Source organism: Heptranchias perlo, chromosome 7 (assembly GCF_035084215.1).
Source record: "Heptranchias perlo isolate sHepPer1 chromosome 7, sHepPer1.hap1, whole genome shotgun sequence".
Lineage (NCBI taxonomy): Eukaryota > Metazoa > Chordata > Chondrichthyes > Hexanchiformes > Hexanchidae > Heptranchias > Heptranchias perlo.
Window position 1 is genome coordinate 4,485,770 of NC_090331.1, and position 121,896 is coordinate 4,607,665.

The 121,896-nt window shown below is 47.5% G+C and overlaps 1 protein-coding gene across 1 annotated transcript; it reads left to right on the forward strand.

The window, feature by feature from the left end:
* The first annotated feature begins 44,925 nt into the window (after positions 1-44,925).
* On the forward strand, positions 44,926-112,771 carry map3k2 (mitogen-activated protein kinase kinase kinase 2). Its single transcript, XM_067986960.1, has 17 exons — positions 44,926-45,044; positions 55,225-55,298; positions 55,979-56,097; positions 64,237-64,277; positions 67,374-67,473; positions 71,144-71,257; positions 81,029-81,131; positions 81,775-81,905; positions 83,870-83,949; positions 89,985-90,052; positions 92,025-92,117; positions 94,354-94,560; positions 97,576-97,724; positions 101,973-102,104; positions 103,201-103,330; positions 107,219-107,396; positions 109,153-112,771. Exons 2-17 carry the CDS (start codon positions 55,295-55,297, stop codon positions 109,376-109,378), a joined length of 1,875 nt encoding a protein of 624 aa, XP_067843061.1. The 5' UTR covers positions 44,926-45,044; positions 55,225-55,294; the 3' UTR covers positions 109,379-112,771.
* The last annotated feature ends 9,125 nt before the right edge of the window (positions 112,772-121,896 follow it).

Below are 121,896 nucleotides of genomic sequence, written 5' to 3' on the forward strand. Positions count from 1 at the left end.
CCCTCGCCCGCATCCCGTCCCCCTCGCCCGCATCCCGTCCCCCTCGCCCGCATCCCGTCCCTCGCTGCTCCCCCTCGCCCGCATCCCGTCCGTCGCTGCTCCCCCTCGCCCGCATCCCGTCCGTCGCTGCTCCCCCTCGCCCGCATCCCGTCCGTCGCTGCTCCCCCTCGCCCGCATCCCGTCCGTCGCTGCTCCCCCTCGCCCGCATCCCGTCCGTCGCTGCTCCCCCTCGCCCGCATCCTGTCCCCCGCTGCCCCCCCGCCCGCATCCTGTCCCCCGCTGCCCCCCCGCCCGCATCCTGTACCCCGCTGCACCCCCGCCCGCATCCTGTCCCCCGCTGCCCCCCCGCCCGCATCCTGTCCCCCGCTGCCCCCCCGCCCGCATCCTGTACCCCGCTGCCCCCCGGCCCGCATCCTGTCCCCCGCTGCCCCCCCCCGCCGCCCCCCTGCCCGCATCCTGTCCCCCGCTGCCCCCCCGCAAGCATCCTGTTCCCCGCTGCACCCCCGCCCGCATCCTGTCCCCCGCTGCCCCCCCGCCCGCATCCTGTCCCCCGCTGCCCCCCCGCCCGCATCCTGTACCCCGCTGCCCCCCGGCCCGCATCCTGTCCCCCGCTGCCCCCCCCCGCCGCCCCCCTGCCCGCATCCTGTCCCCCGCTGCCCCCCCGCCCGCATCCTGTCCCTCGCTGCTCCCCCTCGCCCGCATCCTGTCCCCCGCTGCCCCCACATCCTGTCCCTCGCTGCTCCCCCTCGCCCGCATCCTGTCACCCGCTGCCCCCTCGCCCGCATCCTGCCCCCTCGCCCGCATCCCGTCCCCCTCGCCCGCATCCCGTCCCCCTCGCCCGCATCCCGTCCCCCTCGCCCGCATCCCGTCCCCCTCGCCCGCATCCCGTCCCCCTCGCCCGCATCCCGTCCCTCGCTGCTCCCCCTCGCCCGCATCCCGTCCCTCGCTGCTCCCCCTCGCCCGCATCCCGTCCGTCGCTGCTCCCCCTCGCCCGCATCCCGTCCGTCGCTGCTCCCCCTCGCCCGCATCCCGTCCGTCGCTGCTCCCCCTCGCCCGCATCCTGTCCGTCGCTGCTCCCCCTCGCCCGCATCCTGTCCCCCGCTGCCCCCCCGCCCGCATCCTGTCCCCCGCTGCACCCCCGCCCGCATCCTGTACCCCGCTGCACCCCCCGCCCGCATCCTGTCCCCCGCTGCCCCCCCGCCCGCATCCTGTACCCCGCTGCCCCCCCGCCCGCATCCTGTCCCCCGCTGCCCCCCCCCGCCGCCCCCCTGCCCGCATCCTGTCCCCCGCTGCCCCCCCGCCCGCATCCTGTCCCTCGCTGCTCCCCCTCGCCCGCATCCTGTCCCCCGCTGCCCCCACATCCTGTCCCTCGCTGCTCCCCCTCGCCCGCATCCTGTCCCCCGCTGCTCCCCCTCGCCCGCATCCTGTCCCCCGCTGCTCCCCCTCGCCCGCATCCTGTCCCCCGCTGCTCCCCCTCGCCCGCATCCTGTCCCCCGCTGCTCCCCCTCGCCCGCATCCTGTCCCCCGCTGCTCCCCCTCGCCCGCATCCTGTCCCCCGCTGCTCCCCCTCGCCCGCATCCTGTCCCCCGCTGCTCCCCCTCGCCCGCATCCTGTCCCCCGCTGCTCCCCCTCGCCCGCATCCTGTCCCCCGCTGCTCCCCTCACCGTCCCCTTCACCTACCCACGGCCTCACTGACCTACACTGCCTCCCTCTTCACCCCCTCTGAAGCATTACATTTAAAGCACTTTACTGCTGCCGACTCCCCCGCTCTAACCAGCCCCGTGTGTGCCCTGTGACCCTCGCCCTTCGCTCCATCATTGGCAGCCAAACATGCAACGGCATCAAAACAACTCTCAACCGCTCCCCACCCTCGTTCCACCTTTAAAAATTTCCTCATCCACCCGCCCACCCTCTCCCTCTGCAGCTCAGGCCCGTTTCTCTCTCTATTTCCTTACGTTAAAGACCTAAGTTTTTTTGGTTGCTGTGATATTGGGGGTATGAACGATAACCGCGTTTGACTGACATTCCTGCAGTGCTGCAGGTGACCGCGTCGGGTTTGGGGGCACCTACTTTCCGTTGCACGATACTAAATATGACCAACTTTTAACCGTAATATGAACATACGACATTGACGGGCAGAAAAAGGCCAGCTGGTCAATCAAGCCTGTCCCACACCATGATGGCCGGAGCATCGTGTCTAAACACTGGCTCACCTGTATCCCCTTCAGCACTGGCTCACCTGTAACCCCTTCAGCACTGGCTCACCTGCATCCCCTTCAGCACTGGCTCACCTGCATCCCCTTCAGCACTGCCTACACCTGCAACCCCTTCGGCACTGGCTCACCTGCATCCCCTTCAGCACTGGCTCACCTGCATCCCCTTCAGCACTGCCTACACCTGCATCCCCTTCAGCACTGGCTCACCTGCATCCCCTTCAGCACTGGCTCACCTGCATCCCCTTCAGCACTGCCTACACCTGCAACCCCTTCGGCACTGGCTCACCTGCATCCCCTTCAGCACTGGCTCACCTGCATCCCCTTCAGCACTGCCTACACCTGCATCCCCTTCGGCACTGCCTACACCTGCATCCCCTTCGGCACTGGCTCACCTGCATCCCCTTCGGCACTGGCTCACCTGCATCCCCTTCGGCACTGGCTCACCTGCAACCCCTTCAGCACTGGCTCACCTGCAACCCCTTCAGCACTGCCTACACCTGCATCCCCTTCAGCACTGCCTACACCTGCAACCCCTTCGGCACTGGCTCACCTGCATCCCCTTCAGCACTGGCTCACCTGCAACCCCTTCAGCACTGGCTCACCTGCAACCCCTTCAGCACTGCCTACACCTGCATCCCCTTCAGCACTGCCTACACCTGCAACCCCTTCGGCACTGGCTCACCTGCATCCCCTTCAGCACTGGCTCACCTGCAACCCCTTCAGCACTGGCTCACCTGCATCCCCTTCAGCACTGCCTACACCTGCATCCCCTTCAGCACTGCCTACACCTGCAACCCCTTCGGCACTGGCTCACCTGCAACCCCTTCGGCACTGGCTCACCTGCAACCCCTTCAGCACTGGCTCACCTGTATCCCCTTCAGCACTGGCTCACCTGCATCCCCTTCAGCACTGGCTCACCTGCATCCCCTTCAGCACTGGCTCACCTGCAACCCCTTCAGCACTGGCTCACCTGCAACCCCTTCAGCACTGGCTCACCTGCAACCCCTTCAGCACTGGCTCACCTGTATCCCCTTCAGCACTGGCTCACCTGCAACCCCTTCAGCACTGGCTCACCTACAACCCCTTCAGCACTGCCTACACCTGCATCCCCTTCAGCACTGGCTCACCTGCAACCCCTTCAGCACTGGCTCACCTGCAACCCCTTCGGCACTGGCTCACCTGCAACCCCTTCGGCACTGGCTCACCTGCAACCCCTTCGGCACTGGCTCACCTGCAACCCCTTCGGCACTGGCTCACCTGCAACCCCTTCGGCACTGGCTCACCTGCAACCCCTTCGGCACTGGCTCACCTGCAACCCCTTCGGCACTGGCTCACCTGCAACCCCTTCGGCACTGGCTCACCTGCAACCCCTTCGGCACTGGCTCACCTGCAACCCCTTCGGCACTGGCTCACCTGCAACCCCTTCGGCACTGGCTCACCTGCATCCCCTTCAGCACTGGCTCACCTGCAACCCCTTCAGCACTGGCTCACCTGCAACCCCTTCGGTATTAGGAACATAGGAACAGGAGGAGGACATTCAGCCCCTCAAGCCTGTTCTAGCATTCAATTAGATCATGGATGATCTGTATCTTAACTCCATCTACCCTCCTTGGTTCCTGAACCCTTAATACCCTCACCCAACAAAAAAATCCATCAATCTCAGTTTTGAAATTTCCAATTGACCCCCGGCCTCAACAGCTTTTTGGGGGAGAGAGTTCCAGATTCCCACTCCCCTTTGTGTGAAGAAGTGCTTCCTGACATCACCCCTGAACGGCCTGGCTCTAATTTTAAGGTTCTGCCCCCTTGTTCTGGACTCCCCCCACCAGAGGAAATAGTCTCTCTCTATCTACCCTATCAAATCCTTTAATCATCTTAAACACTTCAACAAGATCACCCCTTAATCTCCTGTACTCGAGGGAATACAAGCCTAGTCTATGCAACCTGTCCTCGTAATTTAACCCTTTTAGCCCCGGTATCATTCTGGTGAATCCGCGCTGCACCCCCTCCAAGGCCAATATATCCTTCCTGAGGTGCGGTGCCCAGAACTGAACCCAGTCTCCAGATGGGGTCTGACCAGAGCTCTGTACAACTGGAACATCACTTCCTCCCCTTTGTAGTCCAGCCCTCATGAGATAAAGACCAACATTCCATTAGCCTTTTTAATTATTTTTTAAATCTATCTACAAGCTTTTAGTGATTTCTGTACCTGGACCCCTAAATCTCTCTGCTCCTCCACAGTTCCTAGCTTCTCGCTGTTTAGAAAATACACTGATCCATCTTTCCTAGGTCCGGATAAGGCCTTTAACTTTCGGAGGAGATGTTAAACCGAGACCCCGCCTGCCCTCTCAGGTGGACGTAAAAGATCCCACGGCCACTATTCAAAGAAGAGCAGGGGATTTCTCCCCGGCGTCCTGAGCCAATATTAATCCCTCAACCAACATCACTAAAAAACAGATCACGTTGCTGTTTGTGGGATCTTGCTGTGCGCCAATTGGCTGCCGCATTTCCTACATTGCAACAGAGACTACACCTCAAAAGTGCTTCATTGTCTGTAAAAGCTCTTTGGGACATCCTGAGGTCATGAAAGGCGCTATATAAATGCAAGTTTGTTACCCCTTCAGTGCTGACGGCACCTGTAAGCCATGTCAGTACTGAAATGGTTAAAGATGCCTCACAACCATCAGCTGCGGCTGAGAGATGGGTGAAGGGGAAGATAAAATTCAATTCATACATGCGACGCAAGTAAAAACGTCGGAACCCCTAACTCAACCTTTACACGAGCACCCCCACCCTAGTGAAATAACCCCCCACTGCCCCTCCAAAGGGAGATAAATAAACCCCACCCCCTGGGCATATGTCCCTGGTATTCCAAGAACTGAGGCGGTTCTATTTTGGTCCGAGGCACAAGATCAGATCACCAACCCAACAGCACTGAGGCACACAGGAAGGGATCTGCTCTAAAGAATTAAATTTGTGATCAGGACAGAGAAATGTTCATCTTAACGTTGAAAAAGAGTGACTGCGGGAAGGAAGGAGGGAGGGAAGGAAGGAGAGGAGGGAGGAGGAGAAGGAGAGGAGGGAGGAGGAAAAGGAGAGGAGGGAGGAGGAGAAGGAGAGGAGGGAGGAGGAAAAGGAGAGGAGGGAGGAGGAAAAGGAGAGGAGGGAGGAGAGGAAGGAGAGGAGGGAGGAGGAAAAGGTGAGGAGCATCCAAGATAAAAAAAAATAGAAACAGTCACATCACATCCGCAATATTAAGCTGGAATGTGGAGACTCCCATCAGCACTGTGGGGATCTCATTCCTGAGTTTAGATTTTTATAAGTTTTGTCAAAGTTTCCAATCCTCTCGGTGACCTTTCACTCAGCAAACTTTCCGCCTCTTTCTACAGAATCGGGGCTTCTTTCCTCTCTCTCTCTCTCTCTTTGAAACTCCGCGAAACTGACCGAGTTTGAGTGAAACAAACGTGTTGAGTTCCCCCCCCCCCCAAACTCTGCCATCAGAGGCGATCGCAAACTTCCACCAACAAAACTTCCCCGAACTTCCAAGCAGGTTGGGAAGTTTGAAGCGCTCGGACTTACCCGAATACTGCTCCTGCTCCTCTCTCCCCCCGAGTCCTGGCCGTTCAGTCCCGGGCTCCTCCTGCTCCTCTCTCCCCCCGAGTCCTGGCCGTTCAGTCCCGGGCTCCTCCTGCTCCTCTCTTCCCCCGAGTCCTGGCTGCGCTCCGCCTGCACATTCCTGGCGCTGAGACCCGCCAGCCTGCTCTCTGGCGGCGAAACTCGCACAGAGCGCTGAAAAAAAAAACCCCCACATCAACAGGAATATAATTATGTAGAATTACAGCGAGTCCACAGCACAGAAACAGACCATTCGGCCCAACAGGTCCATGCTGGTGTTAATGCTCCACACGAGCCTCATCTCACCCTGACATATCCTTCTTATTCCTTTCTCCCTCATGTGCTTTCCCCTTTAAATGCATCTCTGTTATTCGCCTCAACCACTCCTTGTGGGAGCGAGTTCCACATTCTCAGCACTCTCTGGGTAAAGAAGTTTCTCCTGAATTCCTTATTGGATTTATTAGTGACTATTTTATATTTATTAGTGACTATCTGATATTTATGACCGCTAGTTTTGGACATGTATATTGCCCTCGGAGGGAGTGCAGCGCAGATTCACCAGAATGTTAGCAGGCCTCCGAGGTTAGATTATGAGGAGAGATTATATAAACTAGGCTCGTGTTCCCTGGAGTGTAGAAAGTTAAGGGGTGATCTGATTGAGGTTTTTAGGATTTTGAAAGGAATTGATTGGGTAGATGGAGAGAAACTTTTTCCGCTGGTGGGGGAGTCTCGGACAAGGGGACATAACCTTAAAATCAGAGTCAGGCCATTCAGGAGAGAAGTTAGGAAACACTTCTTCACACAGAGGGTGGTAGAAGTGTGGAACTCCCTCCCACAAAAAGCACTAGATGCTCAATTAATAATTTAAAATCTGAGAATGATAGATTTTTGCTAGACAAGGGTATTAAGGGATATGGAGCCAAGGCGGGTAAATGGAGTTAGGATACAGATCAACCATGAACAGGCTCGAGGGGCTGAATGGCCTCCTCCTGTTCCTATTTTCTCTGCTGCTACCCTATCAAACCCTTTCATAATCGTAATCAGGTTACCTCTCAGTCTTCTCTTTTCGAGAGAAAAGATCCCCAGCCTGTTCAGCCTTTCCTGATAAGTATATCCTCCCAGTTCTGGTATCATCCTGGTGAATCTTTTTTTGCACCTTCTCCAGTGACTCTACATCCTTTTTATAATACGGAGACCAGAACTGCGCACAGCCTTGTTCCCTCTGGGCTGCACGCACGCCCGGCTGCGCAGCAGTTTGTTGTGAACGGCGCACGTAATCGTTCCGTCCGCGCACCAAACCAGCGCTCCCTGGTGGAGACGTCCGCTACCAATCACTTTGCAGCAAGGGCGGGAGTTAGTTAGGTTGGACGGGAGCATTGTACTGCGGATATCAGTGCGAGTCAGTGATACAGCTGCTCAGAGACCTGTCTCCACAAATCGTACACTGTTCGATAGATGGATATATATATATTCATTGGACAAATAGTGTAAATGTGTATATCTTAGTTTATTAACTGGACTAATAAAACTGCAAATAAACAGGGGAAGGAGCTGATTGGTTGGTGGCTGGTGAGTTTTTTTTACGGTTTAATTTATTTGCATGGCAGGGCAGCTCAGACCCGTCGAATGCACGGCCTGTGGCACGTGGGAATTACAGGACGCTTCCCGTGTCCTCGACAACCACAGATGCAGGAAGTGTCGTCAGCCCGAGGAGCTCGAGCTCTGGGTTTGGAGCTTGAGCAGCAGCTGGCGTCACTGCAGTACATCTGTGAGGCTGAGAACATAGGAACAGGAGTAGGCCATTCAGCCCCTCGTGCCTGCTGTGCCATTTGATAAGATCATGGCTGATCTGTGATCTAACTCCATATACCTGCCTTTGGCCCATATCCCTTAATACCTTTGATTGCCAAAAAGCTATCTATCTCAGATTTAAATTTAGCAATTGAGCTAGTATCAATTGCCGTTTGCGGAAGAGAGTTCCAAACTTCTACAACCCTTTGTGTGTAGAAATGTTTTCTAATCTCGCTCCTGAAAGGTCTGGCTCTAATTTTTAGACTGTGCCCCCTACTCCTAAAATCCCCAACCAGCGGAAATAGTTTCTCTCTATCCACCCTATCAGTTCCCCTTAATATCTTATAAACTTCGATCAGATCACCCCTTAACCTTCGAACTCCAGAGAATACAACCCCAATTTGTGTAATCTCTCCTCGTAACTTAACCCTTGAAGTCTGTTTCAGGAGGTGGTCACCTCACAGCTTAAGAGAGTTCAGGGAGAGAGGGACTGGGTGACAGCTAGACGGACAAGGAGGACCAGGCAGGTAGTGCAGGAGTCCCCTGAGGGAATCTCACTCTCTAACCAGTGGTGAGGGAGAGGGTTCCTCTGGGGAGTGCAGCCAGAGCCAAGTCCACAGCACCATGGGTGGCTCAGCTGTACAGGAGGGGAGGAGAAAGGTCAGGAGAGCGAGAGTGATAGGGGATTCTATCGTTAGGGGAACAGACAGGCATTTCTACGGCCGCAGACGTGATTCCAGGATGGTATGTTGCCACCCTGGTGCCAGGGTCAAGGATGTCACAGAGCGGCTGAAGATCATTCTGGAGGGGGACGGTGAACAGCTGGAGGTCGTGGTCCATATCGGTACCAATGACATAGGTAGAAAGAGGGATGAGGTCCTGCAGGCAGATTTTGAGGAGTTAGGAAAGAGATTAATAAGCAGGACCTCAAAGGTAGTAATCTCCGGATTACACCCGGTGCCACGCGCTAGAAATAGGAAGATAGAGCAGATGAATGCGTGGCTGGAGAGATGGTGCAGGAGTGAGGGCTTTCGATTCCTGGGGCATTGGGACCAGTCCTGGGGGAGGTGGGACCTGTACAGGCCGGACGGGTTGCACCTCAACAGGGCCGGGACCAATGTCCTTACAGGGAGGTTCGGTAGTGCTGTGGGGGGAGGGGTTAAACTAATTTGGCGGGGGGGGGGGGGGGGATGGACAACAGGATGTAGCATTGGAAAGGAGAAAAAAGGTGCACAAAGGATTAGGAGAGAAAGATAGCACTAGAGCAAGTAATAGCACAGTATTAGGTGGGATCAGACTAAGAGAGAGTGCAAGAAAGTCTGAGACTGGTTTGCAGTGCATGTGTGTAAACGCACAAAGCGTGGTAAACAAGGTTGGTGAGCTACAGGCGCAGATAGCCACATGGGAATACGATGTGGCGATAACGGAGACCTGGCTCAAAAAAGGGCAGGATTGGGTACTAAATATTCCTGGATACAAGGTGTTCAGGAAAGATAGGGAAGGAAAGAAAGGAGGGATGGGTGGCAGTATTGATTAAGGAGAATATTGCAGTACTGGAGAGAAAGGATAGAAACATAGAAACATAGAAAACAGGAGCAAGAGTAGGCCATTCGGCCCTTCGGGCCTGCTCTGCCATTCAAAATGACCATGGCTGATCATCTAACTCAGTACCCTGCTCTCACTTTTTCCCCATATCCCTTGATCCCTTTAGCATTAGGAAATATATCTATCTCCTTCTTGAATACATCTAATGACTAAGCCTCCACTGCCTTCTGTGGTAGAGAATTCCACAGGTTCACCACCCTCTGAGTGAAAAAATTTATCCTCATCTCAGTTCTAAATAGCGTACCCCGTATCCTGAGACTGTGACCCCTGGTTCTGGACTCCCCAGCCATCGGGAACATCCTCCCTGCACCTAGTCTGTCTCGTCCTGTTAGAATTTTATATGTTTCGATGAGATCACCTCTCATTCTTCTAAACTCTAGTGAATATAGGCCTAGTTCACCCAATCTCTCCTCATACGTCAGTCCTGCCATCCCAGGAATCAGTCTGGTAAACCTTCGTTGCACTCCCTCCATGGCAAGGACATCCTTCCTCAGATAAGGAGACCAAAACTGCACATAATACTCCAGATGTGGTCTCACCAAGGCCCTGTATAACTGCAGTAAGACATCCCTGCTCCTGTACTCAAATCCTCTTGCAATGAAGGCCAACATACCATTCGCCTTCCTAACTGCTTGCTGCACCTGAATGCTCGCTTTCAGCGACTGGTGTACAAGGACACCCAGGTCTCGTTGCACCTCCCCTTTTCCCAATCTATCACCATTCAGATAATAATCTGCCTTTCTGCTTTTACAACCAAAGTGGATAACCTCACAATTATCCACGTTATACTGCATCTGCCATGTTCTTGCCCACTCACCCAACTTGTCTAAATCACATTGGAGCCTCTTTGCATCCTCCTCACGGCTCACATTCCACCCCAGCTTTGTGTCATCTGCAAACTTGGAAATGTTACATTCCGTTCCCTCATCCAAATCATTGATATATATTGTGAATAGCTGGGGCCCAAGCACTGATCCCTGCGGTACCCCACTAGTCACTGCCTGCCAGCCGGAAAAAGACCCGTTTATTCCTACTCTCTGTTTCCTGTCTGTCAACCAATTCTCAATCTCAATTCTCAATCCATGCCAGTATATACCCCAATCCCATGTGCTTTAATTTTGCACACTAACCTCTTGTGTCCTGGAGGGGTCAAGGACAGAGTCTATTTGGTTCGAGTTAAGAAACAACAGTCGTGCCATTACACTACTGAGTGTATTCTATAGGCCACCAACTAGTGGGAAGAATATAGAACCATAGAAAAGATACAGCACAGAAGGGGGCCATTCGGCCCATCGTGTCTGTGCCGGCTCGAAGAACAACCAGGTGCCCATTCTAATCCACCTTCCAGCACCCGGTCCGTAGCCCTGCAGCTTACAGCACTTTAGATGCAGGTCCAGGTACTTTTTAAAAGAGTTGAGGGTCCCTGCCTCTACCACCAATTCAGGCAGTGAATTCCATACACCCACCATTCTCTGGGTAAAAAAGTTTTTCCTCATGTCCCCTCTAATCCTTCCACCAATCAGCTTAAATCCATGTCCTCTAGTTCTTGAACTCTCCGCTAGGGGAAACAGGTACTTCCTGTCTACTCTATCTAGGCCCCTCAATAATTTTGTACACCTCAATCAAGTCTCCCCTCAGCCTCCTGTGCTCCAAGGAAAACAACCCCAGCCTATCCAATCTCTCCTCATAGCTGCAATTTTCAAGCCCTGGCAACATTCTTGTAAATCTTCTCTGCACTCTCTCCACAGCAATTACGCCTTTCCTGTAATGTGGTGACCAGAACTGCGCACAATACTCCGGCTGTGGCCTTACCAGCGTTTTATACAGTTCCATCATTACATCCCTGCTTTTGTATTCTATACCTCGGCTAATAACGGAGAGCATTCCGTATGCCTTCTTCACAACCTTATCTACCTGTATTGCCACCTTCAGGGACCTGTGCACATGCACTCCAAGGTCTCTCACTTCCTCTACCCCTCTCAATATATTCCCATTTACTGCGTATTCCCTTTTACTGTTTGCCCTCCCTAAGTGCATTACCGGGTTGAACATCCCTTTCCTTTGTAAATACGGAGACAAAATATTCATTTAAAACCAGACCCACATCCTCTGCTTCTACACACAAGTTACCCTCATCATCCCTGATAGGTCTCACTTTTTCCTTAGCTATCCTCTTGTTCTTAATGTACTGATAAAACATCTTTGGGTTTTCTTTAATCTTACTAGCTAATATTTTTTCATGCTCTCTCTTTGCTTTCCTTATTTCCTTTTTTACATCATCCCTGTACTTTCTATACTCCTGTAGGCTTTCTGCAGTATTTAGTTTTCTGTGACAGTCATAAGCTTTCTTTTTCTGCTTTATCTTGCCCCGTATACTTCTAGACAACCAGGGGGCTCTAAATTTGGCAGTGCCATCTTTTTTCTTTGTGGGGACATGTCTGATTTTTCCCTAGAATTTCACTTTTTAGTACCTCCCACTGGCTTGCCACTGATTTCTCCTCAAGTAGTTGTGTCCTGTCCACTTCTGCCCAATCGCCTCTTAGTTCTGTAAAATTTGCCTTCCCCTAATTTAAACTCTGATTTAACTCTGACCTTTTCCATAATATAGAGGAGCAAATTGCAGGGAAGTTACAGAGAGGTGCAAAAGTTATAGAGTAGTGATAACTGGGGACTTCAACTATCCTAATATAGACTGGGATAATAATAATAATAAAAGGGGCAAAGAAGAGGAGGAATATTTTAAATGTGTTCAGGATAACTTTCTTAACCAGTACGTTTCTGGCCCAATGAGGAAGCAGGCATGGCTGGACTTGGTTCTAGGGAATGAGGCGGGCCAAGTGGAGCAAGTGTCAGGGGGGGAGCATTTGGGGAGCAGCGATCATAGTATCATTAGGTTTAGAATAGCTAAGGAAAAGGACACAGACCACTCTGAAGTAAAAATACTCAATTGGAGGAGGGCCAATTTCAATGAGATGAGAACAGATCTGGCCCAGGTAAATTGGAATCAAAGATTGGCAGGCAAAACTGTAATTGAACAATGGGCAGCCTTTAAAGAGGAGATGGTTCGGGTACAGTCTAGACACATTCTCAAGAGGAAGAATGTAGGGCAAGTAAAGCCAGAGCTCCCTGGATGACAAAAGAGATAGAGAGTAAGATGAAGCAGAAAAAAGGGGCGTATGACAGATGTCAGGTTGATAATACAAGTGAGAACCAGGCAGAATATAGAAAGTTCAGAGGGGAAGTGAAAAGGAAATAAGAGGGGCAAAGAGAGAGTATTAGAATGGACTGGCAGCCAACATAAAAGGGAATCCAAAAGTCTTTACAGGCATGTAAACAGTTAACGGGTAGTAAGAGGAGGGGTGGGGCCAATTCGGGATTTATTGGGTCATGGCTATTTAGCACAGGATCAATGGACCAACCAGTTTTTACCTGTCTCTCTTTCCATGCACAAGGCAGTACCCCAGGGTTCTGTGGATGATTGAACAACCATTAATGGGATCTGGAGGGGCAGACTTGTCACTGGGCATTGGGATATGTCCCACTCAGTCCCAGATGATCCCTGGATGCCAATGTTTGAATGCATAGGTTGTTCCCAGTTGGACAAGCAGTGGGAAGCTCACCAGTGCTCTGTACAGATAGGCTGTTTTAAACTGGATAGCTAGGCAGCGAAGGATAGAATACTAGAGCCTAGTCTTCAGTTGCTTCTAAGCCTTTATTCACAGAGCTCCACATTGTACCCAACACTACACTCTAGATCAGCTCTCTTATAAATGGATACCAGAGTTCCCAACTGATACACACCGCCTGAATACAATTAACACTAATTGATATAAATCACATGGATACAATTTAAGTTAGTTAACCTCTCGCATTACCCACTCGGGGGCTTCTCGGTCCTGTCTCTGCCAAACTGTACCCAGCTCTCTGGACTTATGTGGAGTATATTCCCTACAGGGAGAGAACAGAAGAACATTTGAAATCAGAGCAGGAGAAGGCCATACAACCTCTCGAGCCTGCTCCGCCATTCAATTAGATCATGGCTGATCTTCGACCTCAACTCCACTTTCCTGCCTGATCCCCACATCCCTTGATTCCCCTCGAGTCCAAAAATCTATCGTTCTCAGCCTTGAATATATTCAATGACTCAGCATTCACAGCCCTCTGGGGTGGAGAATTCTAAAGGTTCACAACCCTCTGCATGAAGAAATTCCTCCTCATCTCAGTCTTAAATGGCCGGCCCCTTATCCTGCGACTATGCCCCCTAGTTCCAGCCTCTCAAGCCAGGGGAAACGATCTCTCGGCATCAACCCTGCTAAGCCCCCTCAGAATCTTATATGTTTCAATGAAATGATCTCTCATTCTTTTAAACTCCAGAGAGTATAGGCCCATTCTACTCAACCTCTCTTCATAGGACAACCCTCTTACCCCAGGAATTAATCTAGTGAACCTTTGTTGCACCGCCTCTAAGGCAAGTATATCCTTCCTTAGATAAGGAGACTAAAACTGTACACAGTACTCCAGGTGAGGTCTCACTAAAGCTCCGTACAAATGTAGTAAGACTTCCCTACTCTTGTACTCCAACCCCTATGGAGGATGTGCTTTCCGTATCAGGCAAACAGAAACTCATCTGTACACAAGCCTGAGGCAGATAATCGTTGCACAGGGCAAAGATGGAAAAAGTGAAGCGCAGAAAAGTGTGGCTTCCAGGAACAGACACAGGGAGCAGGATCATGTGCTCCCAGGAGTACCTGACTGACTAACTGCCTCCTGTCTGGGCATGGCCATCTATTACACTCTTATTAATGTCACTCTTATCTCCACGTGGATGTTGACTGCTCTAACACAAATGGTGTGGCCTCTTTTCCTGATTTCTTGTATATCCTGGTTTCTTGTATATCTCCCTTCACCGCACCATTGGCGGCCGTGCCTTCAGCCACCTAGGCCCTAATCCTGGAATTCCCGCCCTGAACCCTTCAGCCTCTCTCTCCTCCTTTAAGATCCTCTGTAAAACCTACCTCTTTGACCCAGCTTTTAGTCACCCCTCCTGAAGCAATTTGGGATGCTTATCCACATTAAAGGCGCTATATAAATGCAAACTGATTTTGATTGCCCTGCAGTAACAAAGGAATCTAAACAGTATGTATGAACAAATTGAAAACAGTTAAGTTACAGAACATAATTGGGCACTGGGACTCACACACAAATGAGCCAATAGTCCACATCACACAGCTAATGTGAATCCTAAATCGTGGAATGTAAATATAATTTGTTTAAATTAAGTGAAGCTCATCATCATTTTTCCCCCACTCTTTATACCCAAACGCTGGCAATTCCATCAATACAGAGACAGGAGCGCTCAATAAAGCCAGTTAATGCGCTCACCTCAAAATGCATGCTACATTATCTCCAAAAAGCAGCTGCAACAAGTCTTGAAGAAAATAAACCGTCACGGAAGACAATCGCTGAAGATATCACAGAAAATTCCTTTGAGGAAAATTAAAAGTTTTTTTAAAAGCTTTATTGCAGCAGCTTATTGGTCGTGCACAACTTCTTTTAGACAAACACTAAATCAAACACCTGTAACTGGATTCTCAAAAACCATCAGCTCATCTTAGAACGTTTCTGCCTCAGGTTTGTGTACAAAGAACAGTCGGAGTAAATAAATGATTGGTTCCAACAGCCTTCAGTTCTCCTTCCAATGGATCCGATTGGATCTGACAGATTCCAATTGAGCAGGTGATCTGATTGGTTCACATTGACAACCTCTTATCCCTATGGAAAAAAAAAGATTTTCTTGTGAAAATCTGGCAATTGAACCAGCACACTTTTTATTATTCGTTCATGTGATGTGGGCGTCGCTGGCGAGGCCGGCATTTATTGCCCATCCCTAATTGCCATTGAGAAGGTGGTGGTGAGCTGCAGCTGCAGCTGCAGTCCGTGTGGTGAAGGTTCTCCCAGTGTTGTTAGGTAGGGAGTTCCAAGATTTTGACCCAGCGACGATGAAGGAACGGCGGTATATTTCCAAGTCGGGATGGTGTGTGACTTGGAGGGAACATAGGAACAGGAGTAGGCCATTCAGCCCCTCGTGCCTGCTCCGCCATTTGATAAGATCATGGCTGATCTGTGATCTAACTCCATATACCTGCCTTTGGCCCATATCCCTTAATACCTTTTGGTTGCCAAAAAGCTATCTATCCCAGATTTAAATTTAGCAATTGAGCTAGTATCAATTGCCGTTTGCGGAAGAGTTCCAAACTTCTACAACCCTTTGTGTGTAGAAATATTTTCTAATCTCGCTCCTGAAAGGTCTGGCTCTAATTTTTAGACTCTGCCCCCTACTCCTAAAATCCCCAACCAGCGAAAATAGTTTCTCTCTATCCACCCTATCTGTTCCCCTTAATATCTTATAAACTTCGATCAGATCACCCCTTAACCTTCGAAACTCCAGAGAATACAACCCCAATTTGTGTAATCTCTCCTCGTAACTTAACCCTTGAAGTCCGGGTATCATTCTAGTAAACCTACGCTGCACTCCCTCCAAGGCCAATATGTCCTTCCGAAGGTGCGGTTCCCAGAACTGCTCACAGTACTCCAGGTGCGGTCTAACCAGGGTTTTGTATAGCTGCAGCATAACTTCTGCCCCCTTGTACTCCAGTCCTCTAGATATAAAGGCCAGCATTCCATTAGCCTTATTGATTATTTCCTGCACCTGTTCATGACACTTCAATGATCTTTGTACCTGAACCCCCAAGTCCCTTTGGACATCCACTGTTTTTAACTTTTTACCATTTAGAAAGTACCCTGTTCTATCCTTTTTTGATCCAAAGTGGATGACCTCACATTTGTCTACATTGAATTCCATTTGCCACAGTTTTGCCCATTCACCTAATCTATCAATATCCCTTTGTAATTTTATGTTTTCATCTGCACTGCTTACAATGCCACCAATCTTTGTGATGTGGAGATGCCGGTGATGGACTGGGGTTGACAATTGTAAACAATTTTACAACACCAAGTTATAGTCCAGCAATTTTATTTTAAATTCACAAGCTTTCGGAGATTTTCTCCTTCCTCAGGCAAATGTTTCTTGAAACATTTGCCTGAGGAAGGAGAAAATCTCCGAAAGCTTGTGAATTTAAAATAAAATTGCTGGACTATAACTTGGTGTTGTAAAATTGTTTACAACCAATCTTTGTGTCATCGGCAAACTTAGACATGAGACTTTCTATGCCTTCATCTAAGTCGTTAATAAATATTGTGAATAATTGAGGCCCCAAGTCAGATCCCTGCGGGACTCCACTAGTCACATCCTGCCAACGTGAGTACCTACCCATTATCCCTACTCTCTGTCGCCTTTCGCTCAGCCAACTTCCCAACCAAGTCCGTACTTTTCCCTCGATTCCATGGGCTTCTATCTTAGCTAACAGTCTCTTATGTGGGACCTTATCAAATGCCTTCTGGAAGTCCATATAAATAACATCCATTGACATTCCCCTGTCCACTACTTTAGTCACCTCTTCAAAAAATTTAATCCGGTTTGTCAGGCACGACCTACCTTTCACAAATCCATGCTGGCTCTCTCTGATTAACTGAAAATTCTCGAGGTCTTCAGTCACCCTATCCTTAATTATAGACTTCAGCATTTTCCCCACAACAGATGTTAGGCTAACTGGTCTATAATTCCCTGGTTTCCCTCTCTCTCCTTTCTTAAAAAGCAGAGTGACATGTGCAATTTTCCAATCTGGAGGGACAGTTCCTGAATCTAGAGAACTATCCTACTATCTCCTTATATGGCTCTGTGTCAAATTTTATCTGATAATCGCCCCTGGAGATGTTTTACTACGTCAAAGGCGCTATATAAATGCAAGTTGTTGTTGTTAATTGAGTTAGCTTTTACTGCTTTTTATGGGAGAGCGTTCCACACATCTACCACCCATGGTGTGAAGAAGTGTTTCCTAACTTCTCTCCCGAATGGCCTGGCTCTGATTTTAAGGTTATGTCCCTTTGGTCTAGACTCCCTCACCAGTGGAAAAAGTTTCTCTCCATTTACCCTATCAATTCCTTTCAAAATCCTAAAAATCTCTATCAAATCGCCCCTTAACCTTCTCACACCCACCTGCAACCCCGCCTCACTCTCACACCCACCCCCACCTCATTTCGCCTCACTCTCACACTCACCCAGCCTCACACCCACCGCACTTTGCCTCACTCTCACACTCATCCAGCCTCACACCCACCCCACCCTCACACCCACCTCACTTTGCCTCATTCTCACACCCACCTCACTTTGCCTCACACACACCTCACTTTGCCTCACACACACTCATCCCGCCTCACACCCACCCCCACCGCACTTCGCCTCACTCTCACCCCGCCTCCCCCTCACACCCCGCCTCCCCCTCACACCCCGCCTCCCCCTCACACCCACCCCCACCTCCCCCTCACACCCACCCCCACCTCCCCCTCACACCCACTGCACGTCGCCTCACTCTCACACTCACCCAGCCTCACACCCACCCCGACTCACTCACACTCATCCAGCCTCACACCCACCTCACTTTGCCTCACTCTCACACTCATCCCGCCTCACTTTGCCTCACTCTCACCCAGCCTCACACCCACCCCGCCTCGCCTCGCCTCACTCTCACACTCACACTCACCCAGCCTCACACCCACCTCACTTTGCCTCACTCTCACACTCATCCCGCCTCACTTTGCCTCACTCTCACCCAGCCTCACACCCACCCCGCCTCGCCTCGCCTCACTCTCACACTCACACTCACCCAGCCTCACACCCACCTCACTTTGCCTTACTCTCACACTCATCCCGCCTCACACCCACTGCACTTCGCCTCACTCTCACAATCACCCTGCCTCACACCCCTCCTCTCCTCACACACCCTTCACTCTCCCCCCTCCCCCCTCCTCACTCTCATCCCCCCCCCCCTCACTCTCATCCCCCCCCCCTCACTCTCATCCCCCCCCCCCTCACTCTCACACCCCCCCCCCTCACTCTCACACCCCCCCCTCACTCTCACCCCCCCCCTCACTCTCACCCCCCCCCTCACTCTCACACCCCCCCCCTCACTCTCACACCCCCCCCCTCACTCTCACACCCCCCCCCTCACTCTCACCCCCCCCCCCCACTCTCACACCACCCCCCCCTCACTCTCACACCCCCCCCCCTCCCCTCACTCTCACACCCCCCCCCTCCCCTCACTCTCACACCCCCTCCCCTCACTCTCACACCCCCTCCCCTCACTCTCACACCCCCTCCCCTCACTCTCACCCCTCCCCCCCTCACTCTCATCCCCGCCTCCCCCCCTCACTCTCATCCCCGCCTCCCCCCCTCACTCTCATCCCCCCCTCCCCCCCTCACTCGCCTCCCCCCTCCCCCCCTCACTCTCATCCCCCCCTCCCCCCTCACTCTCATCCCCCCCTCACTCTCATCCCCCCCTCCCCCCCTCACTCTCATCCCCCCTCCCACTCTCATCCCCCCCTCCCACTCTCATCCCCCCCTCCCCCCCTCACTCGCCTCCCCCCCTCACTCGCCTCCCCCCCTCACTCGCCTCCCCCCCTCACTCGCCTCCCCCCCCTCACTCTCATCCCCCCCCTCACTCTCATCCCCCCCTCCCCCCCTCACTCTCATCCCCCCCTCACTCTCATCCCCCCCTCCCCCCCTCACTCTCATCCCCCCCTCCCTCTCATCCCCCCTCCCTCTCATCCCCCCCTCCCCCCCTCACTCTCATCCCCCCCCTCACTCTCATCCCCCCCTCCCCCCCTCACTCTCATCCCCCCCCCCCCCCTCACTCTCATCCCCCCCCCCCCCCTCACTCTCATCCCCCCCTCCCCCCCTCACTCTCATCCCCCCCTCCCCCCCCTCCCTCCCCCCCCTCCCTCCCCCCCCTCACTCTCATCCCCCCCTCCCTCCCCCCCCTCACTCTCATCCCCCCCTCCCTCCCCCCCTCACTCTCATCCCCCCCTCCCTTCCCCCCCTCACTCTCATCCCCCCTCCCTCCCCCCCCCTCACTCTCATCCCCCCCTCACTCTCATCCCCCCTCCCTCCCCCCCCTCACTCTCATCCCCCCCCCCCCCCTCACTCTCATCCCCCCCCCCCCTCACTCTCATCCCCCCCTCCCTCCCCCCCCTCACTCTCATCCCCCCCTCCCTCCCCCCCCTCACTCTCATCCCCCCCTCCCTCCCCCCCCTCCCTCACTCTCATCCCCCCCTCCCCCCCTCCCCCCCTCACTCTCATCCCCCCCTCCCCCCCTCACTCTCATCCCCCCCTCCCCCCCCTCACTCTCATCCCCCCCTCACTCTCATCCCCCCCTCACTCTCATCCCCCCCTCCCTCCCCCCCCCCTCCCCTCCCCTCCCCCCCCCCTCCCCTCCCCTCCCCCCCCCCTCCCCTCCCCTCCCCCCCCCCTCCCTCCCCTCCCCCCTCCCCTCCCTCCCCTCCCTCCCCCCCCCCCCTCACTCTCATCCCCCCTCCCTCCCCCCCCTCACTCTCATCCCCCCTCCCTCCCCCCCCTCCCCCCTCCCTCACTCTCATCCCCCCTCCCTCCCCCCCCTCACTCTCATCCCCCCTCCCTCCCTCCCCTCACTCTCATCCCCCCTCCCTCCCTCCCCTCACTCTCATCCCCCCCTCCCCCCCCTCCCCCCTCCCCCCCTCCCCCCCCTCCCCCCCCTCCCCCCTCCCCCCCCCTCCCCCTCCCCCCCTCCCCCTCCCCCCCCACTCTCATCCCCGCCTCCCCCGACATGCGCAGTTGACCGGATGAATCTCGCGCCTGCGCACACCAGACGTTTTCAGATCCGCTGCGGCCTCGCGCGAAGGAAAATTTCGGGGGAAAAACAAGCCCCGGGTCCGGGGAATAACCGGCGGTCCCGGCGGGCGGGAGAGACGGTGCGGGGCCCGAGCGGCGCTGCTGTCCCGGCCGGCCCGCTGCCTGCGTGTGTCGCCGAGCTGCTTGGTGCTGGAGGCCGCGGCTGCGGCCTGGATGCTGAGGTCTCGGGTAAGTGTTCCTTTCCCCCTCAGGAACGGCCCGTGACACGGGGACCAGGGACCTCCCCGAACCCGGGGCCCGTGGATGGGGCCCGAACCCGGGGCCCGTGGATGGGGCCCGAACCCGGCCCCGGCCCCCGGACGGACCCGGTTCTCCTTTGCTCACGCTAGACCCCCTCGACTGCTCGCCATCGGCCATGGATCCGGCTCTGCTCACAACCCCCCCCCCGCCCCCCAGATTTGGGCTCACTGAGAGCTGTCATTAAGTTTGTGAAATTTTAACACTGTGAAAAACTTGAGCTGTGAGAAGCATCTAGACGTAAAATTATAGGTTCTGCTCATCTAAGCCTAGATTGTAACAGAACAGAGTATCTTGAGCGTTATTAACATTGGGGTACAGTACTAGTGGGTACAGGTCTGTCACTGTATAACACTGGGGTACAGTACTGGTGGGTACAGGTCTGTCACTATAACTGGGTTACAGTACTGGTGGGTACACGTCTGTCACTGTATAACACTGGGGTACAGTACTGGTGGGTACAGGTCTGTCACTGTATAACACTGGGGTACAGTACTGGTGGGTACAGGTCTGTCACTGTATAACACTGGGGTACAGTACTGGTGGGTACAGGTCTGTCACTGTATAACACTGGGGTACGGTACTGGTGGGTACAGGTCTGTCACTATAACTGGGTTACAGTACTGGTGGGTACACGTCTGTCACTATAACTGGGTTACAGTACTGGTGGGTACATGTCTGTCACTATTACATGAGGGTACAGTACTGGTGGGTACAGGTCTGTCACTATAACTGTGGTACAGTGTTGGTGGGTACAGGTCTGTCACTATTACATGAGGGTACAGTACTGGTGGGTACAGGTCTGTCACTATAACACGGGTACAGTACTGGTGGGTACAGGTCTGTCACTATAACTGGTACAGTATTGGTGGGTACAGGTCTGTCACTATTACACGGGGGTACAGTACTGGTGGGTACACATCTGTCACTATAACTGGTACAGTATTGGGTACACGTCTGTCACTATTACACGAGGGTACAGTACTGGTGGGTACAGGTCTGTCACTATAACTGCGGTAGTGTTGGTGGGTACAAGTCTGTCACTGTTACATGAGGGTACAGTACTGGTGGGTACAGGTCTGTCACTATTACACAAGGGTACAGTACTGGTGGGTACAGGTCTCACTATAACGAGTATAACATGGGTACAGTACTGGGGGTACAGATCTGTCACTGTATAACACTGGGGTACAGTACTGGTGGGTACAGGTCTGCCACTATAAAAAAACAGGTACAGTACTGGGGGTGTGGGTCTCACTATTACACTGGGGTACAGTACTGGTGGGTATAGGTCTGTCACTATATAAAAAAACTGGAGTACAGTACTGGTGGGTACAGGTCTCACTGTATAACGGGTACAGTACTGGTGGCTACAGGTCTGTCACAGTATAACATGGGTACAGGTCTGTCACTGTATAATGGGTACCGATCTGTTGCTGTATAACACACGGGTACAGTACTGGTGGGTACAGGTATGTCACTGTACAACACTGGTACAGTACTGGTGGGTACAGGTCTGTCACTGTATAACACTGGGGTACAGTACTGGTGGGTACAGGTCTGCCACTATAACACTGGGGTACAGTACTGGTAGGTACAGGTCTGTCACTTTATAATGGGTACAGTACTGGTAGGTACAGGTCTGTCACTATAAAATGGGTACAGTACTGGTGGGTACAGTTCTGTCACTAATGGGTACAGTACTGGTGGGTACAGGTCTGTCACTGTATAACGGGTACAGTACTGGTAGGTACAGGTCTGTCACTATAAAACAGGTACAGTACTGGTAGGTACAGTTCTGTCACTAATGGGTACAGTACTGGTGGGTACAGGTCTGTCACTATAAAACGGGTACAGTACTGGTGGGTACAGGTCTCACTGTATAATGGGTACAGTACTGGTGGGTACAGTACTGGTGGGTACAAGTCTGTCACTATATAATGGGTGAAGTACTGGTGGGTACAGGTCTGTCACTATAAAATGGGTACAGTACTGGTAGGTACAGTTGTGTCACTAATGGGTACAGTACTGGTAGGTACAGTTCTGTCACTAATGGGTACAGTACTGGTGGGTACAGGTCTGTCACTATAAAACGGGTACAGTACTGGTGGGTACAGGTCTCACTGTATAATGGGTACAGTACTGGTGGGTACAGTACTGGTGGGTACAAGTCTGTCACTATATAATGGGTGAAGTACTGGTGGGTACAGGTCTGTCACTATAAAACGGGTACAGTACTGGTAGGTACAGTTGTGTCACTAATGGGTACAGTACTGGTGGGTACAGGTCTGTCACTATAATGGGTACAGTACTGGTGGGTACAGGTCTGTCACTATATAATGGGTACAGTACTGGTGGGTACAGATCTGTCACTATATAATGGGTGAAGTACTGGTGGGTACAGGTCTGTCACTGTATAACACTGGTACAGTACTGGTGGGTACAGGTCTGTCACTGTATAACACTGGTACAGTACTGGTGGGTACAGTTCTGTCACTAATGGGTACAGTACTGGTGGGTACTGGTCTGTCACTATAAAACGGGTACAGTACTGGTGGGTACAGGTCTGTCACTGTATAATGGGTACAGTACTGGTGGGTACAGGTCTGTCACTATATAATGGGTGAAGTACTGGTGGGTACAGGTCTGTCACTGTATAACACGGATACAGTACTGGTGGGTACAGGTCTGTCACTGTATAATGGGTGAAGTACTGGTGGGTACAGGTCTGTCACTGTATAACACGGATACAGTACTGGTGGGTACAGGTCTGTCACTGTATAATGGGTACAGTACTGGTGGGTACAGGTCTGTCACTGTATAACACGGATACAGTACTGGTGGGTACAGGTCTGTCACTGGTGGTGGGAGCAGTTTGAATTGATGGATTCAGAGTATTATGCAAAACGTGTAGTGGTACATTAAAGTACATTGCTCAATGTATAAGTACCAATGTGCTGAGCATGCCTGGGGTCAGCACTGATCAATATTGAAAGAAGGCCATTCATCCCATTCATAGAATCATAGAATTTTACAGCACAGAGGAGGCCATTCGCTCCATCCTGTCTGTGCCGGCTCTTTGAAAGAGCTATCCAATTAGTTCCACCCCCCCCCCTTGTTGTTTTCCCATTGATTGGAAAATCTTTCCTTTTCAAGAGAATACTCAATTCCCTTTTGAAAATTACTATTGAATCTGCTTCCGTCACCATTTCAGGCAGTGCATTCCAGATCATAACAACTTGATGCGTTTAAACAAAAAAATAAAAATTTCCTCCTCCCTACTGGCTCTTTTGCCAATTACCTTAAATCTATGGCCTCTGGTTACTGCCCCTCCCGCCCCCAGCAAGTGAAAACAGTTTCTCCCTATCTACTCATCAAATCCCCTCGTAATTTTAAAAACCTTTATTAAATCTCCCCATAACCTTCTCTGTTCTAAGGAGAACAACCCCAGTTTCTCCAGCCTCTCCACATAACTGAAGTCCCTCATCCCTGGAACCATTCTAGTAAATCTCCTCTGCACCCTCTCCAAGGCCTTGACATCCTTCCTAAAGTACGGTGCCCAGAATTGGACACAATACTCCAGCTGGGGCTTAATCAGTGTTTTATAAAGATTTACCACAACTTCTTTGCTTTTGTACTCTGTGCCTCTATTTATAAAGCCAAGGATCCCGTGAGGTTTTTTAACTTGTCCTGCCACGGTTCCTGCACCCCCTTTAGTGAAATGTACCACTTTGTTTATATTGCCTTTCCTCATTTTTCCTTCCAAACTGCATCACTTCACACTTCTCTGCATTAAATTTCATCTGCCATGTGTCAGTCTATGTCCTCCTGAAGTATGCTACTGTCGCCCTCATTGTTTATTACATTTCCAAGTTTTGTGTTGTCTACAAACTTTGGAATTATACCCTCTATACCCAAGTCCAGGTCACCATTAGATATCAAAAAGAGCAGTGGCCCTAATACCGATCCCTGGGGGACACCACTGTACACTCACCTACAGTCTGAAAATCAACCATTCACCACTACTCTCTGTCTCTTGGCCAATTTCGTATCAACGCTGTCACTGTCCCTTTAATTCCGTGGGTTCAATTTTGCTAACAAGTCTATTATGTGGCACTTTATCAAACACCTTTTGAAAGTCATACGCACAACATCAACGGCATTGCCCTCATCAACTCTCTTCATTATTTCATCAAAGAACTCAATCAAGTTAGTCAAACACAATTTACCTTTAACAAATTCACTTTGATTATGTCATTTATGAACCCTTGTTGTTCCAAGTGACAATTAATTTTGTCCTAGATTATGATCTCTAGAAGTTACCCCACCACCGATGTTAGGCTGACTGGCCTGTGGTTACCAGGTTTATCCCTCTCCCCTTTTTTGAACAGGGCTGTAATATTTGTAATCCTCCAGTCCTCTGGCACCACTCCTACATACAAGGAAGATTGAAAGATTGTGGCCAGAGTCTCCACTATTTCCACCCTTACTTCCCTCAGTAACCTAGGGTACATCCCATCTGGACTGGATGACTTTTCTACTTAGACTGTTGCAAACCTTTTAAGTACTTCATTGAAACCCTTCCCAAAGTACAGTGACTCCCCCATAATGACATCTCTTTGTATTTGGGATTGTCCCAATGTTTTTCCCTGTGCCTTGTTCTGGATTCCCCCACCAGAGGGAATAATTTATCTGTATTTATGCTATCTGATGGTTTTATCATTTTAAACACCTCGATTAGATCACCCTGAACTATCTAAACTCAAGGGAATACAAGCCAAGTTTATGCAGCCTGTCCTTGTGATTTAACCCTTGAGTGCCTGGTATGATTCTGGTGAATCTGCGTTGTACTCCCTACAAGGCCAATATATCTTTCCTGAGACTCGCTGCCCAAAACTGAATGCAGTCTCCAGATGGGGTCTAACCAAGTATGACTGAAACATCACTTCCTCCCTTTTGTATTCCAACCCTCTTGAGATAAAGACCAACATCCCATTAGACTTTTTGATTACTTTTTGTACCTGTGCACTAGGTTTTAACTGCTGCACAGCTCCTGGTCTCTCCCCATTAAGAAAATATTCCAATTTGTCTTTCTCAGATTTAAAGTGAATGACCTCACACTTCCCCACATTGAACTCCATCTGCCATAGTTCTGCTCCCTCACCTCATCTGCCTGTCACATTTTAACCTCCTGCTCCCATCTACACAACTTGCTGTACTAAGTGTCATCTGCAAAATTGGATATACCACTCTCTAATCCTTCATCCAAAACATCAATAAATATGGTTAAAAGCTGAGGCAGAAAATTTACGGCACAGAAGGAGGCCATTTCAGCCCGCCGTGTTTGTGCCGGTCGAAATTGAGAGCTGCCCAGCCTAATTCCACTTTCCAGCACTTGGACGTAGCCCTGTAGGTTACAGCACTTCGAGTGCTCATCTAAGTACTTTTTAAATGAGTTGAGGGTTTCTGCCTCTACCACCCTCTCAGGCAGTGAGTTCCAGACCCCCACCATTCTCTGGGTGAAAAAATGTTTCCTCAGTTCCCCTCTAATCCTTCTACCAATTACTTTAAATCTATGCCCCCTGGTTATTGACATCTCTGCTAAGGGAAATAGGTCCTCCCTATCCACTCTATCTAGGCCCCTCATAATTTTACATACTTCAATCAAATCACCCCTCAGCCTCTTCTGTTCCAAAGAAAACAACCCCAGCCTATCCAATCTTTTCTCATAGTTAAAATTATCCAGCCCTGGCAACATTCTCATAAATCTCCTCTGTACCCTTTCTAGTGCAATCACATCTTTCCTGTAATGTGGTGACCAGAAATGTACGCAGTACTCGAGCTGTGGCCGAACTAGTGTTTTATACAGTTCCAGCATAACCTCCCTGCCCATATATTCTGTGCCTCGGCTAATAAAGGAAAGTATCCCCTATGCCTTCTTAACCATCTTCTCTACCTGTCGTGCTACCTTCAGGAATCTGTGAACATGCACTCCAAGGTCCCTCACTTCCTCTACACCTCTCAGTATCCTCCCATTTATTGTGTATTCCCTTGCCTTGTTTGCCCTCCCCAAATGCATTACCTCACACTTCTCCAGATTGAATTCCATTTGCCACTTTTCTGCCCACCTGACCAGTCCATTGATATCTTCCTGCAGTCTACAGCTTTCCTCCTCGCTATCAACCGCACGGCCAATTTTTATACCATCTGCAAACTTCTTAATCATGCCCCATACATTTAAGTATATTAATATATACCACAAAAAGCAAGGGACCTAGTACTGAGCCCTGCACAACCCCAATGGAAACAGCCTTCCAGTCACAAAAACACCTGTTGACCATTACCCTTTGCTTCCTGCCACTGAGCCAATTTTGGATTCAATTTGCTACTTTCCCTTGGATCCCATGGGTTTTTTACCTTTTTGACCAGTCTGCCATGTGGGACCTTGTCAAAAGCCTTGCTAAAATCCATGTAGACTACATCAAACGCACCACCCTCATCGACCCTCCTTGTTACCGCCTCAAAAAATTCAATCAAGTTAGTCAGACACACCCTTCCCTTAACAAGTCCATGTTGACTGTCCTTGATTAATCCGTGCCTTTCTAAATGACGATTTATGCTGTCCCTCAGAATTGATTCCAACAATTTGCCCACCACCGAGGTTAACTGGCCTATCATTACTCGGTCTATCTCTTTCTCCCTTTTTAAACAACAGCACAACATTAGCAGTCCTCCAATCCTCCGGCACCATGCCTGTAGCCAGGCAGGATTGGAAAATGATGGTCAGAGCCTCTGCTATTCTTCCCTTGCTTCTGGGAAACATTTCATCTGGACCTTGCGATTTATCTACTTTCAAAGCTGCTAAACCCCTTAATACTTCCTCTCACTATGTTTATTCCATCCAATATTTCACACTCCTCCTCCTTAATTGCAATCTCTGCATCGTCCCTCTCTTTTGTGAAGACAGGCGCAAAGTATTCATTAAGAACCATACCCACATCTTCCGCCTCCACACGCAGGTTACCTTTTTGGTCTCTAATAGGCCCTACACTTTCTTTAGTTATCCTCTTGCTCTTAATGTATTTATAAATATATTTTTGGGTTTTCCTTAATTTTACTTGCCAGTATTTTTTCATGCCCTCTCTTTGCTTTCCTAATTTCCTCTTTAATTTCACCCTTGCACTTTCTACACTCCTCTAGGCTTTCTGCAGTATTGAGCTCTCGGTGGCTGACATAAGCTTCCCTTTTTTGCCTTATCTTACCCTGTGTGCTCCTTGTCATTCAGGGGGCTCTAGATTTGGCAGTCCCACCCTTTTTCTTTGCGGGAACATGTTTACTCCGAACCCCTTTATTAACCCCTAGAATGCCTCCCACTGCTCTGACACTGATTTACCTTCAAGTAGCTGTTTCCAGTCAACTTTTGTTAAATCACTTCTCAGCTTAGTAAAATTGGCCTTTCCCCAATTGAGAACTTTTACTCCTGTTCTATCTTTGTCCTTTTCATAACTATGCTAAATCTAACTGAATTATGATCACTACCAGCAAAATGCTCTCCCACTGATACTCCTTCCACCTGCCCAGCTTCATTCCCTAAAACTAAATCCAGTACTGGCTAAAAAATGTTCTCCTGAATGCAGTTTAAGAATTCTGCGCTCTCTATACCTTTTGCACTGATTGTATCCCAGTTAATATTAGGGTAGTTGAAATCCCCCACTATTACTGCCCTATTGTTTTTGCACTTCAGAAATTTGCTTACATATCTGCTCTCCTATCTCCCTCTGACTGTTTGGGGTTTATAGTACACTGCCAGCAGTGTGCTTGCACCTTTTTTGTTCTTTAGCTCAACCCATATGGCCTCATTTGATGATCCTTCTAACATATCATCCCTCCTCACAGCTGCCATTGTTTCTTTAACCAATACTGCACCTCCCTCCTTTTTTTTTATCCCCCTCTCTATCTCTTCTGTACACCCTGTAACCAGGAACATAGAGCTGCCATTCCTGCCCCTCTTTAAGCCATGTTTCTGTAATAGCTGAGATATTGTACTGCCACGTGTCTATCTGTGCCTTTAGCTCATCTGCGTTAGTCACTTTACTCCTTGCATTGACGTATATACCATTAAGCACTGCCAATCTCCTTTGTTGTCTAGTTTCTAACCTTTGTTTCCTCTGCCTTCCAAACTCGCTTATTAATTTTCTGCCTTCCATTTCTAGCTCTGCTTCTCCCTTCTGAATTTACACTCGGGTTCCCATTCCCCTCCCAAGCCTGATTAAACCCCTCCCTGCGAGGAGGTTGTTCCCGGCTCCGTAGAGGTGCAACCCGTCCAGCCTATACAGGTCCCACTTCCCCCAGAACCGATCCTAATGCCCCAGGAATCTAAAGCCCTCCCTCCTGCACCATCTCTCCGGCCACGCATTCATCTTCTCCATCCACCTATTTCTATACTCGCTAGCGTGTGACATAGGGAGTAATCCGGAGATTACTACCTTTTGAGGTCCTGCTCATTAATCTCTTTCCTAACTCCTTAAAATCTGCCTGCAGGACCTCATCCCTCTTTCTACCTATGTCTTTGGTACCGATATGGACCACGACCTCTGACGACACTTCCTGCACCTGTGGTTGTCCAGGACATGGGAAGGGTCCCGGAGTTCCCACATGGCACAGGCCGTGCACTTGATGGGTCTGCGCTGCTCTGCCATGCCTCGATTTATTAGATTACTAAATAAACTTAAGACTTAAAAAAATTCACCAGCTACTCACCAATCAGCTCCGTCCCTTGTGCTGAGGTCACTTTAGGTTCTTTCCTCGCTCCCTGGACCTCGCTTTTTACCTGCTCCAGGGAACACCACTTGTCACATCTCACCAATCAGAGAACTATCTCTTTATCCCAACTCTCTTATCTCCCAACCAATTACTGATCCATTTCACAAGGTTACCTCCAATTCCATGCCATTCTTCTGGGTTTACCATCCCTATACTGCTGAATATTTCTCAGGCTTCCTAGAAGCCACCCCCTCAATCATCTCACCTTCCCAGTGATCCCATGCAGAATGAATTAGCGCCAGCCTCAGTCCAGTGGGCCCAGAACATCAGACTGCCTAGTTCCATACCACCTGGTATTAACTCAGAGAGGCCACGTGATGCCAGGTGATTTCAGAAATGAAAAATCACCCCTGTATGGTGAAGGCTGCTTTTCAGAGTTTGGAATCACTACACACTGGTGGGGCAGAGTGGAGGGAGATTTACTCTCCCATCAAACTATTTCACCTAACCTAGGTATTGATGCACGTGTAAATAAATCACGTCACAGATCTGTTTGATAAACCTCTGTTAAATGGTTTGTACAAGGCACCTGATAATCTCAATAGTACAAATACAAAGCAGTGTTCCCTCTAATGCATTTGTTTACAACCTAGTTTGTGCAACATGATTGTTGTCATCGGGATTGCAGTAAAGCATAATGGTGATGTGTGAAATTGTACCATGTCCGTGTGAACTGAGAGAAACACAGTATAATGGAGTTTTGTCTTTCTAAGCTTGGGTTGCGTCTGGAGAGAGCATTTTGAGCTGTGTGACACAACGAAAACAACTTGCATTTATTTATCTTTTTATTCATTCATGGGATGTGGGCGTCTCTGGCGAGGCCGGCATTTATTGCCCATCCCTAACTGCCCTTGAGAAGGTGGTGGTGAGCCGCCTTCTTGAACCGCCTTTAACGTAGTAAAACGTCCCAAGGTGCTTCACGGGAGCGTTATCAAACAGGATGAGAATTTTAAAATTGAGGTCTTCCTGGACCGGGAGTCAGTGTAGGTCAGCGAGCACAGGGGTAATGGGAGAATGGGACTTGGTGCGAGTTAGGATACGGGCAGCAGAGTTTTGGATGAGCTCAAGTTTATGGAAGGTGGGAGGCACATAGTTGCAGGGTTAACACTTGTAGGGGGTGGGGAAATTTGAGGGGATGTATTAAGAGCATCAAACAAGGAGTATCTTGGCGAAAGAGACCCCGATCTCTCTCATGGATGATGAGAGGCTGCCTTGTCAGATGTTCGGACAGAGAGTGGAAGGGGAGGCCTTGGCAGCTGTTAAATTCACTTTCAAAAATGAGCAGCGGCTATCTTATTTGTGTATTCCTTGCATGATGGAATGTATGTAATAAAATAGGCTTGTGTACAAGTAGCACACCATTTGTTTGGAACTCTGCTTACTGGAATATGATTTCTGTGCTGCACTTGTGCACCGCAAAATGCCAAATATCTTTCACCATGTGCTTGCTTGTAACCAATTATGGGACGGCTTCCACAATGGCTCATTTGGTAAATGCTTTGTGTACCAGGTGTAGAGATCAGAAAGTTGTAGTTTCAGTCCCGGGTCTGTGAGTTTGCTGAGCTAAACTTGGGTGGTAGTAGAGGATCCTGAAATTGGCTTTCGTTTTAAATTTAAAATTTTCATCCTGTGTTCAAATTCCTCCATGGCCTCGCCCCTTCTTAACTCTGTAACCTCCTCCAGTCCTACAACCCTTCGAGATCTCTGCGCACCTCCAGTTCTTGCCTCTTGCGCATCACTGATTTCCCGCTCTCCACCATTGGTGGCCGTGCTTTCAGCTGTCTAGGCCCTAAGCTCTGGAATTCCCTCCCTAAATCTCTCCACCTGACTCTTCTCCTTCGGGTGATGTTGATCGGGTGGATGCGGTAAGGATGTTCCCAAGGATGGGTGAAACTAGAATGAGGGGGCATAATCTTAGAATAAGGGGCTGCTCTTTCAAAACTGAGATGAAGAGAAACTTCTTCACTCAGAGGGTAGTAGGTCTGTGGAATTTGCTGCCCCAGGAAGCTGTGGAAGCTACATCATTAAATAAATTTAAAACAGAAATAGACAGTTTCCTCGAAGTACAGGGAATTAGGGGTTACGGGGAGCGGGCAGGAAATTGGACATGAATTTAAATTTGAGGTTAGGAACGGATCAGCCATGATCTTATTGAATGGCGGAGCAGGCTCGAGGAGCCGATTGGCCTACTCCTGCTCCTATTTCTTATGTTCTTATTATGTTCTTAAGTCGCTCCTTAAAACCTACCTTTTTTTGACCAAGCTTTTGGTCTTCTGTCATAGGAACATAGGAACAGGAGTAGACCATTCAGCCCCTCGTGCCTGCTCCGCCATTTGATAAGATCATGGCTGATCTGTGACCTAACTCCATATACCTGCCTTTGGCCCATATCCCTTAATACCTTTGGTTGCCAAAAAGCTATCTATCTCAGATTTAAACTTAGCAATTGAGCTAGTATCAATTGCCGTTTGCGGAAGAGAGTTCCAAACTTCTACAACCCTTTGTGTGTAGAAATGTTTTCTAATCTCGCTCCTGAAAGGTCTGGCTCTAATTTTTAGACTGTGCCCCCTACTCCTAAAATCCCCAACCAGCGGAAATAGTTTCTCTCTATCCACCCTATCTGTTCCCCTTAATATCTTATAAACTTCCTAATGTCTCTTTATGTGGCTCGGTGTCAAATTTTGTCTGATAACTGCTGCCATGAAATGTCTTTGCACGTTTTACTATGTTAAAGGTGTTCTATAAATCCAATTTGTTTAGTGTCTCGAGTGACAATCAGCCAGGATTCCTGCAGCTGACTGCTATCCAGTGACCCCCTGCTGGACGGTGTGTGCATGAATGTCTGACTGGGCTTCGCTTTGATGCTTCATGTGGTCAAATCGCCTGCCCTCACTGTTCAGTTGAACATGAAGAATGGCCCCTTGGGCAAGATACTGGCGGGTCCCTGGGGAACTTTACCCCACGACGGGGTCAGCGCCTTTAGGAGATGGAGAGTGAGAATTAGCAAGTAAAACCCTGCTGTTCTTGGAGTGCACCCGTCCATCTTTGAAGTTCTGTACAACCTGCTTGGTGCAGAAGAAAAATTACTTTCGATTCGCAAATCGTTTTCTTTCCTCGCTTCTCTTTTTCCCCCCCCCACCCCTCCTGCTTGATGGGGTACACTTCCACTGGGAAGTTGAGTCACGGTTCTAATTTTGTGGATTTTACATGGAATTATGTAGAATGTATAGCACAAAAACAGGCCATTCGGCCCAACAGGTCCATGCCGGTGTTTATGCTCCACATGAGCCCCCTCCCACTCTAGATCATCTAACCCTATCAGCATACCTTTCTATTCCTTTCTCCCTCGTGTTTATCTAGCTTCCCCTTAAATGCATCTATGCTATTTGCCTGGATGTTCCCCTATGCTTACTTTTCTTACCTGTTCTGGTTCATTTCCCATTACTAGATCCAGCAGTGCTTTGTTGTAAGTCTCTGATTTTTTTTTTAGGCAGACTGCATTCTCTGTTCAAATCGTTAAATTTCACTAAAACCGGAATGCTGGATTTGAAGTACGATGCACGCAATTAATTAAAAATCAAGTGGATTGCCGGAAGGAGTGCAGCGCAGATTCACCAGAATATTACCAGGGCTCCAAGGATTAAATTATGAGGCGAGATTACATAAAGTAGGCTTGTATTCCCTGGAATATAAAAGATTACGGGGTGATTTGATTGAGGCGTTTAGGATTTTGAAAGGAATTGATAGGGTAGATAGAAACATTTTCCGCTGGTGGGGGAGTCTCGGACAAAGGGACATAATCTTAAAATCAGAGCCAGGCTATTCAGGAGACAAGTTAGGAAACACTTCTTCACACAGAGGGTGGTAGAAGTGTGGAACTTTCTCCCACAAAAAGCACTAGATGCTGGCTCAATTAATAATTTTAAATCTGAGGTCAATAGATTTTTGCTAGCCAAAAGTATTAAGGGATATGGAGCCAAAGCAGGTGGATGGAGTTAGGATACAGATCAACCATGATCTCATTGAATGGCAGAACAGGCTCCAGGGGCTGAATGGCCTCCTCCTGTTCCTGTTACCATGGGGCTAAGTGGCAGAAGAGTGAATCCAGATGACTCGCCTTTCAAACTTGCATCCTTAGAACATTGAGCTGTCGCATCACTGTCCCATTTAAAAGTTATTTTCAATAATTTGACATATAAAATCACATTTTTAATAAATGCTAAAGTTAGGATTTTCACCATATTTGAAAAGTAGGTTTTAAAGCGTCTAATTTAATAGCTGATAGTTTTGTGTGTCTTTTTATGCTTAAAATATACAAGCATCTTTGGTTTTCAAGGTGAGAATATCGATACCGGAGAATGGAACACAGCACTAGGGTGCACTATGTGCTTTCATGTTAATGGCGTGAACATTTTATTACACTTGCATACAAAGTAAATTTCTTCAGTAGTTTTAGGGTTATAGAATTACTGCAGTCCTGTCTTAGATATCAAAGTATTGCTTTCCATGTTGTGTCTTTTTAATTTTCCCTTCTACTGTGGGCTCGCCAACTTCACTGGCAATATGGAGCTTAACAATTTACAGACTAGGGTAATCATAAGAAATCATTCATTATGTGTAACTGTTAACTGCATATACTCAACTGAATGCTGTTCTCCTCCTCCTTTCCAACATAAATTTACGTTGCTCTGTGTAAATTATAGAAACTTGATTACTTGCCACCGAGTATAATTGCAAGAATGGGCACTTCGTATCGACAGGAATGTTGTAGCTTGTTCACAATGCAAAAAGCACCAGACCCAATTGCAGCTAGGATTATAGAGCATGATAACTGGCGAAAGCCCTGGTATAAACCACAGTATAATGTTAGCAAGAATATCCTGAGTCTGCTAGCTAACTGTACATGTGTTTTAAATGAAAAAGATCAACATGTTCAGGATGGGAATCACCAGTTAACTATTAAGCCAAATTCTGATAAAAGGAGAGCAATGCTGTGGAAGTAAAATGAGATGCAGCGATACTAGAAATTATGTTCAAAGATTTAGTTGCAGCAGAGGAACAGTATCATGGATTGTGTCGTAGTGAATATGCAAGAAAGCCAAGGATGCCCCTTCAACTAACAGTATGAGAGACCTGGATGAAACAATCCTGAAATATTACTACTGTTGGGGGAGAGAGAGAGATTGCTGTGAAATGTTTTGGTTTGGGAGCTGAGATTTTTAAAAGACCTCAAGTCATGATGTCTGACTGCCTGACCAGTAACTGATGAAATCATTGATCATTAACGAATATTGAGACAAAACTGATATTCACAGGAAACTGGAGGAAGAATTTGGAAATTAAATGTGCTGAATGTTTTCATAGAATCATAGAAAGGTTACACCATGGAAGGAGACCATTTGGCCCATTGAGTTCATGCCAGCTCTATGCAAGAGCAATCTATCTACTCTGTCTGGACCCTTGATGATTTTGAATACCTCTATCAAATCTCCTCACAACCTTCTCTGTTCCAAGGAGAACAACCCCAGCTGCTTCAGTCTATCCACATAACTAAGGTCCCTCACCCTGGAATCATTCCAGTAAATCTCCTCTGCACCCCCTCTAAGGCCTTCACATCTTTCCTGAAGTGCAGTGCCCAGAACTGGACACAAAACTCCAGTTGTGGCCGAACCAGTGTTTTATAAAGGTTCATCATGACTTCCATACTTCTGTACTCTATGCCTCTGTTTATAAAGCCCAGGATTCCGTATACTTTTTTAACCGCTTTCTCAACCTGCTCTGCCACCTTCAACGATTTGTGCACATGTACTCCCCGATCTCTCTGTTCCTGTCCCCCTTTTAGAGTTGTGCCCTCTAGTTTATATTGCCTCTCCTCGTTCTTCCTACCGAAATGTATCACTTCGTGTTTTTCTACGTTAAAATGCATCTGCCACGTGTCCACCCATGCCACCAGCCTGTCTATATCCTCATGAAGTCTATCATTATCCTCCTCACTGTTTACTAAACTCCCAAGTCTTGTGTCATCTGCAAATTTTGAAATTGTGCCCTGTACACCCAAGTCCAAGTTATTAATATATATCAAGAAAAGCAGTGGTCCCAGCACCGACCCCTGGGGAACACCACTGTACACCTCCCTCCAGTCCGATAAACAACCGTTCACCACTACTCTCTGTTTCCTGTCACTTAGCCAATTCTGTAGCCATGTTGCTACTGCCCCCTTTATTCCATGGGCCGCAATCTTGATGATGAGCCTACCATGCAGCACTTTATCAAACGCCTTTTGAAAGTCCGTAGATGCCACATCAACCGCATTGCCCTCATCGACCCTCTCTGTTACCTCATCAAAAAACTCTATCAAGTTAGTTAAACACGATTTGCCTTTAACAAATCCGTACTGGCTTTCCCAAATCAATCCACGCTCGTCCAAGTGACTGTTAATTCTGTCCTGGATTATCGTTTCTAAAAGTTTCCCCACCACTGAGGTTAAACTGACTGGCCTTTAGTTGCTGGGTTTATCCTTACACCCTTTTTTGAACAAGGATGTAACATTTGCAATTCTCCAGTCCTCTGGCAACACCCCCGTATCTACGGATGTTTGGAAGATTATGGCCAGTACCTCTACAATTTCCACCCTTACTTCCCTCAGTAACCTAGGATGCATCCCATTCGGACCGGGTGACTTATCTACTTTAAGTACAGCTAGCCTTTCTGGTACCTCTTTATCAATTTTTAGCCCATCCAGTATCTCAACTATATCTTCCTTTACTAAGACTCTGGCAGCATCTTCTTCCTGGGTAAAGGCAGATGCAAAGTACTCATTTAGCACCTCGGCCATCCCCTCTGCCTGCATAAGTAGATCTCCTTTATGGTCCCTAATCGGCCCGACCTCTCCTCTTACTGCCCGTTTACGGTTTACATGCCTGTAGAAAACTTTTGGATTCCCTTTTATGTTGGCCGCCAGTCCATTCTCATACTCTCTCTTTGCCCCTCTTATTTCCTTTTTCACTTCCCCTCTGAACTTTCTATATTCTGCCTGGTTTTCACTTGTGTTATCAACCTGACATCTGTCATACGCCCCTTTGTTTCCATTTCATCTTACTCTCTATCTTTTTTGTCATCCAGAGAGCTCTGGCTTTAGTTGCCCTACCTTTCTCCCTCGTGGGAATATGTCTAGACTGTACCCTAACCATCTCCTCTTTAAAGGCCGCCCAATGTTCGATTACAGTTTTGCCTGCCAATCTTTGATTCCAATTTACCCAGGCCAGATCTGTTCTCATCCCATTGAAATTGGCGCTCTTCCAATTGAGTATTTTTACTTTGGAGTGGCCCGTGTCCTTTTCCATAGCTATTATAAACCTTATGTTATCAACCTGACATTAGTTCCTTAATCCAAGAGACGAAGAAAGTATGACCTCCACAATCTTCTGCCTTGTGCAGATTCCAACTACATGTTAATAAACATCACACTGTTGATGCAATATGTCCTTGGGAGAGATGTCTACTTCTGCCAGAAAGTATTTGGCGATATCGTAAGCCCTCATGCTCTGTGCAAGTGTTGGAACTCTTTGGAATGTACTGTAATCACTTGCACAAAGGCAATGGATATGTCCCTGGACTCTGGATGTTGGACATTGCCATGGCAGGCTGTCAATCAAATTCAGTAAATCTGGTAATTCATGGCCAATACCAGGAAAACTGGTGAACTGTCATTTGAAAAGCCAACTGATTTACAAGTTTCCTTTAGGGAAAGAAACCTGCCACTCTTAACTCAGTCTGGCCTACACATGATTCCAGTCCCACACTATATTAACTCGAAATGTCCTTTCAAATGACCTAGCAAGCTACCACCAGCTTGTCAGGGCAATAAGTGCAGCCTTGCCAGTGTCATGCATATCTCGAGCAAATTCTCTTTTTTTCTAAACAAAAAAGAGAGCAAGACAGGGAAACTGGTTGTTGGGCTTGTCATCTATCTGAACAAAGATTCCATGTTTTGCCTACAAGGTGCACTGTGCTTACTACCTGCCAATCTATCGTGCACAAATGTCACTTTACCTGCTGGTCACCCTGATGTTCAAGAATACTTCATCAGGAGGTTTCTCTGTTCAATTGGGATCAGAAAATGTTGTTTTGGAAAAATTCCAGCCGCCCAAATAGTGGAAGAAACTGAACTAAAAGACTCTGACTTCAAATGAATTCAGTCTTAAACCAGAAGCAGTCAGCATGTACTACCCAACAGCAGAATACTTTTCTAAAGATGCTACACTTGAATCAGTTTGACTATCATCACGAAAACCTGTAGAAAAGAAGGATTCCCAAAGACCAAAGCTGACTCTGAAGTTCTGGTAGAAATGCTGAAAGCCATTCATTGATGACCAACCAGAACTAATCTGTTTCTCAGCTGATAAAATTTGACATCTCGACATTGCTGAAGATGCTATGCACGCACACTGTGCTGGGTATAAGGTATATCAAACTTTCAGGGTTCAGAAACTTGAAAGCAGCCCACTATGTTCAACAGTTCCAAGAGTTAGAGGATCTGAACATTCGGGAAAAGTTATAGGGCTGGAGGAAATTGCAGCGATAGGATGGAGCAAGGCCATGGTATGTTATGGAGGATGGGAGACAGGCAATGAGAATGTTGGGGTAGTCGAATCTGGAAGTGACAAAGGCTCGATAGGAGCTGCTTTCATGTCGGGGAAACTGTCATCCATTTCTTGCCTGGAGAATGGAAGCACCCAAAGCACAAAAAAAAACTGTGGAAAGGTTTTATTTGTCACTTGTAGAGATGCATGTTATAAGATTTCTGACTGTAGCACTGAGGTGTTGGAGTTGAAATGCAGATAGGTTTCATAAAGATTTACAGCACAGAAGATCTTTTGTGGCAGCTCTTTACTAGAGCAGTCCAGAACTAATCTCCCTGCCCTGCTTTCTCCCTATAGTCCTGTATGTACTCTGTTCCTCTTCCATGTAGCATATCCACCCTGATCTAGCTATGAGATGAGGTGAACCTCCTGATTGAAAAATATAAGATTCTGAGCGGGCTTGACAGGGTAGATGCTGAGAGGTTGTTTCTGCTGGCCAGAGAATCTAGAACTAGGGGGCATAGTCGTAGGATAAGAGGTCGGCCATTTAAGACTGAAGTGAGGCATTTCTTCACTCAGAGGGTTGTGAATCTTTGGAATTCTCTATCCCAGAGGGCTGGGGATGCTGAGTCATTGAATATATTCAAGGCTGAGAACAATAGATTTTTGGACTCTAGGGGATTCAAGGGATATGGGGATCGGGCAGGAAAGTGCAGTTGAAGTTGAAGATCAGCCGTGATCTGATTGAATGGTGGAGCAGGCTCGAGGGGCCACATGGCCTACTCCTGCTCCTATTTCTTGCGTTCTTATGAAGTAGTAGACACCTGTCTTGTTGTGTCTGGCTTTCAATGCTAAAGTTCCCTCTCAAATGCATCAAAAATATGGATTGAACACCTGAAAAGTTGTTAACACAAAAGGAGAAAACCTTTTCACACCTCTAGTTGCTATCCATGCATTTATTGGTTGTGATACAAGTGTCTTTGCTGACTGTGGAAGGATCGATGCTTTGAAGACACTTTGATCTGACGACTTAATCAAGAGATTTTCTAACGGCGGGGATTGGAGATGGACCTCATACTTCAGTTGTATGAGAAACTCCCGTCACCCGTTCAGATGGCCCATCATTCCTGTGCCTTTAACTGGAGCTATCCACTATAATCCCATTTGCTCGCTTTTGTATATCCTTTTATATTTTTAAATGATGTTATAGCCTCTGCCTCGATAGCTACTTGTGATAAAGCGTTCCATGTTCAAAGAAGCTCTCCATGTTCAAAGAAGCTCCCCATGTGAAAACATCTCCTCTTCTAATTTCTCTTTTCATTCTTCTAGTGATTTATCCTGAGTCTCTGCCCCTTGTTCCCGATTTGTAGATCCGTTATAACAACCTTTAACTAATTTTGTTCGAAACCTTTTTTAATATTTTGAAAACTTCTAAGCCCTAACTTTTTTCAGCCTTCCTAACTATGGCCTATGATTCCTGGTATCATAAGAACATAAGAACGTAAGAAATTGGAGCAGGAGTAGGCCAATCGGCCCCTCGAGCCTGCTCCGCCATTCAATAAGATCAAGGCTGATCTGATCCCAACCACAAATCTAAAGAACACAAGAAGTCGGAGCAGGACCCGGCCACATAGCCCCTGGGCCCTCTCCGCCACCCACAGGGCATTGACCGATCCGAACTCAGCTTCATGTCCAATTTCCTGCCCGCTCCCCATAACCCCTAATTCCCTTTACTTCTAGGAAACTGTCTATTTCTGTTTTAAATTTATCTAATGATGTAGCTTCCACAGCTTCCTGGGGCAGCAAATTCCACAGACCTACCACCCTCTGAGTGAAGAAGTTTCTCCTCATCTCAGTTTTGAAAGAGCAGCCCCTTATTCTAAGATTATGCCCCCTAGTTCTAGTTTCACCCATCTTTGGGAACATCCTTACTGCATCCACCCGATCAAGACCCTTCACAATCTTATATGTTTCAATAAGATCGCCTCTCATTCTTCTGAACTCCAATGAGTAGAGTCCCAATCTACTCAACCTCTCCTCATATGTCCGCCCCCTCATCCCCGGGATTAACCGAGTGAACCTTCTTTGTACTGCCTCGAGAGCAAGTATGTCTTTTCTTAAGTATGGAGACCAAAACTGTATGCAGTATTCCAGGTGCGGTCTCACCAATACCTTATATAACTGCAGCAATACCTCCTTGTTTTTATATTCTATCCCCCTAGCAATAAAAGCCAACATTCCGTTGGCTTTCTTGATCACCTGCTGCACCTGCATACCAACTTTTTGATTTTCTTGCACTGGGACCCCCAGATCCCTTTGTACTGCAGTACTTTCCAGTCTCTCGCCATTAAGAAAATAACTTGCTCTCTGATTTTTCCTGCCAAAGTGCATAACCTCACATTTTCCAATATTATATTGCATCTGCCAAATCTCCGCCCACTCACCCAGCCTGTCTATATCCCCTTGCAGGTTTTTTATGTCCTCCTCACTCTCTACTTTCCCTCCCATCTTTGTATCATCTGCAAATTTTGATATGTTGCACTCGGTCCCCTCCTCCAAATCGTTAATATAGATTGTAAAGAGTTGGGGACCCAGCACCGACCCCTGTGGAACACCACTGGTTACTGGTTGCCAGTCCGAAAATGAACCATTTATCCCAACTCTCTGCTTCCTGTTCGATAACCAATCCTCCACCCATGCCAGAATATTACCCCCAATCCCGTGATTTTTTATCTTAAGTAATAATCTTTTATGTGGCACCTTGTCGAATGCCTTCTGGAAGTCTAAATACACTATGTCCACTGGTTCCCCTTTATCCACCCTATACGTTATATCCTCGAAGAACTCAAGCAAATTTGTCAGACATGACTTCCCCTTCATAAAGCCATGCTGACTTTGTCCTATTAAATTATGCTTATCTAAATGTTCCGTTACTGTCTCCTTAATAATAGACTCCAAAATTTTACCCACCACAGATGTTAAGCTAACTGGCCTATAATTTCCAGCCTTCTGCCTACTACCCTTTTTAAATAACGGTGTTACATTAGCAGTTTTCCAATCTGCCGGGACCTCTCCTGAGTCCAGGGAATTTTGGAAAACTATCACCAAAGCATCCACAATCCCTACTGCCACTTCCCTCAAGACCCTAGGATGGAAGCCATCAGGTCCAGGGGATTTATCCGCCTTGAGTCCCATTATTTTACTGAGTACCATCTCCTGAGTGATTTTAATCGTATTTAGCTCCTCCCCCCCGAGAGTCCCCTGTTTGTCCAGTGTTGGGATGTTCTTAGTGTCCTCTACTGTAAAGACTGAAACAAAATATTTGTTCAGCATTTTTGCCATCTCCATGTTTCCCACCATTAATTTCCCGGTCTCATCCTCTAAGGGACCTATGTTTGCCTTAGCCACCCTTTTTCTTTTTATATAACTATAGAAACTCTTGCTATCTGTTTTTATATTTTTTGCTAATTTCTTTTCATAATCTAACTTCCCTTTCTTAATCAATCCTTTAGTTACTTTTTGCTGTCTTTTGAAGAATTCCCAATCTTCTATCCTCCCACTAAGTTTGGCTACCTTATATGTCCTTGTTTTTAGTCGGATACTATCCTTGATTTCTTTACTTAGCCACGGATGGCTGTCATTTCTTTTACACCCTTTTTTCCTCAGTGGAATATATTTATTTTGAAAGTTGTAAAATAACTCCCTAAATGAACACCACTGCTCATGTACCGTCTTACCCTTTAATCTATTTTCCCAGTCCACTTTAATCAATTCCGCTCTCATACCATCATAGTCTCCTTTATTCAAGCTCAGTACGCTTGTTTGAGAATCAACCTTCTCACCCTCTAATTGGATATGGAATTCAACCATGTTGTGGTCGCTCGTTCCAAGGGGATCCTTAACTAGGACATTATTAATTAATCCTGACTCATTACACAGGACCAGGTCCAAGGTTGCCTGCCCCCTTGTAGGATCAGTTACATACTGCTCAAGAAATCCATCCCTGATGCACTCAATGAACTCGTCCTCAAGGCTGCTCTGCCCAATTTGATTTGTCCAGTTAATATGATAATTAAAATCCCCCATAATTATGGCTGTTCCCTTATTACATGCCCCGACTATCTCCTGATTAATACTTCTTCCAGCAGAGTTGCAACTATTAGGAGGCCTATATACTACGCCCACTAATGTTTTTTTTCCCTTATTATTCCTTATCTCCACCCAAACTGTTTCATTATCTTGATGCTTTGTCCCAATATCATTTCTCTGTATTACAGTGATTCCTTCCTTTATTAACATAGCCACCCCACCTCCCCTTCCTTCCTGCCTGTCCTTCCTGATTGTTAAATACCCTGGCATATTTAATTCCCAGTCGTTGTCACCCTGCAGCCATGTTTCTGTAATGGCCACAAGATCATACCCATACGTAGTTATTTGTGCCGTTAACTCGTCCATTTTATTACGAATGCTACGTGCATTCAGATAAAGAACTTTCAAATCTGTTTTGTGACGCTTAGTTCCTGCTTTTTCCTTTTTTAACACTTTACCTATTACTCCATACCTTCTGTCCCTTCCTGTTACGCTTTCCTCTCTCTCCCTGCTCAGGTTCCCAACCCCCTGCCACTTTAGTTTAAACCCTCCCCATTCTCGTAAATCTTCATTGTACCTTTTCCATAGTTCTAATATCTTTCCTGTAATGGGGTCTCCAGTCCGGCACACGGTACCCAGCTGTGGTCTAACCAATGTCTTGTACAAATTCAACATGACTTTCCTGCTTCGATGCTTCATGTATAAAATCCACAATTCCATTTGCCTCCTAATGACCTTTTCTAACTACAGTCACACTCTTTTTAAAAGAAGAAATTATAGAATTTTCCAGCACAGAAGTCCCATTGTGCCTGTACTGGCTGTTTTGAAATAGTTCTCCACTTAGTCCCATCCCCCTGCCTGTTCCCCATTCCCATTTCAATTTTTCTTTTTCAAATATTTATCAACCTCCCTTTTAAAAGCTGTTATGCATTCTGCTCCTACCTCTGTTTCTGGTAAGGCATTCCATGTTCTAACAACCCTCTGTGTGTAAAAATAATTCTCTTAACCTTTTCCTTTAGTTATTTTGGCTGTCATGTTAAATCTATTACCTCTTTATTAGTTATTCACTAACCAATAGAAATACTTTTTTCTCAATTTACTTTATCAAAGTAGTAACTTTAAAAACGGAATTGGATATATACTTGAGAAGGAAAAGTTTGCAGGGCTATGGGGAAAGAGCAGGGGAGTGGGACTAATTGGATAGCTTTTGAAGAGCTGGCACAGGCACGATGTGCCGAATGGCCTCTCTGTGCTGTAAGATTCTATGAAAGCTCCTCATAATTTTGAACGTCTGTCTCCATCTCGCCTATATATCATACCCTTGGATCGTTAGAGTTGTGGAACAGATAGATCTTAAGAAACTTAATGTTTAGAGTATACTTCATTGAGTTTTTTTATTCATTCATGGGATGTGGGCGTCGCTGGCAAGGCCAGCATTTATTGCCCATCCCTAATTGCCCTTGAGAAGGTGGTGGTGAGCCGCCTTCTTGAACCGCTGCAGTCCGTGTGGTGAAGGTTCTCCCACAGTGCTGTTAGGAAGGGAGTTCCAGGATTTTGACCCAGCGACGATGAAGGAACGGCGATATATTTCCAAGTCGGGATGGTGTGTGACTTGGAGGGGAACGTGCAGGTGGAGTTGTTCCCATGCACCTGCTGCCCTTGTCCTTCTAGATGGTAGAGGTCGCGGGTTTGGGAGGTGCTGTGGAAGAAGCCTTGGCGAGTTGCTGCAGTGCATCCTGTGGATGGTACACACTGCAGCCACTGTGCGCCGGTGGTGGAGGGAGTGAATGTTTAGGGTGGTGGATGGGGCATCAATCAAGCGGGCTGCGTTGTCCTGGATAGTGTTGAGCTTCTTGAGTGTTGTTGGAGCTGCACTCATCCAGGCAAGTGGTGAGTATTCCATCACTCTCTTGACTTGTGTCTTGTAGATGGTGGAAAGGCTTTGGGGAGTCAGGAGTTGAGTCACTCGGCACAGAATACCCAGCCTCTGACCTGCTTTTGTAGCCACACTATTTATGTGGCTGGTTCAGTTGAGTTTCTGATCTACAGCACAGAAACAGGCCATTCGGCCCGACTGGTCTATGCTGGCGTTTATGCTCCATTCGAGCTTCCTCCCTTCTTTATCTAACCTTATCAGCATACCCTTCTATTCCTTTCTCCCTCATGTGCTTATCTAGCTTCCCCTTAAATACATCTATGCTATTTGCCTCAACTACTCCTTGTGGCAGCGCGTTCCACATTCTTACCACTCTTTTGGGTAAAGAAGTTTCTCCTGAATTCCCTATTGGATTTATTAGTGACTATCTTATATTTATGACCTCTAGTTTTGGACTCCCCCGCAAGTGGAAACATTTTCTCTACATCTCCCCTATCAAACCCTTTCATTATCTTAAAGACCTCCATCAGGTCACCCCTCAGTCTTTTTTCTAGAGAAAGAGCCCCAGCCTGTTCAGCCTTTCCTGGTCAGTATATCCTCTCAGTTCTGGTATCATCCTGGTGAATCTTTTTTTGCAGCCTCTCCAATGCCTCTATATCCTTTTTATAATATGGAGACCAGAACTGTGCACAGTACTCCTTTTTTCCAAAATGTGCTAGTTCATAGCTCTCTGCATGGAACTGTATCAGCCACATATCCACCAACTCCTCTCTCCTGCCTGTGATCTGCTTGCATCTTCATGGTTTGCCATGCCCTCTAATTTGGTCTCATCTCATTTCTCTTGTGCCTTTGTCTAAGTCATTTAGTTAAATAGAATTTGACCCCTAGTTACCTTTATCCATGCGGCTACTTCTCTCTTTAATATCACGTGCTTTCAATTTCATAATGAGCCTTTTTTGAGGTACCTTGTCAAATGCCGCCTTAAAAAAAAATCCACATATCGAACATCCAACTGCAGATGTACATTGTGATTTCCTCAAACATCTCAATCAAATTAGTGAACCTCAATCTGCCCTTAACAAACCCATGCCGACTGACCCTGTTTAACCCTTGTGTTTCTTGGCCCATGTCCTTCTGAACGTCCGTAAAGCAGGTTGAAATTGGTGATCTTCAGAAGCACATGCGAGGCAAGACGGAGTGGCCTACAATTTTTTTGACTTGTCCCTTTCCCCTTTCTCAAACATAGATTCAACAGTCTTTGGCACGGTTCCCAGCACCCACCAGTATTCTGGATGCATATCGTCCACACCTGGTGAACATTATACTGCAAGTATTGATCTCCATTAATGGCTCTTCCACAACTCCTTCAGGTACTACTACAGTCTCATATTCACCTTTCTCTGTAAAAACAGAGGTACATAAGAAATAGAAGCAGGAGTAGGCCATACGGCTCCTCGAGTCTGCTCCGCCATTCAATAAAATCATGGTTGATCTTTGACCTCAACCCCACTTTCCCGCCCTATCCCCATATCCCTTGATTCCCTTACGAATGGCGTATTGAGCATAGTCACGCTCAAGGACAAGACAGCATCTTTCTCTCTAGATGGTGTGGCTCATCCTTTGACTATCCTGTCACTGAAATGCTTATAAAAGCCATTGTTACTCCTTTTGTTGACTCCCAGTCTTTCATACTCCCTCTTAATCTTCCTAATCCCTTTGCTTTCCTTCATATGTATATATTAACAAGGACACATAGTGTGTAGTGTCAATAGCAGTTTCTGCAGGCATTGTAGAGATAACTGTGCAGATGTCCGCACAGATCTCACATAGAGCAAACAATACCATATCTCCGAAACCCTAACTCCACCCAACCATACCTAATTCTAAACCCTAACTAATAACCCAAACCTAAGTTGGGGATGCGAGGTGTCAGTAGTCACTCCGATATTAATATTTCTCGTAGTTTTCTTCTGCGTTATCTTCCTATATTTATCGTTTGCCAATTTTAATCTAATTTTTGCTATAACTTGGAGCCTTTTGGTTGCCCTATTATGAGAGACATCCAGACATTGGAGAGGGTGCAGTGAGGAGCAACTAAATTGATAGCCGAGTTAAGGGGAGAGGCTGCACAAACTGGGAATATTTGTGCTGGAGAAGGGAAGGCTCATGGATGATCTATTGAAGTACTCAAGATCCTAAAGGTTAATGTCGGTATTTTTAACATAGTCAGAAGTTCTACAACAAGGGGGCGTAGCCTTCAACGTAGAGGAAGGATGGAAAAAACATTTAGATTTAACCACTTTACGCAGAAGATGGTGAATGTAGGGAATGGACTGTCGGAGGCAATGGGGGCTGATTTGTATCAGCAAATTCATGAGGGGTTTGGATAAGAACCTGGAGATAAATTTGAAAGAAGACTATGGGATGCATTATCGGATATGATATTTCCTACTCACTGCAACCAGCCGGATGGACCGCAGGAGTCTTTTCCTCTCCCAAATATTCCTGTATTTCTATGTTCCTCCAGCCTTTGACGTATCCCCATTACTTCTAATCAGAATGTATTAACTTGGACCTTATCTGACTTCTATTTAAGTACCTCCCACTGCTGCTCTGCTGTTTGATTGGGGTGGGTGGCAGTTAATCTGAGGTAAAACCCTTTTGTCCCACGGAAATTAGTTTGTTGCCAGGTTATGTCAGCTAATTAAGTTACAGGTCCATCTGTTCCAAGAGGGATACTGTTGATTGCGACCAGTTTCTGTCTCCTGCTGAATGCTTGTACAAAGCACTATCTCTACGCCAACCATCAGGCTGGAATCTGTGTTGACAATTCCCCTGACAGCGAATGTGCAGTTGATCATGACTGGTGTAGAGAAACGGACAATGATGAGAAAAGTTTTGCAATTGACTGGATGGATGAGGCACCAGCACCTGAGGGTGTCTTGAAATTACTGTTGTACAAGATGCCTGGCTTTTCCATGCCTTACTAACAAGCTAAAAGTGTACTGAGCTGTGCCAGTTACAAACCCATAGCAATCAAGCAAGTGAGGATGATTGATAAGTTGTTAGGCACTACAAACATACAAAATTGATGGGCAGGAAAAGACCAGCTGATCCATCAAGCCTGCTCCACACTCATGATGGCCAGAGCACCCTGACCAGACACCACCGCCCGCACCCCCCCCCCCCCCCCCCCCCCACTGAAGAGCAGGATGATAATGTTGAGAATGACACTTGAAAGGGGCTCTTACATTATTGGTTATGTAAATAACTATTGCAAAACTTTGTTCTATAGCAAGAAATATAAAAACTGACAGTAAGAGCTTTTACAAGTGTATATAAAAAGGAAGAGAGTAATTAAAGTAAGTATCGGTCTCTTAGAGGATAAGACTGGGGAAATAATAATGGAAAAACAAGGAAATGGCAGAGGAATTGAACAGGTATTTTGTATCTGTCTTCACAGTAGAAGACACTAATAACATACCAATAATAGTAGAAAATCAAGGGGCATAGGGGAGGTAAGAACTAAAAACAATCACTATCACTAGAGAAAAAGTACTAGATAAACTAATGGGTCTAAAGGCTGACAAGTCCCCTGGACCTGATGGCTTGCATCCGAGGGTCTTAAAAGAAGTGGCTACAGAGATAGTGGATGCATTGGTTGTAATCTTCTAGAATTCACTAGATTCTGGAAAGGTTCCAGCGGATTGGAAAACTGCAAACGTAACACCCCTATTCAAGAAGGGAGTGAGACAGAAAGCAGGTAACTATAGACCAGTTAGCCTAACATCTGTCATTGGGAAAATGCTAGAATCCATTATTAAGGAAGTAATAGCGGGACATTTGGAGACTCATAATAAAATCAAGGAGAGTCAACATGGTTTTATGAAGGGGAAATCGTGTCTGACAAATTTATTTGAGTTCTTTTGAGGAAGTAACAGGCAGGGTGGATAAAGGGGAACCAGTAGATGTAGTGTATTTGGATTTCCAAAAATCATTCGATAAGGTGCCACATAAAAGGTTACTGCACAAGATAAGAGATCATGGTGTTGGGGGTAATATACTGGCATGGATAGAGGATTGGCTAACTAACAGAAAATAGAGAGTTGGGATAAAGGGATCATTTTCAGGATAGCCATTTGTAACTAGTGGGGTGCTGCAGGGATCAGTGCTGGGGCCTCAACTATTTACAATCTATATCAATGACTTGGATGAAGGGAGCGAGTGTACTGTGGCCAAATTTGCTGATAATACAAAGATAGGTGGAAAAGTAAGTTGTGAGGAGGACACAAAGTGTCTGCAAAGGGATATAGGTAGGTTAAGCGAGTGGGCAAAAATGTGGCAGATGGAATAGAATGTGGGAAAATGTGAAGTCATCCACTTTGGTAGAAAGAATAAAAAAGCAAATTATTATACAAATGGAGACAGACTACAGAATGCTGCAGTACAGAGGGATTTGGGTGTCCTCATACATGAAATACAAAAAGTTAGCGCATGGGTGCAGCAGGTAAATTGGGAAGGCAAATGGAATACTCGCCTTTATTTCAAGGGGGGTGGAGTATAAAAGCAGGGAAGTCTTGCTACAGCTGTTCAGGGTGCTGGTGAGACCACACCTGGAGTACTGCGTACAGTTTTGGTGCCCTTATTTAAGGAAGGATATACTTGCATTGGAGGTGGTTCAGAGAAGGTTCACTAGGTCGATTCCGGGTATGGAAGGGTTTTCTTATGAGGAAAGAGTGAGCAGGTTGGGCCTATACTCACTGGAGTTTAGAAGAATGAGAGGCGACCTTATTGAAACATGTAAGATTCTGGGGGGACTTGACAGGGTAAATGCAGAGAGGATGTTTCCCCTCATAGGGGAATCTAGAACTAGGGGGTACAGTCTCAGAATAAGGGTCGCCCATTTAAGACAGATGAGGAGGAATTTCTTCTCCCAGGGTTGTGAACCTTTGGAATTCTTTGCCGCAAAGAGCGGTGGAGGCTGAGTCACTGAATCCATTCAAGGCTGAGTCCGACAAATTTTTGATTAGCAAGGGAGTCGGGATATGGGGAACAGGCGGGAAAGTGGAGTTGAGGCCAGAATCAGAGTAGCTATGATCTCATTGAATGGCGGAGCAGGCTTGAAGGACCAAGTGGCTTACTCCTGCTCCTATCTCTTATGTTCTGAGTTTGTGTGCCCATCGCAATATTGCATTGAAAAGTATAATGTAGTGAGGTTGGTGAAATTATAACCATTGATTAGAAGAAAAAAGTAGACTTCAATTTATTTCATTCATTTCCACATCAGTGATGCTTGAAACAACTCTGAACATTATTGATCTCATTTGCAGACTATTTAAGACCCACTTGCATATATGTAAGATGCATTGAGTGTGATGGAAGGGTACACTTAAGTTATGACTTTTAGCAGAAAACTATTGCTGGATGATCATTTGAAACTTAAAATTGAGATGTACAGCTTGTCGAAAATGAATATAAAAATTCATCCATTAGATTGTACAATTAGGTCAAATTTCAGGCTTGGTCCAAAGGAGTGAGGGAGGAATCATTTTGACACATTGGTGCAAAGTTCCTGTTGGAACAATGTATTTTCAGGAAATATGTTTTCCATCATACAATAAGGCCCTGTTCTGAGTCCATACTTTGGTTTTCTTCTGTTGCCAACAGTTTAGGATTTTCTCCAAAAGTTCATTGATTTAGCCTTGTGGGTCCGTTCTTTTACAGAAGTTCTGGAAAAGTTTGAGAACTTTTCAGTTTAGTTTTCAATGAAGACTTTCAAAATGAAAACTTCAATACCCTATTATTGGCTGATGTGCAATTTGTTTTACTGGACACCCAGTGTCTGTTAACTGAGGATGGCTGTGGGCCTGGTCCTACACTGGATAAATAATTCTGGTTCTGGTTGGTGCCTGGTGCCACTTTTAAGATCTGTTGAATACCCCATAGCCCTGCAGGTGAGCAGTAACCACAGTAGTTACTTGTGTTGTTTGCCAGTGTTGCTCAACTTACAGAAGTGTGATTTCTCCTGCAAACGCAGGTTAAGGGCTTCTTGTCATGGTTTTGTTTGCTGCATTGATGAGAGTGTTTGTTTGACATTTGTTCTTTCAAATTCACAAACCTTGTGCTGTGCTTCCTGCATTTCCAGCTCAGAAAAATAAATTGGTTTAGGGAGCAATTAAACATGAACATGGTGCACCAAGAAATTTCACGAGTGAGTAACAACCATGTTGACTCTAGAGACTGGAGAGAAGGCATTGGGGTCCCATGGGACTCTCAACCTCCTTCAGTTAAAGTCACAAAACTCTTCAGCTTCTATGGTTCCACTGCTAGTGTGGTATCATCAAACACCAGAGCTAAAAAAAGTGGCGCAACCGTTCAAGTCTTTAACCCACGTGTAGGTAATGCTTTCGAGTTCTTTGCTTGAGCTATCCCTCCAGCCTCGTGCAGATACAAAAACTTACAATTATATAAGCACCTTTAACATAGTAAAACGTCCCAAGGCACTTCACAGGAGCGATTATCAAACAAAATTTGACGCTGAGCCATACAAGGAGATAATAGTCCAGGTGATCAAAGGCTTGGTCAAAGAGCTAGGTTTTAAGGAGCACCTTTTAAAAGAGGTAGGAAGGCTGGGAGGTTTAGGGAGGGAATTCTAGAGTTTAGGGCCTAGGCAGCTGAAGGCACGGCTGCCAATGGTGGGAGATGGAAATCGGGGATGGGCAAGAGGCAAGAATTGGAGGAGTGCAGAGCGCTCAGAGGGTTGTAGGGCTGGAGGAGGCTACAGAGGTAGGGAGGGGCGAGGCCATGAAGAGATCTGAAAACAAGATTGAGAATTTTTAAATCGAGTCATTACCGAACTGGGAGCCAATGTAGGTCAGCGAGCACAGTGGGTGATGGGTGAATGGGACTTGGTGCGATTTACGGAAGGTGGGATACCGGCAAGGAGAGCATTGGACGAATCGAGTCTAGAGGTAACAAAGGCACGGATGAGGGATTCAGCAGCAGATACTTGCAACTTGGCACCAACCAACACCAATATGTGGCAGAGGAAGACTCACTGACAGTTTTTGCAAACCCATCGTGCCTGTGCCAGCTCTTTGAAAGAGCTATCCAATTAATCTCGTTCCCCAGCTCTTTCCCCATATCCCTGTAAAAATTTTTCCCTTCAAGTATTTATCCAATTCCCTTTTGAAAGTTACTATTGAATCTGCTTCCACCGCCCTTTCAGGCAGTGCATTCCAGATCATAACAACTTGCTGCGTTAAAAAAAAAATGTTGCCTCATGTCGCCTCTGGTTCTTTTGACAATCACCTTATCTGTGTCCTCTGGTCACCGCTCCTTCTGCCACTGGAAACAGTTTCTCCTTACTCACTCTATCAAAACCGTTGATGATTTTGAACACCCCTATCGAATCTCCCCTTAACCTTCCATGTTCTAAAGGTGAACAACCCCAGCTTCTCCAGTCTCTCCACATAACTGAAGCCCCTCATCCCTGGTACCATTCTATGTCCTCTGCCATCACAAATCTCATGTGGGAAAAGGCTGCACTAGCACAATCTGTGGCTCCAATGCTGATACTGAAAGCATCGTTGGCTTTGATTTTGCTTGCTCCATCAACCAGTCCTGAACTTTGCTGGACACTCCAGCTTTGGTAACTGCTGTTGCACTGACTGGCCCTGCTAAATCATCTGTAAGTGGTCAATTGTCCACTTTTTAATTTTAATTAAGAAAGTAAACAGATGGTCCATAGCACAGGACACGGCCAAGATTGAATAGAGTAAAAGACTCAACAGATTAAATCAGAAACCAGCGATTCGGTGAATGCAGACCTTGATTTATAAAAGCTGAAGATTATAGGAAGAAAGAAAGACTGAGGGAGGTAAGGAGATTTGTGGTTTATAAGTCCTGGATAAGTGTAAGTAAGGGTACAGTTACACCGTCATTTTTTTAAAGAATGAAATACCTGCATTTATAGGTGCCTCCCATGACCTCAGGACGACCCAAAGCGCTTTATAACCAATGAAGTACTTTTGAAGTGCAGTCACTGTTGTAATGTAGGGAACGTGGCAGCCAATTTGCGCACAGCAAGATCCCACAAATAGCAATGTGATAAATAACTAGACGATCTGTTTTGATGATGTTGGTTGAGGGATAAATATTGGCCAGGACACCAGGGAGAACTCAACAAAACTGCATGTTTATTTCCTGGTGCTATTCTACAAGTTACCAAGCTTATCGAATTCAATTTCACAATTTGCCCTGGTGGGATTGGAACTCATCGTCTGGGTTTCTAGCCCGGGACCACAATGTCATTATACCCCAATTCCTCAAGAGAACCAAGAGTCAGTTGTTTGCGTTTGCTATGGTTTCGGAGAGGGGATTTACACTGGCTGTTTTCCCCCACCCCCGATCTGTCTTCTAGTTTTGAAATCAGTTGGGAGTCTTTTGACATTCTGATGCTGTGGTGTTCTGGGTATGACCCCTGGTCGTACTGTGCACCATTGAACTCGAACTCCAGAAGACTGCGTTCACCGGGTTTCAGTATCTGTGTTCTAGCGAGATCTATTGTCAGGCCACCACGGAATCGCTGATTACACATCGGCTTTAGGAAACTGGAGATGCAAAGGTTGGTGCATAAATGCACCCTGAAGCCATCGTTTCTTGTGATCCGGTTTTAATGTTGATTGATCTTTGCAGAAGCTCATTGTAAATTCTGATTGTTAATTCAAAATAAAACTCTGTTAGTTGCTTCCTGAAAGGATTTGTTCTACTGTTTGTGTGAGACAGAGAAAGTGAGTTTAAGCAATGCACCGGAGCTATCCAACTCTATCGGCCAGTTTGCTGGGGATGGAGGAGGAATTAGTACACGTCATAAGTGCATCGTGAATTCTCCCCTGGTTTTGAAATGCTGGTTGGGTGCGAAGCATGCAGATGCAGAATGGTCACTAAGAGTTGTTCTCGAGACCAAGATCTTTGACTTGCAAGTCAGCGTTCGCAGGTCACTAGTTCACGCCTAACACTGGGAGTTGGCAATTCATGCCCTGTTTACCTGAAGTCTGAAATTGAGTTTCGTAGCGTTAGTATGCCCAGTGTGTAAGGTGTGGAATGCCTCGAGATGGAGAAGTGCAGTGCAGCTGGCATTCTCTATTCTTTGGGACCTGTTTCTCTCACATACGTTCTCCACGTTTTGGCCATGAGGAGGAAGTCTGTAGGGCCGAGTTGCGGTCTCCTTATGCTCTGGACCGACTCACTTAAAAGATTCTGAAAAGGGATAAAATTTGGATGCTTTATTTTCGCACCAATTTGAAGTAGTTCATAAGTTAAGCATGTGTATTGCTGATTCTGCTGTGTTGCTTTTTGAACCTCCAATAATTACAGTCTTGTAAATCGATAGGTTTAGCCTGAACATAACAACTTGCATTTATATAGTGCCTTTAATGTAGTAAAACGTTCCAAGGCGCTTCACAGGAACGTTATCAGACAAAATTTGACACCAAGGCACATGGAGAGATTAGGACAGGTGACCAAAAACTTGGTCGAAGAGGTAGGTTTTAAGGAGCGTCAAAGGAGATGAGAGAGGTGGAGAGGTTTAAGGAGGGAATCCCAGAGCTTAAGGCCTAGACAGTTGTTGGTACGGCCTCCGATGGAGGGGCGAAGGAAATCGGGGATGCAAAAGAGGTAAGAACTGGAGGAGCGCAGAGATCTTGGGTTTACAGCTGGAGGAGGTTGCAGAGATGGGGAGAGGCAAGGCCATGGAGGGATTTGAACACAAGGATGAGAGTTTTAAATTTGATGCGTTTCTGGGACTGGGAGCCTAATGTAGGTCAGTGAGCTCAGGGGTGATGGGTGAACGGGACTTGGTGCGAGTTAGGATACGGGCAGCAGAGCTTTGGATCAGCTGAAGTTTATGGAGGGTGGAAGTTGGGAGGCCAGCCAGGAGAGGATTGGAATAGTTGAGTCTGGAGGTAACAAAAGCATGGATGAGGGTTTCAGCAGCAGATGAGCTGAGGCAGGGGCAGTGACGGGCGATGTTACGAGGATGGAAGGAGGTGGTCGTGGTAATGGAGCAGATATGGGGTCAGAAGTTCAGCTCAGGGTCAAATAGGACACCAAGGTTACGAACGGTCTGGTTCAGCCTCAGACAGTGGCCAGGGAGGGGGATGGAATCATTGTCTAGGGAACGGAGTTTGTGGTGGGGGCTGAAGACAATGGCTTTCGTCTTCCCAATATTTAATTGGAGGAAATTTCAGCTCATTCATCACTGGATGTCGGACAGGCAGCGTGACAAATCAGAGACAGTGGAGGGGTTGAGAGAGTTTGCGTTGAGGCAGAGTAGGGTGTCCTCAGCATATGTGTGGAATCTAACGTGTTTTCGGATGATGTCGCTGAGGGGGCAGCATGTAGATGAGGAAAAGGAATGGGGCCAAGGATAGATCATTGGGAGACTCCAGAGGTAACGGTGCTGGAGCGGGAAGAGAAGCTTGCTTTGTTAATTGGCTGTGTTCTTACTCTGCCAGAAGATGTGGGCTCCTTTCGTCTGGAAGACTAGTGTAGGCAGAATTGCTTATAAAGTAGGGAACACGGTTCTTGCATAGAGTCAGTTTTGTTTGCAGGGATTCTGAGACCTGGTATTACCTCCATATGGCATTCCAAAAATGAATTGTGGTTCTCTCCCTTAACACCAGGGGCTTGGTGTTTCCCTTATTGGGAGGGAGCAGATCCTTCACCGTTTTTGCAAGGGTTACTCTGGTAACATGTTCCTTCGAGTCACTTTCCTGTCTGACATGGAACATAGACAGCTTTGCAGAGAGAGCATGGGGGTCTCTGACATCCTTCCTAAAGTGTGGTGCCCAGAATTGAACACACTACTCCAGCTGAGGCCTGACCAGTGTTTTATAAAGGTTTAGCATAACTTCCTTGCTTTTGTACTCTATGCCTCTATCTATAAAGCCAAGGATCCCATATGCTTTTTAAATAGCTTCATCAACTTGTCCTGCCACCTTCAAAGATTTGTGTATGTGCTTCCCCAGGTATTTTGCGGATTTTCTTTTACTCTTTTATGCGGTATTTGAATTTTGTCTTTTTTTTTCATCCAGTTTCTCTTGTGCACCTTTTATATAAAAATAAATTGCATTTTTATTGTCCCGGGAGGTTTATTTCCTAAACGCTCGATTATGGCCGGCATGGGAACCAACTGGATTGGCGTATGTCCTGGGTAATTAGCACCTCTGACAATGTGCCTTTGGAAATGGTCTGACCTGATCCCTGCCGATGACGGGCAAATCCGTTCTGCTTTTTGAAATGTCTCAGCCCTTTACCCTTTCATGAAATATCCAAGTCCTTGGGGACTGAGTGGCGGCCTGGGATAGACTCTAGCCTTTCACTTCTGGGATTTGGGTTCATACTGATGGAATGAATGTGCCCTCTGTTAATTGGCTGCAAAGGTCCCATATAAAATGAGTTGGGGAGATGTCAGGGGATTTGTTGTGCTGTTCGATATGCTTGAATGCAAAACTAAAACAGCCAGGTTTTCTTCATTTTATTTTTTAGGTAAAACCCAGATTGTTGATGGGAGAATCATCTGTCCGTTAAACGTCCAATTGGCCAGCTTGCTGCCAGTATGGGTGAGTTGAGTGCTTGTTTGTGTTTGTTTCCCATCGAAGAGAGTTGATCTTTTGTTGGAAAGGAGGAGATTTGGAGGTGACCGAGTAGAACCAGGCCAGGGCTGGAAGTAGTGGCCCGAGATAACCTTAACGAGAGGGAAAAAACAAAAAGTGCTTGTCTCGTGTAGTAAAAATTGAAGCTGGCAGTGATTTGGAGCCGAGGTGAGGAATCTGGTGATCTGCAGCGTGGCCCAGGTGGTCAGAGTGTGGAATTGCAGGCAGACCGAAAACTGTTCTTAAACTATCCTGTTGATGTGGGCTGTCACATTACTGGGGACATCCTATTAAAAATGTGACAGGACAGGCATCACCAGACGTGGACACGATTATCTTTGAGAAACTCATGGGCACACCATTGACATACTACTTTTGAATTGAAAGATGACAGAACATACTGATTTTAATACATAGATGTAGGGCATAGATACAACTGATCTGAATAATTTGTTCACGCTGACAAAGGGTGCAAAAACTAGAAGACATTATTTTTAAATTGACAGATTAAGACTATGTAGGAAGTTCAGCCAGGATGGCTTCACACCAAGGGAAGGCCAATAAAACACACAGTATGAATATGTTCAAGAGGCGATGATAGCAGTGACGGTTACTTTCATTTTTTTGAAATCTGATTTGTTTTGTAGATGAGCAGCAAGCTCTTCACTCCATCATGCAAGATCTGGCTGTGCTCCACATGGCTAGTCGCCCTCTCCTATCATTGCACGATACAGGGAAACCTAAGGCTGCGTCGTCCAATAATCAGGTATGTGTGAAGTGAAGCACAGTTGTTACAGGTTTCTCTAGTGCATTGAGCCCCTCTACTAGAATCATAGAATGGTTACAGCATGGATAGAGGCCATTCAGCCCATCGAGTCCGCGCTGGCTCCATGCAGGAGCAATCCAGCTAGTCCCACTACCCCGCCCTTTCCCCATAGCCCTGCAAATTTTTTCTTTTCAATTACTTATCCAGTTCCATTTTGAAGGCCATGATTGAATCTGCCTCCACCACCCCCTCGGGCAGTGCATTCCAGATCATAACCACTCGCTGTGTGTAAAAAAAAAAGAAGTTTTTCCTCATGTCACCTTTGGTTCTTTTGCCAATCACCTTAAATCTATGTCCTCTGGTTCTTGACCCTTCCGTCAATGGGAACAGTTTCTCTCTATCTACTCTGTCTAGACCCTTCATGATTTTGAACACCTCTATCAAATCACCTCGCAACCGTCTCTGTTCCAAGGAGAACAACCCCAGCTTCTCCAGTCTGTCCATGTAGCTGAAGTCCCTCATCCCTGGAATTGTTCTAGTAAATCTCTTCTGCACCCTCTCTAAGGCCTTCACATCTTTCCTAAAGTGCGGTGCCCAGAACTGGACACAATACTCCAGTTGTGGCCGCCCCAGTGTTTTATAAAGATTCATCATGACTTCCATACTTTTGTACTCTGTGTCTCTATTTATAAAGCCCAGGATCCCGTATTTTTTTTAACCGCTTTCTCAACCTGCCCTGCCATCTTCAACGATTTGTGCTCATATACCCCCAGATCTCTCTGTTCCTGTACCCCTTTTAGAGTTGAACCCTCAAGTTTATATTGTCTCTCCTCGTTCTTCCTACCGAATTGTATCACTTCGCATTTTTCTGCGTTAAATTTCATCTGCCACGAGTCGCCCATGCCACCAGCCTGTCTGTGTCCCCTTGAAGTCTATCACTATGCCCCTCACTGTTCACTGCCCTTCCAAATTTTGTCATCTGCAAATTTTGAAATTGTGCCCTGTACACCCAAGATCAAGACATTAATATATATCAGGAAAAGCAGTTGTCCCAGCACCAACTCCTGGGGAACACCACTGTGCACCTCCCTCCAGAACACTTTACCCTTCCACTGGGGGGAAAATTCCACTTATGCCAACACACTGTTGTTAAACCAATATTCTTGTACGGTACCTTTTAATTAATCACTTCACATTGCTCCCACAATCTGTGACAGGCTTGTAGCTGTCAGCTCTTCACCGTAATGTTGCAGAGTTCAAAATGTAATTTCTAAATAAAGCCCTAGGTTAGAATCATCGAGTTGAAAGCACAGGAGGCAATTTGATTAATTGGGCATGATTTTAACATTGAAAAACGGGTGGGTTGGGGTTGGAGGGGTATTCAAAATCGCAACCATTTCAGACCTACCCCTAACCTGCCTCCATCAAGGGTGCCTTGGCACTTTGGATACAAAACTGGCTTAGTGGCAGAAGGCAGAGGGTGATGGTCGAAGGTTGTTTTTGTGACTGGAAGCCTGTGGCCAGTGGGGTACCACAGGGATCTGTGCTGGGTCCCTTGCTGTTTGTGGTCTACATTAATGACTTGGATATGAATGTAAAAGGTATGATCAGTAAGTTCGCTGATGATACAAAAATTGGTAGGGTGGTAAATAGCGAGGAGGATAGCCTCAGTCTGCAGGACGATATGGATGGGTTGGTCAGATGGGCGGAACAGTGGCAAATGGAATTTAACCCGGAAAAGTGCAAGGTGATGCACTTTGGAGGGACTAACAAGGCAAGGGAATACACAATGAATGGGAGGACCCTAGGCAAGACAGAGGGTCGGAGGGATCTTGGTGTGCAAGTTCACAGATCCCTGAAGGCGGCGGAACAGGTAGATAAGGTGGTAAAGAAGGCATATGGGATACTTGCCTTTATTAGCCGAGGCATAGAATATAAGAGCAAGGAGGTTATGATGGAGCTGTATAAAACACTGGTTAGGCCACAGCTGGAGTACTGTGTGCAGTTCTGGTCGCCACACTACAAGAAGGATGTGATCGCTTTGGAGAGGGTGCAGAGGAGATTCACCAGGATGTTACCAGGGCTGGAGCGCTTCAGCTATGAAGAGAGACTGGGAAGATTGGGTTTGTTTTCCTTGGAGCAGAGGAGGCTGAGGGGGGACATGATTGAGGTGTACAAAATTATGAGGGGCACAGATAGGATGGATACTAAGGAGCTTTTTCCCTTCGTTGAGGGTTCTATAACAAGGGGACATAGATTCAAGGTAAAAGGCGGGAGGTTTAGAGGGGATTTGAGAAAGAACTTTTTCACCCAGAGGGTGGTTGGAGTCTGGAACTCACTGCCTGAAAGGGTTGTGGAGGCAGGAACCCTCACAACATTCAAGAAGCATTTGGATGAGCACTTGAAATGCCATAGAATACAAGGCTACGGACCAAATGCTGGAATATGGGATTAGAGTAGACAGGGCTTGATGGCCGGCGCGGACACGATGGGCCGAAGGGCCTCTATCCGTGCTGTATAACTCTATGACTCTATGACTCTATCACGCCCATTTCCAGTTTTCGCCGGGGCAGGAGACCAACCTGCTCCCAAGAGACAGGTTAGTCACTAAAACCTTTCAAGGAGGCTGCGAGCCTCCATTTTTACAGGTTTTGCAATTTCGACTCCTGGGGGCCGGGATTCTCGGGTCTTCTCCTTCACGCCTTGAACCTGCAGGAAAGTGCCTTTTTGGCATAGCTCGTGGGCCCGGGAGGAGCAGGAGTGCTCCCCCCAGGCCCAACAAGCCTACCTGCACTGACTCCCCAACGATCGCAAATCCCTGAAACCAATCCCCCCCCAACCATCATGGACCCCCGCGATGACCCCCGATCCCGCTACTTATGTCCCCGTCCCCCCAATCCATACAATCAAAGACTTACCTGAACATGTCTCCTTGGCTGCTCTCCCATCTGACTGAGACCAGCCCCTACTTCTGGGTTTCCTGCCCACAATTTAATCCCCCCCTCCCGGCTCGAGGGTCAAAATCATGCCCATTGTGTCTGTGCTGCTGCCAACTATTTAGCTGAGGCTGTCCACCCGAGATCCATTTCCCTAACCCTGGCTTGTATTCTTTTATATTCTTCCCTTTTCGAATACTTCTCCAATTCCTTTTCAAATTTATGTTGTGGTCTCTGCCTCAATAGCCGCTTGTGGTACAGTGTTCTGTGGGGGTGGAGAATGTCTTTCTCTGCCCTCCCCCCATCACCGATTCGCCCAATGTTCACTATTAACCCTCTCAAAATTGTTCATAATGTGGAAAACCTCGATTTTAAATTTCCCCAAAACCTTATCTGATCCAGTGAAATTGGCCCTAATTTTTCGAGTTTTCCTTCATGACTCTAACTCTTGTCTTAGAGCCCCCTGGTTGACTAGTAGTATACGGGGCAAGATAAAGCAGATAAAGAAAGCTTACGACTGTCACAGAAAACTAAATACTGCAGAAAGCCTAGAGGAGTATAGAAAGTACAGGGATGACGTAAAAAAGGAAATAAGGAAAACAAAGAGAGGGCATGAAAAAATATTAGCTCGTAAGAGTAAAGAAAACCCAAAGATGTTTTATCAGTACATTAAGAACAAGAGGATAGCTAAGGAAAAGGTGGGACCTATCAGGGATGATGAGGGTAACTTGTGTGTAGAAGCAGAGGATGTGGGTCTGGTTTTAAATGAATATTTTGTCTCCGTATTCACAAGGGAAAGGGATGATCTGGACGTAGTAGTTGAAGAGGAGAGGTGTGAAGTATTGGATAAGGTAAACATAACAAGAGAGGAAGTACTAGAGGGGCTGGAATCCATGAAAGTTGATAAGTCACCAGGGCCGGATGGATTGTTTCCTAGGCTATTGAAGGGAGGAAATAGCGGATGCTCTGAGGATCATTTTCCAATCCTCACTAGATACAGGGGAGGTACCGGAGGACTGGAAGACTGCAAATGTACCATTGTTTAAAAAGGGTACGAGGGAAAGGCCGAACAATTATAGGCCGGTCAGTCTTACCTCCGTGGTGGGCAAACTATTAGAATCAATACTGAGAGATAGGATAAACTGTCACTTGGAAAGGCATGGTTTAATCAGGGATAGTCAGCATGGATTTGTTCAGGGAAGGTCATGCCTTACATATCTGATTGAATTCTTTGAGGAAGTGACAAGGAGGATTGATGAGGATAATGCAGTGGATGTTGTCTACATGGATTTTAGTAAGGCATTTGACAAGGTCCCACATGGCAGACTGGTCAGAAAGGTAAAAGCCCATGGGATACAGGGAAATGTGGCGAATTGGATCCAAATTGACTCAGTAACAGGAAACAAAGGATAAAAGTCGATGGATGTCTTTGCGAATGGAAATCTGTTTCCAGTGGTGTGCCACAGGGCTCAGTGTTGGGTCCTTTGCAGTTTGTGGTATATATTAATGATTTGGACTTGAATGTAGGAGCAAATTTGCAGATGACACAAAAATTGGCTGTGTAGTTGATAGTGAAGATGATAGCTGTAGACTCCAAGAAGATATCAATGGGTTGGTGGAGTGGGCGGAAAAGTGGCAAATGGAGTTCAACCCGGAGAAGTGTGAGGTAATGCACTTAGGGAGGGCAAACAGTAAAAGGGAATACGCAGTAAACGGAAATATATTGAGAGGGGTAGAGGAAGTGAGAGACCTTGGAGTGCATGTGCACAGGTCCCTGAAGGTGAAAGTACAGGTAGATAAGGTTGTGAAGAAGGCATACGGAATGCTTTCTGTTATTAGCTGAGGTATAGAATACAAAAGCAGGGATGTAATGATGGAACTGTATAAAACGCTGGTCAGGCCACAGCTGGAGTATTGTGCGCAGTTCTGGTCACCACATTACAGGAAGGACATAATTGCTGTGGAGAGAGTGCAGAGAAGATTTACAAGGATGTTGCCAGGGCTTGAAAATTGCAGCTACGAGGAGAGATGGCATAGGCTGGGGTTGTTTTCCTTGGAGCAGTGGAGGCTGAGGGGAGACTTGATTGAGGTGTACAAAATTATGAGGGGCCCAGATAGAGTAGACAGGAAGTACCTGTTTCCCCTAGCGGAGAGTTCAAGAACTAGAGGACATGGATTTAAGCTGATTGGTGGAAGAATTAGAGGGGACATGAGGAAAAACTTTTTTACCCAGAGGGTGGTGGGTGTGTGGAATTCACTGCCTGAATTGGTGGTAGAGGCAGGGACCCTCAACTCTTTTAAAAAGTACCTGGACCTTCACCTAAAGTGCTGTAAGCTGCAGGGCTACAGACCGAGTGCTGGAAGGTGGGATTAGAATGGGCACCTGGTTGTTCTTCGAGCTGGTGCGGACACGATGGGCCAAATGGCCCCCTTCTGTGCTGTATCTTTTCTATGGTTCTGACCTCTCCCTATATTGGTTCTAATATTCTTCCCATAACCAACTGTGCAGTACTACACCTAATGCCTTGTGCACCTTCCACATCACTTCCTCGCTTTTATATTCAATGCCCCATGTATAAAAATACACAAGATCCCTTTTGCCTCTATGGCCTTTTCCATCTGTGTCCCACCTTTAGTGACCTATGTATCTGTACCCCATGATTTCTCTGTTCCAATGCTTTTCGCAATCTTATTGTTTAGGGCATTGTCCCTTTTACTGTTCAATTTTCCCCAAAATGTGATGGCTGATGTTTCTCTGCATTAAGCTATCTGACAACTAACTGCCCAATCGTAGGAACAGGATTAGGCAGTTCAGCCCCTTGAGCCTGTTCCATAACCATTAACATAGGTAAATCCTGCAATCTCGTGCATTGTTCCTTTTATAGTTTGCCATAGCCCCTAATTTTGTAAAATCAAAAAACTTCTTCATTCTTGTTGTTGGCTTGTATTAACTTCTTTCCCCAGAGAGTGGTTAGAATGTGGAACTCGCTACCACAAGGAGTAGTTGAGGTGAATAGCATAGATACATTTAAGGGGAAACTAGATAAGTACACGAGGGAGAAAGGAACAGAAGGATATGTGATAGGGTTAGATGAAGAAGGGAGGGAAGCGGTTTGTGTGGAGCATAAACTCCAGCACAGACCTGTTGGGCCGAATGGCCTGTTTCTATGCTGTTAATTCTGTGTATTCCCTTGAGTATAGAAGATTAAGGGGTGATCTAATTCAGGTGCTTAAAATGATAAAGGGGTTCGATAGGGTGGATACAGAGAAACTATTTTGTCTCGTGGGGGAGTCCAGAACGAGGGGGCATAATCTTAAAATTATAGCAAGGCTGTTCAGGGGTGAAATCAGGAAGCACATTTTCACACAAAGGGCAGTGAAAATGTGGGACATTCTTTTCCCCAAAAGGCTGTGGATGCTTGGGGACAATTGGAGCTTTCAAGACTGAGATCGAGGGTTTGAATGGCCCGTTCCTGATCCTATGTTCCTGGTACCGACATCTATATCCATTATTAAATAAATGTAAAACAAGAGGTACCAGCATAAATGTCTGGAGCACACCATTACCCACATCCTGCCAATTGGAACCTGTTTGCTTTCTATCCATCAGCCATTATCTCTCTTCCGATATATCTGAATTTCCTATAATATCACTTATATTAATTTCCTAACAAGTCTCTGAGTGGCACCGTATCAAAATCCATACACACAACATGCATTGCACTCCCTTCATTATACAGCTAATACACTGGAAGCAGAATTCTATCATTGAAGTGGACGAATGAAAATTTCACATGCGCAACCTTTGGACTTTACTGATATTCCAAGCTATAAAAGCTTGTTCTTTCACCATCTATAGTAGAATAAGTACTGCGAGCATCGCTATTGTGGCTGATCAGCCTGACTCGTACATATCAGAGCTGAAAATAGATAATACAGGGTAGGTGTAATCAGGATTCAAACTTCATTGGAATTTAGTGAAGAACAAACTAGTGATTAGCATTCTTCCAATGGAAATCAGAGAAAACAAATTTTATGTCTCAGTAAAATCATCCCATTTAGTTAAAACCTGTGACCAGTGAAGTTATTTCTACATTTCAAATTGACTTTATATTTTTTGTGCTCATCAAAGTGAGGGACATCAACACTGGGGACTAGACCATACTTTCACCTCGAGCAGCCGGTGTCTGGGTCTGGCATTCCCAGGCCAGACATAGAAAGGGCTACAAAGTAAAGTAAACAGTGTATGGAACAAACCTTTCTGCCCTGACACAGCAATGTGCCGTAACCGCGCCTTGGAGAAGTGACCCTAGGTTCCCCCCAGTGGTTCACTGAGTTTATCCAGTGAACGCTGAAGCTTCACAGAGCAAGAAGGTCTCTGGTTTAATTCCCGAGTTTGCTGGGGATTAGTGGTGGGGCCTCAGCACCCCTTGGATTAGAACGGAGAATTTCAGCCAGGGTTCCTGTCCGCGCTGCTAGTTATCCAGTGATCCCTGCCTGGAATGTTGATATGTGGACATACCAGAGCGCTGTACCCCGCAAGGCATCGACACTTGAGAGGATAGGAGAAGTAAAAATTGGCAAGGGATATTAATAGTCTTTTTTTAAAAAAAAAATTACTCAGGTCATGGAGATGAGCAACCAGGGTTATTCCTAAAAGGGAAAATGTCCTGTTTGCTATTTGCTATGGTTTGGATTTTACAACAGTGAACGGAGCAAAATCTTCCTCCTCGGTTATGAGGGAAGGTTAATGAAGTTGGGCTTTTCCTCTTTGGAAGCGAAACTGCCAGGTGGACTAATTGAAGCTTCACAGATTGTAGAGGGAACTGACAAAAGTCAATCCAGGCAAATTATCCACCGTGGTGACTGGTTCAAAGGTTTAAAAATCAGGAAATTGTGATTAAGGAAGAAACTCTGGTGGAACTTCTTCACCCAAAGGATAATGGAGCTGTGGGGAAGGACATTGAAGTGGGCAATGAAAGTAGGTTCAAAGGAGAAGCACAAGCTATGTTTGTGGGGGGGTTCGAGGGATTGAGGGGTAGGGTGAGAAGGTGGGTATTTGGTAGAGGTTGATCTGTGAAAAAGGCACGGGTTTGTTGGGCCCGAGTCTTTTTTCCTTTTCAGGAATCATAATGCTTTCATTTCTAAAACTGCTTGGTTGCATCTGTACGGTGACTTACTTCATGGACTTCTTCAATTCCAGAATGATGTTCGAGTCAAGTTTGAATACCGTGGTGAGAAAAGGTGAGGCACCATCTTTTTTTCTGTAATAATGGGAGTTACACTGGACAGTAGGACGTACTTCAATGCAGTCTTATAAATGAGTTACACTGGCTGTGAAACCTGCTTTACTCAGCCTGAGCCCCATTCATAACTTTCACTGTAAGCCTGTACTACAATAAGCAGCCAAGTAGTGTCTACATGTGCCCTTTAATCGCTGCAAATGCTAAACTTCCTGCTTCAAAATTGAAATAAGCCAGTTGCTTTCCTGTGGTGGTGTACCTGGATAGTCCAGGCCAGGGGCTTTTTTTGAGTCAAACAGGGTTAGAGAGCAGGGGGATAATTGGACCAAGATAGGGGGTGGGGAGGGAGTGGGCAAGGGCGGAGGAGGTGGGAGCGGTAAGGTGAGAGATGGCGGGGGGGGGGTAGGAGGGGCAAGGGGAGAAGTGGGAAGGGGTTTGGGGAGCAGTTGAGGAAAGTTACCCAAGTGGGGAGGGATGTAAAAGTGCCATAGAATTACATAGCATCTACAGCACAGAAACAGGCCATTCGGCCCAACTGGTCTGTGCCAGTGTTTATGCTCCACACGAGCCTCCTCCCTCTCCCCTCTTCATCGAACCCTCTCAGCATTTCCTTCTATTCCTTTCTCCCTCATGTGTTTATCTAGCTTTTCCTTAAATGCATCTATGCTATTTGCCTCAACCACTCTCTATGGTAGAAGTTGGAGAGGGGAGGTGGGTGGTATAGGCAGATTGTCTCATTGGATGGGAGAATGCTGCTTTGTTTTCTAATTTAAAACAATTCTGATTTATTTTCTATTTGGAGACCTCAATGTTTTAATGCCAAAACTCAGGGTTTTCTTTCAGTTTCCAAGTTCTGATTCATATTATGTGAACCAAAGGCTAGATTTCTTTTTAAAATACTGATTTTCTTTTGTTTAAACGCAGAAGTCTGATTACTATTTTTTTAAATTCAGGCCCAGGTACAGCTTCATTACAGTTCCTGATCTCAATTCTTTGAGGAGGACCAATTTTTTAAAAAACATAATATCTGATTTTCACGGTCCCAGTTTGGTTAACACTTCTAGTGGTGCCAACTATTTTAAAAAGTTTATTTTGTCTTTTATTTAATAAAAGTTCAGCGGAAGACATACTTGTACTGGCCCCGATATTGATTCTCTGTGAAGACCTGGACATATAGCAGTCAGTCACATAATGTTACCGTAGCGTCATTGTAACAAACCTGTCACGTAATCTGACCTCACACTGCCACTTGCAGGTGCAATTCCAAAGGATTGTTGTGATCCACTCACTGCTTTTAATATATAAGTAGTAGATCACAGTGACTTTTCGGCTCACCTGATGTTTGCGTTGTCTTCGTTGGGTTGCTGAGAGCTCTGACTCTTTCTTCCTCAAAGATGTGTTTTCCCTTGGATGTTATTTTTTTCCAGTGATTCTCCCTGATCTTTGTGTCTTTCTCTGCTTCTGTTTGTGACCTATCTTTGTCTCAATATCCATAGATTTCTGTGACCTCATGGTCTGATTTCTCTCTCTGTGTTTGTCTCTGTGTCTCCCTGGTTGCTCTCTCCCTGACTATTTATAGTGCTGTTCTCCTACACTGTTTTTCCTCCCCCTGGTTGTTCTGTCTCTGCCTCCATATTGTGCTGTACTCCTGGACACTGTCTGTGCCCCCTGGTTGCTCTGTCTCTTTCTCTTAATTGTGTTGTTCTCCTAGAATGTCTCTGCTTCCCCCTGGTTTTTTTTCTCTCTCTCTCTCTCTCTATTATGTTTGTTCTCCTAGACTGTACCTGTTTTACCCCCCCCCCCCCACCCCCCGGTTGCTCTGTCTCTCTCCTGATTGTGCTGCGCTCCTAGACTGTCCTTGTGTCCTCTGGTTGCTCTGTCTTTCTCTGTGTTGTGCTGTTCTCCCTGGTTGCTTTGTGTCTTTCATTGTGCTGCGCTCATGGATTGTCCTGGTGTCCCCCTGGTTGCTCTGTCTCTCCTTATTGTGGTGTTCTCCTAGAATGTCTCTGTGTCCCCTTGGTTGCTCTGTCTCTCTCTCTCTCTCCCCGTAATGTGCTGTTCTCCTGGACTGTCTGCTCCCCGCTGCGGGCTTTCTGTCCATGGCCTGGATCTTGTTTCTCTGTTTGTCTTTATCCCCTGAATGTTTCTTTTTCTGTGTACTTCAATCCCTTTGTTTGTTTGTGCCCCTCTTTATCTCCCTCTGCCCCAATCTGTCTCTCACTCCATCTCTTTCTGATTCTCCACAGTCTGCCTTTGTTTGGCTAAGTCTCTCTGTCCCTTGAATCTCTGCCTGTCTCTCGTGTTCTTCCCCTCCCACCCACCATGAATCTCCCTTATTATAACTCAGGCCATGAAAATGAATGTGCGATTATCAAGGCAAAGGTGTAATATAGACTGGGTATGAAATAGAGATACTGGTGTAGTGTAAGGTGAGTATGAGGTGAATGTATTGGTAAAGTGGAAGCTGGGTATGAGTTTGGGTGTTGATAGAACGGGCTACTTAAACTGTATATTTAGAGGATCTGGGTTAGGCACTGACCTTTCGCCATGGAGTGGGGTTGAAGTGCAGCTTAGACTAATGGAACCAAAGTCTGCTGTCTCTACCCAAACTTATTTTGTGTAAGATCCTTGCAGTCGCAATCTAGTTCTTGGTAGAATACTCCTCGTTGACAGAAGTGTTCCATTCTCCAGCACTAACATGCCTTGCCTTGATGAACATAAAATGAAAGCTTAAGAAAAGGCTTGCGTTATCATACTTTAATTTAGATTGCTCCACTTAAAAACAATATTGGTACTTTTGGATCGGTTCGCAGGAGCCTGGAATTCTCGTAAGGGTAATTACGGTTAAAGCACTTTCTGTTTGAAGATCTTGATCGGTTCTGAAAGGCAAACGAGCTGCCAGCTTTCAAGATAAAACCCTCTTTGGGAAATGGAGTTAATTAAATCCGCTGTTGTCTGCACAGCTGTGAAGTATGAAGAGCGTTGGGAGTCTGTAGCTTCATGTGCTCTGATGGTTCAGCTGTCCCGTGGGTGCTGTTAGTTACAGAATGTGGTACGGAAAGGCATTGATTGATCTCTCTCCTCACTCCCGATTCAGAATCCTTCAGTTTCCCAGACCAGTCCTTCTCGAAGACATTGCAGCTAAAGCCAAGGGTGCCTTTGGTCAGCCAATGGGCCTGCACTACACCAACAACGAGGTATTGCCATTCATTTATTTGTCTTTTTTCCTAACTGATGGACCGGGAAGAACACTATGCAGTTGGGAATCAGAAGATGGGATCTGGCAATGGAACCGTTGAGATTTTTCACCAAGAATCACCACGTAGAAATATTTTGCTACTGTGAAAAGATCAAAAAGAATATTTTTTTTAATGAGAGAATCTTTTTTTGTTACTATCTCCTGTGAAGCGCCTTGTTTTACTTTGTTAAAGGCGCTATATAAATGCAAGTTGTTGTTATAGAAGTTATGATGTGCTTGGTTTTGCTTTTTGTGTTTGTGAATTTGAAAATGTTGCAGGTGATGATGTGGTGTCACGAGACTCCAAACATTAGACATTTAACCATAGTTTAATCTCAGTGTGATGTTTGTAGTCTCCAAAATAACAATATGTGATGTCAGGATTGGCATTGCAGATTTGTGACAGACATTGGAGCAGTTGATACTCCCTGGACTGACTTGAGCTCGGAAGCAGGACTTCCAGCTGTACCTGACTGACTGACTGCTCCTGAGACTTAAGAGAACTTGGTCCGTACAGTCATTAGATATAACAGCAGGCTGAGGGGTGATCTAATTGAGATATTTAACATCAACTTGCATTTATATAGCGCCTTTAATGTAGTAAAACGTCCCAAGGCGTTTCACAGTAGATATTAACGAAAAAAGTTCTCTTAATTGGAAAAAATATGATTAAAGGATTCGCTACGGTAGATGCAGAGAAACTATTTCCTCTGGTTGGGGAGTCCAGAACAAGGAGGCATAATCTTAAAATTAGAGCTAGGCCATTTAGGAATCTATTCAGGAAGCACTTTTTCAGACACGGTGTGGAAATCTGGAACTCGCTCCCCTAGAAGGCTGTGGTTGCTGGGGGTCAGTTGAAATTTTGAGGCTGAGATTGATAGATTTTTGTTAGGTAAGGGTATCAAGGTATATGTAGGAAAGGCAGGTAAATGGAGTTGAGGTATAGATCAGCCATGATGTAATTGAATGGCGGAACAGGCTCGAGGGGGCTGAATGGCCTCCTCCTGTTCCTGTGTAATAGGCTCAAGGGGCTGAATGGCCTCCTCCTGTTCCTGTGTAATAGGCTCGAGGGGCTGAATGGCCTCCTCCTGTTCCTGTGTAATAGGCTCGAGGGGCTGAATGGCCTCCTCCTGTTCCTGTGTAATAGGCTCGAGGGGCTGAATGGCCTCCTCCTGTTCCTGTGTAATAGGCTCGAGGGGCTGAATGGCCTCCTCCTGTTCCTGTGTAATAGGCTCGAGGGGATGAGTGGCCCCATCCTGTTCATGTGTAGTCACCTATTCATGTTCATGCAGCTCCCTTCGGAACTATCCCTTTGTATCCACTGACTCGACCAGTTATTTATCCACCTGGAAAGTTTTCCCCCACTATTCCGTGGCTTTGTGCCTTGTAAATTAATCTATTTGGTAATTTCAGACTTGGCTAATGGCGACGTATATTCGATCTGTCGATCTCCTTGCCAACTAACTCTGTTGTGTCCTCAAAGAACTGTAGAAAATTTGTCAGCAAGATGTGCTACCTGTAAAACTGATGACCCATTATTTCCTCTTTTAGATTGGATAGGCTGGGGTTATTTTCTTTGGAACAAAGGAGGCTGAGGGGAAATTTAATTGAGGTATATAAAATTATGACTGGACTAGATAGAGTGGATAGGGAGGATCTATTTCCCTTAGCAGAGGGGTCAGTGACCAGGGGGCATAGATTTAAAGTGATTGGTAGAAGGTTTAGAGGGGAACTGAGGAGAAATTATTTTCACCCAGAGTGTGGTGGGGGTCTGGAACTCACTGCCTGAAAGGGTGGTAGAGGCAGAAACCCTCAACTCATTTAAAAAGTACTTGGATGAGCACTTGAAGTGCCGTAACCTACAGGGCTACGGACCAGGAGCTGGAAAGTGGGATTAAGCTGGATAGCTCTTTTTCAGCCGGCACGGACACAATGGGCTAAATGGCCTCCTTCTATGATTTCCATTATTACCACTTGCCGGTCTGTAGTTCCCTGGGTTATCCTTCCAACTTTTCTTTTTAAAAAAAAATTGGCATCACATTTGCCTCTCTTCAGTTCCTTAATATAGCTCCCAAATTCAGCAATTCTTCCCCGCCACCCCCTTAAAATATCCATCAGGTTCTGACTGATTTCATTTGCCGCCTCTTTAAAATGAAGTTTCTCGGGGGCAGGTACATTGTGATTTCTTAGTCTCTTATCAACTCTATACCCATCACTGTTTCTTTCTCTAGCCCTTTAAATTACCATCCCAAACAAGTCATTAAGGGTATCTGCCATACTGTGGTGACGTGTAATGGCAATAATAGATCTGTAATTGGCAATATATCGTTCCTATGATTTGGTGTCAGAATTCCACATGATGTTCCAGGTGGGATCTGACTAGTACCTGGCGTAGTAATGCAACCTTTTTTGATGTGTAATCTGTCCCCCTGCTAACCCAGTGTCCCCAGTACCTTGTTTGCTGTTTTGTTTTTCATTCTGTCAAACATCGAGCAGACTGTTGAATGGTTTCATCCACGATGACCCTTCAGTCTCTCTCCTGGTTAGCACTCTGTACAATTGTTCCATTCACCATACACGCCCTCTTTTGGTTCCTTGTTCCCTGTAATTATTTTTGCCTATTTGCTCTGAGGTTGTGGTTTAATTTAGGTGATATTGCTTTGGAGTTGGATTCAGCTTACAAAGGGTTAACTTTCAAAGATGCACGGGCTATTTGGAATGTTGTTTAGGTTGGACCCTGGGTGGAATACTAACCATGTCATTGTAACTCATAAACTCTTCACTTCTGCATCTTGCGTCGGTGTTGAGATAATGGGAAGCTGTTGAGCACATTCCAGAGCAGTTTGCACCTTGATGCTGGAATTGGTTTTCACTCAGTACGCCTGGCCGGGGTGGGAGGCACACAGCTGGACAGGTGATGCATGTGCCGTGAGCTTCCACAGCGAGGGGGTAGTTTCATTCAAGGTGGCAATTCTAGTTACACAACTGAAGGGAGAGGCCCGCCTTTTTATTTCTTTCTCTCTTTATTTCCTTTTATTTTTGCCCTTTTTTGTTTTTTTTAATATCCTTATCTACTTGCACTGCCCAGGCTAACCGCACACCAAGGTCTCTCTGCTCATCTATTCCATTTTCAAATCTTGCCATTTGAGATGCATTTCCTTTCCCTATTATTTCCCAGGAAGTGTGTTACGAAGCCATACGGACCCGAAGGTCCCAGATTTGATCAAGGTGCTACATTTGGTCTCTGTGCCCCTGGTCTTGGGGGAGTGGGGTAAAAGAGGAGAAATTGAGTCAGGGTTCCCACTCCTGAATGCCATTGGTGACTCCTGATAAGTGTGAACGTCTGAGGACAGCATTAGGCTCAGGTGTGATACTCCACACAGTTCAATAGCCTGGTACCGCTCACTGTTTAGGCTCACAGAGGAAGAATGGCTACTTGGGCTATGTAGCAAAGGTGAACTGCACACACAGGACTGTGCCGTTGGGAGAAGTGGGTACACACAGCAAAAACCCCAGCCTTGCCACTTGGGCTAGACTATCTTATTTTTAAAGGACATATCCGTTGATATGAGGATTGTTCATCAGGGAGTCCGTTTGCTTACTATGTTAATTTCTCATCTGTTCTGCAGTTAGTGATCCCGCTGACCACACAGGATGATTTGGATAAAGCCATCGAACTCCTGGATCGCAGTGTGCACATGAAGAGTCTGAAAATTCTATTGGTGCTTCAATCAAACAACCAGGTATGTAGAGTGGGTCAGAGGGAGACTGTGTTACAGGTGTACAGTGTGGACTGGAGGGAGACTGTGTTACAGGTGTACAGTGTGGACTGGAGGGAGACTGTGTTACAAGTGTACAGTGTGGACTGGAGGGAGACTGTGTTACAGGTGTACAGTGTGGACTGGAGGGAGATTGTGTTACAGGTGTACAGTGTGGACTGGAGGGAGACTGTGTTACAGGTGTACAGTGTGGACTGGAGGGAGACTGTGTTACAGGTGTACAGTGTGGGTCGGAGGGAGACTGTGTTACAGGTGTACAGTGTGGACTGGAGGGAGACTGTGTTACAGGTGTACAGTGTGGACTGGAGGGAGACTGTGTTACAGGTGTACAGTGTGGGTCGGAGGGAGACTGTGTTACAGGTGTACAGTGTGGACTGGAGGGAGACTGTGTTACAGGCGTACAGTGTGGGTCAGAGGGAGACTGTGTTGCAGGCGTACAGTGTGGACTGGAGGGAGACTGTGTTACAGGTGTACAGTGTGGGTCGGAGGGAGACTGTTACAGGCGTACAGTGTGGGTCGGAGGGAGACTGTGTTACAGGTGGACTGGAGGGAGACTGTGTTTCAGGCGTACAGTGTGGGTTGGAGGGAGACTGTTACAGGCGTACAGTGTGGGTTGGAGGGAGACTGTTACAGGCGTACAGTGTGGACTGGAGGGAGACTGTTACAGGCGTACAGTGTGGACTGGAGGGAGACTGTTACAGGCGTACAGTGTGGACTGGAGGGAGACTGTTACAGGCGTACAGTGTGGGTCGGAGGGAGACTGTTACAGGCGTACAGTGTGGGTCGGAGGGAGACTGTGTTACAGGTGTACAGTGTGGACTGGAGGGAGACTGTGTTACAGGTGTACAGTGTGGGTCGGAGGGAGACTGTTACAGGCGTACAGTGTGGGTCGGAGGGAGACTGTTACAGGCGTACAGTGTGGGTCAGAGGGGGACTGTGTTGCAGGCGTACAGTGTGGACTGGAGGGAGACTGTGTTGCAGGCGTACAGTGTGGACTGGAGGGAGACTGTTACAGGCGTACAGTGTGGACTGGAGGGAGACTGTTACAGGCGTACAGTGTGGGTCGGAGGGAGACTGTGTTACAGGTGTACAGTGTGGACTGGAGGGAGACTGTGTTGCAGGCGTACAGTGTGGGTCAGAGGGAGACTGTGTTGCAGGCGTACAGTGTGGACTGGAGGGAGACTTTGTTACAGGTGTACAGTGTGGGTCGGAGGGAGACTGTTACAGGCGTACAGTGTGGGTCGGAGGGAGACTGTGTTACAGGTGGACTGGAGGGAGACTGTGTTTCAGGCGTACAGTGTGGGTTGGAGGGAGACTGTTACAGGCGTACAGTGTGGGTTGGAGGGAGACTGTTACAGGTGTACAGTGTGGGTTGGAGGGAGACTGTTACAGGCGTACAGTGTGGGTCGGAGGGAGACTGTTACAGGCGTACAGTGTGGGTCAGAGGGAGACTGTGTTGCAGGCGTACAGTGTGGACTGGAGGGAGACTGTACGCCTGCAACACAGTGTGGACTGGAGGGAGACTGTGTTGCAGGCGTACAGTGTGGACTGGAGGGAGACTGTTACAGGCGTACAGTGTGGACTGGAGGGAGACTGTTACAGGCGTACAGTGTGGGTCGGAGGGAGACTGTTACAGGCGTACAGTGTGGGTCGGAGGGAGACTGTGTTACAGGTGTACAGTGTGGACTGGAGGGAGACTGTGTTACAGGCGTACAGTGTGGGTCGGAGGGAGACTGTTACAGGCGTACAGTGTGGGTCAGAGGGAGACTGTTACAGGCGTACAGTGTGGGTCAGAGGGGGACTGTGTTGCAGGCGTACAGTGTGGACTGGAGGGAGACTGTGTTGCAGGCGTACAGTGTGGACTGGAGGGAGACTGTTACAGGCGTACAGTGTGGACTGGAGGGAGACTGTTACAGGCGTACAGTGTGGGTCGGAGGGAGACTGTGTTACAGGTGTACAGTGTGGGTCGGAGGGAGACTGTGTTACAGGTGTACAGTGTGGATCGGAGGGAGACTCTTACAGGCGTACAGTGTGGGTCGGAGGGAGACTGTGTTACAGGTGTACAGTGTGGACTGGAGGGAGACTGTGTTTCAGGCGTACAGTGTGGGTCGGAGGGAGACTCTTACAGGCGTACAGTGTGGGTCGGAGGGAGACTGTGTTACAGGTGTACAGTGTGGGTCGGAGGGAGACTGTTACAGGCGTACAGTGTGGGTCGGAGGGAGACTGTGTTACAAGTGTACAGTGTGGACTGGAGGGAGACTGTGTTTCAGGCGTACAGTGTGGGTCGGAGGGAGACTGTTACAGGCGTACAGTGTGGACTGGAGGGAGACTGTGTTACAGGCGTACAGTGTGGACTGGAGGGAGACTGTGTTGCAGGCGTACAGTGTGGACTGGAGGGAGACTGTTACAGGCGTACAGTGTGGGTCAGAGGGAGACTGTTACAGGCGTACAGTGTGGGTCAGAGGGAGACTGTGTTACAGGTGTACAGTGTGGGTCGGAGGGAGACTGTTACAGGCGTACAGTGTGGACTGGAGGGAGACTGTTACAGGCGTACAGTGTGGGTCGGAGGGAGACTGTTACAGGCGTACAGTGTGGGTCGGAGGGAGACTGTGTTACAAGTGTACAGTGTGGACTGGAGGGAGACTGTGTTTCAGGCGTACAGTGTGGGTCGGAGGGAGACTGTTACAGGCGTACAGTGTGGACTGGAGGGAGACTGTGTTACAGGCGTACAGTGTGGACTGGAGGGAGACTGTGTTGCAGGCGTACAGTGTGGACTGGAGGGAGACTGTTACAGGCGTACAGTGTGGGTCAGAGGGAGACTGTTACAGGCGTACAGTGTGGGTCAGAGGGAGACTGTGTTACAGGTGTACAGTGCGGACCGGAGGGAGACTGTGTTACAGGATTACAGTGTGGACTGGAGGGAGACTGTGTTACAGGATTACAGTGTGGACTGGAGGGAGACTGTGTTACAGGATTACAGTGTGGACTGGAGGGAGACTGTGTTACAGGTGTACAGCGTGGGTCAAAGAGAGACTGTTGCATGTGTACAGTGTGGGTCGAAGGGAGAATAAGTTAGACATGAGGTTGACTGGGCCTAAGGGATGGAAAAAAAACCATATCATTTGTGATTTGTTCTGTTCTTTGGGCTGATACTGACCATGTTCTGTCCACTGACCAAAGGCTTTTTTGGGAACTTCCTCCGAAGCCTCTGCTGGAATGGAACTGCCCACTGGGAGGGGTAATTGCTTACTATCTCCTCTTCACCTCCCGGTAACCCATCACTTCGGGTTGGATAGCTTACGATTGGACAATTCTAAACAGGGATTCACTTTGAGCCATCTGTAGCACAGATTGTGAGCATATGATGGATACCAAGTCTCCAGAACAGACCATAATAGAGAATTTTCAGTTGACGGGAGTGAAATAAATCTTAACTTCTTGAGTCTTATAAGTAAAACTCTAACACTTGTTGGGGTGTTAGCTAAAGGCTTTTGTTTGCTTGAGGTGTACTTTATCAATGCCAGCTCCATAGGATGCCTTGGTCATATGCACCACACAAGAGCAGTCCATTAAAAATCTACAGCATTGTGTGACAAGTCGAAGCAAGGAGCAGTTGGCCTCTAGGAGAGAAGCTGTAAAATGGCGGGGGTCCGGTTCGGGTTGGTGGTGGTGGGGAGGGTGAGGGAAGAAGAGAGAAGGACAGTGAGGCAACTGCACAAATAGTCTCGATTGTTCAGATGAAGAAATGCACGAGCTTTCCCCGTCTGGTGTTCGAAATGAGGGAAGAGGGTTTGAGAAGGTGGTTTGTCACAGAGGGAATGAGTTGTGGGTTGTTCTTCCCACCCAAGATGTTCCTGGAGTATTCCGAGGATCTGACCGTGGAGATGTAACTGCAGTAATGCTCCATTGTGGTCCGCCCATATTTGGATGTGGAGAAGAGACTGATCGTGCTGCAGTTGTGCTCAAAACGAAAGACGACTCCCAATTATACAGAGCCTTTCACGACCTCAGGACATTCCAAAGCCTTTTACAGCCAATGAAGTTCTTTCGAAATGTAGTCACTGTTGTAATGCAGGAAACATGGCAGCCGATTTGTGCACAGCAGGATCCCACAATGAGAGAAATGACCGTATAATCTGTTTTAGTGATGTTGGTTGAGGGATAAATATTGTCCAGGACACCGGGGAGAACTCCCCCTGCTCTTCAAATAATGGCCATGGGATCTTTTACATCCACCTGAGAGGGCAGACGGGACCTGAGTTTAACGTCTCACCCGAAAGACGGCACCTCCAGCAGTGCAGCGCTCCCTCAGTACCGCACTGGAGTGTCAGCCTGGAATATGTGCTCAAGTCTCTGGAATGGGGCTCGGACCTACAACCTGCTGACTCGGAGGCGAGAGTGCTACCCACTGAGCCACGGCTGACACCAAAGACCTCAAGTCTGCGACCCTCAGATTTGAGGGTGCAGAGGGGAGAGCTTTACTCGGGGGGGGGGGAAATGACGAGAGAATCGGTGGGAGCAAGAGAATTGGGGCAGGTGTTGGCATTTTGCAACCTGAGGGAACCCAGGCACTGGAGAGGAAGGATTCCATCCATTGGTTCAATTCTCCATGGCATTGCGAGGATTGCATGTTTGCTTCAGCACGACCTATAATAGTGCTGGAAATTGGGACAGTTTACAATTGTTACTTGGGAGACCAGACAGACGACAAAAGCTTCCTCACAGGCACGTGAAGGAGCCTTTGTTTACACAGTCTGCAGTGAACTCCCCAGTGGATTTTCCATATACAGACCTAAATTCAGAAAATCCCTGGAGCAGGCAAGAGCCAATGTTCCTCCAGAAAAGGAGACAAAAAAGCTGGGGCAGAAGGTTGTATTCTCAAGACACCTTGCAAATGAAGATGGCAGTGTGCCAGACTTAGTGAGCCAAGTCTATTTATGTACTGTCGAAGCTCGTTGAGCTGCAACACAAGATTTTGTGGTTGCCACGGGCAGTGCTCAAACTGATATGGTCAACGTTGCCTGCACAGCCAAGCTTTTATTGCCTTCTACCCAGGACATCCTTCACACCAAAGTCAGCGTAGGTGCTCATAGAATCATAGAACGATACAACATTTGGCCCATCGTGCCTGTGCCGGCTCTTTGAAAGAGCTGTACAATTAGTCCCACTCCCCTGCTCTTTCCCCATAGCTCTGCAAATTTCTCCTTTTCAAGTATTTATCCAATTCCCTTTTGAAAGTTATTATTGAATCTGCTTCCACCACCCTTTCAGGCAGTGCATTCCAGATCAGAACAACTCACTGGGTAAAAAAACGTTTCCTCATATCGCTTCTGGCTCTTTTTCTGATCGCCTTAAATCTGTGTCTTCTGGTTACCGACCCTTCTGCCCCTGGAAAAAGTTTCTCCTTATTTACTCTGTCAAACCCGTTCATGATTTTGAACACCTCTATTAAATCTCCCATTAACCTCCTCTGTTCCGAGGAGAACAATTCCAGCTTCTCCAATCTCTCCACGTATCTGAAGTCCCTCATCCCTGGTACCATTCTAGAAAATCTCCTCTGCACCCTCTCTAAGGCCTTGACATCCATCCTAAATCCGGCTGAGGCCTAACCAGTGTTTTATAAAGGTTCAACATAACTTCCTTGCTTTTGTACTCTGTGCCTCTATTTATAAAGCCCAGGATCCCATAAAAGTTCTGTCGTCTCTCCCTTTACACCAATCAGACCAGCCACTGGTGTGGGTACAATCTCACAGGCCTTTCAGATCAACAACTTACCAGGTTACAGAATGTTGCAGCAAGAATCGGGTCATCATAGAGAGCCGGAGCCACCACAAATTCCCCTTCTCCACCGCAAGCCACTATCTCTGACCAGCTTAGCTGCCCCCTCCGTCCTCATCTTTGATATTAAGTGTAAGCAGGTCATGGGCCACTTTGTTTCCAGAATCAAAACCATCTGTGCAGCTGTTCTCTGCCTTTTGTTAGAAACAAAATTCTTTGTCCATCGTTTTAGGCTTTCTCCTCTCCGCCTCCCCCACGTTATCTCTTTTTCCTGCTCACTGTCCACCTCTTCACCTTGTGACAAAAAACCCCCCAAAATACTGCAGATGCTGGAAATCTAAAATAAAAACCAATGCTGGAAACAACTTGTGGGTCAAGCAGCACCTGTGGGGAGAGAAACTTAGGGTTAAGGTCTCAGGCCGATGACTTTTCATCAGAACCGTTGAATGGACGGATGCAGGTAATGGACCATTTTGTACTGGCTACGTAAGGTGCACGAGAATGAACTGGAGGGATTGACCCTCCTGTGAGGAGCTTCGCAGTACAGTTCAGCTGAGACTGTGAGCGCACTATGGGTAGGAGACATATATTCTTTCCACTTGGCACACAACTGTGTACTCATGCCAAGTGCAGCCTGCAGTACATCGTAGGTTAAACTGATGATCTGTTGATGCTGGTTGACTTATTATATAGAAGGGCTGATAACTCCCAACACATTGACAGGTTAGCCTTATTTAATTGTATTGGTTATCATTTCTCCCTCCTGTCCAGATGGTGGCGGCAGTTTACATAGTAAATGCTGAGAAGTTTCTTAGTGCAGTCTGCCTTCTGTTAAAGCTTGGACAATAGTTTTGCTTGAATCGTTGGACTGTCCTTAATGAACCATGACTTTAATGTACCTTTTGTGACCTTTACTCTGCGGCAACCATCCACCTCGAAAGTCAGTGGTGTAAGTGCCAAAGCAGCTCAGTTAATTTGCCACACACAAGGAAAAATTTGCAGGCAAACAGCAGGGGAGTGGGACTAATTGGATAGCTCTTTCAAAGAGCCGGCTCAAGAATGATGGGCCAAATGGCCCACTTCTGTGCTGTATGATTCTATAGTTTATTACTTCTATAATTGGGTTTATTTTCTTTAGAAAATGGAATACTTTGAATGGTGCAGCAGGCTAGAGGGGCTGAATGGCCGCCTCCTGTTCCTAATGTTCCTATGATCCAGGCAAATTGTTCACTGGTGAAAGGGTTCCAATAGCAGAGGCACAGGCTGAAAGTTAAATTAAGAAGGAAAGTCAGGCAGAACAGTTTCTTACACACACATAGGTTACAAGGTTACCTGAGCAGGACACTGTAGCAGACAGTAAATGGGGTGAGGAGGAAACTAGACAGAGAATAGATTGTGGGATATGTGTGTACTAGGGTTGATCTGTGAAAAGCTAAACCTGTTGGCCTTGTTTCCCCCCCACCCCCCTTCAGTAAGGCTCCTCAATGTTCCATTCTTTGGCCGTGCTTTTGATCACTTCCCTTTCTTCCTACTCGATGAAAGGAAAGGACATGCATTATTTAGCACCCTTCGTGACCTCAGGACGACCAAAGTGCTTTGCAGCCAATGAAGTACTTTTTGAAGTGTGGTCCCTAATGTAATGTGTAGGGAAACGAGCCAGCCAGTTTGCACACAGCAGGCTCCCACAAACAGCAATGAGATAAATGACCAGATAATCTGTTCTAGTAAATTCTGTGTAAAATAAAGCAAATGAAACAAATGAGCAATTGGTATTTGAGGGACAAAGGCACAAATTGAAATGTTACTCTCAGCTGTGCTGTGGTCAAATGGTACACCCTTTGGCACTGACCCAGGTAATACATCACCTGCCTTCGCAGTGGGGTCAGTACGGTATATGTCTGCCAAATTTTGAACTGCTGTGCAGAATGGAACAGTGGAGGGAGCAATCCAGGCTTGAAAGCACAATAGGGACTGGGTATTGTCATGTGTCAGATACTGTTTTTGTGATGTTGGTTGAGGGATAAATATTGGCCCAGGACCCCTGCTCTTCTTCGAAATAGTGCCATGGGACCATATGCGTCTACCTGAGAGGGCAGAACGGGGCCTCTGTTTAATGTCTTAGCCGAAAGACGGCACCACCAACAGTGCAGCACTCCCTCAGTACTGTACTGAAGTGTCGGCCTAGATTTAAGATAATTGGCAAAAGAACCAGAAGGGAGATGAGGAATTATTTTACACCGCGAGTTATGATCTGGAATGCATTGCCTGAAAGGGAAGGGAATGCAGATTCAGTAGTAACTTTGAAAGGGGAATTGGATAAATACTTGAAAAGGGAAAAAAAAATTGCCGGGCTATAGGAAAAGAGCAGGGGAGTTGGACTAATTGGATAGCCCTTTCAAAGAGTGGGCCGATTGGCCTCCTGAGTAGTATGATTCTGTGATTATGTGCGCAAGTCTCTGGAGTGGGGCTTGAACCCACAACCTTCTGACTCAGGTGAGACGGTTTTACCTTTACCTTACATTTACCTCAGCACCAGTGTCAATATTAAACTTGATAATGTGATGTGTTTACAAACCAGAAATCATGGAGTGGTTGAGGCGAATAGCGCAGATGAATTCAAGGGGACGGTAGATAAGTATATGAGGGAGAAAGGAATAGAAGGAAACGCTAATAGGGTTAGATGCAGTAGGGAGGAGGCTGGTGTGGAGCATAAACACCAGCATAGACCAGTTGGGCTGAATGGCCTGTTTCTGTGCTGTAAATTCTATGTAAAATAAAGCAGATGAAACAAATGAGCAATTGGTATTTAAGGGGCAAAGGCACAAATTGAAATGTTACACTCAGCTGTGCTGTGGTCAAATGGTACACCCTTTGGCACTGACCCGTGCAATACATCACCTGCCTTCGCAGTGGGGTCAGTATGGCGTATGTCTGCCAAATGTTTGAACTGCTGTGCAGAATGGAACAGTGCAGGGAGCGATCCAGGCTTGAAAGCACAATGGGGACTGGGTATTGTCATGTGTCAGATACTGTTCTTTCACCTCCTAGGATTGGGATTCAAACCTGGCCTGGGCTGATGGATGAAACTGCCCTCTGCTGGCTGTCGGGGTTGTAGGCGAGATGAATCTGGGCAGTCTCAAACCAGTTCCTTTTGGGCATTGTCCCACAGCTCCATACTGTCCTGATTCTACAAGAATTGTCAATCTCGCTCAGCAGAGCCACAGAATGGCTGGTGTGGGAAACGGAAAAGTGTTATGGAGATTGGGGTAGCGTAGACAGAGCTTTACTCAGCATCTGTGTCAGATCAAGGCTGTAACACCTGATAAAAGTATGCAAAGTGCTCCGGGTCTTACAAGAGTCTTATGTGAAAGGAGCTTGGACAGTCTCAACCCAGTTCTGAGCGACTGTGGGCCCACCGCACAAAACTGCTCCTAATTCGTCACTGACTAGACAGTCTAGTTATTGTGGAGGGGTGGAGAGAAACGGCAATTGATACTAGCTCAATTGCTAAATTTAAATCTGAGATAGATAGCCTTTTGGCAACCAAAGGTATTAAGGGATATGGGCCAAAGGCAGGTATATGGAGTTAGATCACAGTTCCGCCATGATCTTATCAAATGGCGGAGCAGGCACGAGGGGCTGAATGGCCTACTCCTGTTCCTATGTTCCTAGAAGTCCTGGCTCGTGGAACTCTGCCCCGAAGAGGAGAATTCCCCCCTCCAAATGCCTGAAATGGAAAGTGTCCCATTCCTCAGCACTAACACCCATGACCTGGAGTACATCAGTCACCCATTTAAACCATGATTTAACCTCTACACAAAGTCTGTGGTCCAGATCGTTCGATCCAGGCAGACCATATTGGCAGTGCTGCCTGAGTCCATTTGCCTGGGATGCATCTTCGCACGTATCTGTTTATTATTTTTAATATTTCAAACTCTGATTTTCCCTGTTGTCTAGGGAACAAACCTCAGCAATGTGGAGGCATTACAAACGCTGGATGACTTGGACAATAGCATAGTCTATGTGGGCGCAGAGAGGAAAAACAGGCTGCCATTGATAGGTAAGTTCTGATTTGTAACTGTAAATCATAGACATAACAGCACAGGAGGAGGTGAACTTTTTTTCTTTTTCTTTTTCTTTCTCTCTTGTCATGTGGCATCTTATCAAATACTTCTGGAAATCCCTATATAGAGATCCATTGCATTCCCTTTATCTATGCACTCAGATTTCCTCAATCATTTAATCAAAACATAACCTACCCTTTATAAATCCATGCTGACTGTCCCTGATTAGCCCATGGCTTTCTAAGTTGTTCATTAAGATCTAGTAGACCTTATCCCAATCCCAAATCCAGCTCTCATGGGAGGGTTATTGGCTAATTTATATAAGGTATAAAATCCCCAATCTTCCTCATTGGTTCAACCTCCAGCTACAGATAAGAATTCCCATCATTCCACGGGGAGGGGAAGAAAATTACTTGGAGATACTGTCCTTATAACACATCTCCCAGGAATGACCTGACCCTCCGGCTTTTCTAATTCATCACCTTACTTTGAGACGGGTCTTTTCTTCATCACTGGCTTTGCTTCTTCACACACTTAATGTGATCCATCACCAAGGATTTTAAGGTTATTGCTTTGTTTTGTAGATTTGGCTTGTTTTGATGTCTCACGGTAATTCTGAATCTTCTGCCCTGTGTTTAGCTCCCCAGACGTCCGATAGGAGCTCTCCGCCGCCCGGGTACATTCCAGACGGGCAGCAGCAGGTGGCACGAAATGGATCCTACACCAGCATCAACAGTGAAGGCGAATTCATTCCCGAGAGCATGGACCAAGTAAGGGCCTCTACCTGTATAGTGATGGTGATAGACCAGCTCTCTACCTGTATAGTGATGGTGATAGACCAGCTCTCTACCCGTATAGTGATAGTGATAGACCAGCTCTCTACCTGTATAGTGATGGTGATAGACCAGCTCTCTACCTGTATGGTGATGGTGATAGACCAGCTCTCTACCTGTATAGTGATAGTGATAGACCAGATCTCTAATTGTGATAGGATCTACATATTGATGGTGATACTTTAGCTCTCTAACTGTAGAGTGCCATTACAGTTTGTGGATGGTCCAAGGAGATCAAGGGCAACTGGAGAAAAATAAGTAGTGTCATAACCAAGGAAAGCAAGTAACTAATGGGAGAGACCTCTCCTGCGTGCGTATGTGTGTCCGTCTGTCTGTCTGTCTCCTGGGATGAAAGTGATTAACTCTGATCAGGGACTGAATAAATTTGGATTATATTCCCTGCAGATTAAGGGGTGATCTGATTGAGGTGTTTTAAAAAAGAAAATGTAAATATCTGGCTGGGTAAACAGGTAACGATTTTTGCCTCTGATAAGGGAATCCAGAATAGGGGAGTAATCTTAAAATTCAAACCAAGCAAGATTAAAAGTAAATCCAGAAGAAACTTCCTCACAAAGGATTGTGTGAGAATGTGGAATGCCGACCCCAGAAGATATGTAGTTTGGAAGTAAGGGTGGTAAGGGATGTGGGGAAAGGGCACGCAGTTGGGATGAAAAAGATAGAGCTGTCACGGAGAATAAAATGATGTAGCAGGCTCGGTGGGCTGATTGACCAAATCCTGTTTCTAAGACCCTTGACAATTGCAAGTGTGGAGAACCTATTCCTTAATCTGTGTTTTAGCTAGAGTTTTGGGACTCCTGGTATAGTTTTCCATGCACCCACTACTGATTCGCTTCATTTTAAAAAAAAACAGGATTATGTCCCCTTCTTTCCTCTTTTTTCCTGCCGGTTTTCTCCAGTCCGCCACTCCTCTCCTGCAGGCGCTCTCTTTCAGGGGTATGGTTCGACAGGTACCGTTTGTCTGCTGGTACCTCACCGAGTAGCCGAGTAAGTGAACCCGGACCATGAGTATTGGCAAGCTATTCAACCATGGGGAAATCACAGCTAAGTCTGTTCTTTTCCTCACCCAGTATACATGCACGCACAAATGCACACACACCAAGGGTTGCTGGCTAGCGCATGAGGAGTGGGATCGATTTTTCCCATCCCAAGCCCTGCGTCACTGAGGCCAACTTTAGCCCCTGTGCTGGCTCCCCCGAGTCATCTCTAAATTAAAATGCCTGTTTGCCTTTTTAGTTATTCCGTGGTGCAGGGATCCAAAAATGTGGGCTGCTGTTAAACAAATTTTTTTTAACCTCACAATGAAAACCGAGTTAAAAGAGGAAATAAAAACACACTGCTATTTAAACCGCACTCGGATAAATATTTTCTTTGTGTAGGAAAAGGAAGTTCTGAGTTTTAGCACTAAATATAATTTAGGAGTTGGACACCATTGCAATGAGTGTAGTTCAGTCCCGACTGGGATCAGGTAATTCACAGACTGAACCTGGGACTTTCTTGATCTGTATAGTTGAATGGAGCCACGGGGAGAGGTGATCTTTGGCGGGACTAAAAATCCTTGTGTTCCCCTGATTCCCATAGATCGATCCTTGTGACCCGTTCTGTCTGCACATCAGGACCAGCCCCCTCTATTAACTTAAAGATGTACGTTTCAACTTTGACAAGTGATTTCCTGCGATTTACTCTGGGTTCCTTTCAGAAATATATCTGCTAGAAGCCGTTACTGCATCAGGAATCATTTTGTACTGGAACGCGAACGCCCCACACCAGGAACTCGCTGAGTTTCTCTCCTGGCGCACTTCTGCTTCCTGGTGTTTCTAGTTTTCTTGTGTCAGCGTTCAAGCAAAGTTTTCTTGTTTGACCTGTGACACTTTTGTTGACAGATGCTGGACCCGCTATCGATGAGCAGCCCTGAGAACTCGGCTTCGGGGAGCTGTCCGTCCCTCGACAGTCCTTTAGACAGGTAAACATCTCTAATCCTAACTCGCATCGTCCTGTTCACCCATCACCCCTGTGCTCTCTGACCTGCGTTGGCTCCTGGTCCGGGAATGCATCGGTTTTAAAATTCTCATCCTTGTTTTCAAATCCCTTCAAGGGGTAAATTTTAACCCCCAAGAATTGGGTGGGTTGGGGGCAGGTGGGAGGTTAAAGTAACAGGTTTTTGGAGCGGGACCGCATGCCGGCTCCAACTCGCCCGCTTCTGGGTTCAACACAGGCAGGTTTGTCTGCGTGTCTGACACCGGGAAGTCCCGACTCCACATAGCCAATACTTAAAGGGGCAATGTACCTCATTGAAATACTTGAGGTACTTAATTCTTTGTGTATTGGAAAATTAAAATGAATTTAACCTTACCTGTTTGGGTTTCCCATCCCTTCTGATTCATGTCAAAAGCAGATGGGATCCATGAGGTGAGTGCCTTTATTGCACTTCTTGTGGGCCTGGAGAAGCAGGAATGTTTCATCCACTGATGAAGGAAAGCTATAGACTGCAGGAATATATCAATGGACTGGTCAAGTGGGCGAAAGAGTGGCAAATGGAGTTCAATCTGGAGAAGTGTGAGGTAATGCATTTGGGGAGGGCAAACAAGGCGAGGGAATATACAATAAATGGGAGGGTACTGAGAGGTGTAGAGGAAGTGAGGGACCTTGGAGTGCATGTCCACAGATCCCTAAAGGTAGCAGGACAGTAGATAAGATAGTAGATATGGAATACTTTCCTTTATTAGCCGAGGCATAGAATATAAGAGCAGGGAGGTTATGCTAGAACTGTATAAAACACTATTTAGGGCACAGCTTGAGTACTGCGTACAGTTTTGGACACCGCATTCCAGGAAAGATGTACTTGCACTAGAGAGGGTAGAGAGGAGATTTACAAGGATGTTGCCAGGACTGGAGAATTTTAGCTATGAGGAAAGATTGGATAGGCTGGGGTTGTTTTCTTTGGAACAGAGGAGGCTGAGGGGAGATTTAATTGAGGTGTATAAAATTATGAGGGGCCTAGATAGAGTGGACAGGGAGGACCTATTTCCCTTAGCAGATGGATCAGTGACCAGGGGGCATAGATTTAAAGTGATTGGTAGAAGGATTAGAGGGGAGCTGAGGAGAAATTGTTTCACCCAGAGGGTGGTGGGGGGTCTGGAACTCACTGCCTGAGAGGGTGGGAGAGGCAGAAACCCTCAACTCATATTTAAAAAGTACCTGGATGTGAACCTGAAGTGCTGTAACCTACAGGGCTACGGACCAAGTGCTGGAAAGTGGGATTAGGCTGGGTGACTCATTTTCGACTGGCGCAGATAAGATGGGCCGAACGGCCTCTGTCTATGCCATAAGTTTTCTATGATTCTACTGCCCTCTGATCCTTGGCTGCGGCCTGCTCCTGCAGGCCTTCCTGCCAGCCTGTCAATCAGGCTGGCTGCCGGGTACAAAACCCGGACGTAAAGTTTTATTGGCCTCGTTAAGCTTGCGATGCCAACTTACATTCCGCGTTTCGGACCCGAAAATCTCCCACCTCCCCCCGGCTCCTTTCCCAGCTCGAAGTGAAAATTCTGCCCTATGGCCTCCCCCCTCCCTATCTCTGTAACCTCCTCCAACCCTACAACCCTCCCCGATCTCTGCGCTCCAACAATTCTGGCCTCTTCACATCCCTGATTTTAATCGCTCCACCATTGGCGGCCGTGCCTTCAGCTGCCTAGGCTCTAAGCTCTGGAATTCCCTCCCGCCTCTCTCTCCTCCTTTTAAGGCTCTCCTTAACACCTACCTCTTTGACCGAGCTTTTGGACACCTATCCTAATATTTCTTTATGGTTCGGTGTCAAATTTTGACTGATTACTTTCATGTGACGCGCCTTGGAAGGTTTTATTACGTTAAAGGCTCTATATAATTGCAAGTTGTTGTTGTAACAGTGGCAAATTGCTAAATTGGATGTTGACTGAATTCTGGTCGGGGGATGTAACGCCACGATATATTTGACGTAATTTTAAACGTCTGATCGCAAATAGACGAATAGGTCTCTGAGCATCTTCTCAACAGGAGATGCATGGCCCTGTTACATTGGTAGTGGAGGATGAGGCAGAACAAAAAACGACAATATTTTATACCCTCAGGAATGAAGTTCATTTTTGAGGTAATATCAACCAAAAAAAAACTTGCATTTATCGCAGCTTTCGTGGCCTCAGGACGTCCCAAAGCATTTTACAGGCCAACTAATTACTTTTGAAGTGCAGTCGCTGTTGTAATGTGAGAAACACAGAGCCAATTTGTGCACAGCAAGGTCCCACAAACAGCAATGTGATAATGACCAGATAATCTATTTTAGTAATGTTGGTTGAGGGATAAATATTGTCCAGGACACCAGGGAGAACTCCCCTGCTCTTCTTCGAATAGAGCCATGGGATCTTTTACATCCACCTGAGAGGGCAGAGGGGGCTTGGCCTAACGTCTTATCTGAAAGACGGCCCCTCCGACAGTGCGGCGCTCCTTCAGTGCCGCCCTCCGACAGTGCGGCGCTCCCTCAGTGTCGCCCCTCCGACAGTGCGGCGCTCCCTCAGTGTCGCCCCTCCGACAGTGCGGCGGCTCCCTCAGTGCCGCCCCTCCGACAGTGCGGCGCTCCCTCAGTGCCGCCCCTCCGACAGTGCGGCGCTCCCTCAGTGCCGCCCCTCCGACAGTGCGGCGCTCCCTCAGTGCCGCCCCTCCGACAGTGCGGCGCTCCCTCAGTGCCGCCCCTCCGACAGTGCGGCGCTCCCTCAGTGCCGCCCCTCCGACAGTGCGGCGCTCCCTCAGTACTGCACTGGGAGTGTTGGCCTAGAATATGGGCTCAAGTCTCTGGAGTGGGGCTTGAACCCATGACCACCTGACCCAGAGGCAAGAGAGTGCTACCCACTGAGCCAAGCTGACGCATGAATTGCTAATGTAATGCGACCTATAAAATATCAGGTTATCCAATCCCCTGTCTGTGCTGATCCCAGTGGTGCGGTGCTTTAGGTCTGCTGGAGTGATGGGAGCTGGAGGTAGAAAAGTGGAGCTTTAGCAGAACCGGCCTGAGCCCACCTTCAACACGATGGGTGGGTTTATAATTGAGAGGCTACAAGAGTTCTTTTGCTGGAGACCTGTGCTCACAGCTGAGGGTTCTATTAGGGGCATAGCCTCACCCAATCTCCATTTTGTGATTTACCTCATCTATTACTCATTTCACTCTTGATGGTCTCAAGAGATGCGCTAGAGGCCATAACCCTTCACCTTACTTTTTTTTTTATTGGTGGAAAACAAAACGATCAGGGCCTGGATTCAAACCACTCACTATGCAGGAGCAAAGCGGTGAACAACGCAGCCCAGTGACTAGCATCAGGAACAAGAGCAAATGAAGGACTCCAGACGCTGCCATAATGGGCCATGGATTCCCTGATTCAGTCCCCGTTCCCTGCTGAGTTAGTTGATCTCTGTAAGGGTAGTAGTTGGGGTGTTGCAAATCGCCGCTGGACTAGAGAGGAGAAAAACAAGCCGCCGTTCCTGCTGTTTTACCAGTTACTGTGGGGCCTGTGAGAGGACACAATGGGGCTTGGCTGTGATGCACAGTTGAATAGCCTGTAGAGACTCGGCTAGGGTTGCCGTGTGACTAATGGACACTTGGATCATGTGCTGAAGTACAGATTCCATGCGTGGGACCTGAACCCAACAGGAATTAGTGTTTTCAAAAGAGGAGTGTAGAAAATTGGGAAAAAACAAACAAAGGGAATGAGGGATTTCAGCTATGTGGAGAGACTAGAGAAGCTGGGATTGTTCTCCGAGCAGAGGAGTTTAAGGGGAGATTTGATAGAGGTGTTCAAAATTATGAGGGGTTTTGACAGAGTAAATAAGGAGAAACTGTTTCCACTGGCAGGAGGGTCGGTAACCAGAGGACACAGATTTAAGTTAATTGGCAAAAGAACGAGAGGGGAGATGAGAATTTTCTTACGCACCGAGTTATTATGATCTGGAATGCACTACTCCATGTGTGGGACCTGAACCCAACAGGAACTGGAGTTTTCGAAAGAGGAGTGTAGAAAATTGGGAAAAAAAATAAACACAAAGGGATGAAAGGGCGGTGGAAGCAGTTTCGACAGTAACTTTCAAAAGGGAATTGGATAAATACCTGAAAAGGAAAAAGTTGCAGGGCTATGAGAAAGAGCAGGGGGGAAAGGACTAATTGGATTGCTTTTCGAAGAGCCAGCACAGGCACAATGGGCCGAATGGCCTCCTTCAGTGCTGTAAGATTCTATGAGAATGGAGTGACCCAACATGGCATGTGTGTGGGAGGTGGTAAAAACCCAGGCTTGTCTTCCTACCTTATCAAGGGTTAAACTGCTCTTTATATCGTTTTTAATAAAAACAGAAAATGCTGGAGAAGCTCAGCCAGTGAGGCAGCATCTGTGGAGGAAGAAACAGAGTTAACGTTTCAGGTCAATGACCTTTCGTCAGAACTGGAAGATGTTAAAGAGTTAAAATTTTTAAGCAAGTACAGAGTCAGGGAAGGGGAGGTGGCGGTGGGGAGAACAAAAGGGAAGGTCTGTGATAGGGTAGAGGGCACGAGTGATTAAATGACAAAAGGGATGATGGTGCAAGGCAATGGGGGTGGTAATGGGACAGGTTAAGAAACAAAAGATTGATCAGGAGTAGCTTAAATGGCAGCAACAGAACCATTACCAGCACTGGCTGTCCGAAAAAGTGGGATTGGTGGTTATGGTCTGAAGTTATTGAAATTAGTGTTGAAGGCTGTAAAGTGCCAAACGAAAGATGAGGTGCTGTTCCTCGAGCTTCCGTTGAGCTTCATTGGAACAGCGTAAGAGGCCGAGGGCAGAGGGGTCAGAGTGGGCAGGGGAATTCAAATGGCAAGCGACCAGCAGGTCAGGGTCATACAGTGCGATCCCACCACCGAACACATCTTCCCCTTCCCTCTCCTTTCAGCACTCTGAAGGGACCGCTTTCTCCGCGACACCCTGGTCCACTCTTCCATCAGCCCCAACACCTGCTCTCCTCCCCACGGCACCTTCCCATGCGAGCGCAGGAGATACAACACCTGCCCCTTCACCTTCTCCCTTCCCACCGTCCAGGGCCCCAAAAGCTCCTTCCAGGTGAAACAGCGGTTTACTTGTACTTCTTTCAATTTACTATACTGTATTCGCCGCTCACGATGCGGTCCCCTCTACATTGGGGAGACCAAACGCAGACTGGGTGATCGCTTTGCTGAGCACCTCCGCTCAGTCCACAAGTGTGACCCTGACCTGCCGGTTGCTTGCCATTTTAATTCCCGGTCCCACTCCCACTCTGACCTCTCTGTCCTCGGCCTCTTACACTGTTCCAATGAAGCTCGAGGAACAGCACCTCATCCATGATTCAGGCACTTTACAACCCTCCGGACTCCACATTGATTTCAATAACTTCAGACCATAACCACTGCTCCCATTTTTTCGGATAGCAAGCGCTGTTAATGGTTCTGCTGTTGCCATTCACAGATACTCCAGACCCATCTTTTTGTTTCTTTACTTGTCCCATTACCACCCCCCTTGCCTTGCACCATCATCCCTTTTGTCATTTAATCACTCGTGCCCTCTACCCTATCACAGACCTCCCCTTAAGTTCTTTCCTCCTCCCCCCACCCCTTTCCTGTCTCTGTACTTGCTTAAAAACTTTCTAACTCTTTTAACATCTTCCAGTTCCGATGAAAGGTCTTCGACCTGAAACGTTAACTCTGTTTCTCTCTCCACAGATGCTGCCTCACTGGCTGAGCTTCTCCAGCATTTTCTGTTTTTATTTCAGATTTCCAGCATCTGCACTATTTTGCTTTTGTTGTCTATCGGTTTCTTTGATTTGATTGATTCTTCGGGATGAATCTTTCAAAATGTTTTTAGCATCCGTGTCCAAACTCTATGAAGATTTGACTGATGGAAAATATGAGGCATTTAAAAATCTGTTTAATCAGTGATGGGGCAGATGTGAATTCTTAACACCTGCTTTACTTTGCAGTGATAGTTATCCTAAGTCTCGGATGCCCAGGGCACAGAGCTATCCAGATAATCATCAGGATTATTCAGGTGAGCTTTGAGACATCCTTGTTCTGTTCAGTTATGAATAAGCCTGATTTGGGGATGTATATGTTTGTGCATGTATGTGTGTGTACATACATATGTCACATTCAGAAGGATTTCAGTCTAAGCAACTGGGCCAGCAGGTGGCAATTGCAGTTTATTGTGGATAAACGTAAAATAATTAATAAGGGGGCAAAGAAAGCCAAAAGTGGGAGTTAATATTAATTAGAACAGTGATGTAGTGTTCTGGTCAGGAAATGCAGTATGCACAGTGCATAAGAAAGAAAAGCTTGAATTTATAAAGCGCCTTTTACAACCTCAGGATGTCCCGAAGCACTTTACAGCCATTGAAGTACTTTTGAAGTGTAGTCACTGTTGTAATGTAGGAAACGCGGCAGCGGATTTGCACACAGTAAGAGCCCACAAACAGCAACGAGATAGTGACCAGATAATCTGGTTTTAGTGATGTTGATTGAGGGATAAATATTGGCCAAGACACTGTGGGAAACTCCCCTGCTCTTGTTCGAATAGTGCCGTGGGATGATTTACGTCCACCTGGTTTAATGTCTCATCCAAAACCTCCGACGGTGCAGCACTCCCTCAGTACTGCACTGAAGTGTCAGCCTGGATTATATGCTCAAGTCTTTGGAGTGGGACTTGAACCCACAATCTTCTGACTCAGAGGCACAGCTGACACCTAAGTGGCAGGTACAGGGCTGCCGAGGGAGAGTACAGAAGTAAAGAGGTTGTATTGCTGTTTAGAGGGTTGTTGGGGCCCCATTCTGGTCGTCTAATGACTGTGAAAATATTAATTGCTCTTCGGAGGTTACAGAGCCTAGCAGCAAAGATGATTTGGGTTTGTTGTCATTGAAGAGGAAATTTTGAGGTGATCTAACTTGAAGATTTCAAGATTAGGATGAAGTTGGTAAAATGGAAAGTTCCAGGGCCACAATTTAAAGGTTAGGAAATTAGCAATCTGGTTGTGCTTTTTCACTCAAACAGCAATGGAATTTCCTTTTGAAGCAGACATTATAAATGGGGTCAAGAGACAATTTGCTGTGTTTCTGGAGAGAGAAGGGATTGAGAGAAATGGTGAGAAAGTGATAGGTGGGATTGATCTGTGCCAATAGTGAAAGTCTACCCAATTGGATAATACTTGAAGGGGAAACATTTGCAGGTCTGTGGGGAAAGAGCGGGGCAGTGGGACTAATCGGATAGCTCTTTCAAAGAGCCTGCACAGGTATGATGGGCCGAATGGCCTCTTCCTGTGCTATATGATTCTATGAATTGTGTCCCTGTCATTCCAGTATGTTGAGTATTGTATTGCTTGTGTAGGTCTGAGGTTTGATGGCTTTTTGTGGATTCCTATTGAAGAACGTAGATTGTAGGGTGTACAATTCTGATCTCCATATTACAGAAAGGATATAGAGGCACTGGAGAAGGTGCAAAAATGATTTACAAGGGTGGTACCAGAACTGAGAGGTTATACCTATCAGGAAAGACTGAAGAGGCTGGGGCTCTTTTCTCTAGAAAAGAGAAGGCTGAGGGATGACCTGATAGAGGTTTTTAAAATTATAAAGTGGTTTGATAGGATAGACATAGAGAAGATGTTTCCCCTTGTGGGGGAGACCAGAACTAGGGGCCATAAATATAAGACATTCGCTAATAAATCCAATAGGGAATTTAGGAGAAACTACCCAGAGAGTGGTTAGAATGTGGGACTCACTACCACAAGGAGTAGTTGAGGTGACTAGCGTAGGTGCATTTAAGGGAAAGCTAGATAAACACATGAGGGAGAAGGGAATAGAAGAGTGTGGTTAGGGTTAAATGAAGAAGGGAGGGAGGAGGCAAGTGTAGAGCATAAACACCAGCATAGACTGGGCCAAACGGCCTGTTTCTGTGCCGTGAATTCTATGTAATTCTATGTAGATTACCCTTTCACTTTCAGAATAAAATCAGACTTTTCTCCCTCTTGCAGATTGTGATATTCCAACTTTTGAGAAAATTGGGAAGGGTGGGACGTACCCACGAAGGTATCACATCTCCTACCATCACCATGACTACAGCGACGGTGAGCACAGCCAGGCCCATCCCGTTACAGAGCGACACTGGAGCGGAGTTTAACACCTCGACTGCCAGTTGTGTTTTGTGTTTTGGTTCTATATTTTTGTGTTGTGTCAATTCTCGTTGGCGGTTCTCTTCCCTCCTCCCCAGCGGGTGTTAATCTCTGCTGCTGGTGTCCGGATGCTGTGATTGCTTTGATATCTCCCACGGGTCGTTCTCCTGGTGCCAGTGTGTGTTGCTGGGCTTTTCCACACTGGGTGCGTCCTCATTGTGCACTTTCCAACGGGGGTCACTGGGTGGCAATGAGGAGCGGGATCCCTGACTCTTTCTACCCCACCCTCTCCCTTGCCCAGGGGCACTGAACTTGGGATCACTTAACTGTGCACACCAGGATTCTAACCTAGCACATCCTGGTCTGTGTAATTCAGTACTCCATGGTCAGTGATCTGTTTATTATAAGAAACATAAGATAGGAGCAGGAGTAGGCCATATGGCCCCTCGAGGCTGCTCTGCCATTCAATTAGATCATGGCTGATCTTCGACCTCAGCTCCACTTTCCTGCCCAATCCCCATATCCCTTGATTCCCCTAGAGTCCATAAATCTATCTATCTCAGCCTTGAATATATTCAACGACTGAGCATCTACAGCCCTCTGGGATGAGAATTCCAAAGATTCTCAACCCTCTGAGTGAAGAAATTCCTCTTCATCTCAGTCTTAAATGGCCGACCCTTATCCTGAGACCATGTCCCCTAGTTCTAGACTCTCCAGCCAGGGAAAACAACCTCTCAGCATCTACCCTGTTAAGCCCTCTCAGAATCTTATGTTTCAATGAGATCACCTCTCATTCTTCTAAACTCCAGAGAGTATAGGCCCATTCTACTCAACCTCTCCTCATAGGACAACCCTTTCATCTCAGGAATCTAGTGAACCTTTGTTGCATCGCCTCTAAGTCATGTATATCCTTCCTTAGATAAGGAGACCAAAACTGTACACAGTACTCCAGGTGAGGGCTCACTAAAGCTCTGTACAATTGTAGCAAGACTTCCTTACTCTTGTACTCCAACCCCCTTGCAATAAAAGGCCAACATGCCATTTGCATCATGGAATGTACAGCACAGAAAGAGGCCATTAGGCCCATCATGCATGTGCCGGCTCTTTGAAAGAGCTGTCCAATTAGACCCACTCCCCTCTGCTCTTTCCCCATAGCCCTGCAAATTTTTCCATCTCGAGTATACATCCAATTCCCTTTTGAAAGTTACTATTGAATCTGCTTCCACCACCCTTTCAGACGGCGCATTCCAGATCATAACAACTCACTGCATTAAAAAAAAATTCTCATCTCCCCTCTGGTTCGTTTGCCAATTACCTTAAATTTGTGTCCTTTGGTTTCTGACCCTTCTGCCACTGGAAACAGTTTCTCCCTATGTACTCTCTCAAACCCCTTCATGATTTTGAGCACCTCTGTTAAATCTCCCCTTAATCTCCTCTGCTCTAAGGAGAACAACCCCAGCTTCTCTAGTTTAATCAGACAAGTCTGTCTTGGCATCAAGCCAGATTTCTCTCTTGACTTGTTTTCAGGCTTCAGAATATTTTTGAGAAGATGGTTCCTTGTGGTATCTAAATAAATATTTAAAAAACTGGAAATTCGCACTCAGTATCTGAAAGGGGACACATGTGAATGGTCTGCCTTTTCTTTTGAGATGTTGATTGACCTGTTGCATATTTCTGGCATTTTATGTTTTTGTTTCAGATTTCGAGCATTTGCTTGTTTTTTAGTGATTTTTCTGTGGAACGTTGGCACCTATTATCATCATCGAGCACTCCCAGGTCAGCTGCGGCACAGGTTGGACGCGGAGCAAAGCTCCCTCGACGATGTGCCTTATCCCCAGCCTTGTTTCCCTGCCCCACTCCACAGATGTGTAATTTCGCCATTTCCCGCACTAGCCGTCTCATGGCCACTCTTGGTTATTACTGTGGATCCGTGCCCTCTTAGCTATGAGGTTCAGGCTGGCCTAGACTCATTGCAGGTGGGATCCTCGGCAGACAGACGAGACTTGCATCCCGCCTGTCTGCGCTGGGTTTGAACCAGGAAGTGTCTAGCCCACTGCACCATCCACTCCTCCATTGTCATTCAGGCAGGCTTTCTGAAATGCCCAGCTTCCGACTCTCCTCTGCCTTACTGGAGCTGATTGCTTGTGCCGTCTTTAACATCAGGGCGTTTTATTTTGCTTTCTCTCCTTAGGTCGTAAAACGTTCCCCAGGGCAAGGAGAACCCACGGAAACACTTTCCGCTCTCCAGTTAGCTTCAGTCCCACGGAGCATTCCCTAAGCACCAGCAGCGGGAGCAGCATTTTCACTCCGGAATACGAAGACAGCAGGATGAGAAGAAGGGGAAGTGACATCGACAATCCTACACTGTCCGTCATGGACATCAGCCCCCCCAGCCGTTGTACGTTTCACCGCACGCTCCGTGCACCATGTGTTGATTTGGGGGGAGCGGGTTACTTGACGCCTTGTGGGGAGAGGGCCGTAGTCATTTCACAAGTTAAGGTGTGTTGTGCAGGGTGTGGCACACGCTCACACCCCACCCTGGAACATACAAACATCCGAAATTGATGGGCAGGAAAAGACCAGCTGGTCCATCAAGCCTGCCCCACACTCGTGATGGCCGGAGCATCGTGACTGGACACTTCTTTCCTTACTTCCCCCCCACCCCCCCCCCGCTCCCACCCCCACCTCCACCCCTACAGTCATGTAATCTGGGAGAGGCAAAAAAAACAAAGAAAAACCCCAGGGCCAATGAGGGGGAAAATACTCTGGAAAATTCCTCTCCGACCCCCTCAGGCGATCGAACCCAGTCCAGGAGATCACAGGGACACCGAGTGTTATCGATAAAGACACTTCCCTTCTATATGATGCGATCTGTGCCCCAGTCAGGCACCGGTCCAGTTCCCTCTTGAGGGTGAGCAGAGAGTCGGCACCGACCACACCGGCCGGCAACACATTCCAGAGACTCACTGCTCTCCGGGGAAAGGAGAACCTCCCAATATCCAGTCTATTCCTGCTCTTCTGTAGTCTAGACGAACGAACGATAAGAAGCACGTTGTCCCTCAGTTCTACTGAGTTCCCAATCCCAGCCGCACTGCTAAGGGAATACTAAGCAGTCCTAGCTGATATATGTATCAGGCTAGAGGCAAGCTAAAGGCTACCTTTACTCTGCTTCATTCCCGAGCTCAGTACAGCATACCCCCCTACCGTACAGTGTGAAATTTTCCATTTCCCATGTCCTTGTCGTCTGCCTGAAATAGCCAGTTTACTACTAATTTGAGCAAATCACGGCACTTTTGTGCTGTGGGCTGACACAAACTCACATTTGTGTCAAGACCACTCAAACGCATTCCCCATTGGACCCTTGCAGACAGCAGAGAGCATCAAAGATATCCCCTTCCATTAGCCTGGGCTGGATTCAAAACCACAGCGCACAGCTGAAAGATCAGTGATCTAACCCAGTGCGTTGCCCGGTTCCCCCAACGTGCTCCCCATGTTTAAGCATTTTTCCAAACCTGCCACCCTCCCTGTCAGGATGCCTCCCACCTGGTCGACACGCTGGACAGCAGCCAACTCCCCGTCCCGAGGCTGGGAGTGATTTTCAGCTGACTGCTGAGAGGAGCACAAGAGCAACTTAGGGTGAAAGAAATGAAGAATTGTATTTCTATAAGCACAGTTCAACACCCTCAGGATGTCCCAAAGCATTTTTTATTTATTCGTTCTCGGGATGTGGGCGTCGCTGGTAAGGCCGGCATTTATTGCCCATCCCTAATTGGCCTGAGAAGGTGGTGGTGAGCCGCCTTCGTGAACCGAAGGTAGCAGTTTCATATGACTAGGTGATTTGCTAGACCCTTTCAGAGGGCAGTTAATACTGGAATCACATATCGGCCCAGACTGGGTAAGGACGGCAGGTTTCCTTCCCTAAAGGACATGAGTGAACCAGTTGGGTTTTTACGACAACCTGACTGCTTCATTGTCACTTTTACTGAGACCAGCTTTTTATTTCCAAACATTTTAAACTGACATTCCAACAGTGACTACACTTCAAAAGTACATCAGTGGCTGTAAAGTGCTTTGGGATGTCCTGAGGTCGTGGAAGGCACGATATAAATGCAAGTTTGTTCTTCTTTCTTGAATTCAAATTCTCAAACTGCCGTGGTGGGATTTGAACTTGCGCTCTCTGGATTATTAATCCAGTAACAGAACCACTGCATTACCGTGCCCGTTGAGGAGGTAGTGAACTACTGTTTGAAGTGTAGTCAGTGCTTCTGTAGGTGACTTGAATTAAAATTTGACCCCATTTCCTCCACGTGGAGAGTTGTAGGGGGTGAAATTGGTCTTCACTGGTGGCGTGAAACTGGCGTCAGCGGATCGACAGCCCGTTTTACGCCGCGCAGGGCAAGAAAACCAAATGCGGTGTAAAAACAGGCTGCCGATTCGCTAGCGCTGTTTCACGCTACCGCTGAAGGCCAATTTCACCTCGAGCAGATGGATCCTCCCATCAGATGGTGAAGATCAGCAACACACAGGGCCACGATGGACCATATAACGTTCCGTAAGAGCACCAGACGTCTGTCACTGTACTGCCTCCAACCGCTACATCTTTCTTTTTCCAGTTCACGCCCCGTTTATCCCCCTTCCTGTCCCTGCAGGCATTGACAGCTTCCTGGGGGGCAGTTCCGCAGGTGGCACTTGCCCCCTGGTCGTTCACCCAAGTGACCTTTCTTCATGTATGAGAGCAGACAGTTACTGTTAGGGGGCAATGAGATAAAGAGAGAACCACATCCCAGTCTGATCCTCTCCTCACCCAGTCTCCATACGCACACTTTCCAGCACGGGTCACTGGGTAGCGATGAGCAGCGTGAATTCCTGCCCTTTCCCACCCCATTTCTGTGGTAATTGGCTAGCTCAGCACTGACCTGATTGGCTTAGTGCCACAACAGGTGATCTTTTTACTCCAAGTCACATTTGGAAATATATCGCCGTTCCTTCATCTTCGCTGGGTCAAAATCCTGGAACTCCCTTCCTAACTGCACTGTGGGAGAACCTTCACCACACGGACTGCAGCGGTTCAAGAAGGCGGCTCACCACCACCTTCTCAAGGGCAATTAGGGATGGGCAATAAATGCCGACCTTGTTGGTAACACCCACATCCTGAGAATGAATACCCAGAGTCCAATCGGGAGAGCACTGGGCTTGTATATTATAAGAGGAGATGCGATGTATTGGAGCAGGAGAAACCAAGCAGGACAGCTGAAAAGTTCACTCAGGTGGTTACCGCACTAACTTGTGTTTGGTTTTAAAGCAGAGGCAGTGTTACTACTTGATGATCTGTGAGATTTGACAACACTCGGGGGACTTGTCACATTTCTCCGTCCTCATTCATCAAAACTAATTTAAAAAAATTTTTTTTTAGCTCCGAGAGCTCCCACGAATTGGAGACTAGGCAAGCTGCTAGGACAAGGGGCGTTCGGCAGGGTTTACTTGTGCTACGATGCGGACACAGCAAGAGAACTTGCAGTGAAACAAGTTCAGTTCGACCCAGACAGCCCTGAGACAAGCAAGGTGAGAGTACTGGATGGACTACATGAGACAAGAGGAGCTGTGTTGGATGGTGTAGGGAGAGATGTGGGGAGGGGTGTCGGATGGTGTAGGGAGAGATGTGGGGAGCAGCGTCGGATGGTGTAAGGAGAGATGTGGGGAGGGGTGTCGGGAGATGTGGGGAGCAGCGTCGGATGGTGCAGGGAGAGATGTGGGGAGGGGTGTCGGATGGTGTAGGGAGAGATGTGGGGAGGGGTGTCGGATGGTGTAGGGAGAGATGTGGGGAGGGGTGTCGGATGGTGCAGGGAGAGATGTGGGGAGGGGTGTCGGATGGTGTAGGGAGAGATGTGGGGAGGGGTGTCGGATGGTGCAGGGAGAGATGTGGGGAGGGGTGTCGGATGGTGCAGGGAGAGATGTGGGGAGGGGTGTCGGATGGTGCAGGGAGAGATGTGGGGAGCGGCGTCGGATGGCGGGTGGGGAGCGGCGTCGGATGGCGGGTGGGGAGCGGCGTCGGATGGCGGGTGGGGAGCGGCGTCGGATGGCGGGTGGGGAGCGGCGTCGGATGGCGGGTGGGGAGCGGCGTCGGATGGCGGGTGGGGAGCGGCGTCGGATGGCGGGTGGGGAGCGGCGTCGGATGGCGGGTGGGGAGCGGCGTCGGATGGCGGGTGGGGAGCGGCGTCGGATGGCGGGTGGGGAGCGGCGTCGGATGGCGGGTGGGGAGCGGCGTCGGATGGCGGGTGGGGAGCGGCGTCGGATGGCGGGTGGGGAGCGGCGTCGGATGGCGGGTGGGGAGCGGCGTCGGATGGCGGGTGGGGAGCGGCGTCGGATGGCGGGTGGGGAGCGGCGTCGGATGGCGGGTGGGGAGCGGCGTCGGATGGCGGGTGGGGAGCGGCGTCGGATGGCGGGTGGGGAGCGGCGTCGGATGGCGCGAGGGGAGCGGCGTCGGATGGCGGGTGGGGAGCGGCGTCGGATGGCGGGTGGGGAGCGGCGTCGGATGGCGCGAGGGGAGCGGCGTCGGATGGCGGGTGGGGAGCGGCGTCGGATGGCGCGAGGGGAGCGGTGTCGGATGGCGGGTGGGGAGCGGTGTCGGATGGCGGGTGGGGAGCGGTGTCGGATGGCGGGTGGGGAGCGGTGTCGGATGGCGAGTGGGGAGCGGTGTCGGATGGCGGGTGGGGAGCGGTGTCGGATGGCGGGTGGGGAGCGGTGTCGGATGGCGAGTGGGGAGCGGTGTCGGATGGCGAGTGGGGAGCGGTGTCGGATGGCGAGTGGGGAGCGGTGTCGGATGGCGCGAGGGGAGCGGTGTCGGATGGCGGGTGGGGAGCGGTGTCGGATGGCGGGTGGGGAGCGGTGTCGGATGGCGAGTGGGGAGCGGTGTCGGATGGCGCGAGGGGAGCGGTGTCGGATGGCGGGTGGGGAGCGGTGTCGGATGGCGGGTGGGGAGCGGCGTCGGATGGCGGGTGGGGAGCGGTGTAGGATGGCGCGAGGGGAGCGGTGTCGGATGGCGGGTGGGGAGCAGTGTCGGATGGCGAGTGGGGAGCGGCGTCGGATGGCGGGTGGGGAGCGGTGTCGGATGGCGGGTGGGGAGCGGTGTCGGATGGCGAGTGGGGAGCGGTGTCGGATGGCGAGTGGGGAGCGGTGTAGGATGGCGCGAGGGGAGCGGCGTCGGATGGCGGGTGGGGAGCGGTGTCGGATGGCGGGTGGGGAGCGGTGTCGGATGGCGGGTGGGGAGCAGTGTCGGATGGCGAGTGGGGAGCGGTGTCGGATGGCGGGTGGGGAGCGGTGTCGGATGGCGCGAGGGGAGCGGTGTCGGATGGCGGGTGGGGAGCGGTGTCGGATGGCGGGTGGGGAGCGGTGTCGGATGGCGGGTGGGGAGCGGTGTCGGATGGCGCGAGGGGAGCGGCGTCGGATGGCGGGTGGGGAGCGGTGTCGGATGGCGCGAGGGGAGCGGCGTCGGATGGCGGGTGGGGAGCGGCGTCGGATGGCGGGTGGGGAGCGGCGTCGGATGGCGGGTGGGGAGCGGCGTCGGATGGCGGGTGGGGAGCGGTGTCGGATGGCGAGTGGGGAGCGGTGTCGGATGGCGGGTGGGGAGCGGTGTCGGATGGCGGGTGGGGAGCGGTGTAGGATGGCGCGAGGGGAGCGGTGTCGGATGGCGGGTGGGGAGCGGTGTCGGATGGCGGGTGGGGAGCGGTGTCGGATGGCGAGTGGGGAGCGGTGTCGGATGGCGGGTGGGGAGCGGTGTCGGATGGCGGGTGGGGAGCGGTGTCGGATGGCGAGTGGGGAGCGGCGTCGGATGGCGGGTGGGGAGCGGTGTCGGATGGCGAGTGGGGAGCGGTGTCGGATGGCGGGTGGGGAGCGGTGTCGGATGGCGGGTGGGGAGCGGTGTCGGATGGCGAGTGGGGAGCGGCGTCGGATGGCGGGTGGGGAGCGGTGTCGGATGGCGGGTGGGGAGCAGTGTCGGATGGCGGGTGGGGAGCGGTGTCGGATGGCGGGTGGGGAGCGGTGTCGGATGGCGCGAGGGGAGCGGTGTCGGATGGCGGGTGGGGAGCGGTGTCGGATGGCGGGTGGGGAGCGGTGTCGGATGGCGGGTGGGGAGCGGTGTCGGATGGCGCGAGGGGAGCGGCGTCGGATGGCGGGTGGGGAGCGGTGTCGGATGGCGGGTGGGGAGCGGCGTCGGATGGCGGGTGGGGAGCGGTGTCGGATGGCGGGTGGGGAGCGGCGTCGGATGGCGGGTGGGGAGCGGCGTCGGATGGCGGGTGGGGAGCGGCGTCGGATGGCGCGAGGGAAGCGGTGTCGGATGGCGGGTGGGGAGCGGTGTCGGATGGCGGGTGGGGAGCGGTGTCGGATGGCGCGTGGGGAGCGGTGTCGGATGGCGGGTGGGGAGCGGCGTCGGATGGCGGGTGGGGAGCGGTGTCGGATGGCGGGTGGGGAGCGGTGTCGGATGGCGGGTGGGGAGCGGCGTCGGATGGCGGGTGGGGAGCGGCGTCGGATGGCGGGTGGGGAGCGGCGTCGGATGGCGGGTGGGGAGCGGTGTCGGATGGCGGGTGGGGAGCGGTGTCGGATGGCGCGAGGGGAGCGGCGTCGGATGGCGGGTGGGGAGCGGCGTCGGATGGCGGGTGGGGAGCGGTGTCGGATGGCGGGTGGGGAGCGGCGTCGGATGGCGGGTGGGGAGCGGTGTCGGATGGCGGGTGGGGAGCGGTGTCGGATGGCGGGTGGGGAGCGGCGTCGGATGGCGGGTGGGGAGCGGTGTCGGATGGCGGGTGGGGAGCGGTGTCGGATGGCGGGTGGGGAGCGGCGTCGGATGGCGTGAGGGGAGCGGTGTCGGATGGCGGGTGGGGAGCGGCGTCGGATGGCGCGAGGGGAGCGGCGTCGGATGGCGGGTGGGGAGCGGTGTCGGATGGCGGGTGGGGAGCGGTGTCGGATGGCGCGAGGGGAGCGGCGTCGGATGGCGGGTGGGGAGCGGTGTCGGATGGCGCGAGGGGAGCGGTGTCGGATGGCGCGAGGGAAGCGGTGTCGGATGGCGGGTGGGGAGCGGTGTCGGATGGCGGGTGGGGAGCGGTGTCGGATGGCGCGAGGGAAGCGGTGTCGGATGGCGGGTGGGGAGCGGTGTCGGATGGCGGGTGGGGAGCGGTGTCGGATGGCGCGAGGGGAGCGGTGTCGGATGGCGGGTGGGGAGCTGCGTCGGATGGCGCGAGGGGAGCGGTGTCGGATGGCGCGAGGGAAGCGGTGTCGGATGGCGGGTGGGGAGCTGCGTCGGATGGCGCGAGGGGAGCGGTGTCGGATGGCGCGAGGGAAGCGGTGTCGGATGGCGGGTGGGGAGCGGTGTCGGATGGCGGGTGGGGAGCTGCGTCGGATGGCGCGAGGGGAGCGGTGTCGGATGGCGCGAGGGAAGCGGTGTCGGATGGCGGGTGGGGAGCGGTGTCGGATGGCGGGTGGGGAGCTGCGTCGGATGGCGCGAGGGGAGCGGTGTCGGATGGCGCGAGGGGAGCGGTGTCGGATGGCGGGTGGGGAGCGGTGTCGGATGGCGGGTGGGGAGCGGTGTCGGATGGCGGGTGGGGAGCGGTGTCGGATGGCGCGTGGGGAGCGGTGTCGGATGGCGCGAGGGGAGTGATGCAGGGAGCTGTCAGCAGTATTGGGGTATCAGAGCTTTGAGTTAATATAAAAAGGTGATGTTTGAAATGTGCTTCTGGCTGTTGTAACATCCCATTCTTTGTGTTGCACCCATTGTATTTTCTGACAGCACAGTTTGAGAGGAATGTTTTTCATTATTTTCAGGAGGTGAATGCTCTTGAATGTGAGATCCAGTTATTGAAGAACCTGCACCATGAGAGGATTGTCCAGTACTATGGCTGCTTGAGAGACCCTCAAGAGAGAACTCTTTCTATCTTTATGGAGTATATGCCAGGGGTAAGCTTACTGATCGTGTCAGGATTCACCTCAGCGCATAACGGTGCTCTTAAAGGAAACCCAGGATGTTCATAATCGTACTGGGACTTGCCTGACTCCATTATGTGATAAATAGCCTAGAAATTGTAGGCTGGTACGTTTAACATCGGTTGTAGACAAAGACTTTGGAAAAGCAAAACATGTTGAAGGAGAGCCAGCATGGATTCAGAAAGGGAGACCATGTATTTTGAAGACATTACTCTCATCAAAGACAGGGATAATGCGGTTGATTTATATTTGCATATTCAGGAAGCTTTTAACAAGATTTCACGTTGGTAATAAATGCTCAAAGAATGGAACCCCAGAATAATGGGTAATGTATGAGACTGGACAGAAAATTAGCATCAAAACAGGACACAACACAACATAAATGAAAAGTCTTTGGTTTGGAAAGAGGTCATAACCACAGCGCTAGAGGTCAGTCTTGAGAGCCTTGCTAATTTTAGTAGGTAGGAAATGGGGTATTTGAGTATTTTTGACTCCTTGAAAGTTTGCAATGATAAGGAACTAAAATGGACTCAATTAATTTCTGCTTAAAACCAATGTTGAATAAAATCATAGTGCTTTTAATAGGTGCCAGCTTAGGATGTACGAAATACAAGACCGTATGTTGTAAAATGAAGTGACACTATTACACGAGAAGAACTCATTGTAGAAAGTAGCACAGACTGTGAAACTTATAATCCTGAGGTCAGTGAGTGTGATGTTTGAAGCAGTATCAGATTGAAAGCTGAGAAATTTACTCTGGACGATATGCTTTTGGTGTTCGTGTAAGATTAGTTTGCCTGCTGTTTTAACAGAGGTGTTAATCCGTAGAGAGAGATCACAGGAGCGAGCATTGTGGTCTTCTAGTACAAGAATTTGAAGTCACACTCGAGCAACCTTGAATCATAGAATGGTTACAGCACGGAAAGAGACCATTCGGCCCATCGAGCCCGTGCCGGCTTTGTAAGAGCAATCCAGAAGAGCTGACATCTTAAGTTTGTGGCAGTTTTAACAATGGGATTTCCAAAATTGATGATTTTTCTCTTTTGTGACGGGCACTGCCCTTCTGTAGGGTTCAATAAAGGACCAGCTCAAGGCCTACGGTGCACTTACAGAGAACGTAACTCGCAGGTACACTCGGCAAATCCTGGAAGGTGTTTCTTACCTGCACAGTAACATGATTGTTCATAGAGATATTAAAGGTGAGTGCGGGCAGCAGTTTATGAACAGGAATAATGTACAGCGTTACCTGAGGCGGAACACTCGACTCCCTGGGCTGCCTCCTCTTTTACAGTGCTCACACTGATACTAATACTGACACAAACCCTAAACTCACAGTAATAACAGTACTCAGGTACCAGGAGTAACTTTATTACTGTAATAGCCTAAACCACTTACGTATTTCAAAATAAATGTTCGCTTCTGCTCGTCCTGTCTTCCCTTTCCCCAATTTTTATTCCCTTTTCTATCTTCATATTTTTATTATTAACAGTTCAAACATTTCTGTGTCCCATGTCTATTTTGGAGGCAAACAGAAGATTTTTAGGAGTTGGAAATGGGCCTTTTTCTAAATCAACCCTAACTGCCCACCGTATCTCTGTCCCTTTGCTCTCGAGAAACAACATCTTGCATTTATATAACACCTTTCCACGTAGTAAAACGTCCCAAGGTGCTTTACTGGAGCGTTATCAAACAAAATTTGACACCGAGCCAAAGAAGGAGATATTCGGACAGGTGACCAAAAGCTTAACATTGAAAAAGAGAAAATAGGAGCAGAAGAAGGCCATTCGGCCCTTCGAGCCTGCTCCGCCATTCAATATGATCGTGGCTGATCCTCTATCTCAATACCATATTCCCGCTCTCTCCCCATACCGCCTACTGCAACCACCTTCCTTTTCACTCCCCCCAGTTGAACGGCTTCCTGTACCACGGTGCCGTGGTCAGTTCGCTCGTCCTCCCCGCAGTCCCTGCACTTGTCCACAAGGGTTGCAAGAACCCAAATCTATTGGACAAGCACAGGGACTGAGGCTCCTGCAATACTACCTCCCGGACCCCCGTACCTGCCTGACTCGCAATCACACCCTCCTCTCCCTGACCACAGGTGTCAATTCTAAAATATTTAAGGGGTGTGGCTGCCTCCTGGTGCAAAAGGTCCAGGTAGCTTTCTCCCCCCCGCCCCCCCCCCCCCCCCCCCGATGTCTCGCAATGTCCGCAGCTCGGTCTCCAGCTCCTGAACCCTCAGCCGAAGTTCCTCGAGCTGCAGACACTTACCGCAGATATAGTCGCCCTGGACAAAAATGTCCACAAGCTCCCATGTATTGCAGCAGCAACACATCTTCTGTTCTCCCATTATTTTATTAATCAATTTAGTGTTAATCAAATTATTTACCTCATTTAATTAGATTAATTAAATTAAGTTTAGTTTTTAAAATTCGACCAAGCTTTTTAAAATTTTAAGAGGTAGGTTTTAAGGAAGGTAAAGAGGTGGGGAGGTTTAGGTAGGGAATTGCAGAGCTTAGGGCCTAGGTAGCTGAAGGCACGGCCGCCAATGATGGAGCGAAGGAAATGGGGGAATGTGCAAGAGGGCAGAGTTGGTAGCCAGAGTGTTGTAGGGCTGGAGGAGGTTACAGAGATAGGGAGGGATGAGACCATGGAGGGATTTGAACACAAGGATGAGAAATTTAAATCGAGGCGTTGCCGGACTGGGAGCCAATGTAGGTCAGTGAGCACAGGGGTGATGAGTGAACGAGCAAAGTTTTGGATGAGCTGAAGTTTATGGAGGCTGGAAGGTTAGAAAGGATATTATTAAACTAGAAAGAGTGCAGAAAAGATTTACTAGGATGCTACCGGGACTTGATGGTTAGACAGACTGGGACTTTTTTCCCTGGAGAGTAGGAGGTTTAGGGGTGATCTTATAGAAGTCTATAAAATAATGAGGGGCATAGATAAGGTATATAGTCAAAATCTTTTCCCAAAGGTAGGGGAGTCTATAACGAGGGGGCATAGATTTAAGGTGAGAGGAGAGATACAAAAGGGTCCAGAGGGGCAATTTTTTCACTCATAGGGTGGTGAGTGTCTGGAACGAGCTGCCAGAGGCAGTAGTAGAGGCGGGTACAATTTTGTCTTTTAAAAAGCATTTGGACAGGTACATGGGTAAGATGGGTATAGAGGGATATGGGCCAAGTGCAGGCAATTGGGACTAGCTTAGTGGTATAAACTGGGCGACATGGACATGTTGGGCCGAAGGGCCTGTTTCCATGTTGTAACTTCTATGATTCTATAAACACTTCTAATTGTCTCTTGAACCCATTCATACATCCTCTTCAGGGAACTTGCTGGTAATATATTTCACAACACACTCACCCTTTGGGTGAAAATATTCTGCCCGATTTCCCTTCCTACTCCTAACTTCCTTGTTTTGAACCTCCTGTGTCCTCAGATACCTGAGGGAATGCTGTCACAGTTGCCTTCTGATTTGCTGAAAAGTGGCTGTAAAGGTTGTTTTTTTTGTCAGCCAGTTGAATACTTGACATCTGAAGGTTAACGGTTGTGTCTGAGCCATGATCAGGACAGCATTTTAAAAACTTCTAACCCAGAAGAGCTGCCCTGAGGTTGTTACAACATAGAATTTTACAGCGTGGAAGGAGGCCATTCAGCCCATTGTGCTTGTACCAGTTCTCACAGAGCTATCCGCTTGGTCCCATTCCTCTCCCTTTCCCCATACCCTTTAAAATTTTCCTTTTTCAAATGTTTATCCATTTCCCTTTTAAAGGCTATTATAAATTCTGCCGCCCCCCCCCACTGTTTCTGGTCAGGCTTTCCATGTCCTCACACCCCTCTGCATTAAAAGAAAAAATTCTGCTCACCTCTTCCAAATTGTGAAAACTCATGGAGTAATCTATTTTTCCCCCCAATTTTGTTTTCTTTTATTCCATCCTTTCCTGAAGACACTGACTCTTCCTGGAGTGGGATCCAGTTCCACAGGTGCTGACAACCCTCCAATGCCACACCCCATTCTTCATGTGTGAGTGTTGACTGGTTATTCGACTATGGGAGGAATCACAACGGAGCAGGCTGAGGCTGATACTTTTTTAGTTCATGTGTTTGCGAGCCCAGAGATCCCTGACGTCAGTTGTACGGCTTCAGATGCTGTCGTGGCTGAGGTCAGCTCAAAGCCTGGGACCTTTTGAGTCTGTGTGCTGGGCAAGAAAAGTTATCATTGAAATGTAACAGCTGAAAATGTAGCTGCTCTGGTGGCCTGGTGAGTAAAGGCACGGCCTGATGCAGCACTAAAGTTGCATAGATTAGAAGAGCCCAAGTTCACTCTCTGCGGAGCGGGCTGATCCGAGCCAGGGGCACAACTGCTGACCTCCGCACCCTGACCTAAGGAGGGGAAGGTCGGCCAGGGCTCTTGATTCTGAGTGCTCTTTTAGTGGCTGCTGCTGGATGTTGGGTGAGAAAGGCATTGGGGCTTGGCCGCGATGCACTACACAGTGGAATGGCCCTCTGGATCTCTGTGTAGCCTCACGCGTGAAGAGTGGACACGTTGGCGAGGCACCAGAGATCTGCCGGTGTTGTGGAACCCTATCCCAGTGAAGAGTTGGCGCATTAAAGGTGGGGGTGGGGGCAATAGAAAGTGTTTGGAATGGATCGTGCCTGCCTTGGCTTGTGTTGATATAAGTTTAATTTTGGTATAGTCCCCATCGGTGTGAATGCAATTTGCCCACTCTACGCGGTGGACATAAATAACCAAAAGCAGGCAATCTCACTTAGTGACTGCCTCTCCTAATTGTCAGCAGTAGCATCCAGAATCTCATCACTAAGGTAACCGCACTTTAACGAGATGTGAACATCCGACTTTGCCTGAAATCAGCAAAGCCTTTTAAATGGGTAAGTACAGGGTAGGCACTTACTGAACTGCTCGAAATAGTCGGCGCAGTTTATATGTTATAAGCTGTGCCTTTGTCTTTGACTTCTATGGTAATGTCAAACGGTTAGCTCCATTTGTCTGATACAGGCGGCTACCCATGATAAGTGTGGACGGTGTAGGTGGTGGGGATTGTACTCAAATACTGTGTTGTTTTTTAAAGGAGCAAACATTTTACGGGATTCTGCTGGTAATGTGAAACTGGGAGATTTTGGCGCCAGCAGAAGATTGCAGACAATCTGTCTGTCCGGGACGGGCATGAAGTCAGTCACTGGCACGCCGTACTGGATGAGTCCAGAAGTGATCAGTGGAGAAGGTTACGGTAGAAAAGCAGATATCTGGTAAGTTGACATCAGATCTGAAAAGAGCTGAGATGCTTTTTGTGAGTGAGATCAGTCCTACTAATCCTTCGAAGATCGGGGAAAGTCCCATGTTTGATTCCTGGATATGCTGAGATAGCCAATCTCGGGAGGGGGGCGGTTGTCAGTCTCCTGCATTAAGGTTAGCGTGTTCTCAGGGATTAGGCAGTCAATCATTCGACCTTCTGTTGGGTAGAAGCAGCAGTTGGATCCATCCCTTTCCGATCTGCACTCCACAAACTCAATCCATAGGTTCTACAGATAGGAAGCTAGGTCTCTGTCTCCATTATATCATTTATGGCTGTCTATCCCTTTGCACTGTGTCTGCCACACTTGGCCAATGTAGCAGTTAATTCACCTAAGGCTTAACGTACATGCATTCCTTTCCATGGAAGGAAGCTCAACCTTGAGTTTGATTGAGTAATGATTCCAAGAGTAATGGTTTACTGCTGGACAAACCCAAGTAACTATGGGGTGTACCCTTTAGGAGAATCCATTTGTTCTTGATCTCCTTTTCACCAGTAACATAATTTACATAATTCTCCAAAGCTTCAAACGCTGCTACTCCTCTATCACGGATGTTGCTCTGTCTCAGCGTTTCCTTGAGCTTAACACTTGCCCCCTTACAACTTTATGTTCCACAACTCTTGAGATGCTGGCCAGACCGGTCTCGGGCCAGACCACTGCGTCAGATGAACACTGATGAATAAAATACACTGGACTTGCCACCCACACAGCTCACCTGAGCTAGTTCAGTTCCATTCGTGGAGTAACTGTTGCATATTTTTCCATCCTATATGCAGTACTGCACTCATCTGCATTAAATTTCATCTTCTATCGATGCGCCCACATACTTACTTTGTCCAACTCACTGTAGAATTTCCAATTCCATTGCCCCTCCCAAATTGGTATCATCAAATTTGACTATTTTCCATTTGAGTTTGAGTCCTTGTCATTTATGTAAATTAGAAACAATGGGCCTGTAGTTGCCTGGGTCCTTTTTTGACCTCTTTTTGAATATGGACACGACTTCAGCTTGTTTCTGATCTACTGATACCACCCCCGGTGTCCAGTGACTCCCTCACAAATCTCCTCCCTAGTCCCTTTCAGTACTCTGGAATAAATACCATCTATCCTTGGGGATTGAGGATTTACTAGAATGATTCCAGGAATGAGGGACTCTAGTTACGTGGACAGACTGGAGAAGCTGGGATTGCTCTCCTTGGAACAGAGTCAGTTGAGAGGAGATTTGATCGAGGTGTTCAAAATCATGACGGGTCTAGACAGAGTAGATAGAGAGAAACTGTTCCCATTGGCGGAAGGGTCAAGAACCAGAGGACATAGATTTAAGGTGATTGGCAAAAGAACCAAAGGTGACATAAGGAAAAGCTTTTTTACACAGCGAGTGGTTAGGATCTGGAATGCACTGCCCGAGGGGGCGGTGGAGGCAGATTCAATCATGGCCTTCAAAAGGGAACTGGATAAGTACTTGAAAGGAAAAAAATTGCAGGGCTACGGGGGTAGGGCGGGGAAGTGGGACTAGCTGGATTCCTCTTGCAGAGAGCTGACACGGACTCGATGGATTTACTTGTTTTGAGCCCTTTTAACCTGTCTCGGACTTCCATCTCTTTTATATCGCAGTGAGTGGTTTTACTGGGAGTGATGGGATTTTGTAATCACTTGTAATCTGAGAACCCTGGTCCCAGTTTGCATTGGTTTTGCCTCTTTCCGTTTGCAGGAGTGTTGGTTGTACAGTTGTGGAGATGCTCACTGAGAAGCCCCCGTGGGCTGAGTATGAAGCCATGGCAGCCATATTCAAGATTGCCACCCAGCCAACGAATCCTCAGCTGCCCCCTCACGTGTCAGACCACAGTCGGGACTTTATGAAAAAGATATTTGTGGAGGCGAAGCAGAGGCCGTCGGCAGAGGAACTGTTACGCCACACCTTTGTGCACTATCACTAGCGACTAACCTCAACATCTGATGCATTTATTTTCTATCTGATTGCACTTTTTCAATGTATAATTTTGGTGATTCTAGGTGTTTCCTAGGTTGTAATTTATACTTAAATTTGTATTTATAATGAGATTTTTTTGCATTCTCACAAAGGGAATGATGAGAAGGTTTTTTACAGTGTATTCACACAGTACTCTGATGTCCTTCAAGGTAAAGCACTTTATTACATAACCCATTCCTGATTACTCATCGTCAGATGCAGTGTGGCAAGTCCTAGTCCCCCTAGAAATAAGAATTCATTTACCATCTGTTAGTAGCAGAGACTGAGCCTCCCTAAATGTGTTGAACTTACAGTATGTTATATAAGAGACTGTTATGCAAACCATTTCAGCAATGGTCTGCTGCAGAATATCCACATGGTGTTTGCTCATAATCTAAAGCCAGGAAACCCTGCAGGTCTGCTCTAAGTGCGCTGTCAGACCCATAGAACTCCGAATTATCATTACAGAGGTACAATCGGATTGTGTAACCCAGAGTAACTATCAATTCCTCCTTCTTCAACTTCCACATAAACCAGTATAGGCCATGATCCAGATGGGGAGGAGTGGGGAGAGCCCCTGTCCTGTTAAGAATTTGGCATCAGTCAGGGGCCACTGCGGGTTGGTCTGTCACCCTCACATTCACTGAATGTGGAACCTGCCCTGGAATCTCTGGTCAGTTCTCTTTCTCCTGTTTTTGGTAGCAATTGCTGCCATCACCACATCTGGCAATCGTCTTATTGGTCTTATTACACATTTAGTTGTGTACTATGCATATCTTTGCCGTGGATCCTTTTGAGTGGATATCTGGGAGTTAAGAGACGTATGACCAGGGCAGACTCACATCAGGCTTGTCTACGAACAAGTGGTATGTATGGGTCACTGCAGCGCCGTCTCAGGCCCAGTGCCATTGAGAGCAGTTCTCTTGCCAAAATGGGCGTCATTGTATAGATTGCAACTATTGCAGCAAACTGATGCTGATTCCCTCAACTTGAGCCTGCAGACTGGGGATCTTACTCCCAGCCAAGGCTGGCATGATGCTCCCGAGTCCCAAGAGCTTCGTGTTTAAGACGTTATCTGAGCTTAATTAATCTCAGGAATTTATAGTGCCGAAACTTTAACCAACAACACATGCTTCCTCATTCCAAACCAGCTGTCATTTTATTCATGTTTACAGAGCCTTGGTTTTCTATGTAGATGGAATCAAGGACATTTGCCAACCTAAGTGTTTGTTTTTGTTTGGTAATAAGTCAGTCCAGCACTCTGAACCAAGCTCTGCCATTAGATGCTGCAGGACCTATCTGGCCATCGCACTCTTCCCTCTGTGGGGCTTCCACTGCTGTCTGCTTGTTGCCGCTCTTCCATTGGTGGGAGGGCCATCAGCCCAAGGACTACAGTGGTTCAAGGAGAAGGCCCCCCACCACCTCAGGGCAGCTAGGGATGGACAATAAGTGCGGCCTTGCCAGCTTCGCCAACATCCTGAGAACAATTTTTTTTTCTTTTTCAAAATGCCCATCACTGAGCAGTTCTTAACTTTTCCCAGTGGATCATGACCAGCTAAGACGCAGCCCTACTGTTCTATGACCAATGTCAATATGCAAAGGGATTTGGTTGACATTGCGTACAAAGCAGCTGCAGAGAGTCATTTACGTGCTTCTACAAAACAGTATTGTTCTTGATTTGACAACACAAGCTCAACACGGGTCTGGCAATGCAGTGCCTCAGGTGGGCCTCACTATTCAGTCATTGGGCTTCCCATCTCTAATTTTCTGGCTTAATGCATCAATATGTGGAGGTTGAACAAATGAGGAAGAATATTAGATGAACAACTCTAGATGTGGTATTTCCATTCTTGAAATCCAGTACAATCTTTGCATCTAAAATTCCCTTCCTATCTTGGAGCTCCATAAACTTGAGATCATCCAAATCTCTGCTGCCCGTAACCTAACTTGCACCAAGTTCTGTTCGCCCGTCACTTACGTTGGTTCCCGGTCTGGCAACACCTTGAATTTAAAATTCTCATCCTTGTTTTCAAATGGCCTCGCCCCTCCCTTTCTCTGTAACCTCCTCCAGCCCTGCAACCCTCCGAGATCTCTACGCTCCTCCAATTCTGGCCTCTTGCGCCTCCTCTATTTTAATTACCTCCACCATTGGCGGCCGTGCCTTCAGCTGCCTCAGCCCTAAGCTCTGGAATTCCCTCCCTCAATCTCTCTGCCTCTCTCTCTCCTTTTAAGATGCTCCTTAAAACCTACATCTTTGACCAACCTATCTTTATATCTCCTTATGTGGCTCGGTGTCAAATTTTGTTTGAAAATTGTTCCTGTGAAGCGCCTTGGGACGTTTTGCCATGTTAAAGGCGCTATATAAATGCACGTTATTGTTGATTATATTCCTCAACGTATCAACCGGGCTTTGTTGCCACTGCCTCTCAAAAGAACTGAGATACATTCCCAGAACGAGCTGCTGTGAACAACAGCAGGGAGGGGGAGACACCCCAATGCCACTGCAGCTCCTCTGATATCCCATATCCAGTGTCTTTCTCTCCTCTTAGACTTCCCTCCCTATCCATTTGGACGAGGACCTATTCGTGTGGATGTGAAGGTTGGACTAAATTACAAGAATGTGGAAGATCAAACATATATAATGCTCTAGATGTGCAGGCAGGCCGTGTAACTCTTGGTCATTTCAGTGCGAGCAGTAGGACAGCAGTTCTGGCGTTACAGTATAACGGTACTATATAGGTTTACAGTACAGAGGTAGATTGTTCTCCCCTCTCTAACTGGGAATCTTGTCAAACGTTGATCATTGTGGGTGGCCAAATGGTGTTGAGTGCAAACTCATAGTGAATGTATCCAGGATTAGTTGATCAACGCTGTAAATACACAGCAGTCTGTCGGTATCTGAAAGAGAAAGACAGGTTAACGTTTCAGTGGGATCTTCCTCTTTTTCTTCTCAACAGTCAGTTTGCCAAAATCTGGTAGACATCACGTCATCCGTTGTAAGCCAATCACGTGAGAAACCCACTGACCTCGTATCAGAAGGCTAAAACAGTTCTAAACCTGAGCAGAACAGAAAGTGAATGTCTGAGTGGAGGGGGGGGGGGTCATTAGCTTTATTTAGGTACTAACAGCCAGGGTTGCTTGTAACCATAGTTCCTGAACAAAATTGTGTTGTGTGTGCTCTGTGTTAAGGAAAATAATTCCAATGGTACATACTGTCAAGTGTTAATCCTGTGGGGTCTGTAGTAATCCTGCAATGTTAGGTACTCTGAAGGGATCAGTCTCCTTGGTTTATGTGTCTGCTTCACTGTTCAGTTGAGCCTGTAATTGGAACTATTAAAACAAGCTTGTACCTGGAACAACCCCAGGGTATGTACGTAACATTCATAGTACTTACTCAGTGAGTGCTCCTCACCTGAAGTTTTGTTTTGTTTCGCTCTTTCTCCTACCCCCTGCCCGTTAGAAATAATGCTTTGAATGTGCCCAATTAAGCAATGCCAGGTAAGAAATCTAAAATATGTCACCGTGTCTATAGAAGGGTCCTTGATAACCCAGTCAGTGCCATATCGACGTAATTGTCTTTGCTACGAACATTTTTGACCTTGATGAAACTGGAGAGATGTCTATCGTGACACCAACAATTTTGGCCACAGACTTTTTAGAAGAGCCTATCCAAAAACTGCCCCAAAGTTGATACAGCCCCTTTTAATCTGCTGAAGTATTTGATCGGTATTTTTCCCATGAGTTGTTCTAATATTGATTACCAAAGCAATTGGTTGCACAGCCCAAGATGGCAGCCATGGTACTTGACTCAAGTCTTGGAACAGTAAGGGGGCAATTTTAACCTTAGCAGCCCGTCGGGAAACTGGCGGGATCGGGTGCAGTGCTGGTTTTACACCCCGCCCGATTTTACACTCGATTGTAGTCAGTGGAGAGTAATATTGGACGGGGTGTTAAATCAGCATTTCACCTGATGCGGTGGGATTCCTGCCCGCCGGGTTAGGTTAAAATTACCCCCCCCACCTTAGGTCTTTGTGTGGCAGCGTCTTCGGGGGCTTTAATTTCTCCAGCCTTCCTGAAGATTGTTTTGGTCTTTCCCCAAGTCAGTGGTCCCCTATCCCAGCTGATGTATGGCAATGTTTAGGGTTCAGAGAGTAGGTAATAGACTCTTTTGCATTGCTGAGACCAGGTTAATCAAGATCTGGCCAGTTACAAGCTGTCTATAAAAAATGTGATGTGTTTGATTTGTTACGGCCGCAGTTAATAAGTAGCGAGAGTATTACCCACTGCAGCTACTGTTTATTTCGGTTGGTGAGGGATAGGTTCGTTGTGATCTAATTGAGGCATTTAAGATGATTAAAGGATTTGATAGGGTAGATAGAGAGAAACTATTTCCTCTGGTCGGGGGAGTCCAGAACAAGGGGGCACAACCTTAAAATTAGAGCCAGGCCGTTCAGGGGTGATGTCAGGAAGCACTTCTTCACACAAAGGGGAGTGGGAATCTGGAACTCTCTCCCCCAAAAAGCTGGGGGTCAATTGAAAATTTCTAAACTAAGTTTGATAGATTTTTGTTGGGTAAGAGTATTAAGGATTATGGAACCAAGGTGGGTAGATGGAGTTAAGATACAGATCAGCCATGATCTAATGGCGGAACAGGCTTGAGGGGCTGAATGTTCCTTGTGAATATAAGTATACCCATTGCAGCTGGACTCCTCCTGCTGCTACAGGCCAAGCAATGTTCTATGTTCCTGACTACAAAGCTGGTGAAATCCCCTGGACCCGATTGCATTGTTCCTGGGTTCTTTTTGGAACGCCACCCATCGAAATGGCACCTGCTCCCCAAGTCAAGCAGTGAGTATTAACTCTGTTCATTAAATCTATCGTTGAGCACTGGCTTCATGATCAAGTACCGATACTTGTTTTAAACTTTATAATTGCAGGTGGGAGGTTCTAACAAAAATGATGACTCAGTATAGAGTTTGTATAAAAGAAGGTAACCATGTGTCATGGTGGGCAGTCCCTCATCAATTCCACACCAGGAACTGTTATATTCTTTACAACACTGAGTCAGTTTTGAAGAATTGGTAATTCCGTACATCAGAATGGGTTGCATTAAAAACCCAATCTGAAATTAGTGCAAGTGTTATTTTTTAATGTCTTTGTTGTGGATTATATGCTTATCGAGGTGAGGGATATCAGTGCTGGGGAGTAGAACGCTTTCCATTTCAGCTACCGAGTGTCAGCATCGAGCACTTCCAGATCAAGTACAGCACGGGTTAGATACAGAGTAAAGCTCCCTCTACACTGTCCCATCAAACACTCCCAGGGCAGGTACAGCACGGGTTAGATACAGAGTAAAGCTCCCTCTACACTTTCCCATCAAGCACTCCCAGGGCAGGTACAGCACGGGTTAGATACAGAGTAAAGCTCCCTCTACAATGTCCCATCAAACACTCCCAGGGCAGGTACAGCACGGGTTAGATACAGAGTAAAGCTCCCTCTACACTGTCCCATCAAACACTCCCAGGACAGGTACAGCACGGGTTAGATACAGAGTAAAGCACTCTCCACACTGTTCCATCAAACACTCCCAGGGCAGGTACAGCACGGGCTAGATACAGAGTAAAGCTCCCTCTACACTGTCCCATCAAACACTCCCAGGACAGGTACAGCACGGGTTAGATACAGAGTAAAGCTCCCTCTACACTGTCCTATCAAACACTCCCAGGGCAGGTACAGCACGGGTTAGATACAGAGTAAAGCTCCCTCTACACTGTCCCATCAAACACTCCCAGGACAGGTACAGCACGGGTTAGATACAGAGTAAAGCTCCCTCTACACTGTCCCATCAAACACTCCCAGGGCAGGTACAGCACGGGTTAGATACAGAGTAAAGCTCCCTCTACACTGTCCCATCAAACACTCCCAGGGCAGGTACAGCACGGGTTAGATACAGAGTAAAGCACTCTCCACACTGCCCTACCTCAGTCCCAACCCCAGAAGAGCACGTCCCACTGCGCTAGTGTGACATTTTTCCATTTCCCACACCAGTCATCCTGAAGGATTTTGTTAGTTAATGTGAATTTGGGGCAGATTTTTGCTTTGACCCCTGGCCTACGTTGGACCTGTCGTGCTATCAGTCCGGGCTGAATCTGACCCAGGGTCCAGAGATGTAAGGCCAGTGTCCAACTCACTGTACCATACAGTCTCTGTAGAGTGATTTTGAGTAAATTGGTGCAAGTCAAGAAAATTTAAAATGATTGAAGTCCTTTTGCCTAATTATTGATGGCTTATAGCATTTAATGGTACTAATTGTGGGTGAGTGTGAACCCATGTTCAGACACACAACTCCTCAAGATGCAGATTTCATTTGCATTTCAAGTTGAATGTTTATTCGATATATTCTGCTCACAATAGGAAATCCAGCTGTGATAGTAGCTTTAACAGAATTGCAAATTAACCTGGTTAACAATTGCTCTTTGATCCGATGGCTTCAAGCATTTCAGGAAAGGACCCCTGGGAACTGCAGGTTTGTTTTTCAGACATTTACAGCTCTGTGTATCTGATAGCGGGGACAGGGTCTGATTCTTAACAGCTTAACCTATCTGTTAATGCTTCGCAGTACAAGCTGTTACCAATTGTAAACAATTTTACAACACCAAGTTATAGTCCAGCAATTTTATTTTAAATTCACAAGCTTTCGGAGGCTTCCTCCTTCGTTAGGTGAATGTTGTGGAGACGTTCACCTGAGGAAGGAGGAAGCCTCCGAAAGCTTGTGAATTTCAAATAAAATTGCTGGACTATAACTTGGTGTTGTAAAATTGTTTACAATTGTCAACCCCAGTCCATCACCGGCATCTCCACATCACTTTAAAACAGTCAGAGTGGATTACTACACCTGCGTGGTGCAGTTGTACATGTGTTCAGGGACTGTATGTTTTAACCTTGTGCTATGTTACGTTGCATCAGATAGAGTACTGTAGAAATTCTGTATCAGCTGGAGCAGCTCTAAAGAGTGCTACAGTTGGCCTCAGTACCCTGGGGTTGGCGGGGTCGGTGGGGGGGAAAATAAGTCTGGGTTCCCACTCCTGAAGACTCCCCAGTGACTCCTGCGTATCCGGATATCGGGTGAGGACAGGATCAGGCTTGGCTGTGATTCCCTCTCATGTCAAATAACCCTTCGATACTCACTGCTGAGGCTCACGCATCTACTCCCCCTGAGGTACCGGAGGGCCTCTGACATCTTAGGAAGTGCACACCAGCCCGAGTCGGCACCTTTGGGAGAGGAGGGAGGGGGGAACAAAAGATAAACGATAAGTGTGACTGAGTGCCTGCCTGGAAAGAAAGGTAATGGACTCCCTCTCATGCAGCTAAACCAGTGATCTACCAAATGAGCTCAAAGTGAACAGAGGTGGGGGGGGGAGGAGAGAGAGAGAGAGAGAATCATGACCCCCTGAACCCCCACCGACTCTGCCGCTACTTTTGTGTTCAGTTTCAGCCCAAGATCAAATACAGCAGCAGTTAGAGGTAAGGCAAAGCTCCCATGTACTGTAGCCCATCAAGCAGTTCAAAAATCAGGTCCAACACAAGTTAATCCCTCATCAAAGATTGGAGGCTTCAATCTCTGTCCCTGAAACATAGAATTACATAGAATGTACAGCATAGAAACAGGCCATTTGGTCCAACTGGTCCGTACCAGTGTTTATGCTCCACACAAGCCTTCTCCCTCCCTACTTCATCTCACCCTTTCTCTCTCTTGCTTATCTAGCTTTCCCTAAATGTATCTGTGCTATTTGCCTCAACTATTCCTTGTGATAGCGAGTTCTGCATTCTAACCACCCTTTGGGTAAGGAAGTTTCTCCTGAATTCTCTATTGGACTTACTAGTGACTATTCTAGATAGACTTGTGGATCGGCATTCCATTTAATGAGTGCCCTCTTTTGAGTATTTACATGGCTTGTTCACGTGGACATATCCGACGACACGTCACAGGCCAAGGGAGGGCAGCGGGTGCTGGGGGTTGGGGAGGAATTAGGGGGGCCCGTGGTAAGGGATGGTCGTATCATTGAGTCTCAAAGCTTCACCAAGCATTGGAATCTACCCACAGCAAAGATAAAGCTAGGACTATTGGTCGTTAGGTTATTGGCAGTATATGCCTTATATCCATGTCATCAGCAATGTTTGTGTAAGTTTTATTAATGGTGATCATTACAGTGATTACCTATGGAGGGAGAAAAGAACAGAATATATTATCAAACTATTAACATTATCTATAAAGTACTGAGTCACAACAACAGCGATTACCAACAGAGAGAAACAGAACAAGTTTTAGTCAATCTAATTGTACTATCTAGAATCTATTTGGTCACTCGATAATTTAAGCATCTAAAAATCTGTAAAGTTTCCAGCATTAATTGTAGTGTCAGTCTTAAAGTGTGACTCGCGAAGATTTCGTAGTGTTCAATGTTCAGGAATTTCATAAGAGTGTTGTTTTGTTCCAACCACTTGCCTCTGGCTCCGAAAACGAAGCCATAGAATTTGATGATGTCTCCGTCTGGCAACTTTCTGATGGCAGGTTCCAGCTTTTTGTATTTCTCGTGCTTTTCTAACGATTTGTCAATGACTGCATATCGAATTGTGACATCAAATACTGTCACCTCTTCCCCTTTTGGAATAAAACATCTGGTTTCCATGGAGCACCGTCAGTGGATTTGAGTCTTGTTTCTGTGTAGGAAGCCCAGCCGTAGGTACTTGTGTATCAGCTTCCCCAGGATCTTATTGTGCCTCTTTATTCTGGCCACCTTAACTGAGAGGCACCTACTGGCGATGTTTGCGATGGTTTCGTTTGCAAGTTCACAATTTCTACAAATTTTTAATGACCCGGGTCTGCCAAGTGACAATGTGTATCGTCGGATAAAGGTTGGGTTTAGTTAGTGGAGCATTGATAAATTGCGATTGTTTCATCCCACCCCTTATTTTAATCCAGTTGTTTGATGTTTTATCATTCTGATAATACTTGATGCCCGAGCCTTGATATTGTAGTTTGGCCCATTTATGGAACTCCAAACTCCTCCAGCGTATATGTTTGTTGCTTTGTTGTTATTCCTCTGCAGCTCTACTGGTATTATACTCTGTCCCAGTACTTCGATCCCGTTGTCTCCCATCTGCGTTCCATTGCTGCTGTTGTTTGTAGACTACTTCTTCACCAATTCCAAGTGTTCGGTTACCTCCTTGACGGCTTTCAGATTTTTCAGTCTCTCGATGTTTTCTTTGTTGCCTTGTCCTCTATACGTGAATGATGATTTTATTACCCGGTCACTGGAGTTCTTCAAGGCTTCGAGTTTATGTATTATTGCTGATGGAATTTGGATTTCTAGTTTGGGAAGGCTCAATCCCCCGTCTCTCTCTTTCGAATATAGAACTCCGTCAGCAATGTCGTTTGGAAGGTGTAGTATTTCTTTTACTGACTTTTTGATTAATCTGTCTAAGTTGATAAGGGTGTTCTGTGACGCCTCTGTGAGGGTGAGGTGGTAATATAATCTTGGTATCATATGGGTTTTTAAAATCTCAATCCTTTGTGTAGGTTTGAGTTTTGCTTCTTTAAGGCCATTAACTTCTCCAGTTTCTTTACCCACTTATCTTCAGTTGCACTTGCCCGTGGGTCTACTCGTGCACTGAGATACTTTTCAATATTTCCGGGGGATATAAAGCCTTATTCTTTGCCGTTCATCTGCCACCTTCTCCCCTGGTTGCATAGGAGGGTCTCTTTAGTTGACATATGGAATCCGGCCGTCTTTTTAATGTTTATTTCTAAACCCGTTCTGTCACAGAATGACTTTAGTATCTTTAAATTTTTTGTCATTCCAGAGTGCGAATCGCTCCTTATTGCGATGACGTCTGCAAATGCTAGGGCGGTGGAGTGGTTGTTATCCTTCATCTGCACTCCAGAGCCGTCTCTCTCAAGCGTGCAAAGAAGTGGGCTCATGGTTATATTAAATAATAATGGGGATAGGGGATCGCCTTGTTTGACCCCTTTTGATGTTGATTGGGTCAGTCTTGTTTTTGTCCCCCCCCCCCACGACGACTGTAGTGTTTGTGTACATATTATCAATGAGCTTTATGAAATTTTTATTTATACCCATCCTCGTTAAGCCTTTAGTTATCACTTTGTGGCCTACAGAATCGAAGGCTTTGGTTAGGTCCATGAATACAACTGCTAGTTGTTTCTTATTGCTCTTTGCCCCTTTCATGATGTCTTGGAGGATGGCTATGTTTTCGTTACATCCTGGGATAGCCACAATAAATCCCTTTTGTCTGGGGTTTAATGGCCTCGGCTAGTCTCTTGATGATTATTTTAGTGAAGAGACGGCCTCCAATTACCCATGTTTTTGAGGAGTTCATTATCTTTGGATTTAGGTATCAGTACTGTTCTACTATTTTTTAGTATGTCTGGAATGGTCACAGTCTTCATCTATAGAGCGTTACGAGCCTGGGCTTTATCGTGGAGTCTCCTCCATCCCATTCCTTAAGGCTCCATCTGGGCCTGGTGCACCTTCCGACTTTCATTTCATCCAGGGCCAGTTTTATTTCTTCCTCACTTATATCTCTCTTCAAATCGTTATTGTTTGCCATCCTGAAGCAACTTGCAAATTTACCGATTTCTGCTTTATTGTTGGGATGTGATAGTTTTGCTCTGTTGCTTGTCTCTGATTCCTCTTCTGTTAGGGGGCATTTAACTTTTGTTGGTCCACCCGTTATTTGACGTGCTAATGTTTTCCTGCCCTTGTTGAAAAGTATTTGTGTTCTTCTTTATTCGGCTTTCTTCCTGCCGTATCTTTTTGATTCTCCTGTGTTTCTTATTGTTGGATTGTTTTCTTTTGATATGATCCAGTCATTATTTCTGTAATGACTTTGCTAAGTTCTACGGCATGGGCTTTCTCATCTGACTCTGTCCCATCATGCGTTAGTTGTTCTGCATCTATTAGTAGGTTGTTTATATCCCTTTGTTCTTTATCGCCTTTGGCGGGGTCTCTTTCTTTGGCCTCGTTTGTTGTAATTATTTGATTTGATTGTTCTTGACTTAGGTTTTGGTCTAAAGATTCATTTAGTTCGTTTATCACTGGGGGCGTGCGAGCTGATAAAGCCCTTTCCTTATTGGCTATGGTTTCAAGTTGTTTGCTTTTCTCTGAAGTCTGACTGTTAGTTTTTGATATTAATTGGCTGCTTATTCTCTTAATAATGTCCCAGCAGTCTGTGTATTTAGTTTCTAGTTCTATGATTTGTCTTTCTTCCTCATCAGACCAAATGGATTTCTTGCCTTTTTTTCTTTGGAATGGTGTATTCTAATTGTTTTTTGTTTGGATTGTGGATGTTAACTCCCATTTTAAAATACACTCTTGGACCTAATCCATTTAATGAGTGCCCATTTCGAGTTTTCACATTGCTCGTCAACGAGACATACCACAGATCGGGGGCAAATGTTATATGGGCCTATAAGCAGAATATACCATGCGATGGAGCCTCTCGAAGTATGACAGATTAAAATATATACCTATCCTTTAATAGCCAGAAAGCAAAATTAACGGTAAAATGCAAAGCAATTCTAAAATAACAAATACAAAACCGAACGGTAAAACACAATGAATGTAGTGTTTGAAAGTCTTAAAAGTCTTAGAATCTTTAAAATAATGTCCATTTACAGGAGGGTGATTCCATTGGTGACACTCCAGACATAAAATCCTTACGGGGCCCCCAGGATAACAGCATCGCTGCTCCAGTATTCCCGGTTAAAATTTTCACTGGGCAGTAGATTGTTGTCTTCCTCCGGGATCTTAATAGAGGCGGAATTGCTAGACTCCAGGAGTTGTCCAGCGAATCAGCAGTTCATTTTTCGCCAAGGGCAGCTGACTCCCATAGACGGGGGGAGGTTGTTTCCCCTGCTCCTCCCAACCAGCTGTGAGTGAACACAAGTTTTCTCTAAGATTTCCCTCCTGTGGGTGGGGTGATCTCCAAAGATCGCCCGCAAGTGTGTTCTCCTGAACGTCGTCCGGCGGGACCACGGCCATTGCAATAGAGAACCTTCCAAAAATATTGCAGATCATGTTGTGGTACTTGACTGAGGCCTGTTGAGTGCTGGATGGCCCAGCAGAATGGCGGAGCTGTATATTTATGGCCCCTAGTTCTGGTCTCCCCAGCAATTGGAAACATCTTGTTTATGAAACCTTCTGCCCTGTCCTTTTAGTGCTGCAGATCTCCTCACCACTGCCCCTTCGCCAACTCTGTGAACAGACGCTGCATCATCACCACGTGCTGAATTCAAATGTTTTACTTCAGTCTCAGCGTTCCTGAACCCTCATAAAATTTTCCAACTTGTTTTCTTGTACTTTGCAATAAGTACAATGGCAGCACCGTGAGATTACAAACCTTTCTTTCGGCTGATCGATGTGTGGATTTCTCCTCCTCAGAGCAGTAAAGTTACCGGTTACCTCC

Bases quoted from the DNA above. Each gene is read 5' to 3' on its own strand.
- map3k2 (XM_067986960.1), top strand. The intron at 81,906-83,869 runs GTAAGGGCCTCT...TTTTGTTGACAG, and splicing joins TTCCCGAGAGCATGGACCAA to ATGCTGGACCCGCTATCGAT. The intron at 83,950-89,984 runs GTAAACATCTCT...TTTACTTTGCAG, and splicing joins CTCGACAGTCCTTTAGACAG to TGATAGTTATCCTAAGTCTC.